Raw genomic sequence first — 142,207 nt, forward strand, 5'->3', positions numbered from 1 at the left:
GGCATAGGCCTGGCCCTTTCCACTTCTTGGTTGTGGAGTTGGGTCTCACTGCGTGCCAGCGGTGTGATGCTGAGGGAAATAGCCGCGGCACCAAGCTGTTCTGAGACAGGGAGGAAGCAGCCATGGCAAGGGCGGCCCAGGCCTCAGAGGAGTGCAGTCTGCTGTGGTCTGCAGGGGATTCTAGGGTGCTGAGCTCTCTCCCCCTCACACCTCCAGTTTCTGAGGGACTGCAATAGCCAATAATTTCCGCCTTAGTCAAGACAACCTGACCTGCCCCAACTTTTTAAGATTAAAATTTATGGGTGTGCTGTTTGCATGTATGCCTATGTGAGGGTGTCAGACAGCTGAGCTGCTATGTGGGTGCTGGAAACTGAACCTGGATCCTCTGGAAGCACGGTCCATGCTCTTCACCACCCTCCACACCCCTACAGGACAATGGGGAGAGCCAACGCCTAGCTAATTCAGGTGAGACCAGAGCCTCTGGCAATGCCCCAGTACTGTCCAGTCCACCAGATGAGAATAAAGTTCCAAGTATCCTCCCCATCTCTTTGGAGGGTGTGGAACTGGGTCTCATGAAGCTTGGGTTGGCTATCAGTTCATGGATCCTCCTGTCTCCATCTTCCAAACCTAGCTAATTTTAAATTTGACTTAATGTATTTTTTAAAAAATATTTATTTATTATGAATACAATATTCTATTTGTGTGTATGCTAGCAGACCAGAAGAGGGCACCAGGCCCCATTACAGATGGTTGTGAGCCACCATGTGGTTGCTGGGAATTGAACTCAGGACCTTTGGAAGAGCAGGCAATGCCCTTAACCTCTGAGCCATCTCTCCAGCCCCTAATGTATTTTTTTTTGACAGTCTTACTGTTCAGTCCTTGGGCTCACACAGATCTGCCTGCTCTGAACGCTGGGGTGAAAGGTATATAGACGACCATCCCTGGCATGTTCTTCACATTTTAAAGGAAAGCACCCAAGTTGGAAAGACTATATAGAAAACTCAGTATCTGCAAACAAGAAGTCAGGTTGCCTGCCTGGCAGATCCTCACTTGAATGTGGCCTCCCTCAGGAGGTGTGTGATGATGGGCACTGCAGTCAGGTGACTCTGCTCCTAAGCAGAGGAACATGGAGCTGCACCCCACCTGTGTTCTGCCAGGCTTTCCCTGGCTCCACTCCTGTACCACAAACCTGCCATGGAGAAGTCTCTTTACCTGCTGTATCAGAAACTGATTATGGAGTCCGAGCAAGCAAAGACCAGTCGGCACAGACTCAAAGTTAGCATGTATTTTCATTTCTACAAGATCCTTTTTGAGTTGTAGGGAAATTAAATCGATGTATATACAAATTAGACACTGCTAGTATGTACAAAAGTCTTTTCTACATTTTTGACAATATCAACTATGCCATTTGCAGTAAACAGGATGTTACAAAACTGTCCAATAAAGCATTTTCTATTAAGCACATTACACAACGTAATTCAATTTTATTAAAAAAATAACTTCAAAAATACAGAATGATCCTGGTTAGGAAGAAAAGCCATTTTTGTAGTTCACTTGAGTGTAAACAGCCAGGCCCACACTGCTGAAGATGAGAGCTGCCTGGATAGGTTAAGCCCTGTCGTGGCGGCAGTAGGTGGCATGCCCTGCCTCTTCCCATGCCAACCCCCAGAACCTGCCAATGCCCACAACTCCTTTGACCACTGGACTGCAGATGGAGACTGATCTCTGATCTGGTTTGATCTAGTCATATGGACCCTTTACACAGGAGGAAGGCAGAAGTTTTGAAGAAAGACAAAGGATTCCTGCTGGCTGAAGACAGCAAGGCCTGGGGCAGGGATGTGGGCAGCCTCAAAGGAGCCCACAAGAAAGTTAGTCCTTTTCAGAGTCTTCATGAGGGATGCGTCTTCCAGCCCTCAGCCACAGTCCTGAGACTGCCCCACCATGCCTAGCCATGGCTGTACAGTTGAGAATCAATGGTGCACGGACACTGGTCTAGGCTGCGGGACTTGGAATAGTTTGTCACACAGCTACAAAACAATACGACATTGTTCAACAGTGACCCTTCCTTACTAACTCCATTTGGCAGTTTGTTTGGGTTCTGAATGCATTCTTCTCACCAACTAGTACATTCAAACATCCTTTTTTGTAGGAAACTTTTAGAAAAAAATCCCACTATAAACTGCATGTTTAACTTTCACTAGCCAAGCACTGACTGCTGATGTTACTCTGTCTTCTGATGAACTCACACACTTACTGGTGTGTTGGACCACGGCTGGCCACCTCTAAGAGTGTCAGCATAATTGATTTTTGGAGTGCTGGTCACTGACCCCAGAGCATCATTACATGCCAAGCACATGCTAGTACATTGAGCCACATGCCCTGGAAGACCATTTTCATAATTCAGTGCCTCCCTCCATCAGGCCAGGAATCTTCTTCCCAAATTCACCAGCAAGGCCTGGGATTGGATGGTATAGACTTCATGGACAACATACACAGGAATTCTTTCTGTGAACAGGATTAAACCGGCACTAAGGTGATTAAGTACACTTGGGGAAAGAATGCAAAGTAAAGAGTAAAACAAACAAACTCAAACTAGTTTTTACAGGTTAAATTATTTTTGGAGGAACCACGCAAAACCACAGGAACATCTCTCTGTGCAGCAGCTTGTGATCCTTCTGCCCCCAAATCTTGTCCTGGGTTTCCTCAGGTCAGGCAGGGCTTCACAGAGTCAGTGGGGGGTCTCAACACAATAGGGAGAGGCTGGTTGTTGCTAAACTCTCTGGGTGTGCTAACTAAAGACTGGAGTTGCTTCTCAAAGTCCACTCTCCAGTTGGCTCTTCTAGTACACGGGTGCAAAACAAAATGGCCAACCGTGCAGGCTCTGTCCAAGAGACCGCCACCACATAACTGTTGGGAAGCTCCACACTCAGTGAGCCCAGCTCAGAAGAAGTAATTTTTGGTGCCAGTGAATTAAAAAAAGTCATGATTCTATCTTCTGGCATCAGGACACGTAGTGTATGAAGGAAGGTACAGGAGGAACCAAAGGCACCAAGCACCGAGGTGGCAGTCTCTGTGGAAAGGCAGACATGGTAGCATGAGCCACCACCCTGCACAACTGGCCATAGTCAATACGATGTGGATGGCCTGATTTGACAGCACACACAAACAAGACTATAACCAGCTGGGGACATAGGAACGTGTAGCTGTGACAGCTCTCCACAATTCTGTTTGGCAGCATGGATGCTAAAACCTGAAAGCACTGACCTGAATTCTATGGACTGTGTGAGCTACAAAAACACTCCATCTAAAGTAACACTGCAAATGATACCTACATCAATTCTTGATTCAAGAAAATGAAAATTCCATAGTTGTCTACTGTAAAATGGGGCATAAAAATATTTGTAGTTGACATCTGCACTTTTAAATTTTTCTGCACACATGTAAATAAGTGACAAGAAATATCCACTGTTGGATTTGAGCTCTAATACTGACACACAACAGACGGCCATCCAGTTTCTCCAGCTTTAAGTTACCAGGTATTTACAGTAAGATACAGTCTCTGTACAAGGAGGCCTCAGCTGTATCTGCTGCTCTCGCTGGGGCTCCGGTGACGAGAGTAACTTCTATCACTTTCACTGTCCGAGCCATAGGATCTACCGCTCCTGTGGAACAGAACCAAACAATACAAAAGCCTTTAACACCTATTCTTTGGTTTCTACCTATGGCAATACTATGGTTTTAAATGGCAAATGATTAAGGTAATATAGACTACAATAGTGAGGTTTTATTTTTAAATTTACTTGAAATCCATTCATAAAATTGAGCAAACTACTTTTCTATTATACCACGGTGAATGTCAACACTAGGTTAGACTGAAGCAGGAAGGGTTAAGGGCACAGTCTCACTAAAGAAGTGAGGGCTTGGCAGTGGTCATCATTGAGTTAACGGAATAGTTTCTGAGAGGTGGTTAGCATGTCATGGCAGGCGTCATCCCACCACAAATGAGCAGCTCAAGGACAGTATAGGACAGTGGACAGGTAGGTGAGTACACTGAAACCCCAGAGGTATATTCAGGAAAAAAATGTGCCTCAGAGTTAGCACTGGGATGGAGGTGGGAGGTTCCCAGGGCAATGGGCTGCAGGGGAGACCTTCTGGGAAGCAGGGGGTTTGGGGGTGGGTACATGATCACTTTAAGACACACAAAAAAGAAATGATGGAGATGGCACTTGTGTTTCTGGGCAGAAGGTTCTAGAACATTATAGGATGGAGTAGGAATTGGAGCTGGTCAGCGGAGGGGTTCATATACAGTGAGTGCTAAGGCATCTGGACCTGCGCAAGACAGCCGGCATCCCTTCAACATTTCAAGCAAGAAAGCAGCCACATGCACCTGTCTGTAGAAGGTTTCTGGGGTTGCAATGGATGGGGGAGGGTGACCACAGTCACCAGCAAGGGACAATACAAAAGTGGTTATAAAGGTTTACATCTTATTAAATAAATGATTCGATATAAACCTCAACCCTGCTGCTGAAACAAATAATTATGATTAATTTAATAAAATGACAAACTGGCTGGGCAGTGGCGGCACACACCTCTAATCCCAGGACAGACAAGGCTACACAGAAAAACCCTGTCTGAAAAACAAAACAAAAAACCCCTGCCTATTCTAGTATATTAACCTGACTTTCAGAAGTGACCCATGATTTGGTCTTCTCCTTACTCCAAAAAAAAAAAAAAAAAAAGCTTGCTCAAAAGTATATGAACATTTGAAAATCCATTTTAATTTCAACTATAAAATAGTAACTATGACCTGGCAACTCAGCACCAAAGCCCTATTTAATAGCTGTCTGTAGGCCAATGAAATTCAGGGAGACAAGTGTCCACTGCACCAAGCACGCAGTCACTGCAGTGGTCGAGAGCAGGACCCACCTGGACCGCCTGTTGTAACTTCTCCCTCGATGATAACTGTCACTCCTCTGGCTGCGGCTGTGGCTGCGACTCCGGCTGTAGTAGCTATCATAAGTGTAGGATCTACTTAAACAGAAATAACACACATTAAATTTTCTCACTCAAATATGGAAAGTCTCCTTTTTAGGGCTGTCAGAGGGTGCTTGCTCACATGGGCACTCTATGGAAGTGTGAGGACAGTTGCATAAGAAGTTCTAGAAACATCTAGCAATTGCCCCCATTTGGACTTACCATGTTAAAGAGAAAAATGTTAATTTCTTTTCTGCATTGAAAAATATCACAAAATTAACACTGAGTTAGTTTGTCTGGGATTCTGGATCTTATTAGGCAATTATATGCAACAAGCACTTGCTATCACAATTTGATACTGTTGCCCAGTGGGTCACAGACATCTCATTTTTAAAGAGTGATTGATTTCAGACAATAAACATATGATTTTAAGTTATTTAATTAAAAAATTCAACATTAGGCTGGGGAGGTAAGCTTAATGGCAGAAAACATGCTGTGTACTGCACCTAGGCCTTGGATCAAATCCAAGCACAACCAGCCAGCCCCAACTCCATCCCCCAAGCATGCTGGGGCCTCCCACTGCCACTTACCTGGAGCGACTGTGGGGGTCATAGGAGCTGCTCCTGGACCTGCTCCTGCTGGATGTCCTAGTATGAACCACAGGAGGGACTGTCACCTTGTGCATCAGGGCACATTAACAATTGACACATCTTTGCCCATCAAAGTGAAAATACAGTGAAATCTTTTAACTCTTTCTTTTGTTTTAACCACAAATATGTTGGATTTTCCTTTTAAAACCTCTGTATTTCATAAAGCTTTACGTAGTTCTCTGGGGAGACTCTCCAATGGGTAGGAAGGGAAAAGGGCCATTTACGTGAGTAGCCACAGCAGGAAATATCTCAAGGCCAGAGAGAGAAGCAGCTAGGCAGTAAAAATGCGCGCCCTGGCCCTAGCACACACTTTTCTTTTGGTTCCCTCACTGTGACCCTGTTTTAACCCCTCAGTCAAGAGGTGAGTGTGCTTGTGAACCTCAATAAGATCTACATATGGAGGAGGCAGGAGGGGCGTGGCCTCTCAGTACTTCTGTGCCTTTGCCTCACTCTGATGAAGGAACAGTCAGGAAGAGTTCCAGAGCTCACAGAGCTAGATGAGAAACAACGGCAGAGCTACAGCTGCCTGCTCTGTCCCAGGAGGGAAAGGAACCACACAGCAGGGCGAGAACGCAGCTTACCTGTGGCTACGGAAACTTCCATAGGAACTGCTCCGGCTGCGGGTCCGGCCTCTGCTGTACCAGCCTCTGCTCCGGCTTCTGGAGTAGCTCCTTGATCTACAACGGAAATAAGTGAGAAAGCATGTAACATGTGCACTCCCAGTTAGGATGAACAGGAGGGCAGGAGGGCAGTCAAACCAGAATGCAGTCTCTTACAAATTCTGCACAGTGGACAGAGTCATGCACTGCAAAGGGAGCAGTTCAGAAGAAGCCACCATGGCTTAAACAATGAAATAAAAGCCACAAAAAACTGCAGTTGGTATATTTATATGCTCATGAATGTAACTACTTATTAGCTTCCTGTTACCATGGTCCCTCCTTTCTTAGCTGTCATTCATTCTTTGTGCTCTTCAGTCTATCCTGATGACAAATGCCGGAGGAAACTGATGAAAATGTGAACATGAGCCGGGCGGTGGTGGCACATGCCTTTAATCCCAGTACTCGGGAGGCAGAGGCAGGCGGATCTCTGTGAGTTCGAGACCAGCCTGGTCTACAGAGCTAGTTCCAGGACAGGCTCCAAAGCTACAGAGAAACCCTGTCTCAAAAAACAAAACAAAACAAAACAAAACAAAAAAAAAATAGAAAGAAAATGTGAACATGATCACAGAACTTGACTTAGATGTATGCCCTGGACAGCAAGCAACGTTGCCTCTATGGCATGTCTTCTACATGTGTAAGAGGGTAGTTAGATCAACAATCCCTAAGCCCTGCAGATTCTGCTCAAAAGATTCTTTGCAAAAGCATGGCAACCTGGGCAAGAAAGCCAGTGCCTTCACACCTTTGAATGTGGTCATGTCAACAGAGCTTTCATTGTCCAAGAGATAAACTACAGATAACAGTAACAATGGTCTTTTCAATTGAGAGCAAATTTCTTCTCCTGAAATGCCCACTTCCTATCTATGTCCTCTATCTGTGGTTTTGGTCATATGGGATAATGCTTCTTATTCCCTTGTCAGATATTTGGAAACAGTGATCACACTTCTGTTCTTCTGAGCTAAATGACATGGAGAGAGGGGGCTTCTTACCGGTAAGATGACGTGGAACTCCTGGATCGACTTCTCGAGTGACTATAGGAGACAGACCTTGTTCTGTGTCGAGATTTGGTTTCAGATTTACTTCGAGATCTGTGTGGACTCCTGGACTGGCTATTACCATCCCGACTAGGTGTCTGCTCATCACTGGAACTCTCTTGATTCCGTGGCCTCCGGTTTAAGCGTGCCGTCTTTCTTACTTCATCAAAGAGAGACCCGGGCCGAACTTTATTTTTGCTTTTGATTTCTATTCTCAAGCCTTGTGGTTTCACTTCAGTAACAGGAGCCAATGGCTTCACATCCAGAGCACTGGACATGGCTGCAGTAGACATCACATTTCCTATACCTTGCAATGGCTTCCACTTATCTGTGAGGTTCATCTGGCTTTTCTCAGGCCCCTCCTTCTTTCCAGAAATTTCTACAGGACTGGCCAAACTGGCAGAGCTGTCCTGTTTCCCACCTTCACTTGAGGTTTTACTCTCAGACACAATGTTTTCTTGTTTCCCTCCTGCTCTGGGCTGTGCTATGTGCTCAACCTGCTCTGGAATAATGCTCCCTTCTGGGCTGTCCAGCTTGCGGTTTGCTAATGGGGACAACCCCTCTCCTTTTGCAGGGGAACTCCTATCAGGGGTACAGATCTCCATGTTGTCATCTGTCTGAAGCACATCCTCCCCTCCAGCTGGGACACGCTCTTCAATGTGCTGGGCGCCAGGAGAGCTGGTGGTATTCTCCTCCACTGTCAGAGGTGCAGGGCAAGAGCTGGGATGGCGATCCCCCTCCGCAAGTGGGTTGTGCTCTGAAGTACCCTTCTTAGGATTACTGGGACCACTGCCTTCATCACAGGGTTTCTTAATTTTTGGAATACTGTCTTTCAAAGTTTCACACTTCTCAGAGATGTGCTTTTTTCCTTCTGGCTCCTGTGTAACTTGCTTTCCATTCATCTCCTCCTCCTCCTCGTCACCAAACTCCAGTGGAGGCTGCCAGTGAAAGGCTTGCTTCCGCTTTGGAGCCTTGTGTTTTTTGTCTTTTTTGGCTTTCAATTTCTCTCTCACTTTTTTTGTGTGATCCCCTTTAAAACTATCCTTTGGGCATTTCTGTTTCTGGGGCTCTGCTCTAACATTTCCCAAGTTGGAGCAGGAGCCCTCTGACTCAGAAGCTGAAGACTGTGGTCTCCTAGACTTCCAGGCACCATTACTGTCAGGCAGAGAAGTGTTTGCTGAAGGCTTTGCTGGGGGTTTAGCTTTGATGTGACTCTGGCCAACTTCTGACTCAGAGTCGGAAGAGGCTTCGCCCTCCTCCTTATCAGAACATCTCTGGGGATTACTTTTCCTGCTCTTAGTCACATCTTGTTCAGAGTTTGATTCAGAGTCCCATTTGCTCCCAGCACAGTTCTTCCCTTTGGACCTACTGCCATCTCTAGAGTGATCAGACAGACTCTCTTTCAAAGGCCTCTTTTCCCATTCTGGCTTGCCCTTCCCTTCTTCTTTGCTTTTCCCCTGCTTATCATTCAATACTTCTGTTTTCCCCTGTTTCTCCTTCTCTAGGGCCAAGTGCACTAACTCAACATGTGACTGTTCACTGTCCGAAGAATAATCCACAGATGATCTACTTTCACTATACTTTCTGTGACATGAAGACTTCTCTCTGCCTTTGACATATTTACTGTGAAGTATCTTCTTTGAGCTGCCGTGGTGTCTTTTATTTGAAGTGATGCTTTTTTCCCCATGGGATCTAAACGTCCTCCTTGTGGCTCGACTTCCCCCATCACTGCTGACAGAAGTGTATGAAGACGACCTGCTGCGGTGGGAACCATCACTATACTTCATTTGTGAGTGAGACCTAGATGATGGAGACCTAGATCGTGATCGTGAAGTCCGTGGACTCCGTGACCTTGACCTTGTGTATGACCTAGAGTATGACCGGCTCCTAGAAGACTTGCCCCCTGACCTTACTGAGCTCCCAGAACTTCTGTCACTGTACTTTGAATAAGCGCTCCCATCGCTTTCTGAATTTTTTTCTCTTTTGTGATAGGATGATGAACTCCCAGTTTCTTTAATATTTGTTAAACTGTATGTACTCTGAACAGGCAGCAAGTGAGTTGTTTTAGCCTTTATCTCCTGAATTCGCTCATAGGAGGGCTTCCAGGGCTTCTGTCCAGGCTTCCATCTAGAAGGGGGAGGGCTGTCACTCAAAGGTATTACAGGAATGTTTTCTGCAGCCACTGGCTGTACCAGCACATTTCCATTCTGTGGCATCGATGATCTTAAAGGTTCTGCCTTAGCTGGCTTATTTTCACTTAACGGAGCATGCTGTTTTGGTGAGTTTGATGCTGTCCTCCGGGGTTCTGACCTGGAACTAGATCTGGACTGGGATCTGTCGTGAGAACGTGATGAGGACTTTGACAAAGCCCTTGATCTAGAGCTCCCTCTAGAATCCGATGGTGAATGAGACTTGGATCTATAGGAGTCTCTGCTGGAGTGGGTTGAGGAGCTCCGGTCGTCCTTGTCTGATCTAGACCAGGCCCGCTTTGAGGAGTGGCGAGAGGAGGAGGAGGAGGAGGCACGGGGTCTCCTTTCTCTGTCACAAGAGGACTTCATTCGGTAGGTGGCAGATCTTGAGGGTTCCGAGTCAGGTGGCATTACTAATCTTTTCTTCTTTGTCTGTCTGTGTCTTCTGCAATGCTTCTGCTTTTTAGCTTTTTTTTTATGCTTAAACTTCTTTACCTTTCTGTGTTTCTTGTGGTGACCATCAGAGTGTCTTGCTGTACTAAGATCTGAATAGTATCCATTATAGGACCATGATCTGGATCTCTGGGACAAGCTTCTTTCATCCCATCGGCTTGAACAGGGATCACTTAGCCTGTAAGCGGGCGGAATAACATGCATGCAGTTATTGCAAACACTTTCTGTGTCTTACAACACACTTCTTACTAACAATAGAGTGCCCAATCTCAACACTTTAACATGTACCAGAGATGACAACTATCATCAGCCTCACAGAATATCCTTCCTGTTTCTAAGTGAATCAAAGACTGAGAATATTGGAAAACCAGACCAACTAAGCAGAGTCCTACGGAGACACACGACTCCTTCCAAGAGCAATTTCTGAAAGAGTGAAACCAGGTTCCCAAACAACCTCGCTGAGGAGTCTCTGCAGAGACAGAGCTAAGACTTGACAATCTGTCTCTGTGGTGCTGGCATCATCACTCAGGACTGTATGCATGCTAAACAAGCACTCTACCACAGAGCCAAGTACCTTGTCCTAACTAAACTTTCTAGAGTCTTTGTAAACATTTCTTCTTTTGTAAAATATCCATGTGCACATGTGTGTGTGTGTGTGTGTGCACATGTGTAGAGGGCACCCAGGTGCCATTCTTAGGAACAATAATTTATTTGAGAACGTTTCATTGGTGTAGGATTCATTAATACAGCAGACTGCTGCCCAGCAAGCCCCAAGGATCCCCCTGTCTCCAGCTCCCAGCACTGGGATTATAAAGTGCTTACCTTTTTTTACATAGATTTGAGTCCTCAAGCTTACAAGGCAAGCATTTTATCAACTAAGCTATCTTCCTAATCTTTGTTTTTGGAGAGACAGGTTCCTGTTATGTGTCCCAGGCTGGCCTGGCACTCACTATGTGAGCCAGGCTGAACTCAGCCTCCCAAACACTGGTATTATAATGCCATCGGGCCTGGCTAAAAAGTTGGCTTTTTTTTTTTTTAACTTTTAAAAATTTTTATGTGCACTAGTGTTTTGTTTTTGCATGTATATCTGTGTGAGGGTGTCAGACCTCCTGGAACTGGAGTTAGACAATTCTGAGCTGCCTTGTTGCTGCTGGGAATTGAACCTAGGTCCTCTCGAAGAGCAGTCAGTGCTCTTAACCACTGAGTGATCTCTCCAACCTATTTTTCTTTTTTAAAATGTTATTTCTTTTTAAGGTATCTCACTATATAGCCCAGCTGGTCTGGGATGCACCCATGTGGACCAGACTTGAACACAAAAAGGTGCAAGCTTCTGTCTCTGCTCCCAATGAGACTAAAGGCAAGCATCACTATACCCAGATTTCCCTCCCTTTCTTCCTTCTTTCCTCCTTCCCTTCCTCTCTTGTTTTTTTGAGACAGGATCTCTCTGTGTAGCCTTGGCTGTCCTGGAACTCACTCTGTAGACCAGGTTGGTCTCAAAGTCACAAGAGACCCACCCACCTTTGCCTGGGATTAAAGGCATGCGCCACCACCACGTGACCAGCTTTCTTTTTCTTTCAGAGACTGTATTAACTATGTAAGTCACACGAACACAGAAATGTCCTTAATGGGAACCTACTTCAACACTGAAATGACGACTACATTTTCTCTACTTCACTGTGGTAATTAATACTTTCTCCTAAACTCCTATTGACTTAAAAACAGAAACCAAACACAATTACACAAAAACTGACAAAAGCTTCACGATCTTACGAAGACGAGGCTCACAAGTGAGTCCTCAGCACCAACATGTCTATGCAAGTTCTATGCAGCAGCTGCCTGCCTCTTCCTTGTTCTTTAAATTCAAAACCATTCTCTTAAGATGCCTTCAGAGAAGCCAGAATTTTTCCATGAAGAATTACTTCCCCACTAGCTATTCTGGAGCCAGGCCCCTTTGGAAACAGACAATTATCTGTTATCCAACACCACTGTTATCCAACAGTCCTTGGAGTCAGAGATTAACTCCTGTGCGATGCAGGCTCTATTCACTAATCCATGTACCTGTGACTAAGGCATCTGTCAAGTCAGACATCTACTAGTGATGTCTAAGACCTGGTCGGCTCTACAGGTCAGAGTCTACTCAGATTTTCAGCACAGAGAAGCAAGCAAGCACCTGACTGAAGAGGCCTTGGCCTTAGGAAGCAGTAGTGCTGCTCTAGAGCTTTCCCTTGGCCATCTTGACTGTGGACATCAGAAGGCGACTCTCCAGCATTTACTGCTCTGCATCCAGGCTGTGTTTACATTCAAGTGCTTACTTGTCTCCTTTGCTCCACTTTTCTCCGCTTGGTGGCCTGTAAGCTCTCAGTCTCTGCATCTCCTCCTTCCAGTGAGGAGGAGTCTCACTGCTGTCATCATCTTCAGACTCAGAATGAGATCTTGACCGTGGAGGTGTGTGATAGCGCTTAAAGACAAGAGAGGGCAAGGACTGTTCTAAAAATGCCCCATATACGACAGCCAGGCAAAGGTCTAATCTAGGTACCAATTTAAGGGTCAACTGGATAGTATGAATTACTTCAAATACAAGACACTGAGAGGCAAAAAAGGCAAGGCATTTAGCTGGATTCCTACAGAATAGCTTTCTTTGCAGTCCTAACACATTCTAGCCTCCATTATTCAATATACTCAGACTTCTCAATATTTCATGTAGTACATCACTGAATAATTAAATCCATCTACAGCTGTAAATGTATGCAAAGGCAGTACCTTCCCAAATTATGCAAAATAAAAATGATGTCTTAAAACAGGAGGACTTTTTTTTTTTTTGAGACAGGTTTTTCTTTGTAGCTCTGGCTGTCCTGGAACTTGATTTGTAGACCAGGTTGGCCTTGATCTCAAGAGGTCTACTTGCCTCTGCCTCCCAGTGCTGGGATTAAAGGCATGAGCCACCACCGCCTGATAGGAGAAAGAGTTTATCTAAAACTAAACCTCAGATATTTAAGATACATTTTTACAAGCTACTATTTAGGTAAGCAGTGTGAAAAAAGAAAGTTCCAGCATGCGTACAATTGTGCCTCTTCCTCTAATTTTCCGTCCAGACTTTGACACAGATGGTTTCTGATCACTCGGAACAGGTGCGACATCTGGAATGTTCCTGAAAAAGTTGTGATGACAATTAAAAATGAATAATGCCAGAATGTCTTCCCAATGTTACCAGACAGAGCTACGGTCTTTACAATACAAGGTTTCATATTTCATGACATAAAAATTACATGAGATTCAAATGTCAATATCCATAGTTTTATGAGAGCAATCACATCCATCCACATATTTCTGAGCTCACTCAGCTATGAGGTGCACCACACCTAAGATACAGTCACAACTAGTATTTCAAGTGCTACATACATGACCGTGCAAACATGAGGTGTGTGAACTGCAGACTCTCAGTGCAGATAACAGATCAACAGCTCTAACAACTGTCCTAAAAGAGAACACTAACTTGAGCTCTAGATTGGAGTCACCCTACCCCAGAAAAATTCCATTAGTAAATATGTATTTGAAAAAAATGATTTTTTTATTAGTTAACTTTTTTTTTTTTTTTTTTTTTTTGGTTTTTCAAGACATGGTTTCTCTGTGGCTTTGGAGCCTGTCCTGGAACTAGCTCTGTAGACCAGGCTGGTCTCGAACTTTTTTAAATAAAAGATTTGTGGAGGAAGCCAGCCATGCCAGCACATGTCTATAATCCCAGGATGTGGGGGAGTTCAATGCCAGCCTAGCTACACTGCAAAACCCTGTCTCAAAAATAAATAAGCAAAGAAAACAAAATAAAAACCTATGAAGGGCTGGGGTACAGCCCTGCTTGGCTTCTCAGCTGTCTAAACAAACTCACAGGAGTTTATGACTTACACCAGGCACTGTGGTGCTTTTGTTCATGTGGAACATTTTCTTCTCCTTCTCCCTCTCCTTCCTCACTTTCCTCTTTTGACACTAGTCCTTATTACGTTGTTCAGGATAAACACGACTTCTGGAGTCAAATGATCTTCCCCAACTCTCCCTGCCCTCCACGGGCTGCAACACTCAGGAAAGCAGGCTCTGTACCTAGCCTGGGCAGCACAATAGAGCCAAGCCTGTTACTGGAGATGTCAGTCAGCCATCCCTTAAGTTTTGAGCATGGGAGAGCTGTCCCCATTTCTCATCTGTCTTGTGGTAGCATGGGCAAGGGAAAGATGCCCCCCTTCGCTGCCCATCAATCCCTGAGGCAGGTGGGAGAGCTGACCCTGAGGTCCTAAGAGCAGGAGAGCCATCTCTGACCCCCACCAGCTAAAACACTCAGAAGAGCAGGCCCTGCACCTCACCAGGGCAGCACAATAAAGCCAACCCTGTTGGCAAAGGTGTTGGTGAGCGCTAGCTCCGAAGTTCTATGCGTGGGAGAGCTGTCTCCGTTACTCAGCTGTCATGTGGTAGTGTGGATGGGGAAGAGATGCACTCTATAGCCCCTCCCCTTTGCCAGCAACAGCACTCAGGAGAGCAGGCCCTGCTCCTTGCCTGGTCAGCACAGCAGAGCCAGCCCTGTTGTTGGAGGTGTGGGTGACCCAGACGCAAAGTTGCAAGGGAGCTGTCCCCATTACTCATCCGGTATCTGGCAGCATGGGTGGAAGAGAGATACCTTCTCTCCTTACCCCCAGTCCATCAACTCCTGAGACAGAAGAGCTGGCCCTGGGGTCATAGAGCAGAAAGGCTGTACCTACTCCTTAACAAGTTGCGGCACTTAAGAGAGTGGCCTCTGCACCTTGCCTGGGCAACACAGCAGAACTAGCCCTGATGGTGTAGGTGGGGGAGAAGCGACCCTGAGAACTGACCTTACTACTTACTTGCTCAGGGCGCTGCAAGGGTGGATTAGCTGGGGGCAATGCTGGAGAGCTCACCCTAGTGGTGAGGACAGGGGAGAACTGGCAACTGGCAGGCAGACTACCCTGCAGCTGCCTAGCGCCAGAACCAGGGTTATGACTTGGCCCGTGCCAACATCCACCCCATCCATGAACTGTTGCAGCATGTGAAGGGGTCTGGCCTGCAGATCCAAAACTGCAGGATCTCCACACCACAGCAACAGCAGGATAACCAAGAGGAGTCTCTGTAAGGGCCCAGCATTGATGATATAACAGAAACCAGAGGCCTCAAATCAGACCAATGACTCTTTGTATGAACACTTGCAAGTACAGACACACGGATAAAGGGTTTACTGCACGACTCACTGTGTCACACGGCAGCTTCCATGATAAGATTTTCAATTTTTCCCTTTTTTCCCTTTAATTTTATTTTATTTTGGGGGGAGGGTTGCAGAGGCAGAGGTAGATGTGAGGGGACGGGGAAATCAATGGGATTGAGATGCATAATGTGAAAGGCACATAGAATAAAAAAAAAGAAAAAAATTAAAATCTTTTCATGTGTTTAAAAAAAGTCCTCATTCATGGCTAGGCTACATGCATACGCCACCATATTCATGTCCTTTTAATATTTTAATAATTCTGAATTTAAATGTAATATAAAAAGTACATTAAATAGTATTTTTTGAGACTAAATCTAAAGCCACAATGCAAGGAAAATTAACTACAGTAATATTTATGATACTAAATTTTACCTCCAGTCACCTCTGCATTATTAAAAGTGAAACACTTCATGGCTCAGTTGGATCCACAGGGCTCAATCAACCTGATAACCCATTCTGAACAAAAGGCCAATGCAGTAAGATCAGTAATATAACCTTCCCAGACCTCGAATAAGCATTTCCCTCCCTCCAGGTATGGCAGCATATACACAGCTATAGCTCGAATCCTCTAGAAGATTCAAGGCCAATCTACAACACAGAGCAAGAGTCATGAGTAGGCAAAAAACACCTAACCAAAACAGCAGAACACACACTCACTGAATAAGGTGCCCACTTCCTTTATCTAGTCATATACTCAAGTGTGGGTTCCAAAAAGGAGGTACAAGCCACTCAGTGCTCTGGGGACTACCCGCAGTATCTTCTGTGTACTCCAAGCCTGAGTCACAGTGAATGTAAAGTTGCAATGAAATAGTGGACTTATCTATCAGGAGACAAAAATAAACAGTGTGCTTGCTAACCACCACTGTCAACTTGACTGGCGATCCAGTCACCTACAAGACTGGGCATACTAACTATCCCATGTGCTAGGGCCAGGGCCAGGGCCAGGGCCAGGGCCGATTACAAGAGGAAGGAGGAGCTGAAAGGCAGCACTCCCTCCCTCTGTGCTAGGGCTGCTCCAGGGTCTGTTCTGCAGCAATGCACTTAATTCCCAGAAACCACGAGCAAGGTGCTGCTGTCCGCAGGCACAGCAGGGAGAAGAGCAATGTGCCACCCGCCTACTTACGGTTCAGGCTCCACTGTGACAGCAGGCATATCTCTTCTAAGTAGAAATCGGTTCTCGGGAACTGGAGGAATCTCTTCCGGACGGACAACTGGCTTTTCTCTTTTAGCATTTGAATCACTTGATCTTTTCTCATTCACATCACTCCTCTCAGAATAACTAAAATAAATAAATCATGTAACCAATTTAGATGCTAGTATTTCATCAAATAAAGGCACATAAAACAGCAAAACTTACCCCGAGTTATTGATTTTTACAAATATATAAAAACAACAAATATATTTTAAAAATCCAGAGCAAAGAAAATTTTTACAAAAAAGAGAAAAAAATTAAAAAGAGAAAAAAAAACAGAATACTAAAATTTTGAAATGGAAGTTGTCAATGCTACTAATGTTTCCTTTTTTTGTTTGTTTGTTTTGGATTTTCAATACAAGGTTTCTCTGTGTAACAGCCCTGACTGTCCTAGAACTCACTCTGTAGACCAGGCTGAACTCGAACTCACAGAGATCTGTCTGCTTCTGCTTCCTGAGTGTTGGGATTAAAGGCGTGCAATACCACTGCCTGGCAATGTTTCCTCTTTTAAAACTGTATTTATTTGTGTATGCTACTGTGCACATGCCATGATGTTGGAGTGAGACAACCTGTGGGCGATGGCTTGCTCCTCTGACCACAGGTGTCCCAGGGATCAAATTCAGGTTGTCAGGCTTGGTGAGCAGTCACTGAGCCATCTCAATTACCCATGTCTTGCTTTAGGGAGAATCAGTTTTCTTCAGGGGTGTGGACCCTGATACATACTCCTATGCTCCAGTGGGTGGCCCTATACCCCTGCACATACAGGTCACATTAAATGGACTCAGTGGGTTATTGAAAATAAGAGAGAGAGATTAAAATAAAAGAGAAGGGAGACATAGTGGGTACTGGGATTTGAAGAGGGATTAGGAAGTAGATGATCAAATTACCTTGTAGACATGTATGAAATTCTCAGAATAAATAAAAACACTGTATTGAAAAAAAGAATTTTCAGGAATTAGGGCAGGAAAGATGGTTCAATGAATATAGGCTCTAATCACCAAACCTCATATCTTGAATTTAATCCCTTGGGACCCATCTGTTAGAAAGAAATCACTCCTCCAAACTATCTTCTGACCTCAACACATATGCACATCTACTACATACAAACATCTTTGAACACACAAAATAAAACTTATTATTAAAAAAAAGTCCAGAAATACCTGCACCTGAAAACATACCAATTTTTGCTGAGAAGTCTATGCCACTCCTACATTGTTATAGGCATCGATTTAAATCCAAAGGCTCCCTCCCCTCTCTCAGTTCGGGGTGCACAACAACACTGAGCCTGCAGAGTGGTCACTGTGCAGGCCCTGTGCTGGGTCGGACCACTGACTCACACTTACCCTTCAGGGCTCACTGTGCGCTTCCTCCTGGGCTCCTCTGAACAGCTCATCTCCTTCCGTCTCTTTTTAGTGTGTCTGACTTTGGGCCTTCTCTTGTGTCTCCTCCTTCTGATTCTCTCTTCCTCAACTCCACTTTCTGAGGATGATTCTGAAGAGGAAGAGGAACTGGAAGAAGAATCCGAGTCTTCTGAATGTGTTGGCTTCTTCCTTTTTTTCCCAAAAACTTAATAGACATTAACAAAAACATTAGTACTTGAACCCAGTGCACATCATCCAGAGTGAAACAGTGACTACTGATCATCACGTAACTGCTTCGTGCTCAGCAAACTAAAACTAGATGTAAATTTTTCCTCAGTTACAGATAAGATAGTTGTCTGCAAACTTGAAAAATATCAATGCCCTTGCCCACCATGAAGCCTATATTCTAAATCAGTGTGACAAGTGATGAGAGCTAGGACAGAAAAGAAATAATGCAAAGGGAACAAAGAAGCAGGTAGCTTAAGACTACACTTGAACAGAGCCCTAAAGGAGGGATATCATATAGATATCTTAACAAGCAATGTTCTAGACATCCCAGGGCAGGCACAAAAGTTCCTTAGTGTCTGAATAAAGGTCAGTGTGGATGGAAGACAATGGGTAAGGGAAAAATAAAGACAACAGAGAGTCACAGGCCTATGTGCTGAGGGTACCACTACAGGTGTCAGGACAGGAAGGATGTGCATATGAAATGTGGCTTAAGAGGATCACTTTGGTAGCTGCTAAAGACAAAACAAAGTAAAACAAAACAAACAAACAAACAAAAAACCAGAAGAACTCCTGCTGACGAATGTTCACATGAAAACAAGACAGGAGCAAGGCAGATAGCTAGGAGGGCACTTCAATAATACAGGCACGAGATGGCCTGGATCAGCCAGCAGCCAGGCAGAAGCAACGAGGAACTGACGGCATCTGGTGGTGGATGGGATGAAGAATGGCATTGAAGCACCAATGCTACCACTATTCACACTAACATTCAGAAGGTATCCTAGACATTCAGAAGGTATCCTAGACATTTAGAAGGTATCTTAGATATTTAGAAGGTATCTTAGACATTTAGAAGGTATCTTAGACATTTAGAAGGTGTCTTCAAGTTGGGCATACTCTTTCACCTCTATCACAGACTCCTCCACCCTCCAAAAGTTCTTACCATCTTTTGTCAACTTTGTGGCAAGCACCCCACAGTCAATAACTCGGACATCTGCATAAGGTCTGCTCGCAGCATCCGTTTTCAGATTTTCAATCTGTTCAATTACTTCAAAACCGGAAATAACCAGTCCAAACACAACATGAACCCTGTCATAATATAAATTCAAGAAATAAATTAGTCACTGGGCGGTGGTGGCACACGCCTTTAATCCCAGCACTCGGGAGGATCTCTGTGAGTTCAAGACCAGCCTGGTCTACAGAGCTAGTTCCAGGACAGGCTCCAAAACCACAGAGAAGCCCTGTCTCGAAAAACCATAAATAAATAAATAAATACATAAGTCTTATAATTATATTATGAACAGTAATTGGGACAATGCCACAAAAAACATGTTCAGAGAACTGAAAATGTTATGAACCAACTAGAAGGGAAAGACAACTTGAATTCTACGTCATAATAAGAAACAGCAACAGTTCATCTGAAGAGAAGTGGGACTGTTCTGCAGTGGCTCCTAGCCTTCCTAGGGTTAAGTGTGTGCAGTGGTGATGCACACCTTTAATCTCAGCACTGGGGGGGGGGGGGCAGAGGCAGGCAGATCTCAGTGAGTTCGAGGCCAGCCTGGTCTACAAAGCAAGTTCCAGGACAGCCAGGACTGTTACACACAGAGAAACCCTGCTTCAAAAAACCAAACCAAACCAAACAAAAAATGCTGGAACAGAAAAAGAAAACTCATCCACAGACTAAAAATATTGGCTGATTCTGACTTAAAAGAAATCATCCAGGTAGTGGTGGTACACACCTTTAATCCCAGCACTTGGCGAGGCAGAGGCGGGCGGATCTCTGTGAGTTCAAGGCCAGCCTGGTCTACAAGAGCTAGTTCCAGGACAGGTTTCAAAGCTACAGAAAAACCCTGTCTCGGAAAACAAAACAAAACAAAACAAACAAAAACCCAAATCTGATATACTTCATACTGAGAAATCACCTCAACAGGGGCAATCAAAACCACATGGATGGGAAGCCTACCTATGGGCACAAGGGGAAGACCTCTTCAGTCATACAAGGCGATGGGCTCTCAAAACTACTGTTCTTTGTGCCTCCCTCAAGAAGAGCTTGACAATGAAAGACTAACTCCTGGTCAACCTGTCTTTCAGGCTTATCACCGAAATAACGTCCCAAGATTTTAATAACTTGATGCTTACCCATCCAGGTGTGGAGCAGGCTTTGTAGTTCTGTACAATAAACATCAACACAAAGATGGCATCAAAAATGACGTATTCAGATGAAGAAAGCAGAAGGTTTAAACACAGCATGTAGTAAACAAAGAAGTAAAGATAAAAAGACAGAAAAAAATGTTAAACATTATATCCAAACACCAATAGTAGCCATTTTGCTGATTTAAAAAAACCAAGATTGCAATGAATTATAGAAGCAATTCTATTAGACTATATGAGATAGGTTTCATTTGCATTATAGGAAAATGTATAGTGTACACACTGAAATTAAATTTACTCTCAAACCAAAAACAGTAATAGCAACAGAAACAAACATTAAAAAACAAAACCAATTTCCTAGCATAATTGAACAAGTAGGAAGGCCTTGCCCCACTAGGAGGAGTGATGAGCACTGGCTACACCCCCACTGGCTCTTTGGTTTGTTACTTAAGACTGAGACAGTCTGCATCTACTTTAAGGCAGGCAGCGAAGGAGCCTGAGGAGTCCTAGCTGCAGAACTGCCTGCCCCTCTTCTTTCATTCAAGCTTTGCCAGTCACACTCTGAAAATGCAAAAGGGAGGGACTTTCAAACAGCTGATACTCCTCACAGCAAAATAAGAATTGAGGGGGTATTGACATCTTCAATTTCCAAGGTCCAGAAAATACCCCAAAAGCTGCTCTGTGAATGTCCCACTGTCACTGTTGGGAAATCTGTGGGGTATACTTGGTTAAGATATTTTGAACCCAAGCTGGTTTTCCCATAACATTTTCCATAGATATTTATATGTGAATTACAATGCAAAAAATTGAAAGTGGATAGCTTGATCAGCGTTAGACCACCGGAACCTCAATTAGTAGATGGAAACAGATGACCTATCAGACCGTATTAAAGCTATTCTAAGACACATGAACAGAACACAATTTAACCTTACAAAAATGCCAAAAAACATTACTGTATAAGAGACTGTAATGCTTATACTTACTTTAAGAACATCCAGTTCTGTTAGAGGAGTATAGACAGATTTAACTTAAAAAAAGTTTAATGTCAACTTAAGTTTCAGAACTTTAAATAAAATTCTGAGTTTTAAAGTCACAAGTCTCAAATATTTCTTAGAAAATTGAGTAGAAATTAAAGCCAGTTTAATTTTTAAATAAAAATAAAAACAGGTAACAAAAAAGGGAAAAGAAATGAAGAAAATCTAACAACTGGTGAGCCAGAAACACTGAAACTATGAAACAATCACCCAGAAGCCATGACAGACAATAACCGAAAAACAAAAATGTTTTCTGTGTTGTACAACTTTCCCTAAACTGAAACTAACACACGAGCTGGACAGCAATACGTGCTCAGAAGGTGTAAGGTGCCTCCAGGAAAGGGACGATGGCTCTGCTGTGTAGATGAGCATCTGTGGTTGTTTGCTGGCTAGATATGCTGCTTCTCCTTTCTTGGGCCTCACTCGCAGGAATCCAGCATTGAGAAGGACTACGGATTTTTCTAGCACACAAAGTCTAATTCGACTGCCACCTCAGCTAACAAATACTATAAAAGCTATGTAAGGCAAACTCTTGGAACAAATTCCAGCTCGCTGCAGCAATACAGACTCAGACTAACTGAGGATGAACAGTGATCTTAGGGACAGATGACCTGTCTTATTTTGAAAATGAACCTAAGTCCCTCATATGTGCTAGAAATGTGCTCAACCACTGAGCGACAGGGTCAGGCCCAGTTCCGTGTTTAATTCAAATGAGAACTGGCTGATAAACAAACTCAGCCCTTAATGTACACATGAATAGAGGAAAGGGCCACCTCTGCCTCTGTCTGCTCAGTGTCCAAACCAATGTCAATCATTTAACTGACTGTCAATTCAGTAAAATATCCTGCAATTCAGGATACAGAAAGACCAGCTTGCACCTTAACTGGGACAGAATACACAGTAAGAACATGAACAATATTTCACAAAAAAGGAACTCTCTGGATTTGGGCCTACAAATTCCAGGGCTCTCTGTAGGGCAGGCACATTGGCACCGTATTTACAGCACACATGGTAAACAGTCAACAGCCCGTAGGATAACGAGGAGGGCAGGAGAGGCCATATGCTCAGCAAAGTCTGTTAAAGCAGACAGAGGAACCCTACCCAACTCTTTACCACACCCAATGGTCTCAATGAAATCACTCATGACAGCAATACACACACAGTAAATGAAGACTCAGAGATGTGCAAGTTTATACACACTAATTAAGGCTTCAGTGCTCACACACCTGTGTTCTCTCCTGTCACTTAGATACAGTCACTCCAGGCCCTGAATCCACTCAAAGCAGTTACTGCAAGGGTTCATTTAAATCACAAACTGAAAAGTATTGCTGTTGTTCCAAATAATAAACTACATTTATGCCATCATCGGAGTAGCTTTTGGACCTTACTAGTTCCTGAAATCCTAATGTAAAACACCGCCCATTGAGCTCACGAGCCACTGAAATAAACTGTACTCTGAGGTTAACCATAAGCAACAAACACCTTTGTTTTACATACACTGCTGCTACACAAAACAAGCAGAAAGCTTTTTCCTTAAAATGTTTCAATACACATAACAATAGGATTAAAGAAACAAAGGCAAAGAAAAAGAGAGAGCCTTAGAGTAATGAGACATTACCTTTGGAGCGCACGGTGTAACACTCTTTCTGTAAATTTTACACAAAAATGGCAAGAAATAAATTGTAATACACTTTTAAGACAAGACTGAATCTATGTTTTAATATCAATATAACGTTGAAATTAAAATTTTATAAATTTTATGCAAAGAAAGCTTTTTAAAATGGAGGGCTCTAAATTTTCTTTTACAAGATATTTATGAAGAGATGGATTTTGTTTTAGAAAAGCCTTGTGGAGATCTTCTTAGACTCATGGTACTTTAACACAGGGGATGGTAACAGCTAATAAAACATTTATAATCATAGAGACTAGCTATGCCATCTTTCTCATAAAGGTAATGCATCTTGAGTATGAACACAGACATACAAATCCAAATACTAAGAAGTAGGAACTTCCTGGTAGAAAGTAAAGATCACCCATCCCCACCAAAAAAAACAAAAAAACCCAAGTTCAGATCATTCAAAACAGAACTTGAGGAACTTAACTAATTCAGTTTGTGTTCACGTCTCTGCCTTTTAAATTGTTTTTTTTTTTTTTTGGCTGTTTATCACAACATAACAGAGCTGACATATTAGCTATGTCACAACACAACTGGAGAGTGATTTGGACAGAGACTAGACGGGCTCACTGCTTGCTGCATGTACTCAAGCTATTAAGTCACTGAACAGAATTAATTAAAACAGTCCTAAAGGCACAATTAGAACTTAGGGATCTTCTCTGAGACTCAAATGGCAACAGAGGTGACAGCCTTGGAGCATGATGTCAAATCCCGGCCACAGGATTTATGTCTAATCTGGTTTTTCCTCTTACAAGAATTTTTAAGAAAACACACATATGAATTTTAACTAATGAAAATTTAAAAAAACCTATGACTATATAAACCAAAAACCTTCTACTATACTACAAACAAAAACTTGATAGAATTTTAGATAGATTAGTTAAAATGTTGCAAAAGTAAATTAGAATCTCTTATATAGGTAATGATACATGCATTAGTGTCACACACACACACAAAAAAAAGTTTTAAATCATGCAGTTTTCAGAGTGTAAAACAGAAAGGTACTGCAGACCTAAGGGAAGAGGGCACTAAAAACAACTAATCTAATGTCATCTTTGACATTCAACTTGTTCCTTCACAGCCTGCAACTGCAGCTGTCACAAGGCGGGAGAAACTCACAATGCACTATGTTCCCAAGGCCACTCAGACAGAAGAGCCTTCTAAAGCTCAGCTCTAATATAAAGGAAACACACACAACATTTCTTCATGACTGCTAGCATGTATGTCACATAAGCACTCTTTGAGTTCAGAATCACAAACTCCTTTCCTCTCAAAAGATTTCTGAAAATAGTATATGAAGTTATTGCTTCCCCTGAAAACAAACAAAGCCTATGCAGCACAACAAAAGTGAACTGATTGCTCTTCCAGGACCGCAGTCTCATCTCCTAGCACCACATGGCAGCTCACAACTAGCTATGGAATTCAGTCTCGGGAGATATGGCACCCCTCTTCTGCCTCCAGAGGCATGGTATCCTTATGGTACACAGACATACATGCAGACAAAACACCCATACATGTAAAATAAAAACAGGGAGAAGAAAAAAGAACTTCATATATATAATAAGCAGGCTGAGTATAGAGGCACATGTCTTTACTGCACAAGGCGGCAGAGACAGAGGCAGGTGGTCTGTGTTCCAGCCAACCTTGGTTTAGAGGACTGAGTTTATAAGATCCTAAGAAAAAGAAAAAAAAATGTTTAAAAGGTCAAATGAGCTTTTCTATATTATCTTGTTTTCATAAAAATTATCAAGACCAAGAATAGTGGCCAGGAACATACACTGACCAAAGCTTTGAAGCTATAAAAAGGCCTATTTGGGGCTGGAGAGACAGCTGGGAGTACGAGTGTGGCTGCTCTTCCACAGAACCCAGGCTCAATGCCCAGCACCCACATGGTGGCTCACAACTACAATTCTAGTTCCAGAGGATCTAATGCCCTCTTCTGGCCTCTGAGGGCACTGCATGCACATGGTACACAGACATACAAGCAAAACACTCATGTGCACAAAAGACTGTTTTGTTTTTTAAAGGCCTGCCTGAAAAATATCTTAGCAGCAGCTGAGGGAGTGAGACTGCTGCAGCTCCTGGTTGAGAGAAGTAAGCCCCAAGCCTTTCTGAGGTGTTTTTCTGATGGTGAAAACTACGCAGCTACAGAACAATGTCTGTACACAAATCATTCTGTTTATTCACAGGGTCTTTCTGTAAGACAAGCTCTTTCTTCTAAAATGTTTATAGTTTATCTTAAAAATAGGGCTATTTGGGGCTTGGTAGATGGGTCGGTGAGTGTTTACTGTGTAAGTATGAGGGGGCCCTAGTTCCAAGAGCTAGTACCCACACAGCAGCTGGTAGGAGCATGTGCCTATAATGCTGGAACTGGCTGGAGAGGGCAGGGAAAGGAAAGTTACTGGGATTTGCCAGCCAGCCAGCCTAGGAGAATCCAGAGAGCTCCAGCTTCAGTGAGAAACTATCTCAAAAAGATAAGGGGAGGGGTTGACAAAGAAAGATACCTGATGTCAACTTCTACCTTCTGTTCTCAAGAGCACCTGAGAACATGCACACACATAAAGTGATGCCAGCTTTTATAAAAAATACAAAGATTTTAAAAAGTAACTCGGGGTACAGAAAAGCAGAACTAAAACCAAGGTTTCTTTGTTGTGTGTATGTGTGTGTGGTTTTCTGAGACAAGGTCTTCTGCTGTGTGTCCTAGGATGATTTGGAACTCACTCTGTATTGAAATCCACAGCTGTTCTCCTTTCCACAGCCACCAGAGTGCTGGGATCACAGGCATGAGCCACACCATAGGTATGCATTCTATCCCAGGAAAGTGGTAATAACAAAAGTTATAAATTGGCCTTTCTAATTGTTTTATAACGCTTTCCTCTCAACTCAATGACTTCAGGCAATATAAATCATTATAGTGATTACAGAATTATCACTAGCAACAACAGCTAAACAGTTTTCCCAGATGTCACTTTCTTTCTCAGAATGTCCCTGCCTCTGACACTCAGCCACATGGATCAGAACACAGCACTCTGACCCTGGAGCATGCAGTCAGCAGCTTTCTTCCTGTCTTGACATTTTCTTCCAGAGTGTGAGAAAAGACTCTGGTGCAGCCTGGACTGCACGTTTTTTCTTCCTTATTTATTTAGCATTTCATTCTCGACAGAACAAAAACCTTGTCCCACACGATCTCTAACTCCACAGCTTTTTCCTGACCCATCCATTGCTTCACTTGTTTTCTGGTGACTGAGCCCATGGCCTGGTACATCCAAGGCCAGCTCCAAGGCCAGCTTTCCATCACCGAACTATACTTTCTGCCCTGTAACACTGACTGGGTTTTTCTCATACTTGATCTAAAATATAAAGAGAAAATGACAAAATGAGTCAAAATAACAAGGACTGACTTGGTGAGTGTGGTCCCAAGATTCTGAACTTCTTACAAAATGTTTCCATGTGAACTCTTATTTCCTTACGACTTTATGAAGATGGGGCCACACACCATTTCCTTGCCACTTCTCGAGTGGCACTACTCCCAAAAATGTCTTTTCTTCTATGTAAGTTCCCCAAACAGAAGCACCAGTTTATACAGCAGTCAACACAAGTAGTTAACAGTTAAATTACAAATGGCTGTAAAGAAAACCTCATCTTCACTATTTATGATCATAAAATATTTATCTGTTAATATATACCTGCTAAGATATATTCTCTCCACACACACACAAAGTTTCAGCCACTGAAAATATCGTACATCAAATTATACTGATGAAAACAATGTACATCTTAGGAAGGGAAGCTGCTTAATGTGAGAATCAAGACAACAGTTAAGTGCACAGAGCACAGGAATCCCCGAGGGACTTCCATGGGCCATATAACAGCACCAAATTCACTCCTCAGGACCTGTAGATTCGTGGGACACAAACTGAGCACCATTCTGTGCAGATGTTTACCGGGTCCTTTGCAAGACCAATGGAACAATAAGGCACATCTGGGCCTCTCTTTCGACAGTATCCTTTCTTTCTCCTTCAGAACTACTACCAAGGTGCCAATGAAGTGTGTGGTGGAGAACACACCCCCAAGCACTGTCCCAGGAAAGCTACTGGGTAGGTCTCACCTATGATTATACACAGAACTAAAGATGTAAATTATTCGTTTTATGATTTCCAGCTCCAGAAGAATATTGGCTTGCAAAATACAGAGTTTCAAAGATTTCTCCTTTATTGGCCACCATCTCTTTGTATTTATCCTTTTCATAAAAGTCAGAATATTTTGTTCAGAAAGTGAACATCAGTTTGATTTTATCTTGCAACTCGTGGAAACTGGAATTTTCAGTCAGCATAAAGCAGCACATAGGCACACAAGTTACTTAAAAAAAATTAGAACAAACTTTGTGTGAGTGCAAAATGATCAGTTACTTCTAAGACTGTGAACTCTTCTCCACAAGAAAGTTTCATTATAACTTTTCACCAAACTAAAGATAGAAAATCTTTTTATCATGCATCCCATGATTTTAGTGCTATCTATAGTTAGTTCTGAAAACAAGCTTAAATTTTTTATTCCTAATTTATTGATTTAAAATTTTCCTTTGGCATTCCTCTTCAAACAGCAGTCCAATGCGGAATTAGGCCATAATGCCTTTACTAAATGTTCCTAGAGATTCAAGTAGCTATTCAATGACAAGGTAACAGGATAAAGCAAGCAGACTATATATAATAAAGGCAAGAAACTGCTACTACCCGATAAGACACATTTTAAACGTAATGACATAAAAAAGAAACTTTAGAGCCCTCAGATGGCACGTTCCTGACCAATGAATCATTAGTTTTTCATGTTCACAGTTCAGATAAGCTTAAAAATGGAAACAATAAGGCCTTAGAGCAAACAGCTTTGACATGGAGTTACTACAAAGCTTTTGAAATTCTACCTCTTACTTTGCAATGCCCCTACCCCCAACAGGAAAAGTGCTCCAGTGAAAAAGGGGGTAACTAGCCATCTGTGGGGTGACTGCCTCAGCTTTCCTTCCCCGTAACCCCACACCACCACCTCCTACTAGCTCTCCATTTTTAGGACATCCTTAGGAATAGAATGCCCCTTATCTGAACTTCTTCAGATCATGTTGGAAATCTTTCAAACAAACTTAAAATATGAGTTTTTTATATGAATAATTGACTCCTTTAAAGACAGAGAAGCGCTATTCATACTTATCCATTCAGAAAGATGTAAAAGAAAACTTGTGATAAACCATGAATAAGATATTTTTCCAATATACATAGAACAGAGATTATTATCAAAAGTATTAAACTGCATGCTGGACAATTATTTTCATATTTTATGTAATTAGATAATAAAAAATACACTTAGCTATGAATATAATTAAAAGGATGCCAAAGGTTTTACTTAGAATGTTTACATGAAAATCTAGTTTTTGGCTGTGCATGCACATACAAACAAAAAACATGTTCTTTAAAAAATATGTCCTTATTGTGCCTGATGTCTGTATGGCTGTGTAGGCACACGTGTGAAGGTCAGAAGACAACTTTGCAGAGCTGGTTTTCTCTTTCCACCTTTACGGGCTCTGGGGACCAAACTCAGGTCCTTCGGCTCATGTGTCAAGTGTTTTATCAACACTGAACCACACACCCAGCCCAAAAGATATGTGGCTCTTTTAAAAGAAAATTTAGTAATTTAAAGTTTGTTGAGTAACATCTACAAATTTTGGAAAAATGACAGACAATGTTGAGTTGTCTCATTTTCCTATACCTAGTTAGAAAATGTTACCTCTCTCAAAACAGGCTCATAGCAAAAGAGAAAACAAAAACAAAAGCTCACATGATGGTTTACCTTGTGCCTAGCACCCATCATAGACTTTTTTTTTTAAAGACAGGGTATCACTATGTAGCTCTATAACTCTAGCTGTTTTGGAACTTGCTATGTAGACCAGGCCGGCCTGACTGTGCCACCCAAGTACTAGGATTAAAGGTGTGCACTACCACATCCGGCTAGGTGACATTATGGACAATTTTTGCTTGTTCACCTTGAGTTCATATTCCAATCTAGGTTTCTAAACTGAGTCTTCAAATGAGGAAGAAGTTACAGTCAAGTGTATCCTGGAAACAGTATGCACCTTCAGATTCCAATCTTCAAGCCCAGGATGTGTGCTGAAGCAGCCATTAGAGATTATCAGTTACTATGCGACATCAGAAACACAGAGCCAAACCAAGGCTGTCAGTCTGAGCAGTACAATGAGGTTAGCTATCCCATCTTTCTCATGAACAGCGCTTCTCTGTAGGAAAAGCTCATCTCTGCATTAAGCCTACTCACATGAAAAACTGGGAACCATTGGTATGTTTCCCTCGATTTGCCATTGACAAAAGGAACGCTCTGTCATGTTTGAGAATAAAGTTTTCATCTGTTTGAAGAAAACACAAATTTGTTAGTCTCCAATTATAAGCAGCCTTTAAAGTAATGCTCAAGTACTAAATTGAAAGCAAAGGATGAAATTCCTCTTCTGGTCAGTAAGATATGTGGCAATATTTAGAAAAAAAAATTAACTAATCAAGTAACAAAAGCACAAAAAGGCCGACAAGATACTACTTCAAGCCTTGAGGAAAAGAATAGGTGTTTAACACTCAGTACAAACAGCCTTAGAACAGTCACCTCCGCAGGAACATGCCTGGCTAAATGACACATAAACTACTAACTCTCACGGAGCATCAGTCAGGATGTTTTTAGGAAAACATCTATAGTAAAATGTATTTCCTTCAAGTTTCCAATTAGCCTGACATATGAACTATATACATAGTTGAGTTTTAATAAGCCTAACCTTAAATGCTTAGCATTTGTATGGTAAATTTATTTTTCTACTGAAGTCAAGCTGGTCTATGAGAACAAAAATGTTACATATATTTAAGTTTTAGGGAAATATCAAATTAAGTATCAGAAGGATCACAAAATTACCTAAAGAAGAAAGTTGTATAAATCTAACATTTTAAAAGGTAAAATACAATTTTAAGATACAAAAGCATTTGCCACAGGGAACAGCCACATTAAGCGGCCCACAACATTAAGTGTAAGTTGCTACGTGCCATTAGAACAAGCTAGAAAGGGAAAAAATTCTGCCATCATCATCACTTACAGATGGCTTTAATTCAGTACAAGTATCTTTAAAACCAGATAGTGTGATATCATTCTGGAAACGCCTGATCTCCTCTACTATCAGAAGCTAAGCAGGATCAGGCCTGGTAAGTATTTGGGAGAAATATCTTTAAAACCAAATTTCTTTTTACATTCATACAAGCAAATCTTTCTTTAGAACAAACAGAAACACAAAACTTTAAAGAAAGGATTACCTTGGGGACAGGCTTCTGAAAAAGAGAAGTGATCCATTTCCCCCAAAGGAAATACAAAAGACCATTACACACTGCAGCTTTGCTATCACTAACGCCCAGCAATGCTGGAGCCCACTGTAAATCCCTGCAACTGACTTTTCTAAGGCTTTTTGGGGAAGTGCAATAGTTAGACTTATGAAATGTTACTACTATAGCAGTAAAATACAACCATAAAGTTCTAGTACACAAAAGAAAACATACAAACCTTTGAGAAAGGAAAAAATACCAACTTTTATTCAAAGAAATTGCTTGGTTTAGGTGTGGAAAAACCACAACTAGGTTCTTTTTTCCCTGATGTAGAACTAATAACCAATTGTAAAGGAACAAAGGCACAGATGTACATATGAAATCACAGATTTTTCCAAATCTTCAAACAATACAGAAATCCAGCCACAACCTGACCGGACTGTCCGTGGATTTATTAGGAGGGCACAAGGGAGCAGAGTGGAGTTTGTGTTACTGAGCTTCGTTCTCTTACCTTTTCATTTTGCAAAAGACCACATTCTCTATAAACAAAAGAATATGTTGACAGTTTTAGGCAGGAAGATAGGAGTTTTCATGTATAAAGTTGCCTAACCTCCATGCTGAAAGTCATGTTTAACCTTAAAGTTAGCCTTAATTAATCTTGTCAATTAAAAGTTATATATTACAATAATTTATCCCCAAACTCATGCAAATAAAGTATTTTCATGCAGCATTAGTTTCATGCAAAACGTGAACTACAAGTAAACCTCTTCTCAATAAAGTATGCGACCAAACTTGCTTTATATCAGAACTGAAACAAAAAACACAAAATACCAGACCTTACCTTTAAAGTATCCACCATAAATTGATTCTCCACCTTTTCCGTTACCTGAAAACAATGAGCCATAATGAAAACTTTAAATATTCAACACATGAAAATTAGTATCTTCTAAACATCTATTTAGTGTAGGTGCGTACACACAAGTGTATGTGTGCAACAGTGTGAATGTGTGTGTCAGGACAGCTGCAGGAGTCAGTTTTCCCCTTCCACCATAGGAGTCATCAGGCGTGGTCACAAGTGCCTTTACCTGCTAAGTACCTTGACAGTTCTATTTGCTTTTGATTTAAGACACAGTCTCAATATTGTAGGTCAAGGTGACCTCCTGAGTGTTGGGATTATAGGTACATGCCACCACATCCACCGCTATTATTATTACTGTAGTACTTGAGAGAAACCAGGGTCTGACATACACCAAGCAAGTGTTCTACCATTCAGCTACATTCCCAGCCCAATAAATTATTTTTGATGGCATCAATATCCTGAAGAAAATATTTTTGCCTTTAATTGCTCAAAAAACAAAACCCCCATGATTCTAGGTACATGCAATTAATTTAATCTTTAAAATATTATGATAAATACTATCAGAAAATGATCTTATTTCAAGCAGTAGTCACACTAAGAAATTTCTAGAATAGCTGTAATTGGGCAATACTATGGTATTCACTGGATGGTAAATCTATGAGATACAATGTTACTAAAATTAATTATATAAACAAAATAAAATGTCATAGTCTTTTACTTTTTCACAAATTCTAGATCTGTAACATCTCTTCATCCAACACTGATGCACTGAGGACACAATATTCACATCATTCTGAGACATGATATTCACTAAAAGCAATAATGAGATTCTTTACAGACTGATGAATGGATTTATTAGGAATACAACTTTTAGCTATACCTTCACTGAAGTCCCCACCCTGAATCATAAAGTTTTTAACCACACGGTGGAATGTAGAACCTTTATAACATAACTTCTTCCCAGTTGTTTTCCCAAGGCCTTTCTCTCCTGGGGGGGAAAAAGAATAAGTTTAGCTACAAACCCATCATTCCATAGGAATAACCAACAAGCTAAACTGTGGTCAAATCCCTCCCATGTGCTGACACCGTGAGAGATGACACACATGATGACACCATGTATACAGCAAACATACATAATGTACAAATCAAAATAAGTAACACAAAGCAGTATCAGTCTATGTTTTAAACTGATCCAGAAACAATTCTGTGTGCTACAAGACATAAGAATGGAGATGAATGAAATAAATTAGCTCAAATGTTGTGTCTCTTTGTGTTCAAATCAAAGTTTTAAAAATGAAGTTTGCTATTTATAATGTTTAACATTATCTCTCGTTTTTTTCTGCTTGGCTAGGGCATTGCAATGATGCATAATGAAAAGCAGTGTTACGTTTTATAATTTGAAGTGCTAAATGTATTAAGAATTGAAATTTGAATAAGATTTTTTCAAAATAATTTTGAAGATGTACTATTTGACAAATTAACACATAAAGATTGTATTACATGAAATAGAATCTTTTCATTTTAAAGATGATTTCTTTTTCCTCCTGTCCTCTCAAGAAATGTTTCCTTCATTTCATATGAAGTAATAATAACATTTTGGCTATAAAACTCACTTCACAGACAATTATATTTTTATGAAAGTTCCCCTTCCATAAAGCAGCCCAAGTAGCCAGGAGTCTTACTGAAAACAGGCTAAATCCTCACTCACCTGAGCACAGGCATAGGAAGTTTTTGCATGTTTTTGGACATATGTCTGAGAAGAGCTGAAACATAATTCGACCAACTGAAACAAAATATATGAGGGGAAAAAGAACAGTGAGCAAGCTAATACAAATATTTCACATAAGAACTATTGGGAAGTACCGTAATAATAGTAAGTCTCTTCCTTGTTTTTTGGCAACCAATCCCATACACAGTTAAGAGTTCTAGCACATATACTGTACAATTTGAAGTGTTTTTTTAACAGAGCCTTCTTGTACATTAGACCCTTTAATACAAAACTAATAAATCGTTTAAAAAAATATTTGTTTGGTCTTGTGAGGCTAAAGCTCAAACCCATGGCCTGCTAGATGCCCAGCAAGCACTCCACTGTTAAGCTACATACACTCCCAGCCCCCAGTATTCTTAATTAACAGTTGACCCAGTCAGTGATGGGCATATCCCTCCTTAAGAGTCTCTTCTGCTCAGCACAGTTAGAAGGAAAGCTCTTCCACGATGTCTGTGGAGCTTTCTTCTCTGAGCTGTTTGGAGCCAATCACCTAAACTGTACCCACCCTCAACACTCAATGCTCATGTTCCACTCCCTGGGAGCTAGGAGAGAAAAGGTTACTCAGAAGAACCAATATTGTCTGCAATAAACAACAATAAAAAGGAACACACTGTGCCTTGGAAAACAGTTCACAAATTCTGGTCTCCATATTCTTTTGAACTGTTTAAAATTCCTAAGCTGTTGCTTATGGGTTATGGGTCACACTTGTTAATTAGTATATATAAACCAAAACTCAGACATTGCTTTAACACAATGTCCAAGCACACATTTCATTAGTTCTCAGGTCAGTCAAGGGAGAGCTTCCTAAAAGTGCAAATCCTGCTTTAGTATTATCATAAAAAGCAGTTCCAAGGTAGAGGCACATGCCTTATCCCAGCATTTGGAAGGCAGAGGCAGGAGTATCTCTGTGTTCAAGGCTAGCCTGGTCTACGGAGTGAATCCCAGAACAACTAGGGCTACAAAGAGAAATCCTGTCTCAAAAAACAAAAACAAGCCAGGCTGGGGAGATGACTCAATAGACAAAATACCTGGATCACAAGTATGACGACCTAAAGTTGAATTCCTGGAACCCATGTAAAATGCCAGATGTAAACCCATACATACGTAGACACACACACACGCGCGCGCGCGCGTGCGCTAGCATAAACACATTAACCCAATCAGGCTCCTAATGCATGAGTGCATATTAAGCAAATGTTTTACCACTGAAATAGATGTCTAGCCTTCCATTTTGAATGAAACATGGACAAAGTATCAGAAAAAAAACCTGTCATAATTTTTAGCTATAAAGAGGTATAACTTGGCCAGGCAGTGGTAGTGCACACCTTTAATCCCAGCACTCAGGAGGCAAAAGGAGGGGAATCTTTGTGAATCTGAGGCCAACCTGATAAAAATTCGAGTTCCAGGACAGCCAGAGAAACTGTCTCAAAAAAACCACACAAAGAGAGAGAGGGAAGTATAATTTGAGTTAGTTTACTACAGAGCAAATCCTATATAAAAGCTGACCACTGTACAACGAAATATTAACCTGAAGTAAGATCATTTGTGAAACAAACTGTAGCTTTCAAGAAACAGCTTAATTGAATGGCATTATTTTATAGAAAACAGGGAATATTTGACACTTCCAGAGTTTAGAATTTGGAACAGGAGGCATTCTGAAGTTACAGTCTCTGATGGGAAGGAAGTAATATGCTTCAGTAGTTTATTTTCAGTGACAAACATAAGCTCTGGTCATGAAACAAACCAAAAAGAAAAAAAACAGGGCTCAGAGCAGGAGGGAAGGGAGGGACTGAGTAGGTGGTTCAGTGGAAGAGCACTGGTCAACATGCCTGATGCCCTAGGTATCAAAAGTAAAAAGTAAAAGATAAAACAAGGAATAAAAAGTAAACTTCATCAAAAAAAAAAAAAAGTAAACTTCATTCCTCAAGTTTTTATAAACACACACACACAAGACCAAAACCAGTAAACCTTGGTTCATTAGCCTTCAAGTCTAGCCTCTCTGCCAGTGCGCTCTTTACGCTTTTTGAGACACAGTCTCCGTTAAGTTGCTCAGGCTGGTCTCAAGGTTCAAACTCAATTTGTAGCTCAGGAGGGCCTTAAATTTACAAACTCCCAGGCCAGATTCTTAAGAAAACTAAAAGAGGAGCTGCTGAGAGGTCTCAGCAGGTCAATGTGCTTGTGAGAAAACTCTAAGGAAAAAAGATAACAGTCCTGTGACCTCAGTTCCTTCAAAAACAGGAACTGTTCTTGGAATGTGCGCCCGGGACCCTCCCAGGTGTGACAGACAAGAGTGAGCGCACTTTAGATTACTGATTACAACTGGCTATTGTTTGTTTATCTGCCTCCACGGAAAAAACATGTCTTTGTCATGAGTGGGTTGTTCTTGTGACTGCACACTTCACTCCTGTGACTCTTCTTAACCCTCAGAGTATAAACTGTCTGATGCTCTGAATAGAGCTGGCTATTGCATGAGACTTTAGCCCACCTCATTTTTAGGCCCCACTCTCCCAGGTTCACGCTGCCAGTAGAGCAGTAAACAACACATTTTCAATCAGGAGTAAGGGGAGCTATGACTAAGATCATGGCAGATAGTGCCTATGCACACAAATCAAACAAATTAGAGAAATGCATTAGTTTCTTTTTTTTTTTTTTTTTTTTTTTTTTTTTGGTTTTTCGAGACAGGGTTTCTCTGTGGTTTTGGAGCCTGTCCTGGAACTAGCTCTTGTAGACCAGGCTGGTCTCGAACTCACAGAGATCCGCCTGCCTCTGCCTCCCGAGTGCTGGGATTAAAGGCGTGCGCCACCACCGCCCGGCAATGCATTAGTTTCTTAAAAGCTACAAACCACCAATACTACGTCAATGAGTAACAGACGTGAATGAATACTCCTATACCTATCACAGAAATTAAAATCTTCACTAAGAACCTTAGTAACAAAAGAACAGTTACAAAATTAATTCCAAAAAGAATTACTTACTGAATTCATACAGAAAACCTATTATTCAATGTAAAGGTTTTCCTCTGTTAAATCTGTAAATTTGAAGTTTTATAATTCAAAAACTAATCTGTTTTGCATTTGTACTGGTGGTAATTGAAAATACTATGTTGTATATCTTGATTTCCGTATCACCTCTGGTTATCAAAGTAAATCAGGTACTGTATCGGTGATTCATAGAAGTGAACTTGGAGCCTTACACATGATAGGCGAGCACTCTCCCACTCAACCATATTCCTGTCTGATTCTTAATTCTTCATCCTTGGTCAGTAGTTAACCCAGGATCCAGATAACACAGGTTTTACTTGTTTTTAGAGTTAAAAACAAGCTGGGCACTGGTGGTGCATGCCTTTAATCCCAGCAGAGGCAAGCGGATCTCTGTGAAGTTGAGATCAACCTGGACTAGAGAGTGAATTCCAGGGTAGCCAGAACTGCACACACACACCAAAAAAAAAAAAAAAACTGATCATTCTAGGAAAATACTTCCAAGTATATTCCTAAGTAACTAATTATTGTTTTCTGAGTATGCTCACACATTGGGTATGCAAAGATCTGTGGAAAAAGTCTTCACAGTAAGTCTGGTAAATGCTGAATGAATTGCAAAAACAGTAAGGTTGGAATGTCAAACGGGAGAAACAAAACCTTTAGGATCACTTCATTTCTTTATTCAGAACCCTGCATCGTCTTCCTCAGTCATGGAGTCAGGGGTCTCCTTATTCTCTTCCCTCTATTCCAGCCACACTGGATTTTACTTTCCCTTAAAAACACAAGTACTGTCTCTGAACCTATGCAAACTGCTGTCCACTGCGAAGCAGTTCTCAAATACAGCCACAAGGCTCAGCTTCCCATCCTGAAAAGCCATTTTCTCACCACCTTACTGAACAGCACCACTAGGCGGACCGTGTTTTACCCTCTGTGTCTTCTTCCAACAGGATGCAAACGTAAGAACGGGAGCTCTGTTCTCACTGCTGTACCGAAGGGCAAGCCCAGGACGAGCTCTTCTAAGAAATCCACAATATAAAATGTGGCACACACAACACACTTCCAGTTAAAATTTCTGCAGTTTAGAACTCTTTAGCATAGCCGGGCGTGGTGGCACACGTTTGAAACCCTATTGCTCCGGAGGCAGCAGGAGGTGGATCTGAGTTCGAGGCCAGTCTGATCTACAGCGTGAGTTCCAGGACAGGCAGGGCTATACAGAAAAACCCTGTCTCGAAAAACAAAAGATCGCTGTGCCTGAAACAAGATATCGGGGAGGGGGTGTGTGTGTTTATATGTATGTATGTATGTATATGCTGTACACATGTATGTCTTATTTGTGCGTGTGTGTACACGTGCACGCATGTATGTGTAAATCTGTGCGTGTCTATGTGCATGCATGTGCATTAATGAATGGCTGAACACTATAGAATTCCTATGACAAAAACACACAGCTGCAGCGTATCCACGATGCAATTCAGGGACTACAGGACACACACGAGCCGTTCTGTCCCCTAAGTCACGAAATCCTGGGCGAAGACTCTCAAGGGAAACTGCGAGGCGGGTGCCCGGCTCGTGATCACGGCAACTTCGCAGCGCTGACCAGCCAGGCTGGACTCCGAGGGACACGCACCGCCGGGGCTGCGGGAGGCCGCCCGTCCGCTCCTCCCCGCTGCTCCCCCTCCCGGCCGGCCCCGCAGCGCACTCCGCCACCCGCGGCCGGCCCCAGCTCACCCGGTTCTCGGTTGATCTCGATGTCGAAGTGGCACTGCGGCCGGTCCTGGGCGCCCATCGCGAGCTCGGCGGCGGCGGCGGGAGCTGCGGACAGGGAGGAGGACGCTGAGGGCTGTGAGCGGGGCGGAGTCGGGCCCGCCCGACAGGGGCGCGGCCGCCGGGAGACCTCCCGCCCTCCCGCCCGCCCCGGCCCCGGCCGCGGCCTCCCGCACTCCCGTTGAACTCCTCACCTGGCCGCACAGCTCCGGGTCAGCGAAGGAGAACGCCCTGCCGGCGCCGCCGGAGCCCAACGTCACCAACGGAACGCCACCTCCTCAGGGCCGGGGCCAGCCACCCAGTGCCACGCCAAGGCTCGCGAGACTGGAGGTAAAGCTCGCGAGAGTCCCTCCGCGCCCCGCCCCTCCGAGCCAGCGGTCCAATCCCAAGCCCTCAGACGTGTGCCAGCTGTCAACCGCGGCTCGCCCGGCATCGCGAGAGTTCAGGTCGTCGGGCCGGAGAATGAAGGCGGTAGTGAAGTGGACGTGTCCGGAACCGACGTGGCACTTGGCTAGTTTTCTCCCTCCGTGGATAAATAAAACGGGTTCCAATAAATGTCCTTACGCTGTGTCTCGAGTTAAAAGACTCTCGAGTGCTGGGCGGTGGTGGCGCACGCCTTTAATCCCACAGTCGGGAGGCCGAGGCAAGCGGGTCTCTGTGAGTTCCAAGACAGCCAGGGCTATGTAGCGATAAGTAAATCAAAAAAGATAAATAAGTATATAAAAATAGAAAAGAGTGCTTTCTGTTCTTGTAGAAGACCTGGGTTCAGCTCCCAACACCCACATCAGGGGGCTCACAAATTCTGTAACAGTTCCAGGAGATTGATTCCCAGGTACACACATAAAAATGTGAAATAAAAAATATACAAACAAACCTTACCCTGTTTTGGAAGGTTCGTCCCCACCTTCGCTCCAACCTCAGAGGAACAGCTCTGTTTCTGTCCTTACTGGCCATTCTGCCTCTTCTGTCAAGTGTCACTTCCAGGATTTTGGAATCCTTGTCACAAACCTTTTAAATCTAACTCCTTGTCTATGAGATGTGAAGAGCTCAGGGTACAAATGCTTTGTTAGGAAGATAGATATGTGTAATTCTTGCTGGTTATGATGGCGAATACTTTCTCACAATCTTGGCCTTGGCATTTCATTGCTTTCGACTGTCTCCTGCCAAAGAATTTTTTCTTAATTCTTTTATCAACAAAAACAAAAATGTTATTTCCTAGAGCTGGAAGTTATTCATAGGAGTTTTATAATATTTTTGATAGTTTAAAAAATTATTTCTTTTATTTAGGGGACTACAATTTATACCGCATTCGACTTCTCTTTCCTCCCTCCAAGCTCTTCCATATAGCCTTTGCTCTCACCAAATCCATGGCTTCTTTTTTCATTAATTGCTGCTAAATATATGTATGTATATGAACGTACATATATATATCCTTACATACAGCCTGCTCAGTCCGTATGTTACTTGCATGTATGTTTTCAGGGCTGACCATTTGACATTGGATGACCACTTGGTTTAGTGTACTCTTCCCCGAGGAAGCCAATTTCTCCCATGCAGCATTCCTTGGTTGTCTGTAGCTCTTTGTGTGGGGCTGAGGACTCATAGGCTGTCTCCTGTCCAGTTTGGCATTCTGCTGTTGGCCCTGTTCAGCTGTCTAAGCAGTCTTGTTGGTGAGATCTATGGATGTAGCTTCTGACATTACTAGGAGACAATCACACAACAAACTCCCCGATTCTCTGTCTCTTAATCTGTCCTCTCTTGGGCAACATTCCCTGAGCATTAGGTGTGGGAGTTGTTTTGTAGGTATTCTGAGGTTGGACTCTCCATTTTGATGGGTGTGGTTTTCTGCCATAGTTTTGGCTTTCTTGGCAAGGGCTAAGGACTGCTTTATCAGGGCTAGACCCTGAAGGATGCCTCTGCCAGAGTTTATTATAGTGCTCAGTTGATCCTGGGTTTTGTTTCAGTTTGTGCTTCTGCATGCAGGAGTTCCTGGAGGCTGGGGATATAGCTCAATGGTAGAGGACTTGCTTAGAGTGTGTGGTGGACTGGGTTCCATTTACAACATGGAAGGGAGAAGAGAAGGAGGAGGGAGGACAGAGAAATGGGGAGAAGGAAAATGGATATATTGACTTCAAATTCATAAAAACTTTCTCCTGTTGTCATCTAGGAATTTAAGTTTCTCCTTTTATGTTTAAATTCAGTCTTCGGAGAACCATTAAAAATGGTGGTAAAGATGCCGAAGTGTAGCTCTTCAGAGCTGATGGCTTCTGGTGGAGGTGGGGAGGGACAATCTTCTTTAAGGGGCTGGCCGCTGGGATTTTGACCATGCTCTAGTGAGTATATGAGCAACACAAAATTGAACCTTTTTTTTCTTCTGTTTTGGGGACAATCACAAGGTTTAGGGATAGACCTGGGAGGGCTAGATGTGAATATGCTCAGAGTACATTATATGAAATTTCCAAATAATCAATAAAAATATTACATAATAAATAAATAGTCTTCATGTGTCGGGTACAGTGGGACTCAAATCTTGGAGGCCTGTGTTCCATGGCCATTTTTTGAAAGCTTTTCTTTTCTTTTTTTTTTAATATTTATTTATTTATTTATTTATTATGTATACAATATTCTATCTCTGTGTGTCTGCAGACCAGAAGAGGGCAGCAGATCTCGTTACAGATGGTTGTGAGCCACCATGTGGTTGCTGGGAATTGAACTCATGACCTTTGGAAGAACAGGCAATGCTCTTAACCACTGAGCCATCTCTCCAGCCCCTTTTGAAAGCTTTTCAACCTTAAGTACTTGGCTTTATGACGACATATGATTATAAGTGACACACCGCCATTCTTACAAAATTGTTTTATACAATTGTAAAAGCCTGTGTTATATTATTGTTACCATTTTTAAGTACAGTTCAGTGGTGCAGCCATATTCCCGTCTCCCTCCTCCCTTAACCCCTACTCTGGACACCTCTACATTATCAGTCTAGTGACTGCTAGTACCTCCTGTCTGTAGAATCATCCTATAATGGTCTGCTTTGGTTATCAACTTGCTTGCAACTGGAACCAACCAAAATCCAAACCGCTGGACACTCTGTTAAGGGATTTTTGATTGGATTATTCAAAAGAAGATTCATCCCAAATCTGAGTCATACTTTTCTTTTTCCAGATAAAAAGACCCAGAAGGAAACTTTGACTTTTGCTTGCTTTCACTGTCTCTGGCGAGTTCATCTGCCCTTTGCTGGTTGATATTAAACCAACTTATTTGGGATTCTAAGAGCAGCAGCTCCAGGAATCTTCCAGGCCTCCAGTGTATGATTGGGACTGATGAGATAGCCAACCTCTGGGGCTGAGCAACTAACAGATTTCAGTCTTTCCAACAAGAGAGGAAGCCAGTAAACTTGTCTTCCACAGCCTCTGTTTCAGTTCCTGCCCTCACTTCTCTTCGTGGTGGACTGGGACGTTTAAGGAAATAAACTCTTTCCTCCAAAAGCTGCTTTTGTCACGGTGTTCTATCACTTCAACAGAGAGCAGACTGATACATTTGGCATCTGACCTTCATGGCCGACTGTTCCACAGCACAAACGCAAAATACCTTTCAATTACATCTATGTTATAGATCAAGCTTTCAAATAGGAAGGGGTCAAACAAGAGTAATAGAAGTGAATAGGATCAAAATACATTATGTGTAACTATGAAAATGCGATTGCTCTGTGAGTTCGAAGCCAGCCTGGTCTACAGAGAGTTCCAGGACAGCAGACAATAGAGAGAAACCCTGTCTTAAAAACCAAACAACAACAAAAAAGTCATTGTTAAACCTATTTTTTATATGCTAACAAATACATTTTCCCTTTTTCAGGATCTCATGTGGCCTAGGTTGACCTCGACCTCCTGCCTCTATCTCCCAGATGTGCCTAGTGCTGGCTATTAAATTATTATTATTACTATTATTTGCTTCTCAGCTCTGAATGCACCCTTTGCTTGATTCTCTTTGATGTGTAATTCAGCCTTAAGCAGGGATTTTTGCTTCAACCTCTCTCCCTGAAAAGAAACTTGGGCATTTTTTATAGTGTAGATTTGAAATAGTGTGAAAACAGGGCTGTAAGACAGCCTCAGCTGATGTGGGATATATCACAAAGAGAAGTGAACGTCACTGTTGTGGGATACTTGTATACTGCGTGAAGGTATATTGCTGTGATTGGCGTAATAAAGAGCTGAACAGGGGGCTGGAGAGATGGCACAGTGGTTAAGAGCATTGCCTGCTCTTCCAAAGGTCCTGAGTTCAATTCCCAGTAACCACATGGTGGCTCACAACCATCTGTAAAGAGGTCTGGCGCCCTCTTCTGGCCTTCAGGCATATACACAGACAGAATATTGTCTACATAATAAATAAATAAATAAATATTTAAAAAAAAATTAAAGAGCCTCACAGTTAATAGCTGGGCAGGAGGAAGAGGCAGGACTTTCCGGAGGAGAGGAGGAAGTGGGATGAAGTGCAGATGAGATGCCAGGGGACATGGAAGCAGGGTGGGAAGCGTGTGACAGAGCGAGGATTAATAGAAATGTATTAATTTAAGTTAACAGAGCTAGCAAGACCAAGGTTTCATAACTAACAAGTCTCTGTGTCGTTGTCTGAGAGCTGGCTGGTGGGACAGAGAAAGACTGGTTATCATTGGATACCAGAGAATTAAGAAGCACTATTGATTTTGTTGACCGTGACAAGGGCACTGTTGCCACATTGCCTCCATTCCGTTTTACTGTGGGATCTGTTTTATTACTAAAATATGTACACTAAGATATAGAGGGTTAGTAGCAGCTTTCTTCAGAGTCCAAACGAATCACAGCCTTTTTGCCCGCGTCTCTATTTCACAGAAGATGTGTCCCCTTTAGTCAGTCCTGGCAACAGCCTCCTGGAGTTACTCCACTGCCTTCGTGAGGCTGCTTGTGTTGGCATCTGCGATGGTAGCTAGGTAAATGAGATTTCTGTGCAACACGTGCTGGTACCTGTGAGTGAAAGACAAGGATTAGAGGCTCGTGTTTACTCACCATACCAGCTAGAAGAGAACTGGCTCACTGTGCTGGAATGGTATTCCCCTGAATGACACAGGTCATAAACCCTCTTTTTATTATTTATTTATTTTGCTTTTGACCTACCTGCCTCTGCCTTCCCAAGTGCATCAACACACCTTGTTATTGGTTGTTTTTTATTCTTTACTATTTTGGGCTCTCTTGGGGGGTGCCTACCACCCAGCTTCCAAATAATCATACATGGAGGCTTATTCTTAGTTACAAATGCCCAGCCTTAGCTTGACTTGTTTCTTGCCAGCTTTTCTTAACTAATTATCCCACCTATCATTGGCCTTGGGGTTTTTATCTTTCTCTATTCCTGTACATCTTTTCTTTCCTTCTTACTCCCTGTCTGGCTGTGCAGCTAGCTGGGTGGCTGGCCCCTGACGTCCTCCTCTTCTTGTTTTATCTTGCTCCTTCTTCCTTTCCTCTAAGATTTCTCCTTCTATATTTATCTTCTCTGCCTGCCAGCCCACCTATCCTCTCTCCTGCCTCGCTATTGACCGTTCAGCTCTTTATTAGACCATCAGGAGTTTTAGACAAGTAACACCACAGCTTCATAGAGTTAAACAAATGCAACATAAACAAAAGTAACACACCTTAATATTCCCCAACAACACCTCACTTCAGCAGACTTCTTATTTTCCTTAGACTCTCATCCATTCTCCTTTCACTCACACAGATGCCCTCTACTTCAACTAACCATGACTTCTTTGTTGGGACTACAATAGCAGTTTCCTCAGCCCATGGCCTACCTGTCCTGGAACTCGCTCTGTAGACCACACTGCCTCTGCCTCCCGAGTGCTGGGATTAAAGGTGTGCACTACCACCGCCCGGCTGAAACCCTGCTGTATTCCCCAGAGTTGGAGGGATGACAGCACAATTCCATAACTGTTCTAAACCCCCCTAAAGATGCCATCTCCTTCCTACGAGGTCTTAGGTGATGGGTCTCTCCAGTTACTTCTGTGTGCTCATTTCCTATGGCCTTCCCTTTGCTAACTTCTGAGCCCAGGGTCTCCTAGACATGCCCTGTGGTTATTCAGTACCTTTACCCTCCCTTACTTACCTCTGGGGCTCAGGTTTTCACCCAATGCTACCTTATTAGAGACACTCTGCACCCCCCTCCCCACTTACCCTGTTTGATTTTTGTGCTGCTGGAAATTGAACTCTGAATCTCCTGTGCAGACAGGCAAGATGCTCTATCAGACCCCTGCTTTATCCCATCAAAGCACTTATGATTACATGTCTTCCCTCTGGATTCTATGTGTGTTTTGCCTGCCTGCATGTATGTATGGGTACCACGTACATGCCTGGTGCCCAGGGCATCAAATCCCCTGACTATAGTTACAGATGGTTGTGAGCCACTACTACTGGGAATTGAACCTGGGTCCTCTGCAAGAGCAACAAGTGCGCTTAACCTCTGAGCCAACTTTCCATCCCTTCCTTTGGACTCAAGACTCTAGAATGTCAGCTCCACAAGAGATTTGGAATCTTTTGTGCTTCTTATTCCCCAGTACAGCAAACAACAATTCCAAGTCTGTTGTACACCCAACACTTGGGAGGCAGAGGCAGGTGAATCTGAGTTCAATGTCAGCCTGTCCTATAGAGCAACCTCATAGAGAAACCTTGGAGAGAGAGAGAGAGAGAGAGAGAGAGAGAGGGAGAGAGGAGCCCCTTCCATGATCAAGGGGAGCATATGACTGCAGCAATTCTCAACTGCTTGCCATTCAGGAAGAATTATCAGACTTGGGAAGTGCAACCTCCACAATGTGAAAAAGCAGGATAGGAGATTTGTAGGGCTTTCCTACCACTGCACAAGAGTCAATGTAGGAAAGAAAAATGTGCGGCTGGCAGGCATTTTCTAAACATGAGAACGTGTAAAACTGTAAAACAGCAAACCACCAAATGTTGGAGTCAAACATAAATACCTCAAAATGGAAATTCTGCTGTCCCACTGAGGTATTTAGAGAGGGTTGCAGGTGGCTAATTCTTGGACCAAATTTAGAAAAGGGTCCCATTCTGATACACCATAGAAAGCACATTAATTCTATCTTGAATAACTTTTGTTTTGTTTTGTTTTTTCAAGACAGGGTTTCTCTGTAGCTTTGGAACCTGTCCTGGAACTAGCTATTGTAGACCAGGCTGGCCTCGAACTCACAGAGATCCGTCTGCCTCTGCCTCCTGGGCGCTGGGATTAAAGGTGTGCGCCACCACCGCCCGGATTGGATTAACCTTTAGTTTAATTTGGAAATCCCTTTGTTGTCCATGTGTATCTCTCACAGACTGACTTCTAGTTAATCAAATGCTCTGACTTATTATTGGGAATGGACATGAAATCCACGAATCAAGAGACCACGGTACTTATCTGAGCCTAGCTTTCGGATGCTTCCCTGTCATCAGTCGGCAGGGCTTATGTGAAAGCCTGAATAAATCCAGGTTCTACCATAAACTATCTCTGTGGTCTTGAGTAGCGAGTAAATAATAAATAACCTAAAGATGGCAGGGGACACAGAGTCTGGCTATGTAGTCTTAGCTCGCCTTACTCTTGTGGCCATCCTCACGCTGCAGCCTAACAGGAACTACGACAGTAGGCATGCAGCGTCACCGAGGCGAAGTAACCTCTTCCGCACCTCCCTTTTCTCACAGGCGATCCATCACCCAGACTGCCGCACGTCCCCTGTGCACTTACTGGACGCACTCGTTCGCTCGGCCCTTGTTCTGATACTCCACGATACAGCGGATCAGCTGGTCATTCTCCTCCAGGAGCTGAAAGGCGGGCGAAGTGTAGGGTGCCATCAGGTGGGGGCCCCCGAGCAGGCGCCGATCTGACCCAGCTCCCATCCCTACCCCGCATCCAGGCTGTCCCCACCGCGGTCCGGCCCCTGCAGGAAACGCCAGCACCAGGACCCCTCCTCGGGGACGCTCACCCGCTGGATGGTCTCCTGGTTGACCTTAGCCTTGCCGCGGAGCCAGTCAGGGGCGAAGATGACCGACATGCTGCGAGTAAGCTCGGAATCCCGAGAAGGGAGCAGCACCGTCGCGAGCTGCTGACGAGCGTGCTACTGACGCGAAACTGACGCTGCGGGGTCCGTCCCCGCCCCAGGAAGGCGGGGCAAGAAAAATAATAATTCGATGTGGGGCGGGGCTTTGCTCATGATTGGACACACAAACTGTGACGCTACTCTGAGGGCGGGACTTAGCTGGTGATTGATAGCCACGGACTGACCCGCCTCTCCAGCAGCCTGCCTCCAAGGACCTTTCTGAAGAAACTCAGAAAGAAACACAGTTCAGATCAAACCAGAAAGTCTGACATTAATTTTCAAGTATTTGGAAAATACTTGAATGAGCCTAGATTCTCTCTGGACAAGAAGAGATTGCGTATTAGGGGCCAGTGTTAAGAAACTTATCTGCTCTTACAGAGGACAAGATTCCAAGCACCTCTGTAACTTCGGCTCTACGAAATCTAACGCTCTCTTGTGGCCTGCCTGGGCACCCACACACACGTGGCAGATACCCATGAACTGTACTAATTGCTTGTTGCAACCCTAAAAGATACTAGTATTTTCTCCATTTTACAGATCAAAAAATAGATGCATTTTATCGAATCCTCCTGGTCAAATGACCGTCAGACTCTGAGCCTGGGCAATGTGGCTCTAAACTTCATTTAGTGTGAAGATATCGAGGGACTTCGAAGAGCTTCGTTTCTCTGCCCTATAACAGGTCCTCCCCATCCCTCCCGCCCACTCCCAACCCCCTTCAGGCTTGTAAAGCATCAGCTTCCACCACATTTCCCAGCATGGGGATTCAATGAGAGAAGTTGGGGTGACCTGCCTGAGTGGAGTCAGGACTCTGGTCTCCTTGCTTCTCAAGTTCCCTCATCAGGTTCTCTCCCCTTAGGAATCTCCCAGAGATCCTGTAGAAGACAGCATGGGCAAAAGTAGAGCCATGAATAGCAGGATGGAGACCTTGCTTAACGCCACTCTTCCCTCAACCGTTCTGTGAAGACAGTGGAGGAATGACTTTAGCAGGAGATAGTGTTGAGGAGGGGCAGGCGCAGGAGAGGACACTGGTCCAGCCATTGAGAACATGTGTGTGAAGATGGTCAGATTACAGAGGTGATAGGACTCAGCTCTGAACTCGGCATCTGCTGGGTGGCATCAAGGACCTGGCTGAGGTTGGCAATGTGTGGAGCACAGCTCCGTGCAGCAGAACTTACGGTCCAGGAGATTGATGGTAGGTGGGTCAGAAGGATGCCCTTGCACGGCTGTCAGTGCGTCAGAGAGAGTGTGATACGTGTGATCGCCCCGGGACTCCCAACTTATGTGGAAGGAAGTTAAAGGTGATTAATGAACAGAACAAAGGAGAGGGACACTGGACTAGAGATTTCCCCAGAACAGTTCGAGAGGGAGGCAGAAGTTCTGGAGGAGAAGACAGATATCAAATGTCTAAAGTTATAACTAACTAGTCATGGAAGCTGTCTGTGGAGATGCAGAGATTGTGGGGGTGGAAAAGCCAAAGAGGCTGGGAATGGAAAGCCTTTGAAGATGAAGTGGCCATGAGTGGTCATTGACGGGAGATGAGGGCTGGGATTATGGGTAGCTCATCTTCCCCACTTCCCCATCCATTCTCCGGTAGTGCCTGAGACTCACCAGGTGCATCAGACGGAAGGAACACTCTCCAGATCACTCGCGTCTCAAATTCTAATATCCCAAGGCTCCATCCACATTTGAAAAGATCTTATTTTGTTTATTTGATTTTTGTTAAGACAGTGTCTCAGGTAGCCCAGGTCGGCTTCAATCTTACCAGGGAAGACTGTGAGCTTGATTCCCTAGAGGGCTGGCTCTGCGGGAGTTTACGTGGCACTAGGGGTAGAGCCCAAGACTTCAGGCATGCATTCCAGGCAGACGCTCTCCCACGAGCCACACTCCAGCTTGGATTTTTCTACCTTTGGTATTTGTTTTTGTTTTTCAAAACAAGGTTTCTCTGTCTAACAGAGCCCTGGTTGTCCTTTAACTCACTCTGTAGACCAGGCTGGCCTTGAACTCACAGATATGCCTGCCTCCACATCCCAAGTGCTGGAATTAAAGGCACCCACCACCATGCCCTTTCTACTTTTATTTTTTTAAAAGCCAGGTGGTGGTGGTGCATGCCTTTAATCCCAGCACTTGGAAGGCAGAAACAGGTGGATCCCATGAGTTCGAGGCCAGCCTGGTCTACAGAGTGAGTTCCAGGACAGTCTCCAACGTTACAGAGAAACCCTGTCTTGAAAAGCAAAATGAATAAATAAATAAATAAAACAACCAAACAACTCGTTTTTTAAAGATTTATTTTCTATGTATGAATGCTTTGCCTGCATATGTGCAGGTGCACCACGTGCCTGTCTGGATATGTGTACACACACCATGATTTAGGAACTGGTTGGTGGTCCAGAAGAAAGCTTGATACATTTGGTGTTCCAACGTGGGGCCTGAATTTCCACATAGGGCCTGAGAAAGTTGGAAAAAAAAAAAAGAAAAGAAAATGGTCAAGGCTCCTTTAAGAGGCTCTGCTGTACAGGAAGCACTTGAGTAGATAGGTAGAGACAAAAAGCTAAGTAAAAAACCAACTTCCGGGATTGGGGTGGGTGGTAGGGAGTGGGTTTGGATTTGAATGCAGCTCCCAGTTAGATGCAGCTCTCAGTAGAAGGAATCTCTTGGCCAGGCCCTCAAGGCCTAAAGCCTGGCTTCCTGGACCCAAGTGGGCACGGAGCCAGCCGCCAATGCAAAGCTGCTTAGCAGTTTAAGGTTTGGCTCACAAGGTCAGGAAAGGCTAGAGACAGGCAATAAGTCAGATTCAGATAGGCAAAAGGATACAGTGTGTTTAAAAATGTACATTGGCTTAAGAAAGAAAAAGTGAGTATAAACAGTAATGGGAAAAATAGTTTAAAACAGTAAAGTCTTTAAAGAGAGAGTGAAGTAATATAAAGTCTTTAAAGAGAGTGAATATAAAGTCCTTAAAGAGAGAGTGACGTAATATAAAGTCTTTAAGGAGAGAGTGATGTAATATAAAGTCTTTAAAGAGAGATGAAAGTAATATAAAGAGGAAAGGCCCACAAAGAAGGAAAATACACAGGGAGGTGGATCCCGCATGGTGTTGTGTTGACTTTGGATCTTTTGAATGTTCATGAGTGAATGACAGCCGCTGAGAGACATTTGATTGTACAAGGGACAGCTAAGGTAAACCAGCCTAGATACTTTAGGAATGTCTTAACTTTAAAATGGAAGTCAGAGAATGTATGGTGATAGGGGAGAGGTTATGCTTTTGTTTTCACAGGAAATGAAAGGTTGTGGATTCCTTCGAGGTTTAATAGAGATCAGATTTGATTGGGGGAAACTTCCTGAAAATCTTGGCTATAGACATGAAGAAATAAACCAAGAAAGACTATAAGACAGGTGTCAGATATTCTGGTCCCTCTACTATGGGAACAGTTCTGAGACTGCAATGAATGTTACTATTAGTTTTCCTAGGACTTGACCATTATCTCAATTTTCTCAAGGTTTGCTACAAACGTCATTGCCCTCAGACAGCAGGAAGCAGTCTGGAGAATGCAATACCCACATTCCCAAGAGGCAGGGTGTGTAGTTTTTGGTCATTTGGTAGCTTATAGATGTTTGTCATCATTGGGGGGGGCATATAGATATACAGGTTAAAAAAACAACCATTAACCTCAAATATTTTTCATTGGTGTGGATTTTGGTATATTGATACAAATTTATTTTTTTATATTGTGTGTATGTTTCTACTCTTGTATGGGGTATTGTGCTTATGCATGCAGCTCATTGAAAAATGAAATGTATAACTAAGAAAGGCAGGTTAGTAGTTAGTCATCTATAATAATTAAGCTTGCAGTCATATTAGTGTGTTTTCTAGGTTAAACAGATGTATTTTAGATAGATACATGTGCTCCAAATGCTTTAGAAACCCATAGAACATGACATTTAAGATGCTTAATAACCTAAGGCTTCTCATGACTGTGAGACACGTCTGCTCCCAGCAGCACCAATCAACTTCATAAAAGGATGACGGATATTGAAGAACCTCCATATGGAGTTCACTTTCATTTTGGCAAAGCTAGCCATTTGGGCAAGAAACTGCCCTTGTCTTCCTGCTGACAGTATGTTGTTCAGACTGGACAAGCAGGACACAAAGGGAAGTGACTGCTAAACTTTGCCAAGACAAAGTGGGACAGCCCTTCAAAATTCCTGCTTCATAGAAAAGTCTGCCCAATATCTAGGCCTGAAGGTGAAGGCGAAGGCGTAACGCCACTCTGTTGTAATAGGAGCAGCGGGCTGTGTCCTGCCACCTGGCTAGCTTTACCCGAAATAATTACACGGAAACTGTATTCTTTTAAACACTGCTTGGCCCATTAGTTCCAGCCTCTTATTGGTTAGCTCTTACATATTGATCTAACCCATTTCTAATATTCTGTATAGCCCACGAGGTGGCTTACCAGGGAAGATCTTAACCTGCGGCTGTCTGGAGTGGGAAAATCATGGCGACTCACTGACTCAGCTTCTGTCTCCCAGCATTCTGTTCTGTTTACTCCACCCACCTAAGGGTTGGCCTATCAAATGGGCCTAGGCAGTTTCTTTATTAATTAACCAATGAAAGCGACAGATTAGAAAGAAATAACTCCCACATCATGAAGGCCAACGACGGATGGCCCAGCATTGGAGGGGAAGCTTGGGTGACTGTCCAGGCAATGAGATGTTTCTGACCTTTCTACAGTTTGGGAAGATATTTGCTCTGCACTTCCTGTTTACTCAGGTAATGTTACAGCCTTCTGGGATCTTTGATGGAGTTGAAGACTAGATAGTTATAGTTACAATTTTCTTTAGTTATGATAGAAGGTAAATTAGGTACAGAACTTTGGACTCAATCAAGATAGGTTGGATAATAAAGTGATTTCTCTGAATTTGCTAAATAAAAATGAACTGGATATTGTAAATGTAATTCTTACTTGATAATTACTCCTATTGTATATAGTCTTACTATGTTAAAGTTAAAATCTTTCTTTTTATTTAGACAAAAGGGGGAAATATTGTGGAATATTACTTTAACTAGGCAAAGATCTATAACATTTGTTTCTGCTGTATTTGTTTCACTATGTAAAGATGTGTTTCTGTTTCACCTTGCCTGCCTAAGGCACCTGATTGGTCTAATAAAAAGCTGAAAGGCCAATAGCTAGGCAGTAGAGGGATAGGAGGGGCTGTGGACAGAGAGAATAAATAAGAGGGGGAATTTAGGCTCAAGAGAGGGAGAGGAAAGAGAAAGAGAGGAAGATACCCGGGGCCGGCCACACAGAGTAGGAAAAACAGGATGAAAGCCCTGAGGCAAAACGTAGGTGAAGAGAAACAGGTTGAAATCAGTTATAAGAGCTAGTGGGACAAGCATTAGATAAGACTGAGCATTCATAACTAATAAGTCTCTGTACCAGGTTGATTTCTGTGGTTTGAGGCCAGCCTGGTCTACAAAGCGAGTTCCAGGACAGCCTGGACTGTTACACATAGAAACCCCGTCTTGAAAAACCAAAATGAAGAAAACAAATTGTCTGTGTTATGATTTGGGAACTGGTTGGTAGCCCAAAAGAAAGCTTGCTACTGTGGGTAGCTGGGAGTCAAGTCCAGGTCCTCCTCAGGGGTAATACGTGCTCTAAACTCCTGAGCCAACTCTTCAACCCCACTGTTGGATTTTTTTTAAAGCTAGGGTCTCAGATTGTGGTCGAGTTGGCCTAGAATTCACTATTTCCCCATGGCTAGACTCAAACTCATGACAATGCTTCTGTGCCAGCCTCCCGAATACAGACAATATAGGTGTGAGCCACTACACTGGCTAAATCCAGAATCTTAGAGGCTGAGCATCAAAATTTCTCCATCTAGACAAAGCTCACAGCGGACAGGGCACCGGCCTCCTTTCTCTAACAGTTTTCCTGCGAGACTGCTATGACCTAGGCTTGCTGACACTTGTTACAGACCAGCTTTGACTCAGTGTGGGAGGGATTATGGCAGGACTCAAATACCAGGAATGCCCAGAGGCTATCTTAGACTACCACAAGCCTTCTTGTGTTCATTTTGTAATTTGTCTGGGGTTACAGTAAGCCCAGTTTCCATTTCCACCCACAAGAAAAATGCCTTTTAGAAGTCTTCACTCAGCGCGGCTCTCTCCACGCAACTGCAACCTGTCTATCCAGCCGCTTGCTGAGTTTGTACCTGCATTAGGCTTCCCCGCAAAGGCAGAACTATTAAGGCTGTTTCTGTCTATATGAGGATTTATCAGGAGAATGCACTCTTGCGGTGATGGAGTCTGAGAACCAGGGGAGCCACTTCGGGGGTTCATTGTCTTGCACCTGGCCTCGGAATCAGGAAAGCTGGGACTGGGGATGTGGCCCAGTGAATAGAACTCTTGTCTAGCAGGCAGGAAACCCTGCGTTTGAGCTCCAGCGTCACGCATCTGTAGTCCCAGCACACAGAAAATGGATGCAGGAGGTTCAAGTTCAGAGTCACCCTCCGACACATACTGAGTTCAAGGTCAGCTTGGTGAGTTCAAGGGCATCTTGGGGTACGTCAAACTCTGTCTCATAAAATAAAACTGAAGTATCAGTGAAGCCGATGGTAAAACAGCAAGAAGCTGAGGTACTGGGAACCAGGAACTGAGGAGTCACTGATGCAAGGTCTAAGACCAAAACGCAGCAGAGCTTGGAGTTCTGATGCCAAGGACAAGAGAGAAGGCAGGGCTGATCCAGGGATTTGTAGTTCAAGCATTCAATCAACAGAGCTACACCGCAGCTATGTGGAGTACTGTGCACAAGCGAATGTCTCTGAAACACACCAGCTCTCCTTTGCTCATCGGGCTGCTGTTAGGGTTTTTGCTACTCGGGGAAGCTTTCCTTGAGCCGCCAAGTCCAAGCCAAAAGCTCCTGTAAATTATCTTGAGAAGCAAGACTAGTGTTTAGACCCCGCTTTCCCACCTGGTGCTCGACCCCCTCCCCTCCCCTCCCCTCCTCTCCCCTCCCCTCCCCTCTCTGGAGCCAGGAGTGCCTTGCTGTGTTCACCCTGACTGGCATACACGGCGGTGCTCAGCACGTGTCAAAACAGGTGGGGTCTAACTCTGATACCCTATTCCCCCCCCCCCCCTCCAGCCTCACAGCGAGGGTGTGTCGCTCGGGGATCGGACTTTGGCACCTCCTCCAGGCTGGCAGGAGGCCGTGCTCTTCGGATCCCCTATCTCGGGCCTCTTGCCCAACCGCGCGGCCTGCAAGAACCCACGCCCAGGGAGTGTCACTCCAATCGGCGAGGACCTGGACGTCTCTGGAGAACAGTCCTGTCCGCTCCGGGCCAGGAATCGAGGGGACATCGGAGTCTCTTCACACGACTCGAGGTGAGACTCGCGCGTGGGCCTCCAGCCCAGCAGGCAAGACGCGCGCGGGTCGTGGGGGAGCAAGCGGGTGCCAGCCCTTTAAGATTTACGCAATTCCGAAGTCTCAACAACCCGACTGCGGAGACGCGCCACGATTGGTCTGTTTGGGTGTGACCGTCGCTTAGCAGCAGCGAATGAGAATTCAAGTCGTGCGCACGCGTACCGCATCCTATCTCCTGCAGCCCGGCCGCCGGTGACCTGCACCCGGCCGGGTGGGCTGCGGTGGCCGAGGCGGAGGTCGGCCGCGGGGCGAGGTGAGGCTGGCGGGACCAGAGGGCGTGGAGAGGCGGGGCCGGGGCTCAGGCCTCCAGGCTGCAGCTCGGGGCCGTGGGAGTCGCTGAGGCCGGGCCCCCTGCACCGCGCGTGCCTGCTGGGATGCGCAGCCCGCTGTGCCTGCTGCCCGGGGCAGGGCCGGGGCGTGTCTCGGGAGGGGCGGGGCGGCGGTTCTCCTTCGGCAAGCTGAGCTCTGGCCCTGGCTCTGGCTTTTGATAGCAAAGTTTCCTTAGCGGGTTGGTCTTGCAGGACTTGGTTTCTTCGAGGCCTGGTCACCCCTGCACTAACTTTCCTGGACTTGGACGCTATCCCCAGGACAAAGAACCTACAGAGCAGGGCGGGCGTCAAGCTTGCACAAAGCCAAAGCCGCGGAAGGAAGAGTGTTGCCACTGATGAAAGGAGTTGGTCCAGTTTGTGGCTTTGTGAGACAGGGTTCCCTGTAACCCGAGTTTGGCCTTGATCTTGAGATCCTTCTGCCTCCAGCTTCCAAGTTCTGGGGTCACAGGTGTGTGACTCCCACGCCCAACTCAGTTGGTGTAATTGGTGATAAGATCAGGAAAACAAAAGCAGCATGCAGAACAGACCCAATGGGCAGGGCCTGTCTGTGAAAGTCTGCAGAAAGTTCCTCCAGGTGAAGAACACTTTAGGGAAATGAAGTGGCGACGGCTTTAAGTCTGACTCTGATAAGCAGGTTCCGTTGCACCGCAGCTTCCTCAGGAACGGTTGTACCACTTAATGTAAATGCTACTTAATGTTTTACGGGCAACAGAGAGAACATCTTGAGGTCCCGTAAAGAAATTCAGATCAAGCCGAGTGGTGGTGGTGTACACATTTAATCCCAGCATTCTGGAGGCAGAGGCAGGTGGATCTCTGTGAGTTCGAGGCCAGCCTGGTCTACAGAGCGAGTTCCACGACAGCCAGGGTTACACAGAGAAACCCTGTCTCCAAAACCCAAAACAAACATATTTTCAGTTCCCTTAAAGATGACTTAGTTGACCTCTTTGTCCCTCTTACCCCATCCCCAAGCAACGTGGAGCCTAGAGGATCCCACATTAAGTAATCTGGTCTCAGATCCTGTGGCCGAGCGTGAATCCATCACGGGTTCACGGTTCCTTTAGCATGCCTCCCTCAGAAGTGTGCCTATGGTGGGTGCTTAGGCTTGACTAAGTGTTTGTGTGCTAAACTTGGCTTGTTTTGCCAGTTTGTATTTTGCACCCCCTGTGCCAGCATGTTAGGGGGACTTGGGGGACGGTAAAGAGTAAACCGGAGAGGAAGTGACAGTGAAGATGGCTTCCTGTGTAGGCCGGGTCTGTGGGTAGAGCAGGGAGAACCTGATGCTTGACAGTTGCCAACAGGTTTCTTTGTGTAGCCCTGGCTGTCCTGGAACTCAGACCCACCTGCCTCTACCTCCTGAGTGTTGGGATTAAAGGCGTGCACCACCACCACACCCGGTTTATTGCTCCCTTTTTTATCTAACGGTGTGTTGTGGAGTGAGTGCCCTGTAGCGTGTTTAGCCGTTACTGTCTGCAGGCCATCTTCAGTTCTAGTTCTCTGTCAGGGCAAACAAAGCTTTACCTAGTGCTGTATAGTTCTCCTTCCCCTCCTCTGGGTTAAGTTCTAAGAGTGGCATTGTAGTAATTTGTCATTTCTTTTTTTAACTTAATTACATTGGTTCCTATTTTATTCTGTTCTTCCTTCTGCCTGGACTTTTTTTTGTTGTTGTTGTTGTTTTTCAAGACTGGGTTTCTCAGTAGCTTTGGATCCTATCCTGGAACTCACTCTTGTAGACCAGGTTGGCCTTGAGCTAACAGAGATCTGTTTGCCTCTGCCTCCTGAGTACTGGGATTAAAGGTGTGCGCCACCACCACCGGCCTGCCTGTGCTTTTTTAAAATTTATTTTTAATTTTAATTTTTTAAGGTAGTGTTCAACTGTATATCTATCCATGGATATCTTGAAACTTGCTTTGTAAACCAGGATGGCCTTGAACTCACAGAGATACTCTTGTCCCTGAGTGATGAAATTAAAAGTGTAAGCTACCATGCCTGTATGATTTTTAATCTATACTATTTCTGTGTTTATCCTTTATGGCTTTTTCCCTCTAGTTGAGCTATGAACAGGCATTTACCAATGTGTGTGTGCGTGTGTGTGTGTATTTAGAGAGAGAGGAGAGAGAGAGAAATTGTCACAGTCGCCTGATAAAAGTCTTTTATTATTATTATTTTTTAAACATTTATTTATTTACTATGTATACAATATTCTGTCTGTGTGTATGCCTGAAGGCCAGAAGAGGGCACCAGACCTCATTACAGATGGTTGTGAGCCACCATGTGGTTGCTGGGAATTGAACTCAGGACCCTTGGAAGAGCAGTCAATGCTCTTAACCGCTGAGCCACCTCTCCAGTCTTTTATTATTTCAAGTTAAGTGTAGAAACTTTGCTGTAGCTCTGGGTTTGAACCTGGGTCCTCTGTTGGAGCAGCCAGTGCTCTAACCACAAGACATCTCTCCGGCCTCCAGACTAGCTTTTAGTGCAAGGCTCTCCTGGCTTTCCTGATTCTGATTAAGTTAAGGAAGCAGGTTTTGTTGTAGTGGTGATGGGATCGTGTTACCTGTGCTCTCTCCTCAGGGGCTGCTCTGAGTTGCTGGTTCCTCCGCCACCAGGTCTGAGATGAGGGTCCCATGACCCTGCCTTTGGCTTCCTTGCCTCCCTTTTAACCTCTTTATGACTGTCGTACAGCTGAGGCCCGGGGTTTTATTTGCGCTTAGTAGGGCCTGGGAAAGCCCTACCCTGCACTTCCAGGAGCAGTCCAGCCACATCTCCCCTTGATCTCGCCTTTTCTATTCTGAGTTTGGGAGGCAGGGTCTCACTTTGTAGCCCAAGCGGAATTTGAACTCAGGCTCCTCCTTCAGCCCCCAGAGTGCAGGGACAATTCCCGGCATGCTCATGGCCCCAAGTTCACAAGCGTGAACGGCCGCAGAGGTCAGCCCTCCCTGTGTTACCGGACTCTTTCCGTCTTCTGAAGCATTTAGTTCTTTGCTGTGCTGCCAGGGTCTTTATGCTTACGAGATGAACGTTCTACCGCTGAGCTACGTCTTCCCACCCCAAGGTGCACTACTAAAGGAAAGCAGTGTTGAAAGCGCTGTCTCCATTTTTAAATTCTTCCTCAGCTGGGCGTTAAGCCCCTCAGCCCCTCCCCTCAGACACACAGACAAAGGTGACATATACCTAACGCCACCTCTGTTCAACACCAGATATTTTGAAGGATTTAAAGGTTCAGTTTCTGGCAACTCTCACAGAACTGGACAGAGCTGAAGTCAGTTGGAACTTTTATGGAGGAGAAGCAGGTTTGGTCAGTAAAAGTCTTCCAGTGACGGTGAGGTCTTCTGGGTCTTTCTGGGAGCGGCCAAACTGGTTCTCAGGATTACTGTCCCCTGGAAATGACACCTGTTTCCTCCTTGCAGCCTTAATAGGCAACTCACATAGTGTAGTTTTTGTTTTTTTGTATTTTTCTCATTTTTCAAGACAGTTTCTCTATAGCTCTGGCTGCTCTGGAACTCACAGATATTGGCCTGCCTCTGCCTCCTGAGTACTGGGATTAAAGGTGTGTGCCACCACTGCCCAGCTGGTAGATGTTTTACCTTGGGGTACTTGGGGCTTGTCTTAACTCTTCTGGCATATTTTTTATTTATTGTCCTTTTTCATTTTATTCTTTTCTTCACGTCAGATAAGGCCATACAGACCATACGAGGCCCTTGTTTGGAGTTAGTGTTTTGAACCCCAGGCCTGTTCTGCTCTCAAACTGATCTTTTGTTCTTCCTCTGTCTCAGCTAGGACTTTGCCAGAATGTTTTTAGAAGTCGGTCTTGCAAAAGCAAAAGCGTGTTAGGTAGTACTGTTGACTTCCTGCACTCAGTGTTGACCTCCATGCTCACCCAGTGCTCTTCCCTGGATCAGCATTCACCTTGTAAGGCTACAAAGCCTACAGTGCCCCCTGGTGGTTGCAGGAAATTTGAGGCACAGCTTTTGTTTTTAACAACCTACCCTAGGGGACATGCTAAACCAGGGAGATGAGAAAAGTCTGTCCAGCCTGGTAAGCCTGGAAGGTTTGGGGATATAATGGGGTTGAGAGATCTCCCTTGGTCTGTCTGTCTGTCTGTCTCTCTATCTATGTGGGGGAGAGAGAGAGAGAGAGAGAGAGAGAGAGAGGTGGGGAGAGGGCGAGAGAGAGAGATTACCTGGCCCCGCGAAGGGCACAGGTGAATAGAAGCCATAGTGGTGTTAAAGTCAGGCTGTCTCCCTGGAGGAGTACTGCTGGCGTACCCCCTAACGCCTGCTACACGGAGGGCCCAACAGGCAGGGGACAGAGAGGGACATGTAGCACAGAATGAATAGTGGAAGCTGTTTTGGCTACCTCATCAGTCAGTCCTGGTTTCAGGGCTGAATCATACACAGGTGTGCTGACCGGGTCCCATGCAGATGTCCAGGGGGGTCAGCCAGTAGACCAACCCCCCGTGTGGCTGTGCTAACACCGGTTTCCTTCCAGCCTCAGAGGTACCTTTTCCTCCTTTGCCGAAGGCACCACAAGGCCCAGATCTCTTTCCTTTTGTTTCTCAATGTGTTCACATAGCATGACCAAATATTTAATATCTTCCCATGATGCAGTTCACTTTGTGTCATACAGCAGAAATTCTGGAGGCTGTGCTCTCAGCTCCCAGCTGCTTCTGCCCCTCCCTGGCACTGCTGCTGCCGTGCCCAGACGCCCCCACGTCCCCCCATTTCTTGTGTGGCAGTTGAACTGCTTAGGACCTCCTTCCCTGGGTGGCCTGACAAGTGCTGCTTGGGACAGGCACTTCCTATCCCTTTAGGACCTTGAACTCTGCAGCCTACTTCCTGCTGTTGCTGCTGTTGCCCCCGAGTCCTGCTGGCCCCGCCTCTTCCTCCATCCTAGTGTGCTTCATCCCAGTAGGCTTAGTTCTGGGAAGGGGCGGCTTCAATAAAGAGGAGGAGGAGGGAAGAAAGTGAAGTGGCGAGAACCAGGAGTGGCACAGGGGAAATAATTTGCTATTCCAGTGTTGGGGTCCCTGACACCATCTCCTGCCTCACTGACAGGCAACCTTTCTTCCCTCAGGTGGCCTCATGATTTCTCTGGCGGACCATGCCCATGATCGTTTTTGCAAGCATAGTACGGGTGAGGGATGGGCTGCCCCTCTCAGCCTCCACTGACTTCTACTACGCCCAGGAGTTTCTGGAATGCAGGAGGCAGCTCAAGGCCTTAGCCCAGAGGCTGGCTCAGTGTCCTGGCCGAGGTTCTGCAGAAAGCCGAGACTTCCAAATCTAGTAAGTGAACACATTCGCTTCTCCAGGACGTCAGCAAACACGGGGTCATTTTACCCACAGGCTGAGGTAACAAAGCAGTGTGGGTTGAAGGTTAAAGGTTAAAGGTATGGTCTCAGCAGTCAGGTGGTGTATGCTTGCAACAGAGTCAGGGAAGGAGTGGATGTCCATCCTCAGCACCGCCATTCAGTGCTGTTGATCATCTGCTGTCCGTAGAGCATCCTTGGATGTGGGGAGACCCAGCTTCTCCCCAGGGGGCACCCTTTTAGTCATCCTATTTTTTACTTAGTTACAACAGAAGGAAGAAGACTAGAAGCTACGTTAAAATGCCAGGGAGGGAAAAGTGGAGGAGCCCAGACACAAGAGTTCCCCAAGCCCTGTCCTTAGAGGGCAGCGGAGGATGGCCTTGACCCGTTGGGGTGTGCAAGCACTCTGCCAACCAAGCCTCATCCCAGCATGGATTTTCCTGTGGCTGTTCCATGACGGGAACAGGGGAATGAAAGTAAGTGAGGGTGGGCCTCTCCTTTCAAGGAACTTAAAGTCTCATGAGGGAAGAAGAGAAACAGATACGGAGTTAGTATAATAGGGAAAGCCCACGGTGGGTACCAGTGACGATGACGACGGCAGAGGCTGTGGGTGCTTTGTATCCTCACGACGTTCTGCGGTTTCAGGGGCTTATGAGACACTTGGCAGGGTCAGGCAGGCCAGACAGGTCACGTGCTTTGCCAAGGAGGAATTGAGGTCAAGCGACTTAAGGAAGCTTCAGCTAGTGAGCGGTGGAGCCAGGATTTGAAAGCAGCCAGTTGGGCCCCAGGTTTGTCGCTCGTGCGTTCGGTCCTTTCTTGTGTTGAGGAGCAAGGCAGGCTTGGAAATAGTCAAGTGGCTTGTTACAGACTGTACGCCTGCCTGCGGTTTTACCTGCTAGGTCTTTGCTTGCCAAGTCCCCTTTCTTCCCCTTTCATGATACTTAAAACTGGCCAGAGACGTTGGCATCCTTTTAGGTCTGTTTGGCCTCAGAATCATAAAAGCAGAAGGCAAGTGCCAACCTGGCCCGAGGGCAGGCGGAAGGGTAGTATCAGGCAGAGGGGATGGTGGCTGGAGACCTGAGCTGCCCCCTTGAGGAGCGGACTCCTGGAGCTGCTGCCTCCGCTGCCCCCTCCCTGCACTGCCTCTTCCCTGCGCCCGTCTGCATGGCTCAGGAAGCTGTGCATCAGACAGGACTCCCTTTTCCTGAAGAAGTCCATGACCTCATAATTAAATCCAGGCTGCCTTGGCAACTCCTAAAAAACAGGACTATAAAATGTTCTGCTCTTGATTTTTCTCGTTTTGCTTGTTTTTACGGTGCCGGGGTTGACCCCAACACCTGTGCACATTAGGTCAGTCAACCCAACTCACCTGCTTCTTCATAGTTTGCATTAAATATCCACCCTCATTGTCATGGAGGCAGCTTAGACGTTTTTCTTCTTCTTTTTTTTAAATCTCTCAAGACTGTTTATCTCTGTGGATCCCTGGCTGTCCTAGAACTTATTCTGTGGATCAGACTGGCTTCAAACTAGAGATTGCCAGCCTCTGCCTCCCGAGTGCTGGGATTACATGTGTGCACCTCCACCGCCTGGCAATCATTTCTTTTTTAAATTTGACTTATTCTGTTGTATATATGCATGTGTGCACACATATGTGTACACAAAAATGTGGTTATTCGGATGCCATAGCATTCATAGGGAGGTCCATCTCTCACTGTGTTAAGGTCAGGTCATACATGCACAGGGAGGTCCATCCCCCACCTTGTTAAGGTCAGGCCTCCCTTGTTCTAGGCTAGCTGGCCTGCAAGCTTCTAAGCAATTCTGTCACCAGTTCCCATTTTGTCCTCGGAGTGCTCGGGTTACAGATGCATGCCTCCACATCCAGCTTTTAAATGTGGATTCTGGGGATTTTTCTCGGTCATCAGTCTCAGCAGTATGCACCATTATTTGCTGACCCATCTTGTCAGCCTTAGTCTTTTCTTAAATTTTTCTAAAATTTAGATTTGTTTGTTTAATTTTATGCGTATGACTGTTTTGCCTGAATGTATATGTGTGTACCGAGTCTGTACCTGTAATCCTAGTATTCAGGAGGCCGAGGTGGGAAGCTCATCAGTTAAAGGCTAACCTTGGCTACATAATTTGACCCAGCCTCGGCTACATAGTTTGAAGCCAGCCTGAGTGACAGAGAGATCTTATCTTTAAAGAAGAGCAAAGTAAACATTAACCCAAGGTGAGGTGGGGGTTTATTCTGTCTCCTGGCAGCTCAGCTGTCACCTTCTCTTTCAGTTTCTTATCCTCGGGGGACGTGGCCTGCATGGCCATCTGCTCACGTCAGTGCCCGGCAGCCATGGCCTTCTGCTTCCTGGAGACTCTGTGGTGGGACTTCATAGCTTCCTATGACGCCACATGCATTGGCCTGGCCTCCCGGCCCTACGCTTTTCTTGAGTTCGGTTTGTAACTGTCTTTGTCCTTTTCTTTCTCATATGATGTTATGTTTATAGAAACTGAAGTCTAGGTTTGGCCCCGGGAAAACCACAGGAGGTTCTACCATATGCTCTGATTTCACAGGAATTAAAGTGGTCTTGCAGCTTACCACGGTATCTTTCTGTGTCTTCAGAGCCTGTGGGGAGATGGAGGAACGTTCTCCATAGGCTTCCGAAGCAAACCATAGTCTATAGAGTTCAGAGCTATGCTATATGAATCAGAGCTGTTATCTATGGATAGTAGCTATCCGTAGATTCCTGAGACAGGATGTGCCCAGCAGCCTCAAGTGTTTACTGTCTTACTCTTGGAGACAGTTCTGTTGACACCAGTTCTGGGCCGAGCTACCTGGGGAATTTTCCTCCATGCTAAGTCCGGAAGTGGAGGAAATGTTTCTAACTCCTCCACTTGATGTCACATTCCAGCAATATTTTTTTTTTTCAAAACATTCGGCTGTGACAGTTTGGAAATGAGACAATTTGGTCCTTCCTTCAGCAGGTTGACAAGGCCTGCTTTGGCAGAAGACATGTTTGTTCCAGGCTCAGCCAGAAGGGCCCATGTGGTTCCCAAGTCTCCAGAACACAGCCTGGTAGTCACCCCAGGCAGACCTCAGCTGTGGCTCCCTTGGTGTCAGTGTATTAGAGAGGAGTGGAGCTGTATTCTTTCCCCCTTGTCTCTGTAGTTGTCTTCCTGCAAAGCAGCGAGCTGAGTCTGACCGGAGACCTTCCCTAGCGCTGTAGTCAGAGGCTGCTTGTTTGTTCCCGGCCATCCAGACCTGAAATAATCACACAGAAACTGTATTAATTAAAACAGTTTGGCCTATTAGCTCAGACTCCTTATTAACTAACTCTTACATCTTAAATTACCCATTTCTATTATTCTGTGTATCACCACAAGGCTGTGGCTTACCGGGTTCTGGCATCTCTCTGACTGCCTACTTTCTTCCAGCATTCAGTTTAGTTTTACTACCGAGGTCTATTCTGCCTCACCGTAGGCCCAAGCAGCTGCTTCTTTTCATTAACCGATAAAAGCAACACATATACAAAAAGGAGTTCCCACATCATAGCACTGTCATGACTCCTTAGTGTGTGGGAGCATGAGTCAGAGAATAGTGCTGGAATCATGCCTGTGTGTGATTGGGGCTTCCTAATGCATGCGAGGAAAACTTCAAAAACATGTCAGCCAGGCATGGTGGCACATACCTATAATCCTAGCAGTTGGTCCCATCAGGAGTTTAAGGCCATCCTTGGCTATCTAGCAAATCTGAGGCCAGCCTGGACTGTATGAACCCCTTGGCTTAAAAAAACAAAACAAAACTGATAAAGCCATGTCATTTGTTGAAATGGGTTAATAGTAATATGACTGAAAGATTCAAAACCAGCATTTCTTTCCTAGTTTGTTTTCTATTGCTGTGATAAACACTATGACCAACCCAAAGCACCTTGAGAAGAAAAGGGTTGTTTGGCTTACAGGGTGTGTATATGTGTATACATATATATGTACATATATACATATATGCATATGTATTACGCACACACACATACACACACATATATGTCTTATGTACATATCTTATGAAGGAAAGTCAGGGCAGGAACTCAAGGAGGGGACCTGGAGTAGGAACTGAAGCAGAGGCCATGGAGAGATGCTGCTTACAGGCTTGCGCCTCACCCATGGCCAACATGTTGAGTCTGCATTTTTGTACAGCCCAGGCCCACCTTCCCAGGGGTCGCACTGCACTGCCTGCAGCGGGCTCCTGCCCTCCCCCATCACAGGTTTGCCATCGGGGTCGCACTGCCCGCAGCAGGCTCCTGCCCTCCCCCATCACAGATTTGCCATCAGGGTTGCACTGCCCGCAGCAGGCTCCTGCCCTCCCCCATCACAAATTTGCCATCGGGGTCGTACTGCCCACAGTGGGCTCCTGCCCTCCCCCATTACAGGTTTGTCATTATAGGCCAATCTCATGCAGGCGGTTTCTCATCTGGAAAGCTCCTCTTCCCAGATGGCTCCAGCTTGTGCTGAGTAGGCCAACACAACCTGCACACCTCCCAACGTGGCCTCCCAGCTTGTACTGTAGAGCCATGTTTATCTTCAGAAAGCTCTTGACATGAGACTGTCAGGGATTCCCATCCCCAACTCCCAGTTCAGTCCAGTGCCTCCTGCCCCCCTCGGGTAGCTGAGGTTGGTGATTTCTGCAGCCACACTTAATTATATGCTTTGAAGAAATGGATCAGATTAGTGTTAATGCGCAGCACTCACCTGACCTCCCATAACTGACTCAGTTTGGAATCTGGCTGATTTGCCAGTTGCTTAGCAACGGGTGCTTCTCTCCCCGCATGCTGTCTTGGAGCTCCCATCCTGATGATGCTCACCTTGGGCCTCTCTCTCTCCGCAGACAGTGTCATTCAGAAAACAAAGTGGCATTTTAACCACGTGAGCTCCTCCCAGATGAAGAGTGGCTTCGAAAAGATTCAGGAGGAGCTTGAGCTCCAGCCTCCAGCACTTCTGTCCCTGGAGGGCACAGACGTGGCCAATGGCGTGCTGAACAGCCACACCCCAGTGCACACTGAGTCTGGTAAGTGCCTGCTGTTCTCTGGTGCGAAAGGACGCATGTCAGGTAGAATTTCCCCCACTCGAAAATGGTCTGGTTTGGTGGTAGCATGTTCAATATCTTGGGATATACTTGAATATAGACGAACCCTTTTCCCACATAGTTGTTATAAACTGTTGTGAGAGTGGCCTTTGTCAAGGAAGCAGTCTGATGACATTCCCGAGGGTCCAGGCCATCTTGGCAGGCTGTGCGTCATGGTGAAGCTCACAGGTTTTCATGCTGTGAGAATTACTGTGCTGGAAGCCCCTCGTGGGACTCTCTGGTTTACCACATTACTAAGGCACTGGAAGCCTGTGTTGGGAAACCACAACCCTCTTGTTGGAGAAGGGGTGTAGGGACAGTATCTATGTGCCATCTAAAAATTCTTCAGTGGGGGCCAATGGGTGGCTCTGGGGTAAAGGCTTGCCTCCACCCCAGGCACCTGAGTGTCATGTCTGAAGACCACATGGTAGGAGGAGACTCCCTTCTTTGTCCCCTGACCTTTGTCCTCTGACCTCTGCACACATGCCATGGTGTGTCCCCTGGAAGAGCTGTCTGCATTATAACAATCTAATTTAAAAAATTTCCATACTGAGCTCTTGGCTTGAAGTTTAAGTGGCATATTAAGTATATTTGGTTTGGGCTGAGTGTGTTTAAACCAATATATTCCCAGGTTGGCTCGCCTGCCAATCAGCAGGCTGCTCCTGTTTAGTGTTGGGAGAACTTGAAGGAGGAGGCCGGGTAATCAAGCCCAAGCTCTCCCCTTGCCATGAGTGACCACAGCGACCCCTTTGTAATGTATGTTTTGTTTTTTTTAAGCACTTAGAAAAGAGGAGCAAATCCCCAAAGCGCCAAGTTACCCACCTGTCAGGACCTTTTCCTGCCTCACCTAATTGTCCCAAGGCTAGAGTCCTCACAGGTAGCATTTCTGTTCTGGTGGGAACTAACACACTAACGCTGGTTTTAGCTGGACTGTGGCTTCCAGGGCATGTGTTGTGCGTTACTTGCGGGGGAACTGTCAGGACCAGAAAGGATACTTAGGAAGGAGCACAGCAGGAGAAGGGACTGGGTAGCAGCTGTGAACCAGAATCCATTTGAATGATGAGCATTGGGAGAGAGCAAGTCCGTGTTCCCTTTATCATCCTGGCTACAGTTCTAGATGGAACACCTCCTCCTCCTGGGTATTTTAGAATTACTGAGACGTCTGCTGTGGATTTGTCTGGATGCCCACCTGACACTGAACATTGTCCTTATTGGGAATAGAGTGGAACAGTTTACAAACTGGAAAAGGTGGTGGAGGAAGTGCTTCTCGAGTCTGGACACTCCTGCCCCAGCATCTCAGCCTGGCCTGTGGGCGTGCTGTTTTGGGTGACTCTGTGTTGAGGTATCCCATGTCCTGCAGGATGCTTAGCAGTGCCACTGGCATTTGCCTGTCCTGATGACAATTACAGGTGTCTCTGGACACCCCTCTGGGGGCAAGCCACTCCTGCTTAAAATAAAAAGGCAACTGAGTGCTTACAGATTTGCGTCTGACATGAAAAAGAGCTTTTTTTTTTTCCTGGAAGAAGTTCACCTCCATTTCTGAGATCCATTCTGGCGTTCATTTCTGACTTGCCCCGCTAACTTCTGTTGCTTTTTAGATGCGTGCTTGTGGTTCTGTGCTTAGCATCGTGGGTCTGTTAGCAGAGGTCTAGTTGGCTGGTTGGTATCCTGTCCCCTCGTGTCGCAGAGATACAGTTCTCACCGAACGCTCCTCTCTTTCCATTGTGAAGCCCTGAATCTCCGGATGGAGCCGGTGACGGCGCTGGGCATTCTCTCCCTCGTGCTCAACATCATGTGCGCTGCCCTGAACCTCATCCGCGGAGTTCACCTCGCAGAACACTCCTTACAGGTGGCCTTGGGGATCGAACCCAGGATTTTCTGACTGCCTCAGCATGCGCTGTTTATCCAGAGCTGCATCCCCAGCCCTGCTTCATGGTCCAGTGGGAAGACAAGTGACAGAAGCTGACCATGGGAGGCAGTCTATTGATCAGCTCACTGTGCAGTTAGGATTTTTGTTTGTTTGTGGTTGTTTTTGCTGTTTTGGTTTTTTGAGACAGGGTTTCTCTGTGTAGCTATGGGTCTGTCCCAGTTCAGGCTGGCCTCAAACTCACAGAGATCCTCCTGCGTCAGCCTTCCCAGTGCTGGGATCAAAGGTGTGGGCCACCACCACCCGGCACAGTTAGGTTTTACGAATATCAAAAGTTCAAATAAAACATTTTAGAACTTTTAATCCATAAGCTGGATATGGCTATGCACCCCCTAATCCCAGCATTGGAGATGCGGAGGCAGGAAGATCAGAAACCCATACCCAATCTTCAGCTTAGGGTAGAGTATAAAATAAAAGAATCCGAAACAAAAAATTGTTCTTTGTAGTAAGTTGAACAAATTTGGAAGGACCCCTTTGTGACTGACCTTGGGAGTGCTGGGATGTTGCTGTGAAGTAGACAGCTTGCCAGCGGGGACTTTGGGCTGCTTCCCAGTCCCTCCCTGGGAACCAGGTTCCATTGTCAGCAGGGTGCAGGGTAGAGTCTCACACTGACAGGCTCTAGGAAGAGATGTCCCCGCCCTGTGGTGTGTGGCCCACAGGAGCCTCTTCTCTTGTCAGAGACCCACATCCCTGGGACTAAGTGAGCATTCCTTTTGTTGACCACTGCTGGTGACCAACAAAAGGAAAAAAATATTTTTGGAAGTTTTCGAACGCTTGTCAAAGGAATAGAACTATTATTAGCATAAGCAGGTGTCTGCTATTTTTAAAGATAGAGCCGTAGTGTTTTTATAGATTTTTGTCTCATATTTTTTTGTTTGGACATTTTTTTAGTTTTACTGGCCTTTTGATTATATGTTACGGTTTCTGATTTTGTGTTTTTATGGATTTGGAGGTGTGTGTGTTTACTATATTTTTTCATTTTATTTTTTATTTTATTATTATTACTATTATTTTTGCCTGTTTTTTTTTTTTTAAAGAGAGAAAGCATGGAGTTGGTTGGATGGAGGGGGGTGGGGAGGTCCTGAGAGGGGTTAGGGAGAGGAAACTGGGATCAGAATATATCGTATGAATTTTCAATTAAAAAAACAAAACAAAAGATAAAGCCTTAGTACTCATGGCAGTGAGAGGTGTTGACTGTAGAGTAAGGGATGGTGGTTCGTGGGTGTTGAGTCCAGAAGGCTGATGTGGACTGGGCCCTTTGAAGAGCAGCACTGGGCCTGTGTTAGAGCCATAGCTGTGAAAACTCTCAGGCCAGTTAGTTACCTGACCAGTGTGTGGTGTGGATCAGGCACCTGGCAGCTGTGTGCAGTAGAATTGGTGCCTGGTTGGTTGCCTTGAGGGTCTCTTGGATCGTGCAGGGACAGCATCTAGGTGGTAGTGCCTGGGGCAGGAGGTCCTAGAAGAAGCTTAGCACTAGCAGATGGGAAGGGTTGGGAGGGCTGAGGGGGCGGGACCTCGTTGCATGTTGAGGGTGTAGCATGACTGCCCAAGACAGGAGTGTGTGGTCTGTCTAACATTGAAAAAAGTCTGACGAGGCGTCTTTGAACTGTCAGTCACACCCGGGAAATGGGAATAACGAGCTTCATGCCATGGTGGTTCCTTTCAGCCAAACCTCTCTTCTGTGTGCCCCGGATCTGTTTCAGATCGCCCAGGAGGAAGTTGGGAACATCCTGGCCTTCTTCGTCCCTTCTGTGGCCTGCATCGTCCAGGTGGGTGCAGTCCGTGACTGGGGTAACGGTGACACCCAGGGTGAAACCACAGTGTGAACGCATGGCTTTCCCTGAGGGGGACTTCACAGGGAGGCCACGCAGTCTTGGGAGGGTCTTATGGTCTGGTCTGTCCCCTATGCTGCATCTCTGTCTTCCTGCATCCCCAGGCTGGGCATGTGCCTGTGTGTCGCTAGTGTCCTTCCTCCTGTGACACCTGTTTTGTTCTTTTTGAATCTCCTCCTGTTCACTCGGTGGTTAACAGCCACGGGTCCCAGCTTTGCTGTAGTGAATTCAGAGAATAGGCCATGCATGATTGCATCAGCGGATAGGCACGTGCATGCATGCATCAGTGAACAAGCTCATGCATGCAGGCATCAGTGAATAGGTGCACGCATGCAGCTGTTTGTGGCTGCATCTGACTTGAGGCTGTCTGCTTCTCTCTGACTGGTTGTATTGTGGTCTCATTTCAGTGTTACCTGTACCTGTTCTATAGTTCAGCCAGGACTCTGAAGGTGGTGCTGATGCTGGCCTTCATCTGCCTGGGCAACGTGTACCTGCACGGGCTGAGGAACACCTGGCAAATCCTCTTCCACATAGGAGTGGCTCTTCTCTCTTCGTATCAGACCCTAACCAGACAGCTGCAGGAGAGGCAGTCTGACTACGGAGTGTGAGGATAGCATCATGCAGTGAATGGAGCCTTTGACTTCCCCTCCCCGTCCCCGGAAGGCCAGTCTGTTTCTGCTCCTGCTTCTCAATTTCACCTCAGATCTCCATCCATGAAGCTCCCGAGATCACAGGTTCTGGCAGGTGTCATGGAGGACCCAGGGCGGCCGGTTGCATCTCGGTTTGTGTGGAGCATTTGTGGATAATGGCCAGCCGGGCACAGGACAGGCAGCCGAAGCCAGAGCTTGCCGGGAGAGCATCTCTGATGGTCAGAGTGACCATGTGTTGGTCTCCTACCTAAAGCGATGCTGCACACCACTAGATTCCATGATGGTAGCTTTGGTCGTTGGCCTGCCAGGAAATGGTCTGCAAGGAGACTCTTTAAAGTTGAAACCAGTTTGCAGTTCCAGTGTGACCTCAGTCAGTTTTCCCTAGAGTGTCAGGGTAAATTAAAAGCTTGAAAATATGGCTCATAAATGTAAGCTAGGTAAATTTTGTTTACATTTTTGATAACTTGGGTTCGATATACTTTTGGAATATTTAAATATATTTTGGATATAAATTGAAGCTCATTTAGAATGAAGGCAAACTTAGGCTAAAGAAATGCTAAGTAAATCCGAGTTTATTTAATTTACAGCGACCGTTTATGGTGGTGGGACTCTGTAGATACGGATGTTGTCTGTATCTCTTTTGCAGGGTCTATCTGAAGATTATTAAATTAATAACCAATATTACTGGGTCATAAGCACATGGACATTAGCAGATGTGAGAGCCCCAGGGTCCTTTCCATGGGGCAGAGAGGAATGGAAATGCTGGGGTTCAGCGGTGCTTGGCAGAATTGGGGAGAGGCTTCGGTCATCTTTGGGTGGCAGCCCATTGCCTGTCAAGGTAGCATTGCTGGAGGCGTGGTCCTGTGTGCCTCCTGGAGAGGCCGTGCCTGAGCATCTCGGTTAGACCGAGGGCCCTGTTGTTTTATGGGCAGGCATTGAGTGGGTGTTAGCGTTGCAAAGCTTCGTGTGACTGACACCCGTGCTGCAAAGCTGCTAAGGTGTGCTTCTGAATAAGAGCCCCCTGCAGCTCCAGTGTGGGTATCTGGTGGCACTCAAGAAGCCATGTTGGGGTTCACCCCTCTGGCTCGTTCTTGGAGTAGTGCCCCCACAACTGTGTGGGTTGAGCCATTTGGCTCCGTAAGTGATCAGTCCTATTTTGATCGTTTGTGAAGGAGAAAGCTATCCCCAAAGTTACTGAGTAGCGGGGAAGACAGGTGTGTGGGGTAAAGAGTTCTCTTGCTTGACTGTCGCTGGTACATGTTGGTGAGCCACCAGGTGTCTGTGACCCAGAACTGGGTTGGGAAAGCATCGCCGTCTGACTTTGTTTCCTTAGAGGAGAATTTTCTATTTTTAATCAAATCTATAATGTCTGAGTATAAGTGTCATATTGGCAACATCCTTGGATGTGAACGTGAACCTTGTGTCTTTGTTGATCTCACACTGTGTAATTCTGTATATACTGCATAGGCAAATGCTCATTCTTCCTGAGAGAATTTTGAAGTGGCCATAGAGGAAGCCAGAGAGAAGAGAAAATTCTTTTAATTCAAAACATACACTCAAAACATTTTTTAAGTAAGTTAAAAAAAATCAGCCTAAAAATACACTGTTTTCCTTGTAAGCCTCTGTGGTATTGTGTTGCCCCTGTCTGGAGACCCCCCACACTCTAGGGGTTGAGCCTCTGGTCGTCAGTCTACGAGCAGTGACTTGTGGATGAGCCCTTGCCAGAGACATTTCATAACCCTTAGGTGCTAGCGAGGGTGTTGTCCACACTTGGTTGACAGGGTTCCAGACTGTCATAAATGGAAGGAAAAGGTGCTTCAAGGGAAACAGAAAACAGAGAACCTTTATCTGGAATACAGCCAAGCAGGCTCACCTCCCTGGAAGAGGGTGGTGACGGGAAATAAGTTTCCAGGAAACCCCGGGTTTTGGGGTAACTTGGTTCAGACCTGGATGTTGGTATCCCCAGTGGGATCTTTGATGCCCGGAACCTGGTTCCAAGGCAGGAGCGCCCCTCTGGCATTTTTAGATGAGCAGCTAGGTAGTGCTGCCCAGCTGGCTCACATAACACGGTGTTGAGATGGCCTCCAGGTGCTTTTCTGTCCAGATGTTCACAGACTGCGGATGGACTTCTGCAGGTGCTGTTGTCTGCTGGTACTGGGTGGGAGTGGCCCAGCACTTGGGCAGAAAGCATATGATTCTGATGACTTGCCCCTCAGTGAGCCTTATCTTGGTGGGAACTGTACCTGACTTCCCTTTTTCTGGGTGGAAAGAACTGGACTATCTCAGTCACGGACACCTCACTGACCCCATGGCTGTGGTTCTTGCTGACCATGAACCCTGTTGATACGCATTGTGGGCTTTTTCTTTGAGCCCCTTTCTTCCCTAGCCACCGTGTATCCCCTCTCCCCTGCCTGTTTCCACTCTGCCTCCTACATCCCTGCCTCCAGAGAGAGATAGATGTAGGCTAGAGTCTAGAGAGACAGGCACCATGATGGAGAGGGAACCGACTTTGAAGCCTGACCCTCTGCCCCACCTCGGCTCAGCCCTCAGGAGAACGAGCACTTTGATGGTCATCTCCTGTCATCTCTGCTGGGGGCTAGCGCAGTAGCTGGCAGACCCAGGGAGGTGACCGGAGCCTAGGTTCACACCTGGGTTGCTCCTTGAAGGAAATGCCTGCCCACTGTGACACCAACACAGCCACCTTCCAGTCTCTTCTGTATGCTTGACAATGAATGACCTGGGAAAGAGGCTGGGCATGTCCAGGTGTGTACACATGAGAGAGGCGGGGCATGTCCAGGTGTGCACACATGAGAGAGGCGGGGAATGTCCAGGTGTGCACACGTGAGAGAGGCGGGGCATGTCCAGGTGTGTACACATGAGAGAGGCGGGGCATGTCCAGGAGTGCACACGTGAGAGAGGCGGGGCATGTCCAGGTGTGCACACGTGAGAGAGGCGGGGGCATGTCCAAGTGTGCACATGTGAGAGAGGCGGGGCATGTCCAGGTGTGCACACCTAAGAGAGGCGGGGCATGTCCAGGTGTGCACACATGAGAGAGGCGGGGCATGTCCAGGTGTGTACACGTGAGAGAGACACAGCATGGTCAGGAGTGCACACATGAGAGAGGCGGGGGCATGTCCAGGTGTGTACACGTGAGAGAGGCGGGCATGTCCAGGTGTGTACACGTGAGAGAGGCGGGGCATGTCCAGGTGTGTACACGTGAGAGAGACACAGCATGGTCAGGAGTGCACACTGCTGTCAGCCGTGTCCAGCAAACCCTTGCTGAGCTACTGCTCATGCCTGGATGTCCTCAGGTCTGGGGCCATTCTACCTGTGTGCTGTGAGAGCCAAGAATGGTGGTGGAAGAGAAACCGGGTGTGCCCTCGAGAGACGAGGTAGGGTCAGCCAACCCAGCGGCCTGGAGGTCAGCTTTGTTCTTTCTCAGTCCTGTGTCACAGTGGAAGTCCCTGCCTGCTGTTCCTCAGCATCTTCCCCGCAACAGGACAGGAACACCAGCTCGCAGTCCCTGTATGCTCCCGTGAGGATTGCAGGTGGCCACAGGGAAAAGGGCCGCAAGGTGGCTGGGAGTGTGCAGCAGGCCACAGACCTCACCTGTGCTCAACCATTCACAAGGTGGCATTTCATGCTGCTACCGTCTAACTGGCTCCTCTCTTCCCCTGGACCTGCCTCTTGGTCCTGGGCATGGACAGCCATTATCGCTAGACCTGCTCTAGGATCCTAGGAATCTAGTCGTAGATTGGGTCAGACTTCAGTGTCCATCCCCAGTCTCAACAAGGAAACCCCTCCCAATCTCTCCTCCCACTCTCGTGTTGCTGGGGAGACATCAGCAGGACAGCCGTGGAGGGGGCTGGTAATAGTGGGCGAGGGAAATGCTCACCCATGGGATGTGATGGGCAGGGCTGTGGCCCACAATTGCCTTAAATTAACCCTATTCTTTCCTTTCTCTTTGACCCATGTCTGCTGCATTATGTGTGACCTTTAACCCTTATTTTGATATGATTCTTAGACTGCTTCAGAAATGTTACCTAATGAAAACTTTGTACGACTCAGCCCCTAGGATTTGATTTGGCTTAGTGGGTTTTTCTAAGAACATAAAAGAATTTGCTAATTTAGGCCAAACCATTTATTCCGCACACTCACCCCTAGGGTCTGCTGCCCATATTGTAAGCTACTCCTCAGTTGATAACAAAGATCTATTTTGGGTACCCGATGGGCACATTTTAACTTTCACATACTCATAAACTGAAACCCGTGACGACATACTGATCTTGTACAGCTATTTGTATACCGTGTAAAATGACATGAGGTGGCTTCAGAAGTGTGTAGGGAATAAACTGAAGTGTTTACTAATGCGCGTGTGTCTATGTGTGTGAGCAGTTCTGCATCAGGGCCTATTGTTGGTCTGAGGTGGTCCGTGGGAGAAGTGACATCTGGTCTGAACAGGTCTGAGGACACAGGCTTTAGTGTAGGTCCCTAACCAAAGCAGCAGGGGTGGAAATGCTCTGGGCTGGGCAGCCTGCAGGCTCTATAGCTGCCACCTTGCTATGTGCCTCAGAGTTCTGGGCGTTTGTGGACAAGGCGAGTGGCCACCAGGGGGCGCAGCAGTCGTCCACACCACCTCGTCCCAACCTAGGGACGCTATCCTTAGCTGCTTTGGAACAGCTGACAAAATTCCCAGGAAGGGGTTTGATGCAACTACTTTGGACCAGCCTCCTAAGCTGGGAGCATGTGTTCTCAGCATGTTTCCTCTGTCTCTCCTGAGCCTCAGTCGTAGGAAGAGGCCAAAGCCACTTTCTAAGATACTCCTTTGAGTTGTTGGGATAAGGTAGACAAGTCCTTTTGCTCAGGTGTGAGATCTGTCTCCTGGCCCAGAAGGGAGGGCCATCCCCTTCTGGTAGCACCCACAGATAATAAATAGCAGTTTGGGCCATGAAGATGCTTCTTCTGCCCCAGGAGGACTGGGGAGAGTTTGGGCTGATGAGTCTCTGCTTTTAACTTGAGTCTTACCCATGCAGGGACCTTGATGACAGCTGCCAAGCATGCTTGCAGAACACTGGGCCAAGCATGCTTGCAGAACACTGGGCCAGTCATGCTTGCAGAACACCAGACCAGGCATGCTTGCAGAACACTGAGCCAGGCATGCTTGCAGAGCACTGGGCCAGGCATGCATACGCAGCATCAAAGGGTGGTAGACTAAGGAGAGGAACCTGGCAGAGATTCTGTGGACCAGGCCTCAGATGGACAGTCAAATGGATGGACGAGGCAAAGTCTGTGGAGTTTGCCGAGTGCCAAAGAGAAGACCCTCTGATCTGACGGGGAAGATACTTAAAGTCATAGGCACAACCCCTAAACAAACAGATTGTCAGGCTTGGGGCTGGAGAGACAGCTTAGCAGTTCGGGGCACTGGCTGCTCTTCCAGAGGACCTGCATTCACTTGGCAGCTTATAGCTGCCTGTAACTCCAGTTCCAGGGGATCTGGTGCCTCCTGGCCTCTGCAGGCACCAGACACACATGTGGTGCACAGACATACATGCTTAGAAAACCCCCACAGATATAAAAATAGATAAGTAAAAAAATTTTAAAAGATTGACGAGTTTGATGATAGGAGATCCCGGGGAACAGTGAAAAGAACGGGAGGGTTTGGCCGCAGAGCAGGAAGTGGTAAGGGTAGCATAGGAGCAGTCTGTGGATTGGCAAGAAATGGCAATCTAAATTTAAAAAATGACAAAGTCTGCAATGATTGTGAGTCATCAATAGAAGAGATGACTGTTAGGACCATGGGCATGAAATAAAACGACAGAAAGACACTACCTTATGCCATGAACTTTGCAAGACAGGGTAGGGCTGGGGTATAGCTGAGTCGGTAGAGAGAATGACGAGAACTTGTGAAGTCCCGGTTCAGTCCCTAGCACCACATAAGCCAGGGGAGATTGCAGTCTCAGCATCCAGGAAGAAGAGGCAGGAGGGTCAGAAGTTCAGGGTCATCCTCGGTATGGGGGGTTCAAGGCCAGTCACGGCAGCCTCAGACCCTGTGTCTATAGCTGCTTCTGGGACCAGTGGGGAGCCAAAGCAGAGGCTAGGGCCTGAAGTAGCAAGGGTGTGTTTCTGGGGGCCGTGAGGGATGGGGAACGTGGGGGCAGAAAGGATGAGCTCTCAAAGGAGGAAGCAGTGGGCACTCGTCTGACCCCCCAGGGGCTGTCCTCCCGGGTCCAGGCCGTCTGAGGTAGTTTCCTGACTGAGGCTTTCCCACAGCAGGCCTCTGCTAAAAGGCTCTCATGAGGACAAGGGACAGCTGCAGGGGGACAGAGGTGCCCCAAAGCCAGCCTTCCCTCCTACCCCAGAAATAGCCTGAGCCCAGAGTGTGCGCCTAGGGAAGTGAAGCCAGGCTGGTGGGGGACCAGGACCACCATGGCCCCGGGGGCTCGTTCCAGGCACTTTTCCAAGGCCCCAGGGATCAGCACAAGGGCCAGAGGCAAGGAACGTGGGGCCAGTCAGAGTGAACTTTCTCACGGGACTGTCCAGCAGGCCTCACCAAGGCCGGGAGCTGGAGGTGTGCAAGCCAAGGGGCCGGGTGCAAGGGGACCTCAGCACAGGCTGTTCCCATCTTCCAGGCATTGTCTGGTCTCATTGCTGGTATCTGAGGGGACATCTGCTTGTCTCCCATCCTTGGGCGAACCAGACGCCAGCCACAGGAAACAGCCCGTGCAGCTCCCGTTTGAGGAGTAAATATTAGTCTTCTTGAGAGCTGCCCGTTCTCTGCCACTTGGCACAGAGGATGTTGAACTTGGGGTGGGGGACCTTTTGGTGTACGTACATTAGCGGAGCCTGTGGCCCTCGGTTGCTACAAAGGCGGGCCTCAGAAAAAGCTCGTCCTTTCCCCAGGAGCTGTACCTGAATGCCTGTGAGGAGATCACTCTGAGACCCCAGCCCTACCTTACCCCAGCCCTCTTTCTCCAGACACTGTTCAGGATGCTTCTGCCGAAGAAGGGGACTGGAAAGTCTGATTTGACTTGACCTTGAGGTTCTGCGCCCCAGTTCTGATTTATGTGACCATAAAACACGTGGTTTATCAGGAATAGCCTGGCCCGATTGTGCTGTCAGTGCCTAGGGGTGCAGCGCACAGCACCTGTCTGTGCTCTATGCACTACCGTACAGTTGGTGAGCTTTGGGCAAGGGGCTGGAGGTTGAAACACACACAAAGACACACAGACACAGAGACAGGGACCTCTAGTCACTGGTAAGAAGCCCTTTATTCAGTAGTGCCACAGAGGCTTATATACCCAACAGTCAAGTGGGCCAACAGGTGAAAACCTTATCCTCTGATCCTCAAGGCCAAGGCAACACGTGCTCGTGAAGCAGAGCTGGTAAACAACTTTGACACAGCTTTCAGTAACTCAAATCAGAAGGAAAGTAAAGATCTCTGGCAGGGAAGAGCAGCTGGAGGCCAGGACTCCAAATGGTCCCAACACAGGGGAAGCCTTGGGACTACCCTACCTGGCCACAGAGACCGGACTCTGCCCTACCACCTGTTTCTTTCCTCTGTGACCATTCTCCCTTATTTCCACAAGTATCAATCCTGGGATGGTCTTAGCCTCGCCCCGTCCTCAGTATCTTAGATTTGCACAGGGCAAGTGGTGTGCAAATGTAACGGTTGTTCTTCATGGCGATGATGGCATATGGAATTACCTAGAAGATGTGCCTTTGGGTATGTCTGTGAGGACATTTCCAGAAAGGTTTGACTGAGATAGGGGAGTCCACCCTGAATGTGGGTGTCTCCATCCCAGGGGCTGGGGTCTCCGGCTGGGTAAAAAAGGAGAAAGCAAGTTGAACACCAGGATTCGTCTCTGTTTCCTGACTGTGGGCACCAGCTTTGTCTTGGTGGCATTGCACGCTTCCTCCCAGGACCTCCCTGCTGTGATGAACTGAGTCCCCAATGCCAGGAGACAAACGACCTCTCCCTTAAGTTGCTTTTGCTATTTTGGCACAGCAGTGAGAAACACAGTTGACAAGAAGCCCTGCTAAGTGAAAGCAATAAAGAGCGGGGATTCCAAAGCCCCACTCCTGGGAGCCGCTGGTCTTTTCTATCCCTGGAAAAGGTGGGGGGAAAGTCTTATTTCCAAAAGGAGTGGAGAGGAGACACTGCAGAACTGCCGGGCAGGGAAGGGAATGCTGACACAGGAGGCCATGTCTCATTGCTGGAACATCTTGAGGGGAGGAACGAAAACTGATAAAGAAGGAATGTGGCCCCCACTCACCACTGAAACAGGAGCCCCTCCCCCAACTCCTAGGCAGGCTTCAGGGGCACATGAAGCTACGGATTGACTAGAAGAGGATTTGAGAGAAGGGAAGGGAAGCCAAGGCAGGAACTCAAGCAGGAACTTGGAGGCAGGAACTGAAACAGAGACTGCGGAGGAACAATGCTTACTGGCTTGTTCCCTGTGTCTGCTCAGCGACCTTCTGTATGTATATAACCCGGACCCACCTGCCCAGGGTGGCACTGCCCACACTGGGCTAGACCCTCCTCCATCAGTTAACAATCAAGGAAACACCCCACAGACAGACATGCCTGTAGGTCAGTCTGATGGAGGCCATTCCTCAACTGAGAGCCCCTCTCCTCCCAGGTGTCTCTAGTTTGTGTCAAGTTGAATCCCTTCTCTTGATATTCACTGTCCCTCCTGTCCCGTGTGGAGGCTGGGGCATTGACAAGATGGCCTCATGACCTCTCCTCCTCATCCTTGTGATCTGTAGATGTGTCCTAGATGGATTCTATTTCCTAATAAGGCATATCCTTCATTCCTGTGGATGAGCTTCTGAGAACAGGGCCCTTGGGACATGGACGGGCACCTTACAGTCTAGAGACAATAACTGAGGAGGTCAGTACACCCTTGGGACGTGGACGGGCACCTTACAGTCTAGAGACAATAACTGAGGAGATCAGTATAAACACCGGGGTCTACACTGGTGAGAGCTGCAGGGTTAGCCTGGCGACCTCCCCTGCGGAAACCACACAGGACAGCCTGGAGCCCCTCAGTGTCTATCCCACTGTGGCATCCTGAAACTCAGGGGTGCTGGGACTCCTGGAGTTGAGACCTGGGTGACCCAAAGAGGCCGTTGCTGAGAGTGTGGGATCAAAGCAGGCAAACAAAGACAGCAGCAAGGTAAATAATATTTTAATACAGTATTTTAAAATATCAAAGTTAATGCAAAAATACGGGATGAACAATATATCAAGACAGAATCAGGATTACTAACTGGCCTGACCTTCTCACGTCCCCAGATAGGGCACATCCAAATGATCCCATCTTTGACAATATCTAGAGTATCTGAGGCACGGCTGTGGGATTTGGAGAGCTGGGCTTAACATCAACCTCTACAACGACTTTTCTTCTTTGGATTTTGGTTATCCCATCTGTCTTTTGTGGAGGCTGGGGCATTGCCAAGATGGCCTCCTGATGCATCCCTTTTCCTGGGAGTCTGTGTCTTCAGAGTCATAGCCTCCCGGGGCTATTAATATCTTGACCATCCCTGGCTGGAGCGCCGTGTTTAATAACTGGCAGCTGTGGCTCCGCCCCTTCCCCTTCCCCCAGAGAGATAAGAGCTGTTCCTGTTCCCACATGGGGGCGGGGAGAAGCTCGCCACTGCTCATTAAAACAAGACCTTGCGTGGCAGCTAGGATGAAGGGGCTGAGTCAGAGTCCTCACCCCACTGTGCCCAGCACGCCCCCGGGGGTGCTGGTGCCTGGGGTCTTGCCCTTATACTCACTGTTTCTTCCAAGGGGCTGCCTTGCTCTTCCCACCTTCTGTCCCTTTAGGTCACATTTCCAGTAGCCTTAGAGGGTCTCTCCTCAGATACCCTGCACATATTACATTCAACATGTCTCAAACCAGGCCATTGTCTCCCCAGATGACCTCCTCCCTTTCCTATTGATGGCCTAGCATCCTTTCCAGACATACACCCTGGGTCCTTCTCAGCATCAACCCCCAACCATCTCTTGACCTCATCTGATAGACCTCTTTGTCTCTCTTTGACTTTACTGGTAAGCACCCCAACACCTACTAGGCTGGATTCACGTATCTGTGACACCTAAACATGTTCTCTTGGGATTCTAAGACCTCTCCTAGCCCCCAAACACCTCAGTGATGTTCTGCTAGCAGGTGGATAAGCCTCCTTGGACAGGCTGTACCCCAGAGTGAGAAGACTACCTGCAAACAGGTCTTTCCTACAGAGCGGACAGAGCCTCCCTGGTTCAGATGGTGCCTGAATTAACTGGCCTTTGCCCTTAGAGACTGTAGGTAGGGTTCAATTTTAAGGAACCACCAGAGTCTGGGTTCCATTAAGTTCCTTTGGGTCAAGGCAGGACTAACGTGAGGCCAGCAGTTTGATGTGAGGGGAGGTGTGGGGCTGGCCTGGGTACAGTCTTTCCCACACCTTCAGGCTCACTCTTGGGAGCGCAGAACGGAGGCCTCCTGTCTGTGTAGGTTGCCTCCCAGTGAAAGATCTAACGTAGTCAAAGTTGGTGAAGTCTTCAAAGTGTCCACCAGATGGCACTAGAGATGACTTGGTCTGGTTTGACAGGTGCGTGGTTGAGACAGAGCCACTGGGGAAGAGACTGGGATAGTCCTGCCTGTGGTCACTCCTACCCCGCGGCTGTCACAGCTGCCACTAACCTAGGATACTGGCACAAGTTTCCTTAGCTCCCAATCAAGGCTTCCAGTCTCTTTATCCCTAACTCTGCCCTTCCTTTCTTGAACACATGCTGGGTCTTGCTTCTACTCGCTCTGCCCTCTTGACTAGGAACTGCTCTGCTCCAGGACTCCACGACTTACCCCACATCACAGCACAGTACTGTTGGAGATTTGGGGCCTATTCTTTAGGCAGGGGCTCCTTTCTGACCTACACATACTCCAGAAGATATTTCTGATCTGTCCTGGGATGAACCAAGTGGCAGCAGCCTTTGAACAGGCCTTGTAGGCAGACTCGAGCCTCTGTACCAGCCTGGCCTCTCTCATGTCTGGCTCGCCAAGCAAGACAACTCCACATGTTTACAAAGTGGAACCAGAAGCTTGGAAGCGTCATCTCGCTGACCTGCTGGCGTCACACTAAACCTTTCCGTTAGTCACACAGCCTCTCCTTACTGACCTGGACTGGGCCATCTGCACTGATCTAACCCTCCCAGTTGGCTCCTAGGCAACAGCGACCCGGTCCTCGTGTTCTCTGTTTGCTGTGTTTTCAGGAATGACCGTGAAACCTTGCTGTTTCTGATTGTTCTATTGGCTGCTCTGATTTGGTTCAAGGCAGAATCTGTCTCCTTCCAGTTGGATTTTAGGGGGTGAGGGTCACAACGGGGCCAGTTATAACCTCTTCACACTCAAGTGTGAGTCAAAGACTCTGGGGATAGGTACTCCCATGGAAATGGGGGCTTCTGTCCAAAGCCAGAAGGGCAGTAGCTTCAATGAACCATCTCTCACTGGAGCAGGGATAACACACTTGCTGAGAGGAAGCAGGAGACCCACCATGGCCAGGGGAACTAAGCCTGCTAGAGCCAATATTTATTTATTGCCATACAAGCCTGGTGCAGTTCTGAGGGGACCTGCTGACACCAGCTTGGGTTAGAAGCTGTGTGACTGCAAGGGTGGGGGGGAACATAAGATGTCCTGAGCCCCGAAGTCAGTGCCACACCCAGCCGCTCTCTAAGGAGGCACGGGAACTAGGGGATGAGGGTAATAACATCGCTGGTAATACAACCCCAACAGAATCCAGCAGGTCACAATATGTAAAAAGGAAGTCTTTATGTTGGCATTAGTGACAGGAAGAGATACCTGCTCTCTCTAAGATTGTTCCCTACCTGTGGGCTCACGTCTCTGGCCCTTGCTGCAGGAGTTGGTGTAGTTGGTAGGAGAGCACCCAGAGTGGGCAGCTCGCTATTGCTTTGGTTGTGCATAAGGCTGGTGTGACAGATCCTATCTGATGGGCAAAGCCACTTGGTGAGCATTGGCTGGGGCTGTCTTCTCCCTTCCCAAAGGTAGGTCCCTGAGTTCCCAGGTCCGAGAATATACCGACAACCCTGAGTGAGGATCACAGCACAGCTGTGGTCCCCAAACCGAAACTCCAGGTCACAACCGTATCTGTCTGAGGTAGAGGAACTCACCCACCAGGAGGAGCTGGCAGATAAAAGCAGGACACTCGGGGAGGGGACTGCATTGCATCCTCGGAGAGGAGTCTCATTGGCAACACTTAACCCAAATCGACTTGAGGGCCACAGTGAAATTCTAGGCACGAACAGGGCAGAACGTTTTTGCCCTCAAGAGTCCCGAAGCTTTAAGGACAGGCGGCTGCTTTCCAGGGAGGCATATGCAGATTTTGTCGGCATGATTGGCAGAGGGACCTTTGGAGTCGGAGTCTAATGCTGGTCCCTCCCCGCTTCCTCCAGGGTTGGACCTCTTTGATCTCCAACTTGAATGGACTTGGTCCCCCGCTGCAGCAAAGCAATACTTCCAGACCCAAGGTTGGAGCTAGTGGCGCCTGCTGCAGACCTCTCCAGGGGCCGGCGAGGGAAGGGTGCAGAGGGGCCTGGCGGCCTCTGGCGGTCAGACTAGGGAGACCTCGGCTTGGAAGCTGGAGGAGCGGCGCGCACTGGGGCTGACACGGGTCAGCATGGACACCTGTGTGCTGCACGTGGCGCCGTTGCTGCCTCCCCACGGGTGCTGGGATTTGGAGCTCCAGCCCAGGACACCCTGCAGATGCCAACGTCGCCACTTCCGCCGCAGCTCCGCCTGCACCTAAGGCAGAAAGGGTGGTGGTTAGGTGCAGGAGTTCCAGCACAGCCTTGATAAGCTAGCCATAGATAAATCCCTAGATTAAATTGAGAGGTGTAGTTGTTATCTTGGGAGAGGAGCAGAGTTGGGACAGGGTTTGGGAGTCAGTGAGTCAACTCAGGAGAGCTGGAGAGAGGGAAGGTGGGATGAGGAAGGGTACAAGACGCAGTGCAAGGAGGCCGAGGGGTACTGCCTGGAGAATGTACCCCAATTCTTCATCCAGGAACCCACTTGAGCGCATTTTTGTGGCTGCACTGCATCTTTCCTGTTTCAGCCCACACCAGCCTACTGGAAGTAGTCATCCACCTCTGATGCCCTGCTCCTAACCCCACCCAGGGTTGTTAGTGCAGGCTGTGTCCTCGAGTGTATTTTAAAGTGAGATTCCAGGCAACTATGGCGCTAGGGGCTCAAGAGAACCACTCCCGAGAGAGGCAAGCTTTAAGCTGCCCTTGCTCTCAATGATCCCAGCAGGCCTGGGAGAGCCTGGGAGTTCTGGTCCAGGGCCGCAGAGATCTGGGAGGCACTTACCTCGCCATTGAGGAAACAATAGAGGACCGCCACCACAAAACCCTGAGGAAGAAGGGGACAAGAGAGGTGAGGCAAAGAGACCCTAGGCTCTCCCAGCCCACCCCACCACTCCCCACAGCCCCTTATTCCCCTGGTTAAGGAAGACAGTAAGTACGGAGCAGGCACTTATGACAAGGAAAAGACTAGAATCCGTACCTGGAAAGACCCCACGACAAGTTCGAAGACCATTTTCACCTCGGCCTTAAAGTTGTCAGGGAAGAAGGCGAACATGACATAGTGAACTCCAAACAGGGGAATCAGCAGAAGCGTGGACTTGGCCAGCCTCCTGGAGACAGGGAGAGGCAGGCTGTGGTGTGTGCATTCACACGGGTAGATGACCAGATCGTGTGAGGACAAACAGTGGCTCCGCCATCCCCATGTCACACCCACATCATTCCTGGCCCCTGTCTGTCAGTGTTCCTGTTCTCTTTCCCCTACCTCCTTGCCTGGGGGAACACACGAGAGAATTAAACTCCCTCCGTTCCTGTCTTCTGGAGGAAGACCACTGAGGATATAACAGTGAGAGGTGAGACTTTCCAGTCTCCCTCCTCCTGGTCAGTCTCCCCTACCTGAAGAGTGGGGTAATGCATGCCCAACACAGCCATATCAGAGATGTTCTCTCCTCGAAGAACTTTAAGTATACCATGGACACTAGCTCCATTGGGGAACAAGAGCTCTGAGGAATGAGGTCTCCCCTGCCAAAAGGCTGCTCACATGTGCCCAAAGTGCAGGAGGCGATGAACACAGGCTTGTGGCCCCCTCTGTCGCTGTGGCGCTATCTCTGGCAGTTGCCACTGTCCCTGAGCCTGCACCCCTCCTCCAGAGTCCTGCTCCAAGGGACCAGCTTGTCTTTCTGCCACCTTGGTGCCAGCAGGGTCAGCATTCTCTGCAGGCACTCAGCTGTCCCTCCGTGTGTACACTCAGCTGACCTGATAGCTGGTCTAGGAAGTGAGGGCTATGCTTTCCTGATTCCCGGGAGATGTGGGTGCGATGGGGACACATGTCCCCCCCGCCCCCCGCCTCTCCTGCCTTGTGCTGAGATTCTCATTCCAAGCTCTATGCAGATGCACCCTCGTTCTTCCCCTCCTTCTTGGGCCTGGCTCCCAGCCACACCTCTTTGGCCATGAACCCATCCCACACTCGGAGGCTGACAGATGGAAGCTTTCTTTAAATTGAAGAGGGAACTGACAGCCCCTCCTCAGGAACTGCCAGCTCCAGCTCCCCCTTCTGCCAGTGACAGCTGTCTCTTTCTGTCTCACCCACACAGACCTGGCCACGGCCAGTTTGGGTCCTGCCCCCCCCCCCCATATTCTAGCCCACTGCAGCTGGACTTTTGGGAAACGAGGCTGCTTGGGTAAAGGACACCAGCGTGTGCAGAACGGCAGTGGGCAAGGCCCACAAGTTTCCTTCTGGAAAGGAGAGTGGCATTCTGCCCACACAGTCTGCTGGGTACAGAATGCTGTCACACCGGGAATGGGAGAAAGCTTCAGCTCAGGCCTGACAACCATAGGATTCCAGAATAGAATCCCAAATCCAGCAGCTCGTGACTCTCCAGCAGACAGTCTTCCAACCACCACTGAGATTTCCCCTAACAGAGGCCAGTTTAAGGACACCTAGGTTCCAGACTGGAGGGCCCTTGTGGGACTGCCAGGCTGATCTGGGCTGCACGGTGGGCCTCCGTTCTCCATGGCCACGGTGAATGTGAGGGTCCTATGGGCCTTTGCACAGGTGCCCTGGCCACATTTTGTGTTTCTTTCCCTTGTCCGTAAAAGTGCCGATTCCTATAGGAACTTGCCAGTCTTCCTAGTGCCCAGCATAGGGAATGGTCCTCCTCTTTCTAAGCAATGAGCTCAATCACTGTCCCACGGACACTGTGGCCCTCTGTGACCGTTAACACCAACTGACAACTTGACAGGATTCAGCATCGCAGAAGGGACACCCCCCTGAGTGTGTCTGAGAGGGGATTTCTAGATGGGGTTGAGGCGGGGAGACCGCCCTGACTACTGGTGGTACCCTCTCACAGGATGGGGTCCCAGACGGAATAAGAAGGAGAAAGTGAGCTGAGTGCCAGCGTTCATCTCTCGCTGCTTCAAGACTGTGGACACCATGCGACCAGTGGCCTCACACTCGGCAGCCATGTCTCTGCCATGACGGACTGCACCCTTGAACTAGGAGCAAAAACAGACCTTTCCTTCCAGAAATTGTTGGTCGGGTCCTTTGTTGCAGCCATAGGAAAGTAAACACAACTCTTTCCTGCCCATAGTGGTAGACCCTAAACCTCGGAGGGTGAGGAAGTGTGCGTCTGCCTTTTGTTCAAAGTGGGGAACGTTTTATAGGGGACTCTGAGTGTGACATGGGCTGATGCATGGAGACCTCCTGGCTTGTGTCTGGCATGAAACCTGCAAGTACGACTGTTATCATTGAGGAGTACTGAATGTGCCCTCCTCGTGGTGGGAGCTCTTGGGAGCATCACCTGCCCTATAGGCATCTATTGCATTGCCTTTCTCTACCAGGTACAGGTCAGGGACTGGGCACAGTGTGTGAAGAAGACACAGGGTTTTCATTCCCCTCAAGCTCCCTGGGGGGCAGCAGGTTTGAGCGTCAAGGACACTGGGTGAGTATGAGAGTAGCAGACGTGGGGTTCAGAAGCAGGACAGCCTGACGACAGGCAGTGGCTGCTGAGTCTGAATAAGAGTAATGTCTGGCTTTGGGTAGTTCTAGTGGAGTGGGGTGAGGTGTAGGGGACGATCTGAGGGTCCAGGGTGGAAGACTGGAGCTGAGGTGCTGGGCCCACACTTACGAGTACGGGCTGCTGTCATTCTTCCCGATGTCGGGTGGCCGTAGTTTCTGAACCAGGATACGGATGATGCAGATAAACAGGATGAAGTTCACCTGTTAATGAGGGACCGCCAGTGTTGGTCACTTAGAGGATGCTGGGCTGTCTCCCCCAGTGCTTGGACACCCCTCTATAGTACCTCTCTGCATCCCCTCCCTTTGGAGGGGGGCTTTTGTCTGGGGACTCTCCTGAGGACCCGCCCTCCAATTTACCTGCTCTAGAGGGAGCGTTGAAGGCCTGGGAGGGTGATAGAAACCTGAGCTTCCCTTCTGACCTATTTCCTGTGTGTTCTGTGTTTGGCTGTCTACTCTGGGCTCAGTGGGGAGAGGAGGGCTTACCAAGATGGAGGTGAGGATTGGGGCCTTTATGATCCACCACAGTGAGGAGTTGATGGTGTCCCAGCACCTGAACAGACCACAGAGGTTTGGCGGGGAGAAGTCCTCAGCCTGAGAATCAGCCATCCCCCAAGTGTCTACGGCTCTGTCCCCATGCCCAGAGTCTGATACTCCCCACATCTCCCTCCAGCCTCTTGCTTTGGACTCGGTTCTGTGGTCTCTCTACCTGCCAAGCCTGGGCAGTATCATCGTTCCCGGGGACTCTGCCCCCAAATGACAGTAGCCAGAGGGAGGGGATGGAACAAGAGCTCACCCAAAATCCTCAAAATGGATCCTGACAATGGTCCATACCATGGTGAATACACTGGGCACCCCTGTGAGGGCCAAAGAAGAATGGAAGGGAAGGAAATGTGGGCAGATAACACAGGGAGAGTGGAGAAGGAACCAGAGAGGAGGGAGAGAAGAGGGTGGATGCTTAGGGCTGCTACCCACAGTCACACAGGCTGTTTGCTGGGTGAAAACCCTCCAAGAGGGGTAGCCCGAGGGTCTGTGACCACTTAGGCAGGTTTTTTCCTTTCCTTTTCTGATTTTAAACCCTTCTATATTAGCAGTGGTCCTGCGTGTCAGGATCAGAATGGGGAGATGGATGTTTTTGTTCAGGCCCTGTGCCATTGCATAGCTGTGGGAGTCTGGGATGCGGGATGCCCTCAAGGTCACACATTCTGAGGACGTTCACCCCGCTGTCATGAGCAGGCTCGGGTTGCACCCTCCCACCTCCCAGTGAGCTTTCCCAGCCTTGCCCCCTCCCTGGTACCATACCCCAGCCGATGAGTATGTACCCCCAGAAGTACTTCCGCTCGGAGAAGAAGGAGACGGCCAGCAGGGTGTGTAGGTAGAGACCCTCTACCAGCAACCAGAAGAAGTTGGCCATGATGCAATACTGGAAGAAAACCACGGCTGCCTTGCAGCCTACCTGCGGGGAGGAGCGAAGGGAGGGAGGTTCAGGGACGGCAGGTCCTTGGCCGCTGAGCCTCTGGTTGTGGGGACAGACACGGTTGTGGCCCAGCCAACTTCATTATTGTCGGTTCCCAGTCAGGCTCTTGAGACGTACACAGTGGGTCCTCCTATGATCTCGTCTTTATATTCTTGGGCACTCTGGGCTAAGTTGGTAATTTGAATCATCCGTCTGTCAATGTGTCTTCTGTACATCCTCTTGCTACAGATCCCATGTCTCTGGGCATGCCCAGTTCTCAGCCTGTGGCTGGCTGCATGTGGCCGAGAATAGCCGTGGATGAGGTCCAACACAAAATGGTAAAACCGTTTAAGATGTTAGGAGATTTTTTTTCTTCTGGTCATATTTTTGGTAACTCGATCTTAAGGTTCTCTAGTCTGAGCTTGACTGGTAACAACATGGTGTCACAATGTCCAAAAATTGGACAATAGACGGACAGGAAGACATACAGGAAGTATGTGTATATGCCTCCCCACTTACCCACCCGCCAGAAATTTGTCTATGTGTGCACATTATGCATGCTTGAGTGTGTTTTCAGTCAATCTCACACCGGAACCAGGCCGGTCTAGAACTCACTATGTATCCCTGGCTGCCTTCCAACTCACAGCCTTCTGCATGCTGGGATTATAGGTGCGAGCCACTATGCCTGGCCATTTATCCATTTATTGACCTCCTGACTCATGAGAACTCAGCCATCTATCCATCTACCGTCCAGACATCCATTCATCAACTGTTTATCTGCTCATCCCTCAACACGCCCACCCACCTAGCTGTCCCTCCACCTACCTAGCTGTCCCTCCACCCACCCAGCTCTCTCGCCACCTGTTAACCACTCCACCCATATAGCACCCCCATTTTTTTGAGCCGGCCCAGGACTCATGCAGCCCTGCTCCCTCTAATCGCCCTGTCTTCCTTCCTCTCTCCATTTTGGTCTCTGCCCACCCAGCCCAGCACCCCCAGCCCCACTCCCCCGCCTCCCACCTCTTTATTCTCCGCACAGCCAGCCCACTGCTCCCTGCTCCCTCCAGTGAGGATTGTGGGAAATGGGACCCTGAGGGTGAATCCTTGCTAAAGACCTCAGGAGTTCCCTGACCAAAGAGTGTAGCTGAGGCTTTGAAGGGGGCTCAGAGACAGTGTAGTGCAGGCTGACAGAAGGGTAGAACAGGGGTACCGGCTAGTTTTCTGTCAACCTGACACAATCTGGAGTCTGTTTGGAAGAGGGAACCTCAGCTGAGTTTCCCCACCAGTGTGGCCTGTGAGTAGGCCCATGGGGCATTTTCTTGATTGATGTTTGGTGTGGGAGGGCTTGGGGCATGATGGGAGTGCCATCCTTGGGCAGATGGTCAAGGGGGGTAACAAGAAAGAGGCTGAGCAAGGCGTGAGGAGCAAACCAGTAAGCAGCACCCCTCCCTGGCCTCTTTATCAGTTCCTGCCTCCAGGTTCCTGCCTTGAGAGCCTTCGTGAAAGACTAGAAGCTGTAACACGAGATAAACCCTCTCCTCCCAAGTTGCATTTGGTCATGGTGTTTACCACAGCCATAGAAAACTAAGAGAGGAAGGGAGGCAGAAGTGAGGAAACGGAGAAGGCGAGGGGCAGATCTTCCTCCAGGAAGCCACAGGAACTGGTGGGAAAATGGTCTGGACACCGGGCGGTGGGAAGACATGGAGCAGGGTGTTGAAGGACTCTGGGCGGCCTGGCTGAAGGACTCCTGGGCCTCCGGCTCCTCTCAGATCCACTCACTCATTTCACGGCCTCAAGCCGCCCTCCCAGGGGAGCCATTTATCTTCCATCCCCTACACACAGAAGCGGGGTTATCTCCCCTCCCTCTCAGGCCTCTGCTGGCTGTGAGGCACCCCCATGGAGCAGCCTCCCCTCCCCTCCCTATGACCGGGAAGTCCTTTCCTGGGTCACACTCTTGTTTCTCCAGCTGCAGGCGTGCCTCACCAACCTAGGAGGACACTGCAGAGCTGCTCATGACACGGGTTAGGAAGCCAGATCCAGCCATGCTGCTGGACAAGCTCTCTGGAGGCTGCCGGCCTCTCCCTAGCCCTGCGCTTGGCCCTAGCCTGTGGAGTGACCCTAGGGTTTTCCACCCTCTTGGGAGCTCACCACCAGTGGAAGCTGGCGTTGCTGATCCGGATTAAGTGTGCTGCCTCTCTGGCCTCTCTGGGGGAGCTACAGTTCCTGAGAACACAGCACAGAAAGGAGTCCCGGCTGCTTCAAGTTCTGTCCTGGGGTGGGGTCCTCTGAGTCACTTGAGGGCTATGATGGTTAATAGCATCAACTTGACAGAATCTAGAAGACCCTGGAGACATGCCTTAGGTATGTCTGAGAGGGGGCAGTTTTTGTTTTGTTTTGTTTTTTCCAGACAGGGTTTCTCTGTAGCTTTGGGGCCTGTCCTGGAACTAGCTATTGTAACCAGGCTTGCCTCGAACTCACAGAGATCTGCCTGCCTCTGCCTCCCGAGTGCTGGGATTAAAGGCGTGCGCTACCACCGCCCGACAATAGAGGGAGTTTTAAAGATTTAGTTAATTGAGGAGGCAGGAAGCACCATTCTAGGAGCTGGGGTCCCAGATGGAATGAACAGGAGAAAGTGAGCATTGGTGTTCATCTCTCTGCTTCCTGACGGTGGGTCATGTGACCCTGCATGCCTGACTATACCTCCACACCAAACATACCTTTCTTTCTTCACACTGAGTTTTTTGTCACAGCAATGAAAAAAGAGTAACAAATACAGAGACAGACTCTCCAGAGCCCGGACGACGGATTCCTCAGAGGTTCCCTGAGCCTCCTAACCCCAGGAACACCCAGGACTAGGCTGAGGGGGCAGTCAGCAAGATCCAGGGGGGAAGGACAGTGGTGTAGGACCAGAACCTTAGTGTAGAGAGCAGAGGGTTGAGCTGGGAGGGATGTGGGGGAGTACTTGCATAGATGGGGAAACTGAGGCAGGGAGTTGCCTGAGGTTAGATCAGAAACCAGCGATGAGGTAGGAAGGAGCTCTGGGCCCTGACTGTGAGGTGTGGGGGCCCTGACTGTGGGGTGTGGGGATCTGGGCCCTGACTGTGGGGTGTGGGGGCCCTGACTGTGGGGTGTGGGGATCTGGGCCCTGACTGTGAGGTATGGGAATCTGGGCCCTGACTGTGGGGTGTGGGAATCTGGGCCCTAACCATGAGGTGACCACATGCACTTCTTACTAGCAGAGGTAGAGTTGTGAACTTCCAGATGGCTTAGCAACCTGCTGCTGCTGAGAGAGGAGTGGATTTGAGGGGTAGTCAGAGTGTTCGTGGTTCTGTCCTTAAGGAGAGAGGAGAGAGGAGGGGCAGAGAGAGAGGAGAAAGAAGAGGAGGAGCAGGCTGAGGAACAGAAGCACAGGAGGATATGGAGCAGGGGCGGGGGGTTCAGCTGGGTCCTCACCGAGCCCTGGGAGCAGTGGTCTGTCTCTCCGCTGTTGAAGAGAGCCATGTCCTTGATGAAGACAGCCGTGGCCCTCAGGATGAAGGACATAAAGAGATGCATATGGATGTAGTTTCGGGTACAGTGTAGCTTCCTGCAAGGGGCAGATCCAGCTGGGATGAGCAGGGACCTTGGACCACTCCACCCTGACTGGTGCCATACCGGTACATTAGGTAGGTGGTGGGAAGATATGTGGCCCCCAACCCCGTATTACAGGCCCTTCCTCCAAGGTGACAACCCCCAGACCCCAACCTCCCGGGCATCAAGAGTGTTTTGGCAGGCTCTCCCTCAGGTGTCTGGTATAGAGGAAAGGGAACAAGACCACTCTAGAGGCCACATCTTGGCCACCTGCTGTTGAGGCTGGGATGGTTAGCTTGGCAGAGGCAAGGGTGGGGACTGGGAGTTGTCTGAGGGTGAGACAATGGAGGGGCACACTGGGACTCTACCTCACCTGAACAGGCTCAGGATTGTCATGGCAACCAGGAGGCTGGCAAGGGACAGGCCGTAGCCGATGGTGTAGCCAGTCTTCACGGCGCTGTAGAACTCCGTCTGTTGTTGCTGGGGGGAGGCAGGCAAGGGTTTTGGGTAGAAGTTGGGGGATTGTTGGTGGAGAATAGGCTGGCTATAGACTCTCCTGGTGCCCCTGCCTTACACAAGGAAGATGTCCTCAGGACTCCCAAGAGCAGCTAAGCCCCGGTTTTCATAGACGCATGGACCCTGTGCCCAGAGTGTCCCCAGTGAGTCCTTCTTTCTGCTGTGCATGCTGGATGTCAGCATGGGAACGAGTGGAACTTACAACTCCCTCCCGCTTGCCAATCACTCATTTATTTTTTAAAATAATAGAATTTTGGGAATCTCCCTGTATAACCCAGGATAGCCTCAAACTCGTGATCTTTTCGCCCCAGCCTCTCAAGTGCTGGGATTACAGATATAGAGAGGCAAACCAGCATGGGGGTTTCTATTGCAATTTTGGCTGCTCTGAGTGTAGCACCCCCCCCCCCCCCGTGATCCTATGAAAGTCCTGTGTGTCCCCTGTTGGGGGAGCCAGGGGCCAAGTGTGAGCCTGAGGAAGGTGGACTGCAGGGTGGAGAGAAGCCCAAGGCTCCCTCACCTCATCCACACTAGATGCACTGTCTTCCATCCCACAGGCAATGTAGTAGGAGCTGGGCTCCAGCTGTGACCAGCCTTCTTCAGAGCAGCTGCGGCTGACGTTGCGTCCTGGAAGCAGGTGATGGACAGAGGGAAGATACAGCGTTTAGAGGCAGGGTGCAGGGTGCAGGGTGCAGGGTGCAGGGTGCAGGGTGCAGGGAGCAGGGTGCAGGGCACAGGGCAGAGTACATAGTCTTGCTCACACCGTGCCTTGGTGCTGCTGGGTTCCAGCTCCCAGACCCAGGCTCTTGGGGTTCCCCTGAGGTGAGAAGTCCCCACAGGGCAGCTGGGGACCCCATGACAGGCTCAGTGCAGACATTACCATAACTCCATTTTACAAAACGGAATTTAGATCCTCCTTTTTTCAGTGCAAACACAGAGGCAGGAAGACTCTGGTTTGTGTACACAGTCATGGCCACCTGTGCAGCACCAACCTGAAGGCACAGACTGATGGGTGACTTAGTCACGCAAACAGAAAGGTATCACACTCTCTACTGATCAGAGCACATTAAGAACATGTGGGCCCATGGAGAGAGCAAGGCCATGTCAGAAGAACCAGGTCAAACACACCCAGACCAAGGAAGAGTTCAAAACCTCCCTCACCTGGACCCCATTAGGAGCAGGACACCTAACACAAGGGTGGCCCCACCGACCAGTTATCTGAACACCCAGTGTGTGTGTGTGCCAAAGCGCAGAGAATGCCTCACTATCCTCGAGGCTGCAGCTCAGCATGTTTCCCACTGCTTGGCATGGCCCACTTGAATTCTGTCCACCGGTCCATTCATCTACTTGTCTGTCTCTCCATCCATCTGTACCTGGTCCCAGGTCTTGCCTCAGTGGTTCGGTACCTTCACCAGACTGGGCACTGTGTCTGTAGCCTGCCACCTGGGACCTTACTGACTTGTCCAACCACCTGATATTTTTTTCCATCTCTGCCAGCTCTGTCTTGAGAATGCTGGGATTGCAGACGCCCTCCACATGTCTGTACTTCAAGGGTGCTGGGGAACTGAACTCAAGTCTTCATGCTTGCACAGCGAGAGTTTTCCCCCAGAGTTATCCCCCCAGCCCTCCTGCAAGTATTTTATCCAGCCAAAGTAGAAGACTTCCTACTAACCCCTCTTACTTTTAGTTTCTGTAAGAACCGACACTCCTTGTAGGGGGCATGCTTTCCTCAGCCCTGTCACCCCAAAGGTCAGGAGTGGGGGTTGGCATCACCCTTCACCCATTCCTGCAAATGCCCCCTTGGGACCGAAGGTGACAGCTTATACCCTTTCATCCACACTCTCTGGTATATCTGGTCACTGGCCAGAGTCTCCCAATTCTTTCCATCAGCTTCAGAACTAGAGTATTATTAACATTGATTAACAATAATAATAGTTTTATTATTTTTAATAAATAATAAAACGTTTTGCTGCATAGGCTGTTCACCTCACAAGGTCATTTGGCTGTTGGGTCCTGGGAGCTGAAATCTTTCTATCAGGTGTGCTCTGAGGTGAGGGCTGTACCTAAGGAATGGTAGCTCATTCACATCCCCTCAGATCCTCAACACTAGGGCCCCCCTCTTTCTCCCTCCTAGAATCTCTGCCCATTTACTACACATCTGTTTACGGTCTCACTTAAAGGTGTGACCGTAGCACGGTAACTCCCAGAGGCCAGGCAGATAGCAGTTTCCAAAGTTCCTTCCCATCGTGTAGCACGGGGCACAGAGTGATGGGAGGTACCTCATCTGCGGACTGATCGTGGGCTGGGGGTCCTAAGGGGGCCTCCTTTCCCTTTCTGTCTTACATGTGAATGCTTGATCAAATAGAGCATGACAAGGTACATAAACAAAGCTGTGTGGCGGTTTCCTAGGGCACTAAAGGTCATCTGTCCCAGGCTGTGACAGACTGAGTCATAACCAAGACAACAGAACATGGGAGGCATAACTCAATCTGACCTGCCAGTCAATCAGTTATCAATTGCTGGGCAAATATTTAGCGAGCCCTTCCCACACGCTTATCTCCATGTGAAGAGCTAATCAAATCCCACGAGTCCTCTCGATGCCATTCTTAGCCGTGAAGCCCCCCAGGTTCCTTAACTGGCAAAGCCCCCTCGCTGGCCCCACTCACAATGCACGGCCCGGCTTCTGGCCTCCAGCCCAGGGCTCTTACCGTGAATCGAGGAGAAGAGCTGGAAGATGAGGGGGCAGCTCAGGACCACCACCTGGCCCCGAGGAGTAGTTGGCCAACAGGTGAGGTTGTCCCACATCTTGCTACAGCCTGTGGGGTGAACGCAGAGGACACACTGTCAACAAATGGGCACCGTGACCACACTCTTCCTCCTCCTTCTCCTAGAGGGTCTCCTGTCCAGTGGAGGTCATTTCTGTCCAGGCTGCAGAGGTCCTGTTCTGATGGGAAGGGAAAGAGGGTCCTCTCCCCATAAGGGATGGAGCTTCCCTACACAGCATCACGTACTTCTTTACTTATTTTAGACAGGGCCTTGGGTAGCCCCGGTTGGCCCTGTGAAAGACCTTGGGTTTCTGGTCCTCCTGTCTCTAGCTCCTGAGTGTTGTTGGAGTTACAGGTGTGTGCTACTCTGCCCCATTTATACAACGCTAGGGATCAAACCCAGGGCTTGTTGTGCCTGCTAACTGCCAACCGAGCTACATCCACATTTGAGAGACAAGCACCGGAGATGCCAGGCAGGTAGCCTAGCTGGTTCTGCTCCATGGCACACTGTCTCTCCTCCTGGATGAGCCACTGGGCACTTGTATAGGTGTCAATCCTTTTGAATGGCAAGAGCTGAGGCTTTGGCATCCGAGTGCTCCAGAGCGGTGGCTTTGACTGCGGAGTGTTCTGGGAAAGCTGTCCCTGGGAAAAGGCAGCAAAGCCTGTTTGCACTGTGTTCTGAACTTAACCGAGAGTTGGTCAAAGTGTGAGATGGTCGTGTCACCTACCGCCGGGCTATCTGAGTCAGTGTCGAGCACAGCTGTCTACTCCAATCCACATTTACAGCTCTCTCGTTCCCAGAGCTTATATTTATAGGCACAACCTTCAGACTGTCTCCTCTATGGTTTACAGCCATCACGCCTGCACACGCACACGGCACTTGATACGTCACCCTCCTTTCTGTTTTTCTCTTTTATAGAGCGCCGTATATTCCTGGCAGCACAATGAGCGGCCTTCATTCTTATGGTTTGTGAGAAAACAGACATTTAGATTTCAAAATCTTCTATTACCAAATTACCAGCAGCTGTTTCAAGCAATTCAACCCCACAGTTCGAGCCTGCCTCCTCGACACAAACAAGGCTATTCATCCACATTCACACAGCAAGCTCCATCCCAAGAGGCTCTGTTAGAGACCATCATTGTTTAAAAACACAAGTATGCGTCTTCTGAATTGTGTTCTATACTAGTAAGGGCAGCAGTGGAGATGTTCCCGTGAGACGCGGGGTACAGTGGAGCTCACGGGCTCTTCACAGAGCTTGCATGCAAAGTACTGCGATCCGGCTGGTGAGCATGCCAGGGGGCGTCTCCCGGGGGGTCTACAACTCCTCTGGACACCTCTCCTGAAGGAGGCTGAGGCTGTCTTTTGCAATGCTGCCAGCCCCAATGATTTGCTCAGGAAACCCAACCCCAGAGTCAAAGTCAATGCCAGCCGGGCCAAGCCCAGACCAGCCCAGGTCCGAAGGTTCACAAGTTCCCAAGAAGGGGGCCTGGGAAGAGGAGGTGGAGGGATGCACCCACCTGGGAGAAGAGCCTCTGGACTCTCAGGGTTGCGATCATGTGGCAGTCAAGGAGGGGAGTGGGGGGGTGGGGGGCCTCCTGGTGCTGCAGCAGTATCTGCAGTGAAGACTAAGGAAGCCGTCCAGAGTGAGCCTCTCTTCTTGTGGGCCGGCCGCTTTAACATATCCCCCATCTATCCTGAGCCCCATGGCTTGCTGCTTTGGCTGATGGTCCATCTTGGGCTCCTAGGAGTACGTACAGCAGCCGCCCCCCCCCCCCCCCCCCCCAAGGCTGGGAAAACCTGCTCATGATTTAGGATCTGTTTCAGTTAACACCAACAAGCTCTAGGCCTGGAATGTCTGAACATTGTTTCAGTCTCTACACAAATAGCTTATATAACCGGTCCATTTCACAGATGAGGAAACAGAGGCAAGGCAGCAGGATGAGGTGTGGTTGTGCCGCTAGCCTATTCACACATTCCTCTCCTGGTTTTCAGGGCTTGGTAGCATTTCTCTGGGAAACTGGCCGCTGCTGGACTTTCTGTACCAGGCTGACAGTGCTGGGCACACCCTGTTTTGCAGGCCAGCTATTGTGTCTGGGTCCCTGCCAGACCTCGAGCTTTCAGAGTTGCCAGCCTGAGCTGGGGGCGGGGGCGGGGGCGGGGGCGGGGGTGCTGGGTCCTGTGCTCAGCTTCACCAGAGGTGAGACAGAACAGAAGGGCACTGGGCTATGCCTTGTGGGCACTCTGCAGTTGGCGTCAAATGCTGTGAACCGGTACAGGGCCCAGGTCATCAAGCAGACAAGGGACCTGAGGAAATGAGACTCATAGGGGTGCCGGTTAGGAAACTCCTTGCAGGGGGCAGCTCAGCGCTGGTTTGCTGGGGTGGCTGGGCTGGGAAGCATGGAGGAGTGATAGCCATGAAAATGCTTGGTTTCTAGAAATAACTTTGTGTCTGGGAAATGTGTGCGCATTCAGGGCTAAGACCCCAATAGGAAAACCAACTAAGAGGCTAAGAAGATGGATAGAGAGGCAGACAGGCACAAAACCCCAGGTAAGTCAATTTTATATAATGTTCCATCCATAATGACACATACTTACATGTACTTCCAGACATACTGACCCCAGACACACACATGCCAACATACATGAATGGGCATGGGAAGGCCACCACGTGAGGAGACATGGAGAGACACAGTGTACAGACTGAACACACACTGGTGCACTTAGAGGCAGGCAGAGTGGCAGACTGGAGGGGCAGGAGCAGCCTCAGACGGACACGGGCCAGAGGTGTCCCCCTGTGCCCATGCCAATGTGTACAGAGCCTCAGCAGCTGCCAGGGCAGACCTGAAATCTGTAACCTATGCCTGCCTTCTTCCAGATCCCGGGCTGATTGCCGTGTACAGGGCGTTGGCACTGCACAGGCACCCTGTGCCAGTGGTGACCTCACTGAATTCATGAGGGTGGCCATTTCCCATTCTGGGGACAGGTCTGAGCTGCAGTGGGGTGGGCTCTGGAGTTTGGGCTTCCCAGGTTTCCTACGCCATCTTGAGGCCTGCTGAGACCAGCCTGCAGTTGGCAGCATAGGGTGGGGCATATAGACAGTAGGTAGGTCAAGTCACCTGCTGACCCAAGCTTCAGTTTCAGGGCCACAGGAGTCAGGGGCCATCCTGCCATAAAGTGTGGCCCAGGCCAGGCCCATCTGTGAGGCTACATAACTACATACACTCCTGAGCACAGGAGGCCTTTGCACCAGGGTTAAGGAGGAACCTGAAAAGATTACAAAACAGCCTCAGAACGGTGCAGGGAGCCAGGAGCCAGCAAGCTGGACAGGTGCTCCCTGCTCCCATTATGTAACAGTAAGCGCAGCCTGGGGAGATGACCTAGCATGGCGTCCCAGCTGACTTTCTGCCTCTGCCCCACCGTGTTGGCTCTCTCCCAACACAGTGAGCCTTGAGCCTTCCACCCTCTCAGCCCCTCTGCTTCCTTAGACCCTGCCCACCTTTCCACATTTGCCCAACCCTGGGTGACCACGCCAAGTAGACAGAGCCCTCGTTTGTCCTGATGGCCTCTGCAGGGTCTGACCAGTTGGTCTCATTTACACTCTAGGTAAGTTAGGGATCAAAGAAGTTATTTGGGAGTGCTCCCGTGGCAGGTGGGGAGAGGCACCTGACTCATCTCGGAAAGTCTCTACCATCGAGTACCCTAGATCTCCCACCGTAAGTGGCCCAGCAGCCGTGGCTGGACCCTTAAGGGCAGACCTGTCTGTACTTTCAAAGCCGTGGTTTACCATGTTGTTCCCAGATAAGATCTGGGAACTTCCCAGACCTGGGTGAGGTCAGAAAAGCACTGAGGCCTTGTGGCCCTTCTGCTGTGTGTTTCCTGACTGCTCGGGCCCAGATCCTCGACTGACGGCTATGAAAGGCTCATGCTTTGGACTGGGCTCGCGAGGGAACCCGGGACTCCACTCACCTGTGGTTTCGTTCTCCAGCTGGGCCTCCTCCAGGCACTGCCTGCGCTCTATCTCAATCATCTGCAGGTACTCACACTCCTGCTGCGGGCTGGCTGCCCAGCTGCCCTGAGGACAAAGCAGACAGAGATGTCAGCCTCATCTGCAGACTTGAGGAGCAGGGGCCAGACCGGGGCCAGCCAAGGCTGAGCCGGCTCTTCTCCCACGGATCTGAGCTCTACACTGGATGTTCACTGTAGCCCTAGACTGAACCCCCACCCCAACCTCAGTCTCTAACCCATCCTAGGTCCAGACGAGCCCTTATCCCAGTTCCAGTTTGCACCTCACAACAGCCCTAGACAGTACCTGATCCTGACCTGTGTGCCCCAAATTTTCTCACCGACCCTCAGGTTCTGCCTTGAGGACCCTCTCAGGTCTCTGCTCCTGAGCCATGCTGCTGCTCTAAGGACCCAGACTCTGGAGGAGGCACAGCCGCAGGCAGAGGTCAAAGAGCCTTCCCCTAGACTTTCTGCTGGTCACTAAGCTACTCTGTCCCTGCCTCCGTCGCCCTTGGGTGGATAGTGCCACGCTAGTGATTCCCTGTAAGAAGATGCTGGACGCCAGCCTCGAGCTCCTGGGGCCAAGCCCGGGCAGAACGAAGGAGTCTGGCTGCATCTCCTCTGTCTGCAGATCCTCTGTTCACTTTTGCTCATGACGTTGGGACAGGGATACTGACCCTTCTCACCCAGACCTCACCATCTCCTTCACCACAGAAAAAGCTAAGGCAGATTCCAGGAGGACCAGGGAGGTTTAAGTAAGAAAGTGAGTAAGTGAGGCTCCACAAGAAGTCCCAGGCCCCACCAGCCCCCTGAACCTCTAGGAAGTCAGAGAGGGGTTGGAGACGCCCTTGCGTTTCTCCTGGATGCCAGCATGTCCGGGCTCAGGATCAGGGTTGGGTGACTGGCAGCAGGGCAGTTCATGGCACTGGGATAGATATGGGATTGAGTGGTGGCTGCCTGGGATCAAGGGGAAAGTGGCAGGTCTTGAGGGTTTGCGGGTATGTAGAAGGTGAAGGCCTCTGTGGGGAAGCTCGGGTCTGCCTCTGGCTTTAGGAAGTGGCCACCACGCCTGGCAATCATCCTCTGTCGTCGGTCTTCTCATCCCAGTCTCCACGAGGGCCCGGGAAAAGCTCCGGAGGGGGACTCACAGTTGGTTGCCGGGTCTCCCTTTCATTGCTCTCACCCTGTACTCAGTCTCTGCATGGAGAATGTTGGTTGCCGGGTCTCCCTTTCATTGCTCTCACCCTGTACTCAGTCTCTGCATGGAGAATGTTGGTTGCCGGGTCTCCCTTTCATTGCTCTCACCCTGTACTCAGTCTCTGCATGGAGAATGTTGGTTGCCGGGTCTCCCTTTCATTGCTCTCACCCTGTACTCAGTCTCTGCATGGAGAATGTTGGTTGCCGGGTCTCCCTTTCATTGCTCTCACCCTGTACTCAGTCTCTGCATGGAGAATGTTGGTTGCTGGGTCTCCCTTTCATTGCTCTCACCCTGTACTCAGTCTCTGCATGGAGAATCGACATCAGTCAGTCCCCACTCCACCCCTGACTCAGCCCTGTTGACGGAAGCCTAGCAAAACAACATAGACATGGGGCCTTCATTTACTTCATCCCTCCAAGAGGAACCCCTATCCTGCAACACTGACCTACACAGAACTCGAACAGTGGTCTAAATGAGTCAATACCAGCGACGACTCAGCACGCAGACGGCCTGGCTCTCTCCACTGCCATCAAGAGAGAGGTCTAAGCTGAGGCTTGGCCACTGTGTCCCTCCCACCCCAATAGGTTTCTCATTCCTGTGAGCATCATCATTTCCCAGCTAGCATTGTGTTTGTCCTAGTCCAGGTCCATGGGAAGACCGCCTCCTCTGCATGTCCCTGCCACCAAGACCTCACATACCGAACAAAGGTACCCAGTCAGCTGGGGTCCAGACACAGGCTGCTGAGTCCTGCTCAATTTGACAAGGAGCACGGGGCTGCCATGGAGCATCGTTTGGCAGAACCATAGAAAGAAAAGGCAGCTTCAGGGAGACCCAGCATCTGTGTGTCCTCTTAGGGATCGTAAGCGTCACCTCTTTCAGCCAGAATGCTTGTAGTGGTAAGGCTTAGGGATCCGTGACTGGCTTATCCTCAGGTGTGGGGAGTGGGGTAGTCAGGAAGTTGGGGCGGGCCAGCCAACTGTTCTACCTTGCTTGCATAGGAGCACACAGCTTCTCCTTGGTACCCTCCCAGGCCCAGTCTGCCAACAGCTGGATGCCTTTGGAGTTTTGGCCTCCCAGGCCCAGTCTGCCAATAGCTGGATACCTTTGGAGTTTTGGCCTCATCCACACGACTCTCAGGGTTTTCCTCACATGTTCGCTTTCTGTCACACTGAGCTGTGACATGAAGGCAAGATGGGACATGTGGCTGCCTGCTGTGTCTGTGTACAAGCCTCCTCACAAGCTTTGTTGTTGAAGGAGGCTGCTTGTTGGTGCCCGGCTAGCTCAGTCGGTAGAGCATGAGACTCTTAATCTCAGGGTCATGGGTTTGGGCTCCATGTTGGGTGCCAATTTGCTGTAATGAGGCCGCTTGTTTGTTTCCTAGCCACCCAGCCCCAAAATAATCACACAGAAACTATATTATTTAAATCACTGTTTGGCACATCAGCTCCAGTTTCTTATTTACTAACTCTTACATCATAGTTTAACCCATCTCCATTAATCTGTGCATCACCACGAGGTTGTGGCCTACCAGCAAAGTTTCCAACACATCTGTCTCTGGCAGTGGCTCCATGGCCTCTCCTGACTCTGTCTCCTTTCTCCCAGCATTCAGTTTAGTTTTCCCCACCTAGATCTGTTCCCTGTGCAGGCCCGAGACAGTTTCTTTATTAACCAATGGTATTCACATCATACAGAGGGGAATCCCCTATCACTTTTCCTTCCTCTGGTGCCAGGTTCTCATTAGAGAACCCTGGCCCCATCACTGCTCCTGGTGAACCCTCTTGCCGAGGATTGGAGTGACCAAGATTTAAGGCAGCTAGCATTCCCGGCCTCAGTGCCTGGCACCTGGCCCAAACCAGGCTTCTCTGAGCCAGAAGGCTCACACTCCTGGGAGTTTGGATTAAGCTAGGAGGCAAGTAGGTTTAATTTTCCCCACTGAATTGGAAAAACCTCAAAGGAGCAGAGGCTGGGGCTTCTGTGGTAATCTTGTTGACAAACAGAACATGAAGATGAGGCCTCTGAGGGGAGTGGCAGGATGGAGACAGAGAAAATCCAGAGCTGCTTGACAGTGGAGGCAGGCTATGTTTGAAACCAGATCTTCCCACAACAAGAGCCAATAGTTTTGTTTATGGTTTAGTTAGTTAATTTTCCTATCTCAGGAACCCAAGGTGCCTATTTTTGCAGTCTGAGGACAGAACAATGGCTGGCCCTCACTTTTGGGGTCTTCTTAAACCAGAGTAATGGCCAAACAGATTTCCAAGTGGTGTTCCATATTTGTGTGTGTTTGCGCACACACATGCATATGGGCACATGCACGTGCACAAATATATAAATGTGTTCATAGAGGCCAGAGATAACCCACTGCATTGTTCCTCAGACACAGTCCACCTTATTTTTTGAAACAGGGGTTCTCACTGGCCTAGAATGTGTCAAACAAACTGGACTGGCTGGCTTTCAAGCCCCAGGAATCCACCTGTCTCAGACCCCCCAGCACTAAGATTTCAAGTTCCTGCCAGTCACCCAGTTTTTTCTCCCTCCCTCCCTTCCTCCTTCCTTCCCTCCCTTCCTCCGTTCTTTAATTCCCTCTGTTTCTTCCTTTATTTTCAATATCAGCTCCAGGGATCTAACTCAATTATTTGTGCTTAGAAGACAAACAGGTTACCAATAGCCATCTCTTTTGATATTCCAAGGCAAACAGGTTACCAACAACCATCTCTTCTGATATTCCAAGGCAAACAGGTTACTAACAACCATCTCTCCAGATATTCATTCCTTTTTGAGTCACTGTGGGACACCTAGGTCTTAGCCACTTCTGCCTGCTACTCTTTAATAAAATTCTGGCTGACACCATGCAACTGCCTCTCCAGAAGTACTGCCTCCGAGCATGGTTTTGAGTCAGAGAGAGGAGAGGGCATGGATCCAGGATCCCCCAGGGTGATCTGGAATCCTGGACAGCTGTGAACCATGAAGAGGTATGTATCCAGTAGCTAAACTGTCTTTGCCAAAGTTTAGTTGAATAAAACACTCTTGTCTGGAAGAATGTAGAGGAAATAGTAACCCAGAGAGGGACCTGAGGTCACCCAGTAAGTCACATCCTCAGATAGGACCCAAGTCTTTGACCCTAGTCTGTGTAGCCTCACTTCTTTGCCAGAGATTGGCCTTTGGTCATCTGGTCAACCACGGCCCTTGGGAGGACAGAGCCAGGGCAGTTCCCTTTGGCCCTTATCGCCGAGGAATTCAGGCAGACCTTGGACTTCCTCTCTCATTTGTTTCCTTTTTCTAAACATCCTCTTTATCCTTCTGGACTCCAGACATATAGTGGACATTGGAAAATTCCCTAGACAAATATAGCCAAGTTTGCGGATCACTGGACAAGCTCTAGGGTGGGATCTAGGTGGACAGTGGGTATCAGGGTGGGTCACAGAGAGAGTTTATACAGAACGAGGAAAGAGTTGACAATCAGGGGTGGAGTCAGCATCCCAGGGTACACCCAGGCCGTGAGAAGTAAAAGTGCCACCATGTTCGAGGTTGCAGGAAGCCTTGGGTAGCAACTGTGAGGAGTCATGGAAGGGAAGCGGGGATAGACTTGGGAAGAGCCTTGAAGGCCAGTTTTGAAGTGTGAGCTTTGACTCCTAGGCTATATGAGACCCTCAAAGATGTGATTCAGGAGGATGAGGGCAGGGGACACACACTTTGCAAAGACCTGTCATATTATAGGTGGCTGGATACTGGGGAACAAGAGTGTTTTGGGAGACAGGTGACCGCTGAGAGAGTTGGGCCAAGTCAGGAAGAGTGTGCTGTCTGCAAAATTCTAAGCATGAGGAATTACTATGAATGATTTGTGCTACTGTGACCTGTTCCGGAATCTGGGACCATCAGAAGAGGTAAGGAATTGGCAGTAGTTGGTAGGACACTCTGAGGGGTCCCATTTAATATCTTCTCTATTGCATTAGCCCCGGACAGAAACTATCACACATACTAAGATTTGTTTAAGTCTTCCCACCCCTGAACCCAATCACATGATGGCAGCCATGGAGGGAAACTGAGGACCTGGGGAGAGGAGACGCTCTGCAGAGGACTAAAGAGCTCATCTCATTGGTGATGGCATGAGAAACCCCAATAGGAAGGTGAAGCAAGTTGACCTGTGTGGTTGCTACACCAACACACACACACAGACACACACACACACACACACACACAGACACACACACAGAGACACACACACAGACACAGACACACACACAGAGACACACACACAGAGACACACACACAGAGACACACACACAGACACAGACACACACACAGAGACACACACACAGAGACACACACACACAGACACACACACAGACACACACACAGAGACACACACACAGAGACACACACACAGACACACACACAGACACACACACAGAGACACAGACACACACACAGACACACACACACAGAGACACACACACAGACACACACACAGAGACACACACACAGAGACACACACACAGACACAGACACACAACACAGACACACACACACAGAGACACACACACAGACACACACACAGACACACACACAGAGACACACACACAGAGACACACACAAAGAGACACAGACACACACACAGAGACACAGACACACACACAGAGACACACACACAGAGACACACACACAGAGACACAGACACACACACACAGAGACACAGACACACACACAGAGACACAGACACACACACAGAGACACACACACAGAGACACACACACAGAGACACAGACACACACACACAGACACACACACAGAGACACACACACAGAGACACACACACAGACACAGACACACACACAGACACACACACAGAGACACAGAGTTACAGAGACATAGACACACACAGAGACACAGAGTTACAGAGACATAGACACACACAGAGACACACACACAGAGACATAGACCCACACACAGACACACACACACAGACACACACACAGAGACACAGAGTTACAGAGACATAGACACACACAGAGACACACACACAGACACACACACAGAGACACACACACAGAGACACAGAGTTACAGAGACATAGACACACACAGAGACACAGAGTTACAGAGACATAGACACACACAGAGACACAGAGTTACAGAGACATAGACACACACAGAGACACACACACACAGAGACACAGACACAGAGACACAGACTTACACAGACACAGACACACACACAGAGACACACACACAGAGACACAGAGTTACAGAGACATAGACACACAGAGACACAGAGTTACAGAGACACAGACCCACACAGAGACACACACACACAGAGACACAGACTTACAGAGACATAGACACACACAGAGACACACACACAGAGACACAGAGTTACAGAGACATAGACACACACACACAGACACAGACACACACACAGAGACACACACACACAGAGACACAGAGTTACAGAGACATAGACACACACAGAGACACAGAGTTACAGAGACATAGACCCACACACAGACACACACACACCAATTTGCTGAACTGTCACTTCAGAGCTGTACATCTTTCTAATTAAAAAAAATTTGCAGGTATTGGGCAGAGCACGGCACAGCCCCAGCCCCAAGGAAGAAGCAGGGGTGAGGAGGCGGTAGAGCCTGTGAAGACCACAAGATCAGACTGCCGGTCATTACTCGGGTGGGTGACTGGGTGATTTACCCAAGCATATCTGCACAATGAGTATAACGAAGACATTAAGTTCACACTTCTCCTGACTCAGTCTACCTCACAGTCCCCCCAGCTGCCACCTGTCCCCCAAAAGACTCTTGTTCCCAATGGCACAGTATATCATGTCGGGCTTCACAGGTCAAGGACATCACTTCACAGCAGGGGACTGCAGAAAACGGGGTAGTTATTAGAAAAGTCCTAGCCCCGTCCCATGCCAGGCTAGGCCTGCTCCTGGCATAATGCATGTCTGATTTCTTTCCCCTCCTCGTATTTTCATGCTCTTTCTCAGGAACGTGAACCTTCCCTCTCGGCTAATCCACACTTTATAAATCATGGTTCCTCTTGAGGACAACTGCACTCTCGAGAGTGAAACAAGGAGGGAGGGAGGGAGGGAGGGAGAGAGAGAGAGAGAGGGGAGGAGGAGGAGGAGGAGGAGGAACTATCAGGGTGTAGAGTTGCATTTTGGGGGTTCCAGGAGGTGGCAGGGATGCCCCCATCAGTGATGTGTTTGCAGTGGAAGCATGAGGACCCGAGTTTGGATGCTCAGCACCCACGTAAAAGCCACCTCGTACAGTGGTATACATCTGGCTAGCTATAGTCTAGGCATTTACCCAAGAAAACAAAATATATGCTCCACACAAACTTTTCTGTGAGTGTACATGGCCACTTAATTACAATTGTCCCAAACTGGAAGCCGTATTCCTGGCAATCCTCCTGCCTCTGCCCCCTAACTGCTAAGATTCTAAGTATGTGTCACTATACCCAGCTCATTTTAAACTTTCTCTCTCTCTCTCTCTCTCTCTCTCTCTCTCTCTCTCTCCCACACACACACACACACACACACACACACACACACACACACACACAGAGGCTGTCTCTTGTTTGTACATATCCAATTTAACTCCCTGTTGTCCTGGACACCGCTGGTGAAGAGGACCCCGGGTCTGTGGGTGCTGCTGGTATCAATACTCCCTGCAGAATGCTGAACACCAGCTACTCAAGGAGCCCGAGGCTGCAAGTCTTCAACTTACAGATGGCAGCCCGTGGAATCTTCCCCTCCTCCAGTGCCCTGTTTTGCAGGAAGAACTTGTTTTGAAGGTGGCTAGGAGGAGGTGCTTCCTGAGAGATGCGGATCTTAGTACCTTCAACCACATAAGACAGACTGCATAGAGGGCGGTCCTGCCCGTGCTCACTGCCAAGGCACCTCACTCTTACCCCAAATGCCTGCCAGCTGACTGTCTGACCCCATCAGTCAGGCAGAGGAACCGCTGCAATAGGACAACCCTCCGAGAACGTCACTGTTCACCTGATTGTGCCTAAGTGTGGTTGGAGAGCATTTAAATATTGGATTTGAGGGAGACTAGCATGCATTTCGTGTTAGGTGTGACCAGAACATCATAGTTATACAGTCAAGTGGTCTTTGATTTTAGAGATGCATTTGGAACCAGGGTCAGTATTCTTCTAATTGACTTAAATATACTTTAGCCAAAATAAACAAGTGATGTAAAAATTAAACACTGAAGTGACTCAGTGCAAACCTGAGGAATATTTGTATTATACTGTCCTTTTACAAAGATTAAAATTTTTTATGTGTATGTGTGTGTATCTTAGCGTCTGTACGTACATCACATATCTGTAGGCACCCAAGGAGGGCACACGAGGGTGTTGGATGCCCTGGAACTGGAGCTATGGGTGGTTGTGAGTGTACCAGTATGGGTCCTCTGCACAAACCGGTGTGCTGCTCCTGACCACTGAGTGTAACAGAGAGAATCCTGCTGAGCCGGGCCCCGGAGCGTTAGCAAGGAAGCCTCGCTAGCCATGAACCTCTGCTGGGTCATACCTGGCCTAGCTCTGGGGTCAGCATCCAGCTCCTAATCCATCCTTTGTGCTACAGACACCTTTTGTTGTCCTATGGGAACCTTGTCTGAAACTTGGTTAGAGGAAACGCTAAAACCATGGTACCTCATGAACCAGGCATTCGCACTTGGCATTGTATTTTTGGAAGCTTCGTTCAGTTCCTTTAGAGATATTTCAGAAATCAACTAGCTAAGGTGTAAACACAGGGAAAAATAAAAATGCCAGGAGGCAAAAGGAAAGCGCCTCAGTCCACAGAGACTGAGTCCCTGCAGCCACAAAGGCTAAGTTCATTCTTAATGTGTCTGTGAGTCTTCATTTCACAGACCTGCACGAACCCACACACCGCGCCGCATTACACGTGACAATGGAGCCTCTTGTCCAGTCCCTTATTATGCTAATCTTATATTCATTCATTTGTGCGGTCATGCATTTATTTGTTTGAGGCAAGTTCTCACCTAGGCTGCTCTTGAACTCCACCCTTCTGCCTCAGTCTGAGTGCTGGAATTATAGGCATGAGCCACCACTTATGGCTTTATCATAATGTTCAAATATATGATATATGATATCAAATATCATAATATTCAAACATATATTTATGTTTGAATCATTTTACAGTAAAATTACAAAAAAAAACCCCAAAACCTGTCCATGTAGTGGACAGATGAAACTCTTCTCTGCAGGTCCTGCTGAGAAGCAGGAGAGAGTTTCCAGGTATTACGGCTCCCACGTACCATGCCGGGACTGCAAAGGGAAGGGCAAAGTCTGAGAGGCTGAGAAAGGCGAAGGCTCATTTCAGTCCCCAGCCTCCAACCCTCACCCGTGACCCAAGCAGCCACAGTGAAGGGGGTGCTGATGGCGGGAGGGTGGCTGGGGAGAGGCCTTGTGCTGGTGGGGTAACACAGCCTGGATCGCCATCAAGGCTGCCCTCACTGTGAGATGTCCCGCCTCCTCTGAGAGGCCCTTGTCACCTCCTGAAGACACCTCATGAGGACACGCCACCCACTCCACAGATCTTGCCTGCCTTGGTTGGATAAAGGTCCAAGCTCAGAGATCAAGGAGCAGGGATGACCTATCTGTCACATGGGCCACACAACATCTTGACTACCTTTTTTTTCCTTCAGAGTTCACACAGGGCTGTCTGGACACCCAGCCCTCTCTCTCCTGAGACCTGTGGCTCAGAGAAGATCAGGCCCCAGCTAGTGAGTGGGGCTAGCTCCAGCCCAGTCTGGCCTTTCCAATTCTCCTCCACACTAGGCCAAGGGTTCTCTTTTCTCTTCAGAGATGAGGAAACCATATTCTTCTGTGGAGATTAAAGATGTTTCCCAAGCCAACCAGCCATGGCAGTGGGGGCAGGGCAGAGTCTAAGGCTCTGTAGCTGTGACCCCCATGCAAGCTACAGAAGCCTCAGAGGAGGCTAGGTTTCCAGACTCCAGGATGCAGAGGCATAAACCTCTAGCAAGTTCTGTCTTTCACTGAGGCCCTGGGAGTCCTGAGCAGGCATAATTGAGGTTGTCTCTCTATTCCTCAAGGTAGCCTGGCCCAGTAGCCACCATATTTCCTGAAGTTCACAGTACGATCTGCTGAGGCCAGAGGCCTGGGCAGTAGTGGAAAGACCCTGGAAAGGCTGGTAGTAGTGGCCAAGAAGGGCTCAGTGCTGTGGGAATTCTTTCTGCCAATAGGACTGGTGAGGTGTGACCTTCGGAAGCAGGTGGCTTCCACCTGTCCGCGAACGTTCAGAGGAGACAGCCTTGCCCTTCGTTCCGGTCGTCCAGGTTCTAATGGAAACTGGGGACTGGGTGCTCTCTACCTTCTGGGGCCGGGCGAGCAAAGCCTGTGTTCAGAGTTTGCAGCTGAAGAAAGTCGGCCATGGAGCCAAACTTCAGGGCATTGCCTTGCTTCTTCCAAGGGGGTTTCCCCGTCCGTCTGTCTGTCACAGCAGCCCTGTCCCTCAGTTCTAAGAGGCAGTGCCATGCAGGTCGCCGTGCAGGTCCCTGGTTGTGCCATGCTCCTGCAGTGGAGATTCTTGCAAGGTAGGACCTCAGACTGGCCTGGCACTGGGAGTCTGTCTATGGCCCAAGGGGGCAGGAGCTATGGAAGGCCTTGGGACATACTTCACTTCCTCTTTGGAGACACACTGGAGGTTTTCTTCTCTCTCTCTCTCTCTCTCTCTCTCTCTCTCTTTTTTTTTTTTTTTTTTTTTTTGGCTTCCCTGTTCAAAGATTTCCCTTCCCAGGCCAAGGCAGGGCCCCATAAACAGTGTGATAAGGCTCTGTGCCTTCAATGTGAACTCTGCAGCTGCCATTTTATGGCTCTGATAACATATCCCCCCCAAGTCCGGCTGGAGCAGGAACATTGGGTGCCCATTCCAGGAGGGAGCAAGTAAGGACAGCAAGGCAGGAACTGGGACCCTCCTCCAGACCACGCTAAGTTTCTTCCCCTTCTTTTGTAGGACATGGCTTGACCTGGCTTGAGAGGACAGTGAGTCTGACGCCACCTGAGGGGCAGAACAGCTTAGGGGAGACTGAGGCTCGTGGACCCAAGGGATGGGGTCAGTGTGGGACCCCATCAGAAGCAAACAGGAGGAGGAACCGGAGTTGGTGCTGAGTGAATCAGACCTGGGAAGATGGGAAGGAAGGTGTTGGAGGGCTGGGCTCAAGCTATGTCTAGATGGAAGGCACCTGGAGACCTCCAGTGGCCCAAGGACCCATCACTCATCCAAAATGAACCGGAGAAGCAGGGAGCCAGGGCTGGGAGAGCTCGAGAACTGCTGGTGCGTGGCCTGGTGACACTGAGGACCAGAGTTATGTGGAGCTTGGTGTCTGGGAAATGGGACTGTGAGCTAGAGGAAGGGGACAATGCCTGCCAATCCTCAGAGGGCTGCACCTTAGCCAGGGCATGAACTTTCCCAGGTGTGCCAGACACTGGCGGGGTGGAAACAGACTCATCCTGAATCTGGAGGCAACGGTAAAGGAGGTAACCATGGGATAGAACCCACTAGGTGACCAAGATTCCCCACCCTCCTCCAAGCCGCCTGCTGTTTCCAGACCAGAATCCACCTGGGAAAAGACTCTCCACAGGCCGGGAAGCAAAGGGAGGAAGGCAATCGCCTCTAAGTATGGCTGGCAAGGGCTGGTATGGCTCCTGTGGCCTCATTTTGTCCTACTGTAAAACGGGCAGACTGAGTCTTGAGGTCTTCCCTACTCTCAGAGAAGGTAATCCAGCATCTGCCCCGTGGCCCTGGTGAGCCATTCACAGCCACGGGATCATACCCACCCACATATCTGTGTGGGAGGAAGAGGAGGTCAGAGGCAGAGCAAGGCCCTCTGCTTTCCCCAGCACATGCCTCTCCCTGCCACCAACTCCCACCTTCTTACAGTCAGAGGAGGTCAAGCGGAAGGAGAGTCCTGTCACCAATAAGATCGCAACGACCCATTCCGAGGCCATAGGCACGGACGGTGCTTTTGCTGTTCTGTCTTCGTATTCCACAAGTTCACAAAATACCCAGAGACGCTCCCAGACCCTCACAGCCTCCTTCCCACCTCACAGTCTACAGGATCTCCCATCTCACCCGATCCCGCTGCTCACAGCTCTCCTTCCCCACGCACCCACACAGACACTCCTCACAAAGCAAGTCCGGGGTTCCCTCTCGCCCTCAACCTCTCCACCGCTGCCTGGGATGGCTCGAGGTGAGCGCTCTAGGTTGCTCTGGGAGGACCCGGTGCCATCGAGCTCCCACGCCTCTGGGCTAGATCCGGTCCCGGGTGGAGAGAGAAGATGAGAACCGCGCTCTTGCTGCCCCCCGATGGCCAGATGGCCCCAGATCCCCCGTCCCGGCAGCTCTCTTATTCCCGGGGCTCCCGGTGGAGGGGTGCACACTCACCACGGGGCCGAGGACGCAGGCGAGGGCTCCTGCCAGCACGCAGAGCCAGCGGGCAGGCGGTGCGCTCAAAGGGCGCATGGTTCGCCCTGAGCCCGCCGTAGGCGGCCGGAGCGGCTGCGGGGTCTGGGGCCGGTCCAGCACGGTAGAGTGGCGCGGGCCGCCGGCCCCGGCTCTAAGAGGAGCAGCTCCGGGCCCGGGGAGGGCAGCGGGGGCTCGTCTGACGGGCGGCAGGGTTACCCAATGGCGCGGCGGAGGCGGGGGCTCGGAGCAGGTAGAGGGCGGAGCCTGGGCGCACGGGGGCGTGAACGCGGAGACCCGCTAGTGGTGTGCGTCGTCGGGAGCTGTAGCTCGCCTAGTCCTAGCGGCTCCGTTGCGGGGATTCTGGGCTCGACACCGCCCAGGGTTCCCCGCGCCTGCACCTTCTCTCCCAACACAGGCCGCACCCTCGGACCCCTCCCCCCGCCCCCGGCAGCGTGCTCCTCCGGTCGTCTGCTCCAGGGGGTGGGGGTGGAGGGGAGCGGCCGCCTCTCTGGTTCCCACGCCCGCGCGCAGCCCAGATTCCTGGACGATAAGGGCCGCAGCTTTCAGGGGCTACACACTGGGTTCCAGTAGGGTCCGGCGGATCACGCTGTTGGAGCCATCTGTGACAAGGGAGAAGCCGGGGTGTGGGGGGGAAGCTCAGCCGGAGTCGGGGAGCCCTGACTCGGGGTTCATCCATGCCCTTTAGGGCCAGGCAGGGCGTCGTGGCCCTTCACAGGGTGCACTCGGGGGTGGATTCGTTTCGGCCCGCGCTGCTCGCGAGGAACGCGGAGTCGAGGTTCCAGAACCGAAACTTGTACCTGTTTGCGGGCCCAGACTGCCCACGGACCCTTCCTCCCGGAGTCTGAGGTCCCCAGGAACGAGGACCAGGGTGTTAATGCTCCACGCTGCGTTTCCAAGATCGCGCCGGCAGGGTGATCTGAGACTGCACTCCCTCCTACGCTTGTCTTTCGAGCTCGGATGCATAGGGCTCGGAGCTCCCTGCGTGCGACTTATTAGGGAACCAGTGCAGACGGCTGATCTCCTTTCCTACAGTGAGAAGGTGTGGTGACAGTGAGAAGGTGGTGGTGGTGGTGGTGGTGTGTGTGTGGACGGGGATTGATGGCGCGGTGGGATAGAAGAAGGGAGGAGGGGCGGAACTCGATTCTGAGATGGAGAGAGCCGCGTGTCCCTGCGCTCGAAGAGGAGTGTGCGCTCCGCTTGAAGGAGGTCCGTCTCCTGGCACTTTCTGGCCAGCAGGGGCGCGGGAATTTCCCAAGGACTCGCTGGCCTTCCCAACCTATAACGTGGGAAACTAGGGATGTGGGCGTGGTCTTGAGGTTGGTTACAGAAAAGTCTGGCAGCGACCCCTGGCCTCCCCCCATTTTTGTTGACTGGGTGGTGCTTTATCCTCCCTCGGTTCCCCTCCTCCCCTTCATCTGTCCACAGCGCCTCCCTTGCTCTCTCCCGCTACTTTATGAGTCCCTGATTCTGAGCCAGGCCTCTTTTACACATAGAGATAAGAGGAAGCAGGGGGCGTTGCCTGCAGTTTCTGATTACTGATAGAGAATGGGCTACCTGGACATAGGCCGTTCCTTCTCCAGATGTGGGGATGTCAGAGGAGGGAGCTTTTCAGTAAGTAATTCCAAAGCTTCAGCGTCAGGACTTCGGGGAAACACTGTGAGCTTGGAATTTGGTTCTCCTCTCCATGTGGCCCCTAGTAGCCTCCTCTCAGGCCTTGGGCCCCTAACGGGCAGTGGAGTCTTATCAGCTCTTGAGGTGGTACCCTCAAATCTTAGATGTGAATGATAAGCCTGTGGAGCTTTGTTTTTCAGCTCTGCCCATCCCCACATGCCCCTCGACAGCTGCAGGATGCTGATATCCGGTACATGCCTGTGATCACAGCTCTCAGGAGGCAGAAGAATTGCAGATTTCAGGCCAGCCTGAGCGAAATGTTCAGCACTTCACCTTATGGGCCTGCTAGCATTTTCTTACTCTCTGTGGGCAAGGATGTTGGGGGCTTTAGGGTACCTGGAGGAGAGTGGGGACTGGAAGGCGGGAGGAAACCAGGCTCCATTTTGCCCCGTGACCCTCACGGGATAGGTGAGGCAAGTGGGTGGAAGGGGAGGGCCCCAGTAGTAATGACTGCCCTGCCCACACTGATCCCTCTTAGGGTCTGGGTTGGAGGGCTGATGCCAGGCCACAGCTGAGAGGGCAGGCAGGATCTCCTGGTGTCATCCCAGCCCAACCCCAGGAGAGGAAAGTGGCTCAGGGAGAATAGTTTTCCTTCCAGTTCTCTGTCAGGAAAGCCACTCTTGGTTCTTTCTGGATTGTTCCCTGGGGGGAATTCATCCTTCCTTACCACTGAAGGACACAAGACACATTCAGAAATAAAAGGAGCAAAACAGAGGGCCTGAAAACCTCAGTTTAGGCTACTAACCCCTCCACTCCTAACCCCTCCACTCCTAACCCCTCCACTCCTAACCCCTAAAAACTCCTCGTAGGCTATGAAACCACGTGCCAACTTCTGGCTGTCAAATCCTGTGTCCCGAGACATTGGGAGGTCGACCATGGGCTTATTCTTGGGGAACCTTGTGGAATCTCAGGAGGGCACCTGTTGTTTACCTTGGCAATAGAAAGGCTTCAGGAGGGAAGGGGACTTTAGAAGCAGAGGTGGAGGCAGATGAGCCTCCTGAGGCCGAGGGAGCAGGCACCTGTGGTGGTGGATGTAATTGCCTTCCCCACCATGGCCTGAGGAGTCCCTGTATGTGTTGTCTGCCTTTGCTCCACGAATCTAGGTTGGAACAGTTGCACAAGAGTGCCTGTATCATGGTCTATTCCCATTCCTGAAGCTCTTGCTAGGCAGATCCGTTCTGGATCCCTGCAACCTGTTCCCAGATTTTGGCTCAGCCCCTTACCTCCCTTCTAGTTGCCGGAATCACAGGGGTACAGCAGATTCGGGGAGTGGGAGAAGGGAGACAGTCACTTGCCATTCCCTGTGACAACAAGCCCAGCAGAAAGAATGTACAGTTACTCATCAGAGCCTGTCTGGCTTGCAGCCCGATGCATCCCTGTGGCGTGTGCCACCCTCGCCTCCTCCGGGCCGGCAGCCACCTCTCAGGATGCCTTAGTCAGTGCCTTGTGCTGTGGCTGGTGAGTCAGTGGGGAGGAGGTTCTGGTGAACGGTGAGGGAAGCCGTGAAACATGGAGCATCCTTGACCCGCTTGACGGGGGCTAAGTCAAGGCCAGCGACAAACACAGCCTGGGCAGCGGCTGCTCCTGGGTTCACCAGCAGATCCACCCACATTGTTGTCTGCATGGAGGCCGCTTTACCTTCCCTGAAAGGGACAAATGGCTTCAGGTCTGTATCAGTGGAGGGTGCTGGCAGCTGCTCCCACCTCCTCGGTGCACCCCTTCTTTGGGGAGGTGGACCTTTCTGAATGCCAAAGTATTTCAACTCCATGTTTAGCTTGGAGTAGTGCAGAGGGACCTATGAGCAGATGTTTAAAGGGCATTCCTTGTGCTCAGTCTGTGACAGCATGGATGTCCATTCATTCATTCGTTCGTTCATTCATTCATTCACTCACCTCTCATGCAGCACCTGCCTGGCTCTGGGGTGAGGCTTGTCACTGATGAAAACATGCATTGTGCCTTCTGAGGAGCCTGGCATTGCTTCAGCAGAGGACAGGGGATCTTGAAGAGGCCCTGAAGCCCCACCTAGGAGCAAAGCTAATGAAACCCAGGATAGGGGACTCCTGGTAATGACGGGTGGGTGTAGCAATGAAGCCTGGGGCTTAGCCTGAAATAGTCACCCTCGATCCTGAAGCCCGTGGTGCAGAGCTCTGGGGCAGGCTGGCTCCATCGTGTGCGTCATCTTAGGTGGTTGAGGGAGCCACACTGAGATGGAGGTTGGAGAGTGGGAGTTCACTGAAGAAGGCAGGGTGAGATCCTCAGGCCCTGCCAGAGAGATGAAGCCCAAAGGCTTCCTCTCTGCTCTGCACCCTCGACAGGGTCTCATGAAGCCCAGGCTGGCCTTGAACTTGCTATGTAGCTGAGGATGCCTTTGACTTCTGATCCTTCTCCTTCCACATCCTGAGTGCTGGGATTTTGGACATGCTGGGATTATGGGTGCTGGGAATATATATAATCAGTTCCTGAGGCAAAATTTAAACCTCAACAGACAACAGAATCAGCATAAACCCAACTCTTACAGACACATAAATATGTGTGGCAAGGTATAAAAAGTGTCCTGGTATTGTGGGACATTTGTCTAACTATGTGAAGATGTGTTGCTATTCACATTATCTGCCTAAGGCACCTGATTGGTCTAATAAAAAGCTGAATGGCCAGTAGCAAGAGATGAGGGTATAGGCGGGACTTCTGGGCAGGGAGGACAAGTAGGAAGAGGAATTTAGGTTTAGGGGAAGGACAGGCAGACACAGAAGAACTGGGAAAGTCGGACACACAGAATGAGAGAAAGTAAAGCCCTGAGGCAGAACCTAGATGCGTAGAAACAGGTTAAATTAAGTTAAAAGAGCTGGTGGGACAAGCCTAGGCCAAGGCCGAGCATTCTTAATTAATAAGAAGTCTCCATGTCTTTATCTGGGAGCTGATTTGTTGCCCAAAGAAAGTTCTGACTACATCCCAGAATAGTAAACACTCAAGTCATGTAAAGAATGGGTTCATTAGGTTTCAATTGGTTGGTGAGACGTGACAGGAATGTAGCAATGTAGCAGTTGCAACAATATCCACCGCTTCTCCTACATTGTCTATAGTCAGAGAGATCCACCTGCGGCTTAGCTGGATCAGCCAAGGTGTCATCCAGAGCTGTTTACAGGACTGGGGTCTTCTCCCAAGTTCATCCACGCTGTTGGCAGAACTCCATTATCTGCTTCTGTGCGACTCTCTTTTAAAAAGATCTGTGTCATTATTAGTTATGTGTGGTTGCCTATGTGTCTGTGTGTGGGGATGTGATGTGAGTTCAGGTGCCCATGGAGGCCAGAAGGGTCAGATTCCCCTATGGCTGGAGCTGCAGGCAGGTGTCGGTAGCCTGATGTGGGTGCTGGAAGCCACAATCCACCCTCTGTAAGAGCATTCTATACTCTTACTCACCAAAACGTCTCTCCAGCCCTTGCCTCCCTTTGTCTGATGGCCACCGGCTAGGTTCATTATGAGGTTCTAGGAACTGACTTCAGGTCTTAGCCTGGCCTGCTCCATAGAATTTACTTCCTTTATTAAGTTGCTGTTTGAGTCACGGTCTCTTCTCTATAGCTCAGGCTGGCCTTAAACTCTCAATCATTCTGTCTGAACTCCTAAGTGATAGATTGCAGCTCTCAATGTTTGCTTTATATATGTATATATGTATATACATACATGTATTTATGCACACACATATACATATATACATACATATATATTATACACACACACACACACACACACACACATACACATATACCAGGCTAGTAACAGAACTGTGGCAGCTTTAAACCCTCTGCCTCTCACTCTAGAACCTCTGTAAAACAGGCTCCCCTGGGGCTGGCTATGTAGCTCAATTGCTAAAGTACCTGACTAGCATGCATACCTATCATACCCTAGGTTTGATCCCCACCAAGTAAACATGGCATGGCGGGGTAGGCATGCAATCCCAGCACGTGGCAGATGGAATCAGGAGAATCAAGACTTCAAGGTATATAGGGAATTTCGGGCCAGTCTGGGTTTCACAAGACTCCCATCTCCATCCCCCGCCCAATCAAGAAAACCAAGAAAATCTCACCTGATGAGGTCAGGACACCCATGCCCAAAGGGAGAAGATAACAAGGGCAGGGAATTGTGGGCAGGAATCTTGGTGCTACCTGAGAACTCTGCCAGCCACAGCAAGAATAGATTAATTTACAACTAAAACAACTAGATAAGAAACAACAAATTAAACACAAAGACAGAGGGAAGGAATTAGTGAAGATCAAACAGAAAGTGAGGAGAAGCAGGGACAATATCAAATGAACGCTCTTTCCTCTTGATCAGAGATGGTTAGAGCCGGACGACAACAAGAACCAAAGCCAACAAGCACGGGATACAGTTCCAGAAAGAGAGAGTGTGTTAACGCGACTGTCACCCCAATGTCTAGGTGAAGCGCACACTTACAGAGAAATGTGAATGATTAAGGTTACTTCTAAAAAAGATACTGGGCTCAGGTCGCTTTATAGAGAATCTTATAACCCTTCACAGATAATTCTCTCTCTCTCTCTGTTTTTAAAGACAGGGTTTCTCTGTGTAGCTATGAACTCACAGAGATCCGAATGCCTCTGCTTCCCTAGTGCTGATATTAAAGGTGGGTGCCACCAGCAGCTGCACAGGTAATTCTTATCAAACCAAACTCCAGAAATGCTATGAGCCAGCAGCATTTCCTGGCATACTCTGCAAGGTGATATAATGCTTATATCAAAGCAAGAAGCCAGGTATGTTGGCAGGCCTCCAGTCCAGTGCTTTGGAGGCTGTGGCAGGAAGGTGGTCAGCTTAAGGTTAGTCTAGGCTATACAGCAAGACTGTCTCAGATAGAAATAAAAAGTGTGGTCCCGTCTACACAAGCCTTCAAGCCTGTGTTTAATTCCTGAAAAACCTGCAGTAGAGGAGAGAACTGACTCCCAAAAATTGTTCTCTGACCTCTACACATGAACCCTGGCATGTACTAACCTTCACCCCATCCCACCTTGAATATACATGCATGCATTCATCACACATGCATGCATACACACGCACATGCATGTGTGTGCTTCCATGCATGTGTGTGCTTGTGCACGCACACACCAATAATAAATCAAGGAAGACACCAACCAACCTTGATTTCTAGCGTCTATGCTCATGTGCATGTGTATGTGCACTCTGCACTCATTCCCACATACATGCACACATAAACACATACATGCATGCACACACGCACCAATACAAAATTGGGTTCTAGCCTCTATGCTCATGCCGATATGTATATGTGCACTCACTCACACATACATGCACACATAAGCACACACGCACACACACACATCACCAGCTGTGGAACAAGGATTCACAAAATGGACCATAGAAAAGGTTCAGATTCGTCCTAAGTGAGTGACCCCGTGTTCTCCCAATACTGAGGTGGGAGATGGACCAGGCCTATGGTTTGAAGATTGACAGTCAGCAAAGCCCTGGAATATAACAGAGCCCATCTCCTGACCCTTTGTCCTTTACCCCAGCCACGGGGAACTTCCTAGTGGCCTCTCGGGTCCTGTGGCCCTGACTGTGGGCATAGTGAAATATTCTGTCTTTCTGTCTCATGATCTGACTTCCCGCTGATCCCAGTACTCTGCCCTGGGAGCATGGGACCACCCTTGCTGGAGGCAAGACTATTGGATCCCAAGGTCCTCTGGAGAGTGGCATCGTCCTAGCTAGCCTCCCCAGGTACCGAGGTAGGCTGGTCAGTCCTCAGGATGACATGGTCTGTAGGAACCAGACTTTGGCATAGCCAAAGCCCTCAGTCTCCTACCTGACTTTCCTTCATGGGGACGGGGGAGTGTGCTGCTCCACGGAGTGAATGTGAGAACAGGGCTTGTCTTTGTTTTCAGAGTTCAAGTTTATTGTAACCTCATCCACTCATTACATTACCAAAATCCAACTTCAGCCTTTCTTGGTCCCTGGGTGGTTAGCATTGGGAAGGGAAACCTCTGTCTGTCCTTTCCATGGCCGGTGTCAAGACCTGTGTTAGTCCAGCAGTAAGGTCCTAGCAGGAAGAGATGGGCACTCGGCCTGAGAACCATGGGGAGATTGAGGGCTAGTGTCCTCCTGCCGCTGACTTCCTGAGGCAGGGACATGAAACAGGGCCGGTGCGGCTCAAGGGAGAAAACCTGGGAATCGTAGAGAAGCCGCCCACCACCCCTAGGCTTGGCACTCCAAAACAGATGCCTGGGCAGGAAATGTCGTGAGCCACTTCTGCCTCTCTCCAGAGCGGTCTTCCCCTGCGGTAGCCAATCGTCTATCTAAGACAGGACCATCACCTGCTGCTGCAAAGCTGGGCCCTACGAGCCACCCCACATCCCCGACTCTCCTTAGGCTGCTTTGAAGGGGTACTACCTGCAGCAAGGAGAGAGAAGGTCCAGGGGGCCTGGAGTGGTGGGCGTCAGAGGTCTCACACTGCAGCTGCCTGGCAACCACGCTGTTGGGTGGGGTTACCTGCTAGGAACTGGGAGTCAGGCCTGGAATATGGCGGGAGGCAGAGGAAGGAAGATGAGAGGTAGCACCGGGAGGGAAGAGGCTGAGCAGAAGATGAAAACTTGGGAGGGAAAAGAAGGAACAGGCATCAGGGAGGGAGGAGGAAGCTGGATGCTGAAGCAAGGGAGCAAGGACTTCTCTGATGCCTTCTTTCTGCTGTGTCCTGCCCAGCTTTCCTTTATCTCCCTTGTCAGCACCTCTACATTCTAAGAACCTCAGGCTTCTTCCTAGTGCTCCAGTTTGCAATCCCAGTACTGGATTGAGCATTCCTATTGATTCGTGTATGTGTGTTCAGAATCAAGGCTACAGTGAAATCACTTCAAGCAACGGGTGAGCCAGACACACCTCGGATTCATGGCACATTTGATTTTGAAATCGTGTTTGGTCTCTGCAATGTTTGACACTTAACTTTCGACCCACCACAGTCCGCTCTGTGACCTGTGTGGGGCCGCGACTCACCGTCTGCAGAGAGAGCTGGTGAGCGGTTGGCACCAAGCCGCCCCAGGCCAAAAGCTGCGATTGCTTCATGACTTTCCATCTGTAGTCAGTATTTAATTTTTATTTCTCCTTCCCATGGACTGTTTGTTTAAATTAGCTCCACACATTAGGCAGAGTCCTGCCTCTCTCTGACGGCGCCTCTTCATCTCATGCATCAACCGCCAGTGGTTGGAAGTTGGCTGACTGCCTCTCTCTGGTGTTGTTTAACATATTTCTTTCATTGTTTTTTGTTTTCAAGACCTCCCTTTTTCTGAGGTCTCTAATCTTGCCCCAGCTCAGCGGACCCCTCCTGTCTAGCCCTTCCTTCTGGTCTTCAGTGCTCTTTTTACCAGGACCCCTGGGAGGGGGGAGCTCACAGTCTTACCCTAACTCGGCTCTGACAGGTCCATCCAGGAGGACACCTGCCCTGTGAGGTTCTGAACGGGATCCATGCCGTACCTTGAGGAAGACTGAGGGCTTTCCACTGGGGATGACAGCCCAGAGGGACTGTCAGTAAGCATGAAAAAGTTGCTTGGGAGTTTTCCTCAGCTTCGCTCTCTCTCCGGCTGGCCCTCGACCAAGCCTTTCTCATGATTGCCAGCTAATCCCCAGGTCCAATCCAGGCCTCCACCCCACTACTTTGAGTTCACTTCTGACCCCAGCCTGACCCTTGACCTGATTTCAGGCTCCAATTCAGATGGACCCCTGATCCTGAGAGAGAGCCTTTCAGTTCCCATTGACCCATGATCCCAGAACCACACCTGCCTGTGATCCTTCTACCCACCCTAACTTCTGACTCCCGTACCCTGACTGCAGCCCAGCCCACATGCCTGGTATGGGATCCGGGACTTCAGCTGGCTCCTGGCAGGCAGTCACTGAGCCTGAGCCCACCTTGCCTAGAAGGTACTAACACCTCCAGACAGAAAGTCCCCGGGGCACCTAGGGGCAATTCTTACTGCCTTTTCTCCAGTTATCTTTTCTGCCTCTGTGGCTTCAACCAAGCGAGCTCTGCCTACCTGGTAATGGCCCTGTCGGCCAGATGCCAGGAAAGGGAGAAACTAGCCGGACCAGCCCGCACCTCTGTTTGCACAGATCTTGGTAAAAATAGCCCAGTCTACGCACACCTCTGTCATTTCCTCCCTGACCTGGATGGTGCCCCAGGCCCAAGACACTTGCCAGCTGTTCCTGCCCTGAAGCTTGTTTTTGCCTGGAACCGGACAGGGCCCAGAGGGACAGGGCAGTGGCCTCTCTCAGAATCGATTAGAACCACTCTACCAAGACCTTGATCTCGGGGGTCTAGTTCTCAGAAAATTAATTACTGTTGTTTCAACTCTCTCTTTTTGGGTCTTCATTATGCTAACCCTAAAAACTCATGGTGATGACTGATTCAGGTGACATCCAAGGGGTAGAGCACCCTGAGACAGGAGCACCTCTAGACAGAAACACTCCAAGACAGGGGTACTCTGAGACAGGAGCACCCTGAGACAGGAGCACCCTGAGACAGGAGCACCCTGAGACAGGAGCACCTCTAGACAGAAACACTCCAAGACAGGGGTACTCTGAGACAGGAACACTCCAAGACAGGGGTACTCTGAGACAGGAGCACTCTGAGGCAGGAGCACCCTGAAACAGAAGCACCTCAAGACAGGAGCACCCCGGGACAGGAGCAGTGGGATAGGAGAACCCTGAAACAGGAGCACCCCGAGACAGGAGCATTGGAATAGGAGCACTCTAAGACAGGAGCACCCCAAGACAGGAGCACTCTGAGACAGGAGCACCCCAAGACAGGAGCACTGGGATAGGAGCACCCTGAGACAGGAGCACGGGGACGGGAGCACCCTGGACCCTCAGCACCCAGCAGCAGTCCCCTGCTGGCTCAGGAATAAGAAACAAAGTTCTGCCTTTACATAAGGTGGTTGCTGGTCTCTATCACATTTGGTCATGTGGCTGAAGCCGCATTCCGACAAATGCATGATCTAAAGTGCCCCATGTGTCCCCAGGGACCTGAGTCCCCAGGCAAACAGACAGAGGCTGCATTGCAGTTTTGAGGCTGACTTCTTCACAGCGTTCACGTGGACACTAACACCCTCTGCTAGGCTTAATGTTTCTCATTTTCTTCTGTGTTTGTGTGTAGATGCACAAGGGTGTGGGTACGTGTGGAGGTCCTAGGTGGATGTCGTAAAGGTTCTTTTACCTTATTCTCAAACAAACCCTGATAGTGCTCACTGCCTTGCTCAGGAGACACATGTCCGCCTCCCAAGGCTAGGATTAGAGGCAGGCTGCTCTGCCCACTAGGGATTTACATGGGTTCTGGGGATCTGAATTCAGGTCTTTTTGCTTGCAAAGCAGGCACTTTAACTGCGGAGCCACTTCCCCAGCCTGACCCCTGTGCTTCTTAACTGACTTTGAGTGACAGGCGGGCTATCTTTGTCATTATATCTCGGCTTCTAGAAGCGGCACCTCAATCTCCTCTTTCATGGTTATGTGGGTTTTCCTAGCAGCTCATAGCTGTGGCCAACCTCTCCCGTGTACACACACACACACACACACACACACACACACACACACACGGAGGCCAGAGTTCAACCACAGTGTCAATCTTCAGGAGCTGTCTACATTGTTTTTTTCTGACAGGCTCAGTCACTACTGATTTATCCAGGCTGGCTGGGTAGCAAGCCCCAAGGAGCAACCTATGTCCGTCCTCCATCACCAGGGTCCCCAGCGCTTGGTATCACACTTGGCTTTTTTCTCTGGGTCCTAGGGCTCAGACTAAGCTCTTTATTTTTGTACAACAAGCTCTTTACTGATGGAGCTGTCTCCCTCATCCAGTGCTCTTTATGAGGTTATATAGGATTGGGGCCCTCCCTATAATCTCATTTAATCTTGATTACCTCACAAAAGACTCTTTCCAAAGGCCACCACATTCTGAGGTCCTGGGGGAGGGGCCAGCATGACTTCAATATATGAATTTTGGGAGAATACATTCTAACCCACAATAATTGTCTGTAAGCAATTGGCCCTAAGATTGAATCGTTTTAACAGATGATTGTTGTCTGCCTCTGCGGCCGTGGCTGGGTGGAGCAGCCACGGTGAAGGTGACTCACTCATGTGGCTGCAGAGTGAGGGCCTCAGGTCCCTCACCACAGTGTGGGAGGACGCCCCACAGGGTGTGAATTCCAGGAGACTCTTGCCCCCCTGGCCCGAGTTGGCCTCCAAAACTTCAGCTTTCCAGTCAGGAGGAAGAGGTCAAGGAAAAGAAGAGGACATGCCTTTTCCTAGGAATAAGATGGCTTGGAAGTTCACAGTGGCCTCTTTCTGTGTCTCACTTGCTGTGAGGACTCACATGGCTGTGTGTGGCTGAAATCACAGCGGGGAAACACAGCCTCTGAAAGGGACTGAAAATCTCTTGCTTGAGGAAGCCAAGCCCTACTGGCAAAGCGACTGCTGTTTCAGTAAACACATGTAATTTCCCGTCAGATTGCCTTCCAGTCACCTATGCTCACACTGGTGGGTTGGTGATCCAATCACCCGTGCTCACACCCATGGGTTGGTGATCCAATCACCCGCGCTCACACCCGTGGGTTGGTGATCCAATCACCCGCACTCACACCCGTGGGTTGGTGATCCAATCACCTGCGCTCACACCCGTGGGTTGGTGTTCCAATCACCCGCGCTCACACCCGTGGGTTGGTGATCCAATCACCTGCACTCACACCCGTGGGTTGGTGTTCCAATCACCCGCGCTCACACCCGTGGGGTTGGTGATCCAATCATCTGCGCTCACACCCGTGGGGTTGGTGATCCAATCACCTGCGCTCATACCCGTGGGTTGGTGATCCAATCACCTGCGCTCACACCCGTGGGTTGGTGATCCAATCACCTGCATTCACACCCGTGGGTTGGTGTTCCAATCACCGTACTCACACCTGTGGGTTGATGAGATGTCAGCTTTGGTTCGAGAAGCTTGGTTTCATGGACAGCAGTTTGACATAACTGGTCAAACCGCTGAGAATTAGCAACTAGTGACTGCTCAGCCATAAACGGGGTAGCCGTGTTTACCACACTTCAAGGCAGGTGGAAAGAAATGAAAGAGCTGGAGAGGGGTGGAGTTTTGTGGACCGGTCTTCTGTGCATGGCACGGCTGTTGCACTCATCTGTCGTTGTTGTTGTTTTGTTTGTTTATTTTGTTTTTGAGACAGGGTTTCTCTATGTTGTAACAGCCATGGCTGTCCTGGAACTCACACTTTAGACCAGGCTGGTCTCAAACTTACAAAGATCCGCCTGCCTCTGACCCTGAGTGCTGAAATTAAAGGTGTACACCACCACCACCACTGCCACCACCGCCTGGTGCTCTTGTACTTTTGAAGTCATAAGGTTGTGACTATTTAAACAAGACTGGGCCTGTTAGCGTTCCCTTGTGGATTGAGAGGGGGCTCTTAAGGCCCTGCTCCTCTCTGAGGAGTTAGAGGCAATCAGTGCTGGCTGGGAACGATGCTGTTCACAGCTGTGTAGCCACTGGTAAGTTGTCCACACTCCTGCTTGGGTTTTTCTGCGGGCAGAAGTTGGGACAAGGGACTAGAGTGCTTTATTTGGCAATGGGTGTGAGAGGACTGGAGGATGGAAGTGTGGAGAGAGTGTCCCGCCTGGCAGAGGTTCAGGAAGGGCTCCGAACCTCAGGTTCATACTCCATCCTCCCTGGAGCATCCTCCCTAGAGCATCCTCCCTAGAGCATCCTCCCTGGAGCATCCTCCCTAGAGCATCCTCCCTAGAGCATCCTCCCTGGAGCATCCTCCCTAGAGCATCCTCCCTACAGCATCCTCCCTAGAGCATCCTCCCTACAGCATCCTCCCTAGAGCATCCTCCCTGGAGCATCCTCCCTAGAGCATCCTCCCTAGAGCATCCTCCCTAGAGCATCCTCCCTACAGCATCCTCCCTAGAGCATCCTCCCTAGAGCATCCTCCCTAGAGCATCCTCCCTGGAGCATCCTCCCTAGAGCATCCTCCCTGGAGCATCCTCCCTAGAGCATCCTCCCTACAGCATCCTCCCTACAGCATCCTCCCTACAGCATCCTCCCTAGAGCATCCTCCCTAGAGCATCCTCCCTAGAGCATCCTCCCTGGAGCATCCTCCCTAGAGCATCCTCCCTAGAGCATCCTCCCTGGAGCATCCTCCCTAGAGCATCCTCCCTAGAGCATCCTCCCTAGAGCATCCTCCCTAGAGCATCCTCCCTAGAGCATCCTCCCTAGAGCATCCTCCCTAGAGCATCCTCCCTGGAGCATCCTCCCTAGAGCATCCTCCCTGGAGCAGAGCATCCTCCCTAGAGCATCCTCCCTAGAGCATCCTCCCTGGAGCATCCTCCCTAGAGCATCCTCCCTAGAGCATCCTCCCTGGAGCATCCTCCCTGGAGCATCCTCCCTGGAGCATCCTCCCTAGAGCATCCTCCCTAGAGCATCCTCCCTAGAGCATCCTCCCTGGAGCATCCTCCCTGGAGCATCCTCCCTAGAGCATCCTCCCTAGAGCATCCTCCCTAGAGCATCCTCCCTAGAGCATCCTCCCGGCATCTTCCAGTCACAGCCAACCCCTGCCAGATGACTACGGGAGGTGCGCTCTTGCAACAGAACCCCCCAAAATGTACAAATGTTCCACAGCCCATGGCTGTCACAGCAGGAGGACCCCAAAGCACCTGCCGTGCCCCTGAAGGAGCAGGGGTCAGACTGGCTGCCACCTGGCACCTCTGACATAGAGCCAACCAGTTTTGCTCCAACTACATGGGGATCCAGATGTGTCAGCTCCTGCCTTTCTGGAGCAGGTGCCATAAATTTATTTTAGTGGATGCCAAAGGCCAATCCTGCACCCTGTTTGCCAGCCTGAAGGGCAGCCAACATGGTGGCTCTCCAGAATTGTCACTTCTGAGGGCCCCAGGGAGACTGAGACCTGCTGTAGGGTCCCCACCAGACCCAATCTAGAGAGAGGGACAGTTGGTACCCACTGAGCTCTCCTTTTTACTACCCCATGCCAGCAGCCCTTCTCCTGCTAACCTGAATGCTGGGCACAGAGGAAACATGAGGTCATATATACAGGCTTTAAAAAATGAGTGAGAATACAAAATAAAATACAGTCCTTTTCTAGGTTGCCCACCCAGGCTGGCCCCAAACCCTAGCCACCTCTGAGTGAGGATTTGTCTCTTTCCCTTTCCAGGAAGGGGGGTTATCTGTCCATGGGGAAGATTGACCTGCTTGCAGGCATGGCTCTTCTGAAGCCTATGGATTCATGTTAGAATTTATTTATTATCTCTGCTGTCAGGAATCAAGCTGAGGACTTCACGCACATTGCAAGTGCTCCGTGGCTGAGCTGCTTCTCCTGCCCAGCATATTTTAAACACACAACAAATCAAACACAAAGGATAGCAATGATGTGAAAGATACCTATCAAAACGAGTTGAAATACTGCTACTGAAAACATTAAAAACAGGCTGGAGAGTTAGCTCAGCAGTTAAGAGTACTGGCTGTTCTTTTAGAGGACCCAGTTCTATTCCCAGTAAACACACAGTGGCGTGTCTGAAACCCTAGTTCCAGAGGATCTGATGCCCTCTTCTGGCATCCATGCACATGAGAAACAAAGTAGTGTGCAGATATGCATGCAGGCAAAACATTCATACATAAAATAGAAATTTTTTTAACTCAAAATTAAAATTGGCAGACGCAAGCGGCGGGGACCAGCGTGCAACACTGAGAGCAGATCGCCCCACTACAATTAAATCAAAGAGGTAGGCCTTTTGTTGTCGAGGTCCCTGGCAAACGGGGAGCCTGTTCCTGTTCCTGAAGACCCTTCTGAGTGGTGAGAGGGATCTTGGCCCGCAGCAGGAGCCAGGAAACGGAGAGAGGGCATCTTGTAAGTGGAGCCCCTGGCCAGCAGGGAAACCTGATCCGGTTATAAAAGACCCATTAGATAGCATCGATAGGAGGAGATGGGCAGGCGTCAAGGCAAGAATTCACCCAACAATCTGAAAAACAACATGAAACACCAGAACCCAATGATCTTACAACAGAAGGACTTGAACACCCTAACACAGAAGAAGGGAAAAAAACTGACTTTATGAAAGCAATAGAGTCCCTTAAACAACATGTAAAAAACGCCCTTATAGAAATGGATGAGAAGTATAACAAAAAGTTTGAAGAAATGAGTAAATACGTACATGATACCTGGGAAACCAAGAAAAAAAAAAAAACGATCAAACAGGTAATGGAAACAGTTCAAGAATTGAAAACTGAAATGGAAGCAAGGAAGAAAACACAAACTGAGGACCAGCTGGATATGGAAAATCTAGGTCAACAAGCAGAGTCTACAGAAACAAGCATAATCAATAGAATACAAGAGATAGAAGAAAGAATCTCAGATTCTGAGGACACCATAGAGAAAATAAACGCACTGATCAAAGAAAACAGCAAAGCCAACAAATTCTCATCACAAAACATTCAGGAAATATGGGACACAATAAAAAGACCAAACCTAAGAATAATAGGAATAGAAGAAGGAGAAGAGTCACAGCTCAAAGGCCCAGAAAATATTTTGAACAAAATTATGGAAGAAAACTTTCCCAACATAAAGAAAGATATTCATTTAAATATTCAAGAAGCATACAGAACACAAAACAGACTGGATCAAAGAAAAACATCCCCTCACCATATAATAATCAAAACACAAAATATACAGGTTAAAGAAAGAATATTAAGAGCTGCAAAGGAAAAAGGCCAAGTAACATATAAAGGTAAACCGATCAGACTTACACCTGACTTCTCTATGGAAACCATGAAAGCCAGAAGGTCCTAGATAGAGGTACATCAGAAACTAAGAGACCATGAATGCAAACCCAAACTACTATACCCAGCCAAGCTATTGTTCACTATCAATGGAGAAAACAAGACATTCCAGGATAAGAACAAATTTAAACAATACATAGCCACAAATCCAGCCCTATAGAAACTAATAGAAGGAAAATCACAACCCAAGGAATCCAACACCACCAACACTGCCTACAATAAGTCAGGCATCTAGCGACCCTTCACCAGCACAACTCAAAGAAGGGAGACACACAAACTCTACTACCAAAAACAATAAGAATAACCGGAGTAAACAACCACTGGTCATTAATATCACTTAATATTAATGGGCTCAGTTCACCTATGAAAAGGCACAGGCTGAGAGATTGGATACGAAAACAGGATCCAACATTCTGCTGTTTGTAAGAAACACATCTCAACCACAAAGACAGGCATCTACTCAGAGCAAAGGGTTGGGAAAAGGTGTTTCAAGCAAATGGTCCTAAGAAAAAAAGCAGATGTGGCCATACTAATTTCTTTTTTTAATGTTTTTTTAAATTTATTTATTTATTAAAGATTTCTGCCTCCTCCCCGCCACTGCCTCCCATTTCCCTCCCCCCCCGAACTAAGCCCCCCCCCCTCAGCTCGAAAAGCAATCAGGGTTCCCTGTCCTGTGGGAAGTCCAAGGACCACCCACCTCCATCCAGGTCTAGTAAGGTGAGCATCCAAACTGCCTAGGCTCCCACGAAGCCAGTACGTGCAGTAGGATAAAAAACCCATTGCCATTGTTCTTGAGTTCTCAGTAGTCCTCGTTGTCTGCTATGTTCAGTGAGTCCGGTTTTATCCCAGGCTTTTTCAGACCCAGGCCAGCTGGCCTTGGTGAGTTCCCGATAGAACATCCCCATTGTCTCAGTGTGTGGGTGCACCCCTCGCGGTCCTGAGTTCCTTGCTCGTGCTCTCTCTCCTTCTGCTCCTGATTTAGACCTTGAGGTTTCTGTCCGGTGCTCCAATGTGGGTCTCTGTCTCTGTCTCCTTTCATCACCTGATGAAGGTTAATATTCAGGAGGATGCCTATATGTTTTTCTTTGGGTTCACCTTCTTATTTAGCTTCTCTAGGATCACGAATTATAGGCTCAATGTCTTTTATTTATGGCTAGAAACCAAATATGAGTGAGTACATCCCATGTTCCTCTTTTTGGGTCTGGCTTACCTCACTCAGGATAGTGTTTTCTATTTCCATCCATTTGCATGCAAAATTCAAGAAGTCATTGTTTTTTACTGCTGAGTAGTACTCTAATATGTATATATTCCATACTTTCTTCATCCATTCTTCCATTGAAGGGCATCTAGGTTGTTTCCAGGTTCTGGCTATCACAAACAATGCTGCTATGAACATCGTAGAGCATATACTTTTGTTGTATGATAGGGCATCTCTTGGGTATATTCCCAAGAGTGGTATTGCTGGGTCCAGGGGTAGATTGATCCCGAATTTCCTGAGAAACCGCCACACTGCTTTCCAAAGTGATTGCACAAGTTTGCATTCCCACCAGCAATGGATGAGTGTACCCCTTTCTCCACAACCTCTCCAGCAAAGGCTATCATTGGTATTTTTTATTTTAGCCATTCTGACAGGTGTAAGATGGTATCTTAAAGTTGTTTGATTTGCATTTCCCTGATCGCTAAGAAAGTTGAGCATGACCTTAAGTGTCTTTTGGCCATTTGAAGTTCTTCTGTTGAGAATTCTCTGTTCAGCTCAATGCCCCATTTTATAATTGGGTTGATTAGCCTTTTGCGGTCTAGTTTCTTGAGATCTTTATATATTTTGGAGATCAGACCTTTGTCAGTTGCGGGGTTGGTGAAGATCTTCTCCCAGTCAGTGGGTTGCCTTTTTGTCTTAGTGACAGTGTCCTTTGCTTTACAGAAGCTTCTCAGTCTCAGGAGGTCCCATTTATTCAATGAGGCCCTTATTGTCTGTGCTGCTGGGGTTATACGTAGGAAGTGGTCTCCTGTGCCCATGTGTTGTAGAGTAATTCGCATTTTCTCTTCTATCAGGTTCAGTGTGTTCGGACTGATATTGAGGTCTTTAATCCATTTGGACTTGAGTTTTGTGCATGGTGATAGATATGGGTCTATTTTCATTCTTCTACAGGTTGACATCCAGTTTTGCCAGCACAATTTGTTGAAGATGTTCTCTTTTTTCCATTGTATACTTTTAGCTCCTTTATCGAAAATCAGGTGTTCATAGGTTTGTGGGTTAATGTCAGGGTCTTCTTTTCGATTCCATTGGTCGACTTCTCTGTTGTTATGCCAATACCAAGCTGTTTTCAATACTGTAGCTTTGTAATAGAGTTTGAAGTCAGGGATGGTAATGCCTCCAGACAATCCTTTATTGTATAAGATTGTTTTGGCTATCCTGGGTTTTTTGTTTTTCCATATAAAGTTGGTTATTGTCTTCTCCAGATCTGTGAAGAATTTTGATGGGATTTTGATGGGGATTGCATTGAATCTATAGATTGCTTTTGGTAGAATTGCCATTTTTACTATGTTGATCCTCCCAATCCAAGAGCAAGGGAGATCCTTCCATTTTCTGGTGTCCTCTTCAATTTCTTTCTTCAAAGTCTTAAAGTTCTTGTCAAATAGATCTTTCACTTCCTTGGTCAGAGTTACCCCAAGATATTTTATGCTATTCGTGGCTATCGTGAAAGAAAGGTGATGCATCTCTGATTTCCCTCTCTGCTGCCTCATCCTTAGTGTATAGGAAAGCAACTGATTTTTTGGAGTTGATCTTGTATCCTGCCACATTACTAAAGGTGTTTATCAGCTGTAGGAGTTCTTTGGTAGAGTTTTTGGGGTCGCTTATATATACTATCATATCATCTGCAAATAACGAAAGCTTAACTTCTTCCTTTCCAATATGAATCCCCTTGATCCCCTTATGTTGTCTTATTGCTATTCCTAGAACTTCAAGCACTGTATTGAAGAGGTATGGAGAGAGTGGACATCCTTGTCGTGTTCCTGATTTTAGTGGGATGGCTTTGAGTTTTTCTCTGTTAAATTTAATGTTAGCTGTCGGCTTGCTGTAAATAGCTTTTATTATATTTAGGTATGACCCTTGTATCCCTAATCTCTCCAAGACCTTTATCATAAAGGGGTGTTGAATTTTGTCGAATGCTTTTTTAGCATCTAATGAAATGATCATATGGTTTTTTTCTTTCAGTTTATTTATATGGTGGATTACATTGATAGATTTTCGTATGTTGAACCAGCCCTGCATCTCTGGGATGAAGCCTACTTGATCATAATGGATAATTTTTCTAATGTGTTCTTGGATTCGGATTGCCAGTATTTTATTGAGAATTTTTGTGTCGATATTCATGAGTGAGATAGGCCTGTAATTCTCTTTCTTGGTTGAGTCTTTGTGTGGTTTTGGTATCAGGGTAACTGTAGCTTCATAAAAGGAATTTGGCAATGACTCTTCTGTTTCTATACTGTGAAATACATTAAGGAGTATAGGTATTAGCTCTTCTTGGAAGTTCTGGTAGAATTCTGTAGTGATAAGAGCGGTGGGGCTGCATCCCCAGCACCCCAGCCTCCTGCTAGCTTATGCCCCGAAATAACAACACACAAATTGTATTCATTTAAACACTGCTTGGCCCTTTTGCTCTAGCCCTTATTGGCTAATTCTGATATCCCGATCAATCCATCTCTAATAATCTGTGAGCACCGGTCGTACCGGGAAGATTCTACCCTATGTCCATCCTGGGTCGGAGCTTCATCGCGTGTGTCTGCCCGGGAGCGGGGCATGGCATCTCTCAGGTGTCTGCCCCCGAGAGGAGAGCTGTCGAGTCTGAGCTCACTTCCTCTTCCTCCCAGCGTTCTGTTCTGTTTACTCCTCCCACCTATGTTTTAATCTATGAGGGCCAGCCAAGCAGTTTCTTTATTGCTTAACCAATGAAATCAACAGATTGATATATGACACTCCCACATCAGAATTCTGCATTAAAACCATCTGGTCCTGGGCTCTTTTTGGAAGGGAGATTTTTGATAACAGTTTCTAGTTCTTCGGGACAAACAGGTCTATTTAGATTGTTCACCTGGTCTTGGTTTAGCTTTGGTATGTGGTACTTATCTTAAAAAATGTCCATTTATTTTGCATTTTCCAGTTTTGTGGCATACAGGCTTTTGTAGTAAGATCTAATGATTCTCTGAATTTCCTCTGTGTCTGTGGTTATGTCCCCCTTTTCATTTCTGATCTTATTTTTTTGCGTGTTCTCTCTCTGTCGTTTAATTAGTTTGGACAGGGGTTTGTCGATCTTGTTGATTTTCTCCAAGAACCAGCTTTTTGTTTCATTGATTCTTTGGACTGTTTTCTGTGTTTCTATTTGTTGATTTCAGCCCTCAGTTTGATTATTTCCAGTCTTCTACTCCTCCTGGGTGCGTCTGCTTCTTTTTTTTTCTAAAGCTTTCAGGTGTGCTGTTAAGTCCCCAATGTATGCATTCTCCGTTTTCTTTAAGTGGGCACTTAGTGCTATGAACTTTCCTCTTAGCACTGCTTTCATTGTGTCTCATAGGTTTGAGTATGTTGTCTCTTTATTTTCATTAAATTCAAGGAAGACTTTAATTTCTTTCTTAATTTCTTCCTTGACCCAGGTGTGGTTCAGTAGTTGACTGTTCAGTTTCCATGAGTTTGTCGGCTTTCTGGGGGTAGCATTGTTGTTGCCTTCTAACTTTAGTCCGTGGTGATCTGCTAAGACACAGGTGGACACTGATATTTTTTTTGTATCTGTGGAGGTTTCCTTTGTTTCCGAGTATGTGGTCAATTTTTGAGAAGGTTCCATGAGCTGCAGAGAAGAAGGTATATTCTTTCCTATTTGGGTGGAGTGTTCTATAGATGTCTGTTAAGTCCATTTGCTTCATTACCTCCAATAATTCTCTTAATTCTCTATTAGGTTTCTGTCTGATTGACCTGTCCATTGGAGAGAGAGGTATGTTGAAGTCTCCTACTACTAGTGTGTGTGGTTTGATGTCTGCCTTGAGTTCTAATAATATTTCTTTTACATAAGTGGGTGCTTTTATATTAGGGGCGTAGATATTCAGGATTGAGACTTCATCCTGATGAATTGTTCCTGTTATGAGTATAAAGTGTCCATCTCGATCTCTTCTGATTGATTTTAGTTTGAAGTCAGTTTTGTTAGAAATTAGTATGGCCAGCTTGGTATTGGCATAAAAACAGAGAAGTCGACCAATGGAATCGAAAAGAAGACCCTGACATTAACCCACAAACCTATGAACACCTGATTTTCGATAAAGGAGCTAAAAGTATACAATGGAAAAAAGAGAACATCTTCAACAAATTGTGCTGGCAAAACTGGATGTCAACCTGTAGAAGAATGAAAATAGACCCATATCTATCACCATGCACAAAACTCAAGTCCAAATGGATTAAAGACCTCAATATCAGTCCGAACACACTGAACCTGATAGAAGAGAAAGTGGGAATTACTCTACAACACATGGGCACAGGAGACCACTTCCTACGTATAACCCCAGCAGCACAGACATTAAGGGCCTCATTGAATAAATGGGACCTCCTGAGACTGAGAAGCTTCTGTAAAGCAAAGGACACTGTCACTAAGACAAAAAGGCAACCCACTGACTGGGAGAAGATCTTCACCAACCCTGCAACTGACAAAGGTCTGATCTCCAAAATATATAAAGATCTCAAGAAACTAGACCGCAAAAGGCTAATCAACCCAATTATAAAATGGGGCATTGAGCTGAACAGAGAATTCTCAACAGAAGAACTTCAAATGGCCAAAAGACACTTAAGGTCATGCTCAACTTTCTTAGCGATCAGGGAAATGCAAATCAAACAACTTTAAGATACCATCTTACACCTGTCAGAATGGCTAAAATAAAAAATACCAATGATAGCCTTTGCTGGAGAGGTTGTGGAGAAAGGGGTACACTCATCCATTGCTGGTGGGAATGCAAACTTGTGCAATCACTTTGGAAAGCAGTGTGGCGGTTTCTCAGGAAATTCGGGATCAATCTACCCCTGGACCCAGCAATACCACTCTTGGGAATATACCCAAGAGATGCCCTATCATACAACAAAAGTATATGCTCTACGATGTTCATAGCAGCATTGTTTGTGATAGCCAGAACCTGGAAACAACCTAGATGCCCTTCAATGGAAGAATGGATGAAGAAAGTATGGAATATATACATATTAGAGTACTACTCAGCAGTAAAAAACAATGACTTCTTGAATTTTGCATGCAAATGGATGGAAATAGAAAACACTATCCTGAGTGAGGTAAGCCAGACCCAAAAAGAGGAACATGGGATGTACTCACTCATATTTGGTTTCTAGCCATAAATAAAAGACATTGAGCCTATAATTCGTGATCCTAGAGAAGCTAAATAAGAAGGTGAACCCAAAGAAAAACATATAGGCATCCTCCTGAATATTAACCTTCATCAGGTGATGAAAGGAGACAGAGACAGAGACCCACATTGGAGCACCGGACAGAAATCTCAAGGTCTAAATCAGGAGCAGAAGGAGAGAGAGCACGAGCAAGGAACTCAGGACCGCGAGGGGTGCACCCACACACTGAGACAATGGGGATGTTCTATTGGGATCTCACCAAGGCCAGCTGGCCTGGGTCTGAAAAAGCCTGGGATAAAACCGGACTCACTGAACATAGCAGACAATGAGGACTACTGAGAACTCAAGAACAATGGCAATGAGTTTTTTATCCTACTGCACGTACTGGCTTCGTGGGAGCCTAGGCAGTTTGGATGCTCACCTTACTACACCTGGATGGAGGTGGGTGGTCCTTGGACTTCCCACAGGGCAGGGAACCCTGATTGCTCTTTGGGCTGATGAGGGAGGGGGACTGCTTGGGGGAGGGGAGAGAAATGGGAGGCAGTGGCGGGGAGGAGGCAGAAATCTTTAATAAATAAATTAATTAATTAAAAAAATAAATTAAAAAAATAATATAAAAAACAAAAAATTAATTAAAATTAAAATTTGGTCCTAGTGGGTGCTTAGGGAGTCCCATACCCAAAGTGACTTCTTAAGAAGCTGTGAACCCAAGGTGGGACTGAATTTGAGTCTTGGTTAAGCCCATGAGCAGAGGGGGCATCTCCCACTTTACAGTCATTTCATGGGTGGGACTGCCCTGAGCCTGGGCAGGGCAACGGTGTGTGCAGGTTTCACTTCCTGCACAGCTTCAGCAGACGCTGCAGAGACAGGGTGGGGACTGGGGGACAGTTCCTCAACCCACAGAGAAAGCTGCAAACCCGGGAAGGAGGCCCTCACAGACAAAAGACAGTATTTGGACCACAAAGGAAGACTTGAGATAGAGTCTCTGGCCCAAAATACCGGTCCATGTGAGGCAATGTCTCCTCAGCCTTATACTGAAAATTGTGAAAACCACTACAGAAAGGAAAGGGAGGCTTGAATTTTAAAAATGCAAAGTATAAAAGAAAAACTCAACCAACTAACTTCAGATGTACAAATCTCAGCAGAGAAATCTAAACAATGTGAAAAGCCAAGGCCTATGTCCCCCACAAGCAACAACCCCCTAGTGTGGTGGTTTTAACAGGAATGGCTCTGATAGACTCGTGTGTCTGAATGCTTGGCCTCTAGGAGATGGCGCTGTTAAGAGGCATGACCTTGTTGAAGTAAGGGTGGCCTTGTTGGAGGAAGCGTGTCTCTATGGGGGAAGGCTTTGAGGTCTTATATGCTCAAGCTATTCCCAGTGTGGGACACAGTTCACTTTCTGGTGCCTTAGATCAGATATAGAACACTCAGCTACCTCTCCAGCACCACCCCTGCCTGCATATCACCATACCCCATGCCATGGTGATAATGGACTGCACCTCTGAAACTGGAAGCCAGCTGCAATGAAATGTTTCTTTTTTAAGAGTTGCGTGATCATGGTGTCTCTTCACAGCAATAGAAACCCCAACTAAGACAGCTAATAACCACACCTAGTGAAAATGATCTGGAAAACTATCAGATAGAGAATTCAAAGACTGATGATAAGCAAGGTCAAGCAACTCAAAGAAGATATAACTATACTTCAAGAAAATGAAAAAGAAAAGAGTAATGAAATAGGGCAATCAATCCAAGATATGAAAATAGAATTCAACAAAGATATAGACTTGCTTAAGAAAATCCAAACTGAAAGTGAAAAATTCAATGAGAAAAATATAAGCCTTGGTGGAAAGCCTCACCAACAGAATGGAACACATAGAAAACAGAGAACCAAGAATAGAATTGGATCACTAGTAAAGGTGAACAACTAATCTTAAATATAAACAATACATACATTTACAGAAATATGAACAGAAACTGGGAGAACTCTATGATACAGGAAAAGCTGTGGGTTGTGGACGTAGAGCAACAGAAGAACATCACAGCAAAGGCATTGAGACTATTTTCAATAAGATTGTAGAAGAAAATTTCCCAAATCTAGAGAAAAAGGTGTGTGTCTAGGCATAAGAGGCCTATGATGATACCAGCTAGAAAAGACAGAAGCAAAACCCTCCACAACATCGTCGAAACATTAAAACACAGAATAAAGAAAGGGTATTTAAGTCACAGGAGGAGGGGCTGGGGAAATGGCTCAGCAGTTCACAGCATTGGCTGCTCTTGAAGAAGACCAGGGAATAATTCCCAGCACCTGCATGGCACACACAACTGTCTTTAACACCAATTCCAGGGGGATTCCACACCCTCTTCTGGCCTCTGCAGGTATTGCGTGCATGTGGTGCACTTACATGCAGGCAACATTTACACATATAACATGAAATAAATACAAATTTAAGCATTTCAAGAGGGAAAGGTCAAGTATCTTATAAAGGCAGTCCTATCAGACTGGCACTTGGTTATTTGACATAAACTTTTAAAGCCAGAAGGGCCTGGAAAGATGTGTTCCAAGCTCTAGAAGACCATAACTATCAACTATTATACCCAGCAAAACTATTTATTAAAATTGAAGGAGAAATTAAAACTTTCTGTGATAAAAATAGGTTAAAGAAATTTGCAACCACTGGTCCAGCCCAGAGGATACTGATAGGAATTTCTTCAGTCTGAAGACAAGAGTAAACACATCAAACAAGTCAAAGCCCAGAGCAGCTGATCAGAGGAGTTCTAAGAAAAACATCAGAAAACAACGGGAATTAGCATGACTCTTTCAACAATAACTCTTAATGTCAATAGTCTCAATTCCCCAGTAGAGAGACACAGACTAGCAGGTTGGATTAAAAAACACGATGCATCTGTTTGCTGCCTCTAAGAAACACAACCTCATGACTGACTGGACACCACCACAGAGTGAAAGAATGGGAAATGACATTCCAGCAAATGGAACCAAGAAACGGGCAGGCAGAGCTATTCTAAGATCTGAGAAAGTAGACCTCAAACACAAATTAGTCAGAAACACACCCACTGAAGGAAATTCCCCATATAAGCATATACCAAACACCCAATTTTAAAACAAGACATTGTCAAAATAAAACCACACACCAGACTGCCCCCAAAACAGTGATGGTGGATGGGTTCCATACCCCAATCTCACCGGTAGACAGGTCATCAGGACAAAATGTAAGCGTAGAAACCCTGGAGTTAAATGACATCATAAATTAAATGGACCTAACAGGCGTCTCTCTTAGTTACTTTTCTACTGCTGTGGTACAACACTACGACCAAGGAAATGTATAAAGAAAGCATTTAATGTGATTTACAGTTGTGATCCGAGAGAGAGAGTCCATGATGCCAGAGAGAATGAACAGCTGAGAGCTCACATCTTGATCCCTGGCCAAGAGATACAGAGAGAGAACTGGAAATCTCAGGAGTCTTTGGAAACCTCAAAGCCCATCCCCAGTGACACAAGTCCCCCCAGCAAGGTCACACCTAATCCTTCCCAAACACGTTCACCAACTAGAGACCAAGTATTCAGTTCTCTCTCTCTCTGCCGCAACCCGCAACCCTGCCTCCACAGGCCTCTCTAACCCATCTGTAGTTATTTTGCAGTCTATACGCACACTGCTTTGTTAAGGTATGACTTAAGAGCTAGTATTAGCAACGAAGACAGGAACAAAAGAAAATGTGATTGCCAGTGGCCAGCCATCGAGGGAAATCTGGACTACTAGGTCAGCTTCTGCCAATGAAATTGATGTATTTGTGTGTTTATTGGAGACAGAAAATGACTCAGATGCCTTCTCCAATGATGACAAGGTAAAGCTTTTGGAGATCTCCATTCCTGACAAAGTCACAGCTCTGCTGATGACTCTGCTCTGTCATCTCCTCTCATGTAGGAGGAAATGCTAAATAAATTGGAACTCACTAAAATATAGGAACCCCTTACATCTTATTTGGGTGTTTCAAGAAGTTGGTGGACCCAGCAGGCCTAAGATCGTATCTGCGGGACTCTGACCCTAGAATGGTTCTGCCTTCTTAGACTTCACAGTCCTGGTGACAGATCCTTCTCCTGCCAGGGATGATCACTGTGGAGCCAAGAGGGTTGAGGACCTGCCAGCACATGGAGTTGGCCTACATGTATTCTGTGCTGAGACCTCGGAGAAAAACTCAGGGCTCCAGCCTTAACACATGAGCACCGTGGCTTCAGGGGAAAGGCAGGATGGAGGTGGGAGGAACTGTCTCCTAGGCAGGGACTGGGAGTTTTCTGACTGCCTGCAACAGGGCTCTTACCCTGAAAGATGGAGAGCTGTGGCCTCTTCCTGGTGGCCTTGCCCTGGATGCCTTGAGAATGGTTGGCGGAAGCCCTGCACCCCAAGTGGAGAAGAGAACGGAAGGGGTTGTACTGACTGAAGGTGGGGTCACCCAGGTAGGGCATGGGAGCTAAGAATGTCCAGGTTTTCAGAGCCCTCCAGAGGTAGCTGCAGCGGAAGCCCCAGCCTCTACTCCCACACTGTTCTCAGAGGGGGCAGGGGTGCTCCCCCTTTCCCTTTGTCAACTTGCTTTCCTGGTAGGCTAACTCATAAGGCCACCCATGGAAGCCTCTGGATCTCTGCCCTATCCTGCTGCCTCAATCCTAGGCAGCCTGGCAATGACTTGAAAGAGGAAAGGAGATGTTCATTCAGTTGCTAAGACCGGCCCTTAGGCTCAGCTTCATAGGGCGCGACTTCCAGAACCTGAACTGCTGGTTCTGGGCCTTTGCCCACTGCAGAGTATGAAATCCTGGTGGTTTCCTAGGCCTGCTTGCCAGTGGTGGACTGGATCACATCTCTGAGGGCTGATGCCAGGCGTGGAGGGTGTTCTGAACTCTGATCTTCAGGAATAGTGCGGCATTGCTGTTAAAAAGGCAGAGCTTCAGGGACTACATACAGGAACTCCCATAAGGCTGTGACTATTAACAACCCCTTGGGGGCTGGGGGTGCGGCTCAGTGGGCAGAGTGCTTGCCCAGCCTGCTTGGAGCCCTGGGTTTGATCCTTGGCACTGCATAAACTGGGCACAAAAGTCCTTGCTTGTAATCCCAACTCTGGATAGGTGGAGGCAGGAAGGTCAGGCATTAAGGATTATCCTTTGATGCATCTTGAGTTCAAGGCCAGCCTGGGTTACATGAAACTCTGCCTATAAAACCAAATAAGTGGAGGCTGATATGAAATAATAGCCTGGGTTCAGTGTCTAGCACCCACGCAGCAGCTCACACCTGTACAAACCGATGATGACCTGTCTGCTCTATGAGAGAGAACAGCCAGAGGCATCTGGAAGAGTCCAGAACAGAGGGAAAAAGTGGTAGACTGGACCTGGCCAGCAGACTGGACCCGGTCATGAGAGAGGCAGGAGCGGAGCTGGGAGGGAGAGAGAGGGAGAAAGAGGAGGAGAGTGGGGGATAGAGATAGATAGATGGATAGATGGATGGATGGATAGATAGATAGATAGATAGGTGGATGGATAGACAGATAGATAATAGCCAAAACAGTGGGGCTATAAGGAGAATTCCAAGCTCAAGGGAGGAAAGCTCATGAGCTGGAGAAGTTCAGGGTAGGGCAGGGCCAGGACGCCAGCATGTGCTTTGAAATATTCAGTAGGCACTTGTGATACTAAAGGGGTCTGGAGGTCAGTATGCACTTTCACATGCTAATAGGTGCCACAGAGAGCCACAACAGTGCCTGCCATGGCACACAGATGGAGGTCAATGACACTCTGATGTTCGTCACCTTGCACTTTGAGGCGGGGTCTCTTGTTGGCAGCTGGGCACCCTAGTCTAGCTGACCCACAGACTCCTAGGAATTCTCCTGTCTCCACTTTCCAGTTCTCTGTGGGATCCCTGAGACCATGGATGCGTGCAGCCTCATCAGGCTCTATGTGGGATCTGGGGCTGTAGACTCGGGTCTTCGTGCGTGTGTGGCAAGCGCCTCATCCACTGAGCCCCTTTTAATGCTGTATTAAAGTGTTTAGATCAGCTCTGGTCTGGTAAGTTTTAGCACCATGCCTTGGACTCCTTGTTCTAGGCATGAGAACTCCCTTTGGAAGACGGCCCAGAGCATGGTTGTGTTGTCTCCTATACAGGTTGAGGAAACTGGGTTTCCTATTCATGGGCTGCCGTCATCCTGAAGGCTGATTCCACAAGGAACCTTCCCAGTTCCGTGGTCTGATCTGTGTGTGGTGTTTGCTTGTCTTGGGGCCAAGAAAGTCCTCGGACAGAAGTGAAGGTGCTTGCAGTAAAAAGTTACAGGGCTGTCTTGACAGGCGTGGTGAGTGCATAGGCACTCAGGGTGGGGGCACAGCCTCATTACCTGCCAGCAATCCCTGTGTTCCCATGCCTGTACTTTTTGAAGGGTCCACAAGTCCATCTTTGTGGGGAGGTCAAAGTACAGGACTTGGCCCTGAACACAGGTGCTTCAGTCAACGAAGAAAGGAAACTGAGGCAAGCTGCTATGAGCAGCTTCTGTAGGTGCTGGAGAGCAGGAGAGAAGGGAACCAGCCTCTGACAGGACTAAGGTAACATGCATGGCTGACGGGCACGAGGGAGGTCAGCGAGGATGTCCCGTGGGTGGCACAGGAAGAGAGAGGCCCTGTGGCTGGACAAGCCAGGTGGGAAACAATGCAGCGAGGTCACAGTCAGGGAGGACACGGAGACAAGAGCAGAGGCATAAGCTCGGGCAGGCTGGCTAGGTCCCTGCTCTGCTCCACTGAAGCCTGAGGCCCTTCCTCCTGTGGAGGCCACCAGGAGAGCCAGTCCAGCCAGCAGTCTTGGCTCTGGGGCATCTTAGTGAGAAGTGTGCCAGCCACCGGGCACCCCAACAAGAAGCCATTGCCTTCACTATTCAAGCGGGATTGGCTGCTCTGAGGCTCACAGTCATGGTTTGAAGGTCATCAGATTAAAAACCTAACTGCAAGCCTGGCGTTGGTGGCACACGCCTTTAATCCTAGCACTCAGGAGGCAGAGGCAGGCAGAGCTCTGAGTTCAAGGCCAGCCTGGCCTACAGAGTGAGTTCCAGGACAGTTAGGGCTACACAGAGAAACCCTGTCTCGAAAAACCAAAACCAAGAAAAAACCACCCCAGACCAAAAAACAAACAAAAAGCACCACCACCACCACCATCACCATCACCACCATCACCACCACCACCATCACCACCACCATCACCATCACCACCATCATCACCATCATCACCACCACCATCGCCACCATCATTGCCATCACCATCACCACCATCACCACCATCACTACCATCACCACCATCACCACTATTACCATCACCGCCATCACCACCACCACCACCATCACCACCATCACCACCATCACTACCATCACCACCATCACCACCATCACCACCATCACCACCATCACCACCATCATCACCATCACCACCATCACCACCATCACCACCATCACCATCACCATCACCACCATCACTACCATCACTACCATCACCACTATCACCATCACCACTATTACCATCACCACTATCACCACCATCATCACCACCATCACCACCACCATCACCACCATCACTACCATTACCACCATCACCACCACCACCATCACCACTATCACCATCACCACTATTACCATTACCACCATCACCACCATCACCACCATCACCACCATCACCATCACCATCACCACCATCACTACCATCACTACCATCACCACTATCACCATCACCACTATTACCATCACCACTATCACCACCATCATCACCACCATCACCACCACCATCACCACCACCACCATCACCACTATCACCATCACCACTATTACCATTACCACCACCACCACCATCACCACCATCACCACCACCACCACCATCATCACCATCATCACCACCACCATCACCACTATCACCATCACCACTATCACCATCACCATCATCACCACCATCACCACCATCACCACCACCAACAAAAACCCTAATTGCAGCGTTTGTCCTGAGCCTGGCTCATCCTACTCGATGCCCGGCTTTGTTTAATTCTGCTGGAGAGTGTGTAGAAGCTACTGACAGGCTTAGCGGGACCCTGGCAAGTCTGAGCCTCAAGGTTGGTGGGGCAGGGGGGCGTGTTTTGCCCTGAGAGCTCAGAGAGAGAGAGAGAGAGAGAGAGAGAGAGAGAGAGAGAGAGAGAGATCTGATTCTCACCATGGCGGTGCCCACCTGGCCCCTGTGTGCTAGACAACCAATCACATTCACTACTGAATGCACTTCCAGGGTTTGGAGGACAGAATAACATCTGAGGGCAAAGCCAACTGCTAACAGACTGGCTGGGGCTCATGGACTGGCTGCTTGGTCTCCATTGCCCCTAGTGTGTCTTGGAGGAGGAGGAGGAGGAGGTGGAGGACGTGGAGAAAGTGGAGGAGGAGGAGGAGGAGGTGGAGGACGTGGAGAAAGTGGAGGAGGAGGAGGAGGAGGTGGAGGACGTGGAGAAAGTGGAGGAGGAGGAGGAGGAGGTGGTGGAGGTGGAGGAGGAGGAAGTGGAGGAGGAGCAGACCGCCGGGCTACAGTGCAGAAACAGAAAGGAGACACCAGACCATTTTAATGTAGCTCTAGCTTATGATTATTCATGTAGGTGTTGTGTGCACGCGTATGGGTGCACACGTGGGTTGCTGTGTGTGTGTGCATGTGGTGCATGTCGGTAGTGTGTGTGCATATGGTGTGTGTGCATATGTATTTATGTGTGTTGTTGTATGTGTGTAGTGTGTATATGTGTATGCATGTGTATGTGTGTAGTGTGTGTATGTGTGGTGTATGTGCATGTGTGTGTGGTGTATATATAGTGTGTATGTGGTATATATAGTGTGTATGTGTGTGTGGTGTGTGGTGTGATGTTGTGTGTGTATATGTGCATGTGTGTAGTGTGTGTGTGTGTGTGTGTGTGGTGTGTGTTTGGTTTGTGTATGTGTGTGGTGTGTGTGCGTGCATGTGGTATATGTGCCTATGTGTAGTGTATTCTCAGAGGCCAGGGGTTGACATCAGATGTCAATCACTCCATGCTTGGTTTTTGTTCTCCCACTGAACCTAGAACCCGCTGATTTGGGGGGCTGACTGGCCAGCAAGCTTCAGGGGTTGTCTGGCAGCTTCCCCAGGGCTGGGATTATAGGAGTGTGCTGCTTCAGTTAGCCCCGGTCCTCACGCCTGCACACCGAGCCCTCTCCCCAGCCTCCCAGTTATCTTTCGGCTGTCGTCTTTACTCTTGCTTGGTCCTCCACTCTCTCTGGTCCACTCCAGGTCCAGCCCTGTCTCTCCTGATCCCTGCACCACACAGGCTCCCACAGCCTCCGAGCCACCCTCTGCCCTGCTTCCACCTCTCTAACTGCCTCATCAGAGAGGGCTTTCCCACACTCATGGTGGCATGTGCCACTCTCTTGTCCCCCACCACGGGCTGATGACCACGGCTCCTCCAGCTCCACCCCTCCTGGAAAATCACCACAAAGCCTCTTAGAGGCAGAGCAGCGTGAGAAGACCCGTGGTCCCAGTGCCAGCTCTGTCACCTGTTGGCCAGCTGACCTTGGATGAGGGGCCTAACTTCTCTGCACTCAGTTTTCCTGTCTATAAAATAGGGGTGATCTGGGTGTGGGGGCTCACATTGGCAATCTCAACATTTGGGAGTTAGAGAAAGGAAAATCTAGAGTTCAAAGTCAGCCTAGGCTACTTAGTGAGTTTAAAGCCAGCCTGTGCTACATGAGACCCTGTCTCTGAGGCGTAGGAGAAGGAGGAGAGGAATCAGGATGGGGAGGAAGAGGGGGATCAGGATGGGGAGGAGGAGGGAGAGGATGAGGATGGGGAGGAGGATGAGAAGGAGGAGGAGAAGGGAGAGGAGGAGGGGGAAAGGGAGGGGGATCAGGATGGGGAGGGGGAGAGAATGCAATGATAGCCTCCGAATCCTCGTG

At 48.0% G+C, this 142,207-nt stretch overlaps 4 protein-coding genes across 13 annotated transcripts; 1 reads left to right on the forward strand and 3 right to left on the reverse strand.

The window, feature by feature from the left end:
- Positions 1–1,269: 1,269 nt before the first annotated feature.
- Positions 1,270–37,916, reverse strand: Nktr (natural killer cell triggering receptor). Of its 7 annotated transcripts, XR_005976500.1 has the most exons (18): positions 37,767–37,916; positions 37,537–37,620; positions 32,771–32,845; positions 31,943–32,050; positions 31,045–31,089; positions 29,170–29,257; positions 20,134–20,163; positions 18,938–19,083; positions 17,752–17,974; positions 16,340–16,495; positions 13,017–13,104; positions 12,269–12,414; positions 7,270–10,134; positions 6,206–6,301; positions 5,565–5,621; positions 5,197–5,227; positions 4,927–5,028; positions 1,270–3,662 (listed from the first exon to the last, which is right to left on the reverse strand). XR_005976500.1 is itself a non-coding variant. In XM_041676940.1 (17 exons), the coding sequence occupies exons 2-17, from the start codon at positions 37,592–37,594 to the stop codon at positions 3,575–3,577; spliced, it is 4,296 nt and encodes a 1,431-aa protein (XP_041532874.1). In that variant the 5' UTR covers positions 37,595–37,620; positions 37,767–37,916; the 3' UTR covers positions 1,270–3,574. The 7 variants fall into 7 exon arrangements, 6 of the variants coding, with proteins under 6 accessions (XP_041532874.1, XP_041532872.1, XP_041532873.1 ...); XM_041676940.1 differs by lacking the exon at positions 5,197–5,227 and having other exon boundaries at positions 17,752–17,899; XM_041676938.1 differs by lacking the exon at positions 5,197–5,227.
- Positions 37,917–42,320: 4,404 nt separating this feature from the next.
- On the reverse strand, positions 42,321–45,722 carry Ss18l2 (SS18 like 2). The gene is made up of 3 exons (XM_041677462.1): positions 45,563–45,722; positions 45,325–45,401; positions 42,321–42,572 (listed from the first exon to the last, which is right to left on the reverse strand). Exons 1-3 carry the CDS (start codon positions 45,629–45,631, stop codon positions 42,485–42,487), a joined length of 234 nt encoding a protein of 77 aa, XP_041533396.1. The 5' UTR covers positions 45,632–45,722; the 3' UTR covers positions 42,321–42,484.
- Positions 45,723–52,767: 7,045 nt separating this feature from the next.
- On the forward strand, positions 52,768–69,859 carry Sec22c (SEC22 homolog C, vesicle trafficking protein). 3 transcript variants are annotated; one of them, XM_041677243.1, is made up of 7 exons: positions 52,768–53,051; positions 58,491–58,699; positions 61,006–61,169; positions 63,596–63,775; positions 65,563–65,681; positions 67,463–67,528; positions 67,999–69,859. In XM_041677243.1, the coding sequence occupies exons 2-7, from the start codon at positions 58,518–58,520 to the stop codon at positions 68,197–68,199; spliced, it is 912 nt and encodes a 303-aa protein (XP_041533177.1). In that variant the 5' UTR covers positions 52,768–53,051; positions 58,491–58,517; the 3' UTR covers positions 68,200–69,859. The 3 variants fall into 3 exon arrangements, with proteins under 3 accessions (XP_041533177.1, XP_041533178.1, XP_041533176.1); XM_041677244.1 differs by lacking the exon at positions 52,768–53,051 and adding an exon at positions 53,157–53,344 and having other exon boundaries at positions 67,426–67,528; positions 67,999–68,171; XM_041677242.1 differs by lacking the exon at positions 52,768–53,051 and adding an exon at positions 53,160–53,344.
- A 7,553-nt stretch (positions 69,860–77,412) lies between these two features.
- On the reverse strand, positions 77,413–110,319 carry Vipr1 (vasoactive intestinal peptide receptor 1). 2 transcript variants are annotated; one of them, XM_041676970.1, is made up of 14 exons: positions 110,119–110,319; positions 109,280–109,920; positions 96,601–96,706; positions 92,577–92,684; positions 90,389–90,495; positions 89,729–89,835; positions 89,239–89,371; positions 85,632–85,785; positions 85,126–85,186; positions 84,816–84,882; positions 84,442–84,533; positions 81,798–81,927; positions 81,603–81,644; positions 77,413–81,038 (listed from the first exon to the last, which is right to left on the reverse strand). In XM_041676970.1, exons 2-14 carry the CDS (start codon positions 109,355–109,357, stop codon positions 80,847–80,849), a joined length of 1,377 nt encoding a protein of 458 aa, XP_041532904.1. In that variant the 5' UTR covers positions 109,358–109,920; positions 110,119–110,319; the 3' UTR covers positions 77,413–80,846. The 2 variants fall into 2 exon arrangements, with proteins under 2 accessions (XP_041532904.1, XP_041532905.1); XM_041676971.1 differs by lacking the exons at positions 109,280–109,920; positions 110,119–110,319 and adding an exon at positions 97,820–97,906.
- Positions 110,320–142,207: the final 31,888 nt, after the last annotated feature.

This window comes from Microtus oregoni, unplaced genomic scaffold, assembly GCF_018167655.1.
Source record: "Microtus oregoni isolate MIOR12 unplaced genomic scaffold, Mior012 000028F_ref0000031, whole genome shotgun sequence".
In the NCBI taxonomy this organism is placed as follows: Eukaryota; Metazoa; Chordata; class Mammalia; order Rodentia; family Cricetidae; genus Microtus; species Microtus oregoni.

Excerpts from the sequence above, each read along its gene's own strand:
- Nktr (XM_041676938.1), bottom strand. The coding sequence starts at position 37,594 with ATGGGCGCCCAGGACCGGCCGCAGTGCCACTTCGACATCGAGATCAAC. Across the intron at positions 13,105-16,339 it reads GTCACAGTGGAGCCTGAACC|GAACATTCCAGATGTCGCAC; the intron begins GTAAGTAGGCGG and ends CAACTTTTTCAG. Across the intron at positions 5,622-6,205 it reads GGAAGTTTCCGTAGCCACAG|GACATCCAGCAGGAGCAGGT; the intron begins GTAAGCTGCGTT and ends GGTTCATACTAG.
- Ss18l2 (XM_041677462.1), bottom strand. The coding sequence starts at position 45,631 with ATGTCGGTCATCTTCGCCCCTGACTGGCTCCGCGGCAAGGCTAAGGTC. Across the intron at positions 45,402-45,562 it reads ACCAGGAGACCATCCAGCGG|CTCCTGGAGGAGAATGACCA; the intron begins GTGAGCGTCCCC and ends CCCGCCTTTCAG. Across the intron at positions 42,573-45,324 it reads CGAGCGAACGAGTGCGTCCA|GTACCAGCACGTGTTGCACA; the intron begins GTAAGTGCACAG and ends TTTCACTCACAG.
- Sec22c (XM_041677243.1), top strand. The coding sequence starts at position 58,518 with ATGCCCATGATCGTTTTTGCAAGCATAGTACGGGTGAGGGATGGGCTG. Across the intron at positions 65,682-67,462 it reads TCGCAGAACACTCCTTACAG|ATCGCCCAGGAGGAAGTTGG; the intron begins GTGGCCTTGGGG and ends GATCTGTTTCAG. Across the intron at positions 67,529-67,998 it reads CTGTGGCCTGCATCGTCCAG|TGTTACCTGTACCTGTTCTA; the intron begins GTGGGTGCAGTC and ends GTCTCATTTCAG.
- Vipr1 (XM_041676970.1), bottom strand. The coding sequence starts at position 109,357 with ATGCGCCCTTTGAGCGCACCGCCTGCCCGCTGGCTCTGCGTGCTGGCA. Across the intron at positions 89,372-89,728 it reads ACAATCCTGAGCCTGTTCAG|GAAGCTACACTGTACCCGAA; the intron begins GTGAGGTAGAGT and ends TGCCCCTTGCAG. Across the intron at positions 84,883-85,125 it reads ATCCATTTTGAGGATTTTGG|GTGCTGGGACACCATCAACT; the intron begins GTGAGCTCTTGT and ends TGGTCTGTTCAG.